This window comes from Notamacropus eugenii, chromosome 4, assembly GCF_028372415.1.
Source record: "Notamacropus eugenii isolate mMacEug1 chromosome 4, mMacEug1.pri_v2, whole genome shotgun sequence".
NCBI lineage: Eukaryota > Metazoa > Chordata > Mammalia > Diprotodontia > Macropodidae > Notamacropus > Notamacropus eugenii.
In genome coordinates, this window is record NC_092875.1 from 699962 (window position 1) to 844140 (window position 144179).

General features: G+C 44.8%; 4 protein-coding genes across 13 annotated transcripts in view; all 4 read right to left on the minus strand.

Moving 5' to 3' along the window:
• Positions 1-2771: 2771 nt before the first annotated feature.
• On the minus strand, positions 2772-61918 carry LOC140498791 (uncharacterized). Its single transcript, XM_072599578.1, is given in 8 exon segments — positions 2772-2881; positions 2884-3778; positions 3780-4501; positions 4504-4970; positions 38531-40301; positions 47377-47472; positions 48947-49073; positions 52368-61918. Coding segments are annotated over 8 exon segments (4221 nt in total). The 5' UTR covers positions 52401-61918.
• A 29659-nt stretch (positions 61919-91577) lies between these two features.
• LOC140502739 (uncharacterized) lies at positions 91578-126009 on the minus strand. 9 transcript variants are annotated; one of them, XM_072606699.1, is made up of 7 exons: positions 125225-126004; positions 124182-124329; positions 123451-123827; positions 122830-122922; positions 112026-112152; positions 111299-111397; positions 91578-98362 (listed from the first exon to the last, which is right to left on the minus strand). In XM_072606699.1, the coding sequence occupies exons 3-7, from the start codon at positions 123646-123648 to the stop codon at positions 97134-97136; spliced, it is 1746 nt and encodes a 581-aa protein (XP_072462800.1). In that variant the 5' UTR covers positions 123649-123827; positions 124182-124329; positions 125225-126004; the 3' UTR covers positions 91578-97133. The 9 variants fall into 9 exon arrangements, with proteins under 9 accessions (XP_072462800.1, XP_072462796.1, XP_072462798.1 ...); XM_072606695.1 differs by having other exon boundaries at positions 123451-124329; positions 125225-126009; XM_072606697.1 differs by having other exon boundaries at positions 123451-124329; positions 125206-126009.
• A 52-nt stretch (positions 126010-126061) lies between these two features.
• Positions 126062-135499, minus strand: LOC140502766 (endogenous retrovirus group K member 18 Env polyprotein-like). Its single transcript, XM_072606762.1, has 2 exons — positions 133946-135499; positions 126062-127227 (listed from the first exon to the last, which is right to left on the minus strand). Exon 1 carries the CDS (start codon positions 134809-134811, stop codon positions 134239-134241), a length of 573 nt encoding a protein of 190 aa, XP_072462863.1. The 5' UTR covers positions 134812-135499; the 3' UTR covers positions 126062-127227; positions 133946-134238.
• Positions 135500-137124: 1625 nt separating this feature from the next.
• The window catches only part of LOC140502744 (uncharacterized), an 8318-nt gene continuing 1263 nt past the window's right edge, over positions 137125-144179 (minus strand). The window contains exons 1-2 of one of the 2 annotated variants that reach the window (XM_072606712.1): positions 142981-144179; positions 137125-141916 (exon numbers count right to left, since the gene is read on the minus strand). The exon at positions 142981-144179 is cut by the window's right edge and continues 1263 nt beyond it. In XM_072606712.1, the coding sequence (XP_072462813.1) occupies positions 137125-138891 (1767 nt within the window). In that variant the 5' untranslated portion in view covers positions 138892-141916; positions 142981-144179. Of the gene's footprint in view, positions 141917-142109; positions 142238-142980 lie in introns of those variants that run through there. The other variant, XM_072606713.1, reaches the window with a different exon arrangement.

The following is a 144179-nucleotide window of genomic DNA, read 5'->3' on the forward strand; positions in this document are numbered from 1 at the left end:
GACCTTTCCTTTTGGCCTTCCAGGCTGTCTTGAGCTGGAAATCTCTTTCACTGTCATTTTGCGATTTCTGCTGCTCTAGAATTTGTTTAGTCATTTTTAACAGGTATTCTATGGGCTATGGGGGTAGAGCTAGAGCAGGTCCATCCTTCTACTCTGCCATCTTGACTCCACCTCCCCAGCTCGCCCAGTCTCTCTTGAATCTAATCTTACTCCGTTAATTACTTCCTCTTTATTTCATGTGTGTCTTGTTTGTACACAGTGGTTTACATATTTACTCCATTAGATTATGAGTTCTGCAAGGGCTGGGACTGTCAATTAAGGTTTCTTGTATCCCCAGTGTTTGGTACATAGCAGGCACTTAATGTTTATCAACTTCAATTGAAAGAACATGAGAGGAAGTTAACAGAAACCAATGCTGAGGGAAATCAAATACGAATCTGCTTCCTTCAGAGGGTTTTTATTCATTCAGATTTTCTGATTTTTCAGCAAAGTGTACTCTGGCTGAAATCCTCACATTCATTACGTTCCTTAGGTTTTTCTTTAAATTATTTTTATTTTGAACTTAATAATCTTCACAAAACATTTCATTAAATGAACAGAAAAAAAGGTGATTGTACAAGGACCATCAACTTCTGTTAACACAACTTCTTTAAAGCATATATAAATTTTAACAAGGTAGCAACAAAATTACCTTAAACATCCTTTTGAGGGAGGACTCCTTAAGTGTTTTCACAATTCTTTTTTTTAAAAAAACTCTCATTACTCACAAACTCACACCAACTTGTACGGAAGTCTTTCCTTATAAAAGATTTAGTTTACAAAATAAACATATTGCCTACGTCTAAAGCTGAATTTCTCATTATATATCTATGTCTATCACTCTCTGACAAAGGATGGATGCCACACTCCGTTGCCAACTTTCTGAAGTCATGACTGGTTATTGCTTTGAGAAATGCCTTCTTTTAAAGTTGTTTGATGTTAATTTCCTGGTTCCATTCATTTCACTTCCCCCTAGTTCATACAAATTTATCATGTTCATTATTCCTTATGGTGCAATAATATTCCATTTAATTCATATACCACAATTTGGTAATTTCCCAGTTGGTAGACACCTGCTTCAATTACAACTCTTTGCTACAACAAAAAATGCTGATATAAATAATTTTATACATAGAGGCTCTCTATATCTCTGATCTTTTGGGGGTATATGCCTAGAAGTGGTAAGACTGGATCAACAGTTTAGTAAGTTTTTAACTCATTTCAAATTGCTTTCTAAAACAGTCAGATCAATTCCTAGTTCCCCCAATAATACATCAGTATGTTTTACTTAGCTTATCAAATAATGTACATTTCTCATCTAACGCTTTTGTCTTTATTCATTACATTAAGTTTCCTATCCATGTCTTCTCTATAGTAGGAATTTTTTATTCATAGGAAGATCTATAGGGCAGCTAGCTGGCACAGTGGATAGAGCACTGGGTTTGGAATCTAGGAGATTCATCTTCCTGAGTTAAAATTTGGCCTCAGACACTTAGTAGTTGTGTGGCCTTGGACAAGTCACTTAACGCTGTTTGCTTTTGCTCTTCATCTTTTCAAGAAAAATGAGCTGGAGAAGGAAATGGCAAACCACTCCAGGATCTTTACCAAGAAAACCCAAATAGAATCACAAAGAGTTGGACACAACTGAAGCAGATGAACAAGATCTGTGCTGTGAAGGGCTTTCATTAAAAGCAAGTTTTTCTCTCGAGTATAGATGGGTTATGAGTAAGGCATTTGGAGGAAAAAACCTTCCCTCAGTAGTTATTAAGTTTCTCTCCAATGTGAACTCTTCTGTTAAGTAAAATATTCTCAGTTGAGAGGACTTCTCATAATCATTAGGTTCCTCTCTAGTAACAATTATCTGGCATAAAATAAGGCATGTGCTCTGAAGGAAAAACTGCTGATGCTCATTACATTCATAAAGTTTCAGTCTAGCATGAAACGTTTGCTGTTGAATAAACTACAGCGCAGCCTTGAGAACTTTCCCACGCTCATATTGTCTTTCTAACGTGAATTCTTTGGAGAGAAAATTCTCTGTTCTAGCAGACAGCACTTTCGCATTCAATGAATTCGGGTTTCTCTTCAGTATAAGTTACCTGGTGTACATTAAAGTTTCTTCTTTTATCAAAAACCTGAAGACATTCATTATTGTAAGGTTTTTTCCCCAAGGCAAATTCTCTGGTATAAAGTAAATTTTAAGCTTAGGCAAAAGGCCTTTCCATAATCATTACACGTGTAAGATAGCACCATTATCAATTCTTAAAAGGCAAATGTGGCATTACAGAAAGAGCTTGTCTCAAAGTCAGAAAGTCTTGACTGCAAGTATCACTGCTAATATATACTTATGTTAAGCTGAGGACATCACTTGGTTTTCCCAAGTAACTCTCTAAGGTTAAAATTTGCAGAGAAGGCACAAAGGCTAATTTGATAGTTTCCTCATCTGGTAGTTTTCAGTATCAATGAAGCAACAGGTTCAGTCTGTACGTCTATCGCCTATGAGTTTTCTAATACACATTAAGATTCTCTCTCCAGCAGCCCTTTCCACATTTATCACATTTTAAAGAATTTCCCCTAACATAAACAATATGCTAAGTTGTCAGCTCAGATGGGATGCCTACTCACCTTTAACATATTTAAAAAGTTTATCTCCAGAATGAATTGGCAGATGTCAGAGAGAAGCTCTGGGCTCTGAAAAGTCTTCCCACATTTATACAGTATCTTTCACGTAGGAGTTAGTCTGATGCTTGAATAAGATTTGAACTGTAGTCAAATTCCTTTACACGTTCATTAGGCTTCCCTCCAGTATGAATTATCTGATGTGCAATAAGATGTGGCTTCTGGCGAAGAACTTCCCACATTCATTACATTTATAAGGCTTTTCTCCAAGATGAATTCTCCGATGGAGAATAAATTGTGAGGTCATTCTGAATGCCTTTCCACATTCCTTACAGTCATAAGGCTTCTCTCCAGTATGACTTCGCTGATGTGCAGTAAGATGTGCAGTCTGGCAGAATAATTTCCCGCATTCATTACACTTATAAGGTTTCTCTCCAGTGTGAATTCTCTGATGGAGACTAAGTTCTGCATTTCAGCAGAAAGTCTTCCCACATTCATGACATTCATATCATGTTTCTCTATTGTGAATCTTCCGATGTAGAGTAAGACTTCTGCTCCGGACCAAGACTTTCCCACACTCAATGCATTCATAAGATTTCTCTCCTTCAGAATGAATTCTCTGATGTTGAGTAAGGTCTGAGCTCTGGCAGAAAGCCTTTTCACTTTTGTTACATTTATATGGTTTCTCTCCAGTATGAATTCTCTGATGTGAATTAAGATGAGCATTTTGTCAGAAGAACTTCCCACATTCATTACACTTATATGGTTTTTCACCAAGATGAATTCTCCGATGGAGAATAAGTTGTGAGCTCATTCTGAATGTCTTTCTACATTCCTTACAGTCATAAGGCTTCTCTCCAGTATGACTTCGCTGATGTGCAGTAAGATGTGCAGTCTGGTGGAATAATTTTCTGCATTCATTATACTTATAAGGTTTCTCTCCAGTGTGAATTCTCTGATGGAGACTAAGTTCTGTGCTTCAGCAGAAAGCCTTCCCACATCTGCTACATTCATATGGAGTCTCCCTAGTATGACTCTTGTGATGAAGAGTAAGACTTCTCCTTAGGACAAAGACCTTCCCACACTCACTGCATTCATAAGATTTCTCTCCTCCAGAATGGAATTCTCTGATGTTGAATAAGATCTGAGCTCTGGCAGAAGGCCTTTTCACATTTGTTATGCTTATATGATTTCTCTCTAGTATGAATTCTCTGATGTACTTCAAGGTTTGTCTTCTGACTAAAGATGATCCCACAGTCATTACATTTATAAGGTTTTTCTCCAAGATGAATTCTCTGATGCATATTAAGTCATGAGCTCAACTGGAATGTCTTTCCACATTCCTTATGTTCATAAGGCTTCCTGCCAGTATGATTTCTCTGATGTGCAGCAAAATGTGAACTCTTGTGAAAGAACTTCCCACATTCATTACATTTATAAAGTTTCTCTCCTCTGTGAGTTTTCTGGTGGAGAATAAGTTCTGTGCTTTGACAGGAAGCCTTCCCATAGTCATCTGGTATCCCTCCAGTATGAATCTTCTGATGAAGAACAAGACTTCTACCCTGGACAAAAGCCTTCCCACATTCACTACTTTCATAAGGTTTCTCTCCAGTATGAATACTCTGATGCTGACTAAGGTCTAAGCTCTGGTGGAAGGCCTTTTCATAATTATTACATTCGTATGGTTTCTGTCCAGTATGAATTCTCTGATGTATCTTAAGGTTTGTTTTCTGACTAAAGACCTTCCTGCATCCATTACATTTGTAAGGTTTTTCTCCAAGATGAATTCTCTGATGTATAGTAAGTTGTGAGCTCAGTTGGAAAGCTTTCCCACATTCATTACATTGTGAGGTTTATCTCCAATGTGAATTGACTGATGTTCAGTAAGCTTTGCTCTCTGATGGAAGACCTTTCCACATTGATTACACACATGTGACTTTTCTCCACTATGAACTCTCTGATGTTGAGTAAGGTGTGAACTCTGGTGGAAGGCTTTCCCACATTCATTACATTCAAAAGGTTTCTCTCCCATGTGAATTCTCCAGTGGAGAATAAGGTTTGTGCTCTGGCTAAAGGCCTTCCCACATGCATTACATTCATAAGGTTTCTCTCCAGTGTGACTTCTCTGATGTGCACTAAGGTGTGCACTTTGGTAGAAGAATTTCCCACATTCTTTACATTCATATGGTTTCTCTCTTGTGTGAATTTTCTGATGGAGAATAAGATTTCTGCTTCTGTGGAAGATTTTCCCACATTCATTACACTTATAAGGTTTTTCTCCAGTATGAATTCTCTGATGTTGAATAAGCTCTGAGCTCTGAAAAAAGACCCTGCCACATTCACTACATTCATGAGGTTTCTCTCCAGAATGTATTCTACCATTTTCAGGAGGATCTGAATTGTAACTTAAGAAGTAATTAAGTTCATTATGCTTAAAAATAATCTAATTTTTGGAGGAAGTTTTATTATCGTATTGGTTTAAGTCTGAACATGGGCTTAAGTTTTTCCTATAAATATCACATTCACAGAAGCTTCCCATGCTTACATTCAATGGTGGAAAATATGATATAAAGGATCTTTCATTTTTATTATATTCACTGCCTCTCACTTCATCAGGAGGCTTATTTTGAATCATTTTTGATAGCTGGAAAAGTTTTTCCTTGCTTCTCTACTGTCTTTCTGAACTGGCATCAAATTTACAGGCTTCTTTCAACCTGAAGACATAGGCACTGTCCCTTAGAAATCTTTCCTGGGATGAGTCTTCCAAAGAGAGGCCTAGCTTTAGAGATGACGCCTTGATTTCAGGCCTAGTCATCCAATCTGAAAGAAACAAAACATATGAATATCCTCTCTTCTGTTTCTTCCATCAATTTTAGTACACTTGAAATGAAAAAAAGATCCACCAGTAATGTTTATATTGGGAAAAGACTTCTGAAGAAACTGTACCGCAAAGTTTCAGAAGCTTCTTACATGTGGATGTGTTCATACATATGGATATAAATTATTTATTAACATTATTTAGGGGAAGGGAAGCAAGTTATTTTACTATACAATGAAGAAACTGAGTATCAGAATAATTTAATGACGCCTCAAATCATTAAATGTTGCAAAATAAGGCTTGAACAGTCTTTTGACTTCGAGTCCAATTCTCTTGCATCTATACCATGGGGTCTGGAGTATTTCTAATTTTGTTAATTTCTAAAGGGCTGAATAGGGAAAAGCAGTGGGAAGCTAGATGGAAGCCACTCGGAGCTCAATATAAATAATAAGTATGTCAGTTTTTATGGCTGTCCAACATCAGATGGAATCGAGGGTCAATGGAGACCTGAATGATAGTCTAACGTCCAGCTCCCTCATTTTAAAGAGAAAACAAGTGAGATTAAGATCCTAATTTGCTTAAGATCATAGCATTAATTAGCAGCAGTACTCAGTCTTGACCTTCTAACTTTCTTGTGGTCGTTTCACCACACTAGAAATATAGTAATTTATGAGATATTGAGTTTTAACACAGAGAAGATAAAAAATGACACCCAAACAGTTTATGATCCCCAGCACTGCAAGTAGGCAGATAGGTGGCACAGTGGATTGAAGGTTGGCCTGAAATCACAAAGATGTGAGTTCTATTCTGGCTTCAGGTATTTACTGGCTACATGACTACAGATAAGTCACTTAGCTTCTCTTTACCTCAATTTCCTCAACAGTAAAATGGGCATAATAATATCACCTACACCACAAAGCTATTGTGAGAATCAAGTTATTTGTGAAGCACTTTGTATGGTGCCTGGCATACAGTAGTATAATAAGAAATATTTTTTTCTTAATCCTTCCAATTTTGTATCCAATTTCCCAAACTCTACCTAATCCCCTCTTCTGTCCAAGTGGTCTGTGGCATATTCCTACAACCATATTACTTCTGTTGCTTCTTTTGATCCTTAATGAAATTTTCTCATCCCTTTCTCCTCATATTCTTTATTTTCCTCACATGATTATATGTTCTCAAAATAGAATACTATTGTACCATCCTTTCTTTTGACTCTATTTTCCTCCCATTAAGGAAGAGACAGCTGTATGGACCTGCATTCAGGTCAGGTGTAGTTCCACCTACTGCCCCATCACTGAGCTGTATTTAGATACACTAGTTTACCGGGTGATTATAAAGAGAAAGTGGTAATTCTGAGGGAGAGGGGTGGTAAATGAATTGTGGGGTACATGGAAAACACAAGAATCATTTTCATTTTTATTTCTTCTAGCAATAAAATCACAAACAAAAAATTAAACAGAAACATCATTTACAAAAACCAAAAAATATTGAGGAATTGAACTACCCAGAAATATACAAGTGACTCTACCTGACAAATATAAAACAATCATGACTAAAATAAGGCCTCAAAAATTTAGAGGGGCCCTTTTAAAGTCTACAGATGATACAAATCAAAAGGGTATAAAAGACAGTACTCCAAAAATATATTACTTAATGCAACAGCAAGAAGTTTCCCCACAGAACTAAACAAAATCAAGAAATTCCTATGTGAAAACAATGAAACAGGAAGAGTAACAGGCAAATCAAAAAAAATCCCACAAATGAAGTTAATATTGTACTCCAGACTTTAGAAGATACAAGGGATTCTGATCTAAATAATCTGGGGCTTGGCATAAAAATGGAAAAACAAATTTCATATTCCACTGAAGGAGACGTGTAAAAAAGCACAAATACAGGCCAGGGCATTCAAGAGGCAGAGATCAAGAAGAGAGAGCTTTCTAGGTATGGGAGACAGGAGATGAAGTTTCATGTGTCGTGGTGCTGCCTCACAGTGTGTGTGGAAGATGGAAGATGACGACTCCAGGGGACACTGGAGAATGAAGAGCTTTCAATCCAAGCACAGAATCTTCTCTTTCGGCGAGGAGGTCTTAGGGAGCTAAGGAAGCCTGAGAGCCTACAATGTGTCGCAGAAATGAAGGGTCAGAACCCAATTTGGGATGGGTGACCAGATCAAAGGAGAGGTGATCGTTGATCCTTCAGGAAGTCAGAACCAATGACTAATTGAACAAAAGAATGTCTTTGTGATCTAGGAAGACTTTCTTTTCAAGGAGATGCCCACATGATGACTCATTGGATAATGCAAAACCATCCCTGAAAACGGCATGTACATCCTTCATTGTTTCTGAAATTGACCTTGTCTTGTCATTACGAAGCAGGTGATACCAACTACATGTCCAGCCCCCAGGCGGCTTCAGGCAGACCACCTAAATGAGGACAGAAGGGGACAGCCAGGGCCTTCTTTAAACTTGATATACAGGGAAAGGGCAAGTTCGGGAAGACTGAAGAACAAGTGTCCTAAGCCCACCGGGGTGGAGCTGAGAACAAGCAGCCTCTAGGCACCCTCAGTGTGTGTACCTAGGCTTTGCACACCCTCTGAACCTACACGTGAGAAGATCAAAGAGAAGGGAAAGGATCCATGTACACAGATATGTGTTACAGCTCTCTTTTGGTGGCAAAAAGCTGGAAACTGGGCAGGTGGCCCCCAGCTGGGAAACGGCTGAAAACAGGGATGGAACATGAACATGGAAGAATATGCTGTTATCCCAAACATGAAGAGAGAATTCCAAAGAAACCTGGGAACTGGAAACCTGGGGCCTGGAGACCAGGTGAGGGGAGGAGGGGGAGGCTGCAACCACCTGGCCACCAGCCTTGGGGGGGAGCAGCAACACCAGGCCCTTCAGCAGCCCCAGGCGCATGCGCGGGGGGGCCCACTTCTGCCTAAAGTCTCCCCGCCCCCTCTCATGCCCAGCATCCCCAGGCACAGACTCAAAGGAGGAGGCGATTGTAGGAGCTGGCGGGCTGAGCTGCCTTCTGGGAAATGTAGTTCGCAGGGGCCGTTTGTGCACGCGCTCTGTCTTGCTCGCCCCTCCCCCGCTTCTGACCTCAGCTGAAGCTCCAGACAGCGCTCAGGGCACAGGGGAGAGGGAGGGGGAAGGAAGCGGGGACTCTCACCCCCCACTCCAGGCAGAGTTCCCTGCTCCTTCTGGTCCCCTCCCACCCCCGTGAGGGCCTCCCTCCAGGCCTCCTGGTGTCTCAGCCCCCTTGTCTAGTTGCTGTCCTTGGTCTTCAAAGAGGACCCCAATGACATCACCAGGATAAAGTGAAATTTCAGTGCCCACTGTGGCTGATCAGACCGATACGAGCTCGGATGCTCTACCACAGGGTGGGCACAGATAGTGCGTGGGAATATTTGGGGGGATATCCCAGATTTGCACATCCTGCGTTTCCTTTGTGCTGTCTCAATTCTGGTTTGCTCACAGAGCACAGCTCCCTTTCTGATGTGGGCACGCCATGCTGAGTGGTCCTGTGCCAAGGTCTCCCATGTTGCACAATCAGATCCAAAGTTCTTGAGAGAGACCTTGAGACTGTCCTTGTATCGTTTCTTCTGGCCACCATGTGATCGCCTGCCCCATGGGAGTTCTCCATAAAATAGTCTTTTTGGCAAATGCACATTTTGCATTAGAACAAGGTGGCCAGCCCTTTGGAGCTGCGCTCTCTGAATCATAGTTCGAATGCTTGGCAGTTCAGCTCGAGCAAGGACTTCAGTGTCTGGTACCTTATTCTGCCAGGTGATCCTCAGAATCTTCCTAAGACAGTTCCAGTGGAAGCGATTCAGTTTCCTGGCATGGCGCTGGTGGACTGTCCATGTTTCTCAGGCATACAACAATGACGTCAGCACAACGGCTCTACAGACCTTCAGTTTGGTAGTCAGTCTAATACCTCTTCTCTCCCAAACTTTTCTTTGAAGCCTCCCAAACACTGAGCCAGCTCTGGCAATGCGTGCATCAACCTCATTGTCATTGTGTACCTCCCTGGAAAGTACAGTACCAAGGTAAGTGAATTTATCCACAGCTTTCAAAACTCAGCTCCCTACTCACCTGCCCAGGGAGCAGGCCAAGCACCAGGGATGCAGAGGGGCAAGTAGAAGCAGGAAACTTGGAGGGCCAGAAGTCCTGCCCAAACCCTGCCCTCAGGTGGCTGCCCATGTGCCTGAGCCAAGAAGAGGGAAGAGGCTGAAAGGAACTGGGACCTGGTCCTGGATTGGAATCCCCCCACAGGCTAGGCTGGGGGAGAGGGTCATTTCCATGGGCCTCAGTTACCCCATCTGTAAAATGGGGACTGAGATTCTCCTGCTGGCCCCTAGCAGCCCTTTTTATCTTAAGCAAGCCCTGCCATCCCTGCCCTTGGGCACAGCTGAAAAAGTCCTTTAGTTATCCTCACCATCATCACCACCTCCCCCATCATTATAACCATCATCACCACCATTATCACCATCATCACCATCACCATCATCATCACCATTCCCATCCCCATCATCCCCACTGTTACCATCATCACCACTACCACTGCCTCTTCAACAACAAACAGTTTAACAGAGCATTTTTGCGATACCATGAGGATACTTGAGGGCATCAGAGCCTCAACCTCCTCTATGCCATGTTGGGCTCAACCTTGGAGCAAGGTGGGTAAACAAATGGGAGGGTGCCATGGAATCAATCAGGCAGGTCAGTCCACCCCACTTGGAGTGAGTGATAAGTTGCCCTGGTACCTTAGGGAGGTGAGAAAGAATCTTTATTAACCAAATCATGATAGAATTTAGATCACATATGGAAAAAGTCTGGGACAATCAAGAGTGAGTGAGGGGAAGTGTTCCAATTGGCTTAGAAAACACAGATGCTGTCTACAGATAATATCTAAAATAGAAGACCATGTCAGAACCCTGCACATTCTAGAGTCTGGAGCAAGTGCAAGCCCAAGAGAGCATTCTAACAAAACCCCTGATAAGAAACCATTTGGGCCATGATAGGAGAGCTCTGGAGCTCTATCCTCACCTCACCTCCCCCCTTGGCTGGAGAAGGACCTTGGGAGCTTTGATGGATCTGTGGGATTTTGGACTGTCTCTCTTCCCATCAGCACTCAACACCATCCCTCAAGGCAGCAACAGCTGGCCACAGCTGACTATGTCAGGAACCAAGAACAGATTGGATACAGTGTGGGAAGGCAGATTCATGGCTCCCCAAGGAGAAGCTACAATATGCCTAAGGGACATTTCTTGAGCTTCTCACAAAGGGGAGAAAAGTGACTTGCACCAGCTAGGAGTTGGGAGCTACGCTTTTGACACATGTGCTCTCTAACCTTGAGACCTCTGGTGTGAAAATGTCTCAGACTTTTTGGGGATGAGGAAAGCCAATTGGTACCCACTATTTTCACTATACACCTTAGTAAATTTGTTTTTGAATTGTTTCAGTTGTGTCCAATTCTTCATGACCTCATTTGGAGTTTTCTTGGCCAAGGCACTGGAGTGGTTTGTCATTTCCTTCTCGAGATCATTTTACACAGAGGCAAACAGGGTGAAGTTGATGAGGGCTGGAAGGAGGAAGTGAGACTGCCACAAAGACTTGAGCATCAGAGGCAGGTCATCTGGAATGAATTCACAGACTCAAGCATTCTTGCGGTCAAGGTAAAGATTTATTATGCTTTTCAGCAGGCAAGAGTTCTTAGAGAGCCTACAACCTTAGAGGGGTACAGGTAAAGTTTATATACAATAAAACATGTGCCAAATTTGCTAACTAGGTGATTCAGGGCAGGATTAGGGAATGATTAAGGAGTGATTAGTTCTTAAAGGAACATGCACTTTAGTATCTACTGCACAGGTATTTTGCCTAGAATTCATCAGGAAATAGCCCAAGGGGAGGTGGCACTACCTGGCGGTGTGGTTTTAGGCCTGAGCCATCACTAAGTCAACTAGTGGTCAGGACCGACTAAGAAATGCCAGGTTGCTCTCATCAATGTCTTATTAGACAAGATAAATGTGAGGGAGCATACAGATGTCTAAGTCTGGGATACATATGATTGGTCAGTGAATTGTAAGTGTCGTTATGACCCATCACACAGTCCATTCTGCCAGAACACAACTGGTTCAGATTAATAAATTCTTTAGGTGTAGCTGGCAGCTGTAGCAGGAAAAGAGATAAAAGTGTTGCTGGGGCAGGCTAGGTCCTTGGGTTGGGGAGAGACTGCATGGGATAGTGTTTTGAGGCTAGGGAGAAATGTGATTTTTAGAAAGAAATGTGATTTTAGGATTGGAGTCCAAGCACTAACACCCAAGCATCCCATCAAAGTGACTTGCCCAAGGTCATTCACTTAGCTTCTGAGACTAGATTTGAACTCAGGTCTTCCTGATTCCAGGCCCAGTGCTCTATCCACTATGCCACCTAGTTGCCACACTTTAGTAAATACTGCTTTCTAAAAACCTGAATCTAGCTGGCTAAATGGTTTTTAACTGATAATCATGGCAGAAAGCACACCCATGGGTGTGTCCTGTGTGCTGTTCAGAGCCCCTTAGGACTGGCCTCAAAGGTCTGAGGGGACAAAGGAGCTGAGTCTTGAAGATCCACTTCATCAAATCCCCAAGTCAGATGATAGGACCAAACACCCATCAGAAGGGACTTAGGTCCATAGCATACATTGCATTGAGTTCAGCTAGCCCAGTCCATTACAGGAAATCCCTGGGCCCTGCTTACACTACATAAAGTGACTTGCACCAGGTCTCCTAGCTGGTGTCAAGAGGGAAAATTCAAATATAGCCCTTTCTGAGTCCAAGCCCCGTACTGTCTCTGCTATCCCATATTACTGGTAGGCTACATCCGTGTGTGTGTGAGGGGGCACCTGGGGACCAGACAGCTGTGGTACAAATGTTCCCTTGGATCTCTGGCCCTGGTATTGTGGGCATTCCAGCCTATGTCACTACACACATCTACATCACATCTCTTGTGTGCTTATTCCTGCCTTCCCAGAAGGGAGCTCGCCTAGGAGACCAGGGTGATTGTGAATGTCTCTCAGTGGGCAGAAAGTGCCAGGAAGCCATACAGTATCCATATAGTGTCCAGTCCCCATCACTCAGACTCACTGTGGGCTGCCAATTGCCCCTCTTGCTCAGACATTCCTTTGCTCAACTTCTTTCTATTAACTTGTTTCTAATGTGTGGCAGCCTGCTCATGCCCACCACACCTTCCCGTTGCCCACCGTAGTACATTAAAAATATAACAATGGCACAAGAAATTTGACCTGTGTAACTTAATATCCTAGCTGTGAGAAGCACGTTGATCACAACCTGTACATGACTCAGATAAAGTTTTCATAAATGTTAGTGCTGAAAGAGCCAGTGGGCCTTACCATCTCTTTCTATCCGTGATATTCAAAGAAGGGAAAGGATTTGTCCAGGGTTAGGGTCAGAAGCAGAGAAAGAACCTCATGGGCTCTTTCCTGTCCCTCACCCAACTTCTCACAGAAATGATTTTACTAATATTTAAGGTTTTCAAGCAAGCTGAGAAGGCAATGTTGATTTTTTTTTAAAAAGTAGCCAGAGAACCGAGGGCAAAGAAGGCAGTCAGCTAGCAGACAGGAGGGTCAATATTGACTCTCATACTGACAAGCTGGGCAACTCCTCTGAACCTCAGGCTCCTCATCTGTAGAATGTAATGTCTGTGCTCCCTACCTTAAAAGGGAAAAAAGGAGCTTCCAAAATCTGGAAAGTGCCATGAAAAATGTGTGGTGATTATTTACAAGAGAAGATTTCTTCCTATAGTGGATTATCTTCTTCATGGTACACTCTTAAAGGGTGGGGGGGTGGGAATTCCCTTAAAGCACTGGGCTAGATGACACCCTCAAAGGGGGCATGCCAGCCTCAGCTCAGCCAAGGCTGTTTGCTTGTCACCTGCACCAGACATCTCCTGATGCCTTTATCCACTTACTCATTTAACCACTTCTGGGAAGGGGTTTCACCACTAGCACTGGCAATGTTTCAGAGGAGAAAATGGCTCCACCAACTGACAATGAAAACAGCTTTTGGGCTCATTAGCAACTGGACAGTTCAGAGAGTGGTTTGGGTGGAATCATGAGGTCTAAAGTCAAAGTGTAAGGAGCAAATGAGAGGAGAGAAAATGGAGACAATTATTGTACACTACCTTTGAGAAGTTGAGCTATAAGGGGCAGAAGAGATACAGGATGATAGTAGGTGCGGGAGGATCAAGTGGGGATTTTTTGAGGATTAGGGAGACATGGGCATGTCTGTAGGAAATGAATCAGAAGAGGGAGAGATTTGAAACAAGGGAGAGTGGGGATGACAGAGGGGGAGCAATGGGATGGAATGAGATCACTTGTGCAGGTGGAGCAGTTGGCCTTGGTAAAGAGTGAGGCCATCTCTTCAAGAAAGACAAGGGTGAAGGAAGAGATACTGGCCAAAACATCTGGATGATACGAGGAAGCCAGGAAAATAGAGAACTCTTGGCAAATGGCTTCATTTCCCCCCATAAAATACGAGGCAAGGTTCTCAGTTGAGGATGTGTGGGAAGAGGGTACAGAGTGCCCCACCGAGCTTACAGCAAGGATGGGGAACCTGTGGCCTCAAAGCCGTATGTCACCTTCCAGGTCCTTGGGGATGGCCTTTTGACCAAGTCCAGGTTTTACAGAACAAATCCTTTTATGAGTTGTTCTGTGACTTTGGGATTCAACCAAAGGGCCACACTTGAGGACCTACAGGGCCACATGTGGTCTCAAAGCTGCAGGTTCCCCACCCCTGTCTTGCACCTTAATCCTTACCACATACTCTTCAATCCAATGATACTGGCCTGCTGGCTGTTCCCAAACAAGACCCTTTGCCTCCAGACATTTCCCCTCTGGGCATTTTCCTGGCTGTCCTGATGCCTGGAACCCTCTCCTTTCTTAACTCTGCCAACTGATTTCCCTGGCTTCCATTGAGTCCCAACTACAATCTGTTTTCTACAAGATGCATTTGCCAACTTCTTGATTGTGGTGCCTCCTCATGTGCAAATTTGGAGTATCCACCCCAAATATTCCCATGGACTCTCTGTGCCCAGCCTGTGGTAGAGCATTCCAAGCTCCTATTGGTCTGATCAGCCACCGTCGGACACACTGAAAATTCACTTTATCATAGTGATATCATTTTGGTCCTCTTCGAAAACAGACAACCAACCGTTTCCTCTTTTCTGGGATGTCTATTGATTTGTTTGCTTGCTGCTTCCCTCCTGAAAGCAGGGATTGTGTGTGGACTCTGTGTACCTCCAGGTCTCAGCATAGTGGCTGGCATATGCTTAGGTGATGAATCAATGCTTGCTAACGTACTGGTTCAGACCATTTACTGTGTTACATTCAATTAGACACTCTCAAAAGTCAAGTAATAAGCAATTCAAGTTCAGTCTCGTGCGTAATCTTTTCTCTTCCTTGTTTGCTGAAATGTTCGTTTTTTCTGATGATTCTTAAGCAAAGAAAATGTAATTAAGGAAATGTTTACAAACTTAGAAAAAAGGATGGCACTGACATCACAATTTGGGAGTACAGAGAATTTTTCATTCTGTCATGAAACCGATGGAACTGTAGGAAACAAAAGAGAAGGAGTTGAAATTTCTCTTTAAAAGACAATCTGTCCAACAAAAGCAAAGGAAAGAAACTGACAGGGAAAGTAATTTGTCCTGGAAATATTTCTACTAATAATCAGACATTCGTAGTCTACAAGTAGGCAGCAGCAGAAGCAGCTTCCCTAAATGTGAATTGAAGGGCAGTTTCCAAAAGAAGAAACACCAATTGTCAATAAATCAGTGAAAAGCTATTCCAAAATTCTAGCAGCGATCGAGGTCCGAATGAAAACAGCCATTTAATGATCGATCAGGTAAAAATGAACAAAAGAAAGGCTGGTCCGGCTGTGGAGAATCAGACAAGCTGGAATTGGGCCATTTCTTTAGAAAGCAACATGGCTGTGTCCAAGGAGAGCTAAGAAATGGTATTCCCTTTGACTCAGTAATTGTACTTCTAGGACTGTTGCTGAAAGGAAATCGGCTCCTCTCGGATACTTCTATCCCACCCCCTTCCCCCACCCTAGTCCCGCCCCCCTAAAGCCCCCACTAAATACTCTCCACCACTTCCCCAGGGCCCTATGGAATGCCTGTTCCATAGGTAACAAGACTCCTCCCATTCTAACTTGCTTCCTCTCTTGCTCCTCCATCTTGCAGCAATCACTGAACCCCAGCTTCCCCCATTCCCTGATTCTGCTCATCCACTTTGGCTACTCCATCACAGTGGGCCTGGATCACAGATGTCAGAAGCAGAAGTGCTCCCGGATCTTCATTTAGGTGTTTACATCAAGTCTCAACTTGGAAACAAACAAAACAAACTACTGGATCTTATTCATTTTTTCCAACTTCTGATCTCTAAGTCATTGGTTTGGGGAGTTACAGTGACATCAAAAAAGCGTCAACAAATATTTTGAAAAGAACAGTGGCACAAGTGCCAATGCTAAGAATAATCAGAGACTCTTAAGGAATCCCAAGGCCACAAGAGGGTTTGGTTTTAGTTATATTTGGGGAAAAGGGGCGGGGGGCTGCAAAGAGGAATAGGGCCCAGTACTGAACAAGCTTTCATTGTGTGGCACACAGTGTGGCAGGCCCTGAGGATCAAGGACAAGAGCAGACACGCTCTACCTTTGAGAAGCTCATGGTCTAGCCAAGGTTAGCCATGCTCACCGTACAGGGAGTTAGGGCTGATTTGAGGTGAACATCAACAGGAAAGGCTTAATGGAGACAGTGGCACTTGGATGGAGTCTTACAGGAACAATGGATTTTTGAGCACAGAACTGAGGAAGAAAGGCATTCCAGGCAGAGGGGGCAGGAGGCAGGGGATGGAGGCTTATGTAGGAGAATAGCAAGAAGGACCGTTTGGCTAGACTGCAGTGTGCAGAGAGAAAAGGAAATCCTAATCAAAACTGGAGACAGGTTATAAAGGATTTTAAATGTCAAAGTGATGGGGTGCTTGTGCTTGAACTCCAATTCCAAGATCACATAGAAATTTCTCCCTAGTTTCAAAACACTATCCCTGACAGTTTTCTCCCCAACCTAAGGACACTATGCCTAGCAATAACTCATGAGTGGGTCCCAGTAAAACAAACTGTCTTTCCCCATCACAAGAACAAGTTGAGCTCTGAAGAAATTCTCTCGAAAAAACAGGACTATCATGTAACCACAGAATTATCATGTATTGATTCCCAAAGTTATGATATTCATTCCAAAGATCCTCAAAGCTATCTTGTTACAGGTGTAACAGATCAAAAACACACCCCTGAGGAAACCCTTCCCATGGTTTCCAGTAGTGAATGAAGCCTGTTACAAAGTGAAATGAGCCATACTAGGAGAACATTGTACACAGTAACAGCAAATATATAATGATAATCAACTGTGAAAGACTTATCCATTCAGATCAGTATGATCCATCACAATTCCCAAGGACTCAGGATGAAAAAATACTATCCACTTCAAGAGAGAGAGCTGATAGATTCTCTGTGCAACTGATGCATCATTTTTGTTTCTTTTTTTTCAACAAGGCTGACATGGAAATATGTTTCGCATATTTGCTTACTTTTTCAGTGGGTGGAGGGAGGAAGAAATACAGAAAGGAAAATTACAATAAATTACCATAAAACCATTTAAATAGAGATGGGAGATCTGCTATAAGGTCATATTTCTGGAAGAAGTCTTTGAGATCATTTAATTCATCACCTCATTTTACAGTTTAAAAACCAAAGCCCAAGTAGCTGAAGTGATTTGTTTACCTAAGGCTGCCCTGGCATTAAGGGGCATAGTCAGCATTCAAATCCAGGTCCCTAGCCTTGAAACCAAGCACGCTTCCCATTATACCTTGCTAACTCTGGTGAAGGCAGAACTGACAAGTTTTTACAACTGATTGCAGGTAGAGCCTGGGGGGGAAGGGATGACTCTATTTGTAAATCTGTGTGACTGGATGGATATGCTCTCAATAGAAATGAAGAATTTAGAGATATGAGCAGGTTTAGGGTGGAAGAAGATAAGTTCCATTTTAGACAATGTAATATAGTACCCAATGTTAGGTCTTAGAGACTAGGACCCTCACCATTGACCCCACCACCACCACCACCACCAAGGGAGTCCTCATTTCCAGACCCCTGGTCATAAACCATATTCAGCTCTGGGACATTTTGCCACCATACAAAGGAATCAGGTTCTACTTTTCAGCTTCATTTATCGTTGGATCTCCCAGGAAAATTACTTAAGCTCAGTTTTTGAGAAGAGGAGAGAGGTTTGCAAGTGCAATTTAAATCAAGTCTAGGGGGTTTATTTTTATTTCATCCACACAAGGAACATTAAACCCCAAAGACTCAAACTTAAATCTGCCATAGTGAGTTCTAACTGTTACTATGTTCTGGGAGGCTAATTCTTATCAAAAGGGGAAACGTTTCTAGGACTAGTGAGTGCTGAATTACATTTTGCTGTCTTCCCCAAGGTCTCTGCCAAGTCAGGTGAGGATTATACTTCCTTTCCCGTCTGTGGCCATCTTCTCTGAGAATAGTGTGATTGTCAGAGTCAGTTCTGACACCATTGCCTCAAGAGCCCAAAACGTTCTGAACTCAAAAACTGCAAGTATGATACGAAATTGATTAAATAATAAACATAAAAAATAAAATTTATTAAATAATAGATGGAAACTGGAACATCTCTGAGTTACTATAATAGGATGCAAGTATGAATAGCTTACAGTTTTAATCTATATTCATGGCCAAATAAATATACTATGGAGTTAACATCCTGTAAAGGTGGAAATGATCGGAACAAGTGATAAGACAAAGATGTAACGTGATAGATGTCTAACTGAAAAGTGAGTGAGATGAGGAGATCGTGAAGACTTTTCATAATAAAAATATGGGGAATAGTGTATTTTCTAAATAAAATTTCTTTTCCATAAGGCATAAGTTTCAGGAATCCAGGGCTTGTGAGCAGTCAGTTGCCTCCTCTCCCCCCCTTGACCCCTCCCTTCTTTCTTTGTGATAGTGCTGTGGACTGTAGCCGAAACTTGGATTACTCGGATCTCCCCTTTTGTTTGTTATACTTTGCCATGTGGACAGTACAAGCTCCCCTTCCCCGCCCCCCCCGCGGCCCACATTTTACCCTAGTTATAGAATTAGGTGATTGCGTGGGGAGAGGCGACTGTCTCCCTGGGTTTGTCTGGTTTTTCGCACTTAGACATAAGCCCGCCTCCCAGACAATGGACGGGTGGGACAGTGGGGAGGTGGGATTCTCTGTGGGAGGGTCCAGGATCGTGCTCCAGGTTCTGAAGCGGCCTCCTTCCATCAGATTAGCCCGGTCTGGTGGGGCGATGCCCCTTTCTACCGAGAATTGTAATAAATCCCTTTCTGTTCTCATCCAGAAGCCTCTTGGTTCATTTACAATTTTGAGGAAGGGTCTTTCATACCCGCACAGCTCTGGTGCCCTGGCCCCCGGGGCAGCTCCTTCCCATTTCCATCGGGGCGGGCGCCCGTCAGGGAATTCTCTCTGACCGTCCCTGAGCTCGGTGGGCAGAATTCCTGCCCGGAGGGGGCAAAATCCCGGAGAAAAAGAGGAACTCGGAGGGAGAGATAAAAGCCCCGAACAAGGGCAGCCAATGCCGGCCGTGGTGGACGCCACGGTGGCTGGACGTGGCAGGCGCAGCCGGAGGTCAGCGCCCGGGTCCGGACGCTCCGTCGGGCTGAGTCTCCCACCAGGCGAGCTTCCGACACTTCGCTGGAAATAAACCCAGCACCAGGACGCTGCTGAGCCGGCCCCGCGGGACTGTCGGGGTGGGGCGACCCCTGGTGGACAAACGTGGCAAGGTTTGAAAAAGAAGCCGGGAAGCTCTCGTGAGGGACTTCGGAAATTCGTCATGGGAAGAGCCGGCTAAACGCATTTAGGGTTAGGGGTTTTAGAAAGATTAAAAGAGAACATGAGTTAATGTTCAGGGCTAGACACGAAGGACCCAGATGCAGAATCCATGCTTGAATTACGTTCTGTTGTCAATGCGTAGTTTAAGAGACCAATAGACAAAGTTATGGAAGGTTATTGGATTTAAAAATTCTGTGTTGTGATTTGTAATTATTATTAGTTATTAAGCCCCCAGATTTTATGCTTGGAAGTCCCTTTTTGTCTTCTGTTTGGGCGAGGAGTTTCTTTAATTAATCTGATTCAAAAGTGTTTTGGGTTTTTTTATCTGGGAAAGTCTTTCCTCCTCAGATATGGGAGTGGCAGGCCATTTTCTATCTTATCAATAATGGAAATTAATGAGATCTAGGACCTAAAATTTGTACTTTGTGTTTAAAGTGTGGAAAAATTGCAGGGATTTCTTTTAGAAGTATCAACTCTGTCCATGTGCTTAAACTACGTGGGCAAAGGGAAAGTTACCCGCCCCCCCCCAATATGATTTCAGGGTTGGAGTGAGACCGGCAGGGCTGATCTGCTGGACTTGGGAAGGGAGGGGAGATGAAAGAGGGCTGTTTAGCTCTTTAAGGGAGTAAAGTAAAAAGAAGAGGAGGGTTAAAATGTTTTTATAAACTCAGGTTTGATATGATTTCAAGTTAAAATCTGTCCTGAAGGAATAATAGGCAGCATCTGAGAATACTCTTCCTATCAGGATCAAGCAGAAAGATATAGTTATTTGGCATTTAGAAATTGCATTGTTAAATGAATGATGAATTCATTTGTGATTTTTAAGCCTGTTCCATCTAAGGATGTATTAAGAAGATTAAAAAGTTCATTTCTGTTGCTAAAAAGGAAGTTTTAACTAAAATTGGTTTTTGTTATGAATAAGGCATGTACAAAAATATGTAAAAGGAAGCTTATGGATAAATGTGAAAAGGCTTTTGGGTTTTAGGTCTTGCAAATTTTTGTCAATTAGGTCCATGAGGGTTTTGTGATAAATAGTAAACTGTTCTTTTATTTATTTATTTATTTTTAACACAGTTTATAGCAGATAAAGCAATTCAAACTTTTGGTCAGGTGATACTTCTTTTTAAAGCATTTACAATACAGATCACAAAATAATTTTTTTTAAACATTAACCAACTGAGATACAAATAATATTTCTGTTGCTAATTCACAAGCTCTTGACCTAATTGTCTCCATAGTATTATTAAGAATTAAAGGACCTTAACTTAATATTGTTGGTCTAAAGTCCTATGCCTAATACCTTAATTTTAGACAACCTTGGATGTTCCCCTACCCATAATCCATAATTGAATAGATCTGGTATTAAGCTTACAAATCTTTTGACTATAGGAAATTGCCACCAATAGTAAGGACATTGCAGGGATAAAATATCTCCCCAACTTCATGTCAGTTCCAGGCAGGATTAGACTATCCACTTGCATTCAGTCAGGCTTAAACTCTGCCAGGTGTCAGTGGGGAAATTGATTCAGGAGAATCCCACCTCAGCCCATGCTGAACAACCGCTCTCCCACCCTTCCCTTGAGATCACCTTATGCAGTTCATACCAGCATCTCATCAGCTTACTGGCATCATGGATTGGTGGCTCAGATCGCCTTTCTTGCTATCCATACCTGGAGTTAGACTCAGAAGAACAGTCACTTAATAGTCCCATAGCATCTAAGAATGGCAAATTCCAATAACCAGGTTTCAAATACAATTATAGTTTCACTTTGGCTAAGGAACATCTTTTAGGCAAGTCTTAAGTGGCTTACATGCCTTTCTATAGATGTTCTAGTTCCTGATTAAATGACAATCATAAAATCAAATTTACCATTAAAACCTTGACTTTTCCATCCATGCCAAATTTTACCCGAGGTTACCTTCCTCTAGGAAATTTAGACTGAAATTCTTTTCTCCAAACTAAAGATGTCATTGATTTATTCTCAGTAATTAATTCAGTCTATTGCTTTAATACTAATTGCTTCTACCTCATTTTGTAACACGTCCAGTTTTCTCCCCATCACTCCCCTCCCCCCGTTTCCTAATACCTTGCATTCTGATTACTCCTTCCCTCCATGTACCCTCCCCTCCATCCCACCCCTCTCCTATCCCCATCTTCTCTTTTTTTCTTGCAGGGCAAGATAAATTTCCATACCCCTATCCCTGTAGTTCTTATTTCCCGATTATATGCAATAAAAATTCTCAACATTTGTCCCGGGTCTGTCCCCGGGACCTTCGAGTGAGAATCTCCCTTCGGTGGGCACCACTTCGGACGTCTCCGGACCTACCCCGGGGGACACGGCGGCAGGCAATAATCAGGCAATGCGCAGGAGGTTCATAGCTTTATTGCATGGAGGAGTCCCCCGAGCAGTTCAGGGCGTTGTCTTATATAGGGAGGTTCTTCCGGGCTGCCATCCTAACCCGCCCCGAGGGCGAGGCCTACCACCCGATTGGATCCAGCCCACCCGACCAATCCCGTGGGCTCACAACTCCTCTATGGGAGCCGTGTCTCCCTCGGATTGGTGGGCTGCCACTCCCGGGGAGGCCCCTATCCGCCCAGGCGCCTAGGACCGACCCCCGTCAACTCCCCCTTTTTGTTTTATTATAAGGACATCCGCCTTTACCTGCTCTAGGACCCTCTTCCAAAGTTTTATCATGCAAGAAATAAGGCAGGGAAGCAGCACACACAAGAGTATTACTATCACAACCATTCCAGCAGCAACCCCAATGGTATGCAGAAATGTGGTAAAATCTAATCTGGAAATCCAGTCAGGAAATGTCCCATGTTGTTTCTCCAAGTCCCTCTTATATATCTCAGTTACATTCCTAATCTGTCTTACAATGTCATCTAGGTGCTCTATATAGACCTCTAGATTTCTGTGGTCCTACAATCGCCGATCGCATCGTCCAGCTCCTGGCTGGCGTTCAGTCTGAGCGCCGTCATGCACAGGGGCCGTGCCAGCCCGACGTGACATGGGAGTCCCTCCAATATGGCGTTTACTCGGAGGAGTGTCGAGATCGCCTGTACAGCATCAGTCAGCGCACTGAGCTCTAGGGCTACCCGCCTGTTAATTTGCTGTTGCAGTGCCCATGCCCGAGCGGACGTTGCCATGAAATCTGACAGGTCGGCAGCCATCATGTGGACCTGCCGCTGCATGGCAGAGATTTCCACCTGCTCTAAAAGGCTAGCCACTAACCCTACCATATCTATGGCGGATATTTCCAAGCCCCTCTTCTCCCTGACCATCACAGCCCTAAGGAAATCAGAGTCGGCAAATGCCTCATCGGACCCAACAGGGAGAAAGGTAACTGGGGGAATGGATAGAAGTATGACAAAGGTGGTATTGGAATGTACATCATTGGGCGTCAAGGTGTTAGAGAGGGTCCCATTGGAGCAGGATACATTGTATTTGCCCCCTGTCTGAGTGATGTTCCCTTCCCTACAGATTAGAAACATATCAGTCCTTTTCAGGGTCTGGACTGCAAGGGAGAAACGATTGCAGTGTCCAGAGACCTGACCCTCGTGGCAGGTAAATCCTTTCTTCATGATGAGGTCCCACCATTGGGAGCGGATGGTGTCATTGTCCGTCAGCGGCCCACTATTGTCTGTCATGTGGGTGATGTTTCCAAAGGCCGCTGCCATTTTCCAGAGATGGCTTTGGATGACTACGCTCCCATTTCTCGCCAGGACGTGGGGCACTGGAGCTGCATAATACGGTCCTGGCGCTCCATCCATGAAGTAGATCTGCTGGGTGTTGTTCCACTGCTGTCCCATTACTGCATGCCCTGTGGAACAAACTTGCATACCAATGAACATATTGGGTGTAGGCACGCAGGGGGGTAGAGGGGAGTAGGGGATCTTTCCACTGGGTAGAAAGCTTCCCGTGGCATTAAGGAGCGATAAGTGGTTGCAAGAGAAGTCCCTAGTAGCAGTAGCATTGCATGCTAGGGTGTTGTTGGTGTTCCGGGTGCTGTTCCACAACCCTTGCATCCCCTTCTTGAAGAGGGGGCGATGCTGAGTGAGACTATGATTCAGCATGTACATATGGATGTAATTCCCCAGACCCAGGGCCCCATGTGGTCCATGTGGGAGCTCCTGTATGGACTCGTTCCGTACCCGGGCACAGGGGGTGATGTTGGCCCCTTTGGTGAGACATATAGGTAACTGTGCCATTGACCAGTGGACCGTCTTATTGAGATCATGACGGCTCTCCGGGTAGCCACCCCCCGATCCTCCCAACACCAGGGCGGCTTCCCCTAGGATGCTCAGCTCAATAGAATCCCCTTCCCAGGCGGCTGGTCGGGCTGCTGGGAAGCCAGGGACGGCAGCCCAATACACCCATGGTGGGTCCTTGTTGCGGGGGAGGGAGCGAAGAGACGCCCCGGCCCCCAGTTGGAGGCTGCATAGCATCCCCACCAGGATTATATACTTATCCATGTTTCTCCTCCTAGTTGTTCTGTTCAGCCGCTTCTTCTTCCTTTTGCGGGGCCTGCGTCGAGCCCTTCGGGGAGTCCTCACACGCTCGGGTCCATTTAAGTGGCAGCCACCTCCGCTGTCCTCCTCCTATATCAAGACACAAGTAACCCTTTCCCCTCACCACTACCTTGTTCGGTCCATGCCACTGTCCTTCTGCGTCCCTCCACCATACTGTGGCGGGGCTTTGTCCCTCATTTGTTATGGCGGGTGGCAGACGGCGGGGCGTTTGCACTGCGTGCATCATGGCTGGTGTGATCTGTTGCTCATTTGCTATTAAGTAATTTCGTGTGAACACGGCGGTTGCTAATTGTGCCGTGGTCAGCCGACCTGCCACTCCCCCTTTTTGTTTTTGAAGGGTGCGCTTCAGGGACTGGTTAGCGCGTTGGACAATGGCTTGCCCCGTGGGGTTATAGGGGAGGCCCGTGACGTGCCGAATGCCGAATTGAAGGCAGAATTGGGCAAATGCGCGGGACGTGTAGGCGGGCCCATTATCTGTCTTTAATGTTTGGGGTGTGCCGTGAGCGGCGAAGCAGAGGAGGCAGTGCGTGATGACATGTTTGGTGGCTTCCCCAGGTTGGAGGGTAGCCATGACAAGGGAGGAGCAAGTATCTACTGTGACATGGATTATGGAGGACTGGAAATGAGTGACATCCATCTGCCATATTTCATTAGGGAAGGTACCCCGAGGGTTGATGGTGGTAAGAGGGGGTGGTGGCCGGAAGGGGACACAGGCACGGCAGCGCTTGACTATTTGCCTAGCCTCCTCTTTAGGTATATTATAGAGGCGTGACAGCATGCGGGCTGGGAGGTGGAAATAATTATGAGCGGCAATGGGGTCAGTATAGAAGACCTGAGATGTCCCTAATAAGGAATCTGCAATGGCATTCCCTTTAAATATAGGTCCGGAGGTGGAAAGATGTGAACGCACATGTAAAACATAAAGGGGATGGGAGCGAGCAAGAAGGGCCTGCTGTACTTGTACAAGTAAGGGGCGGACTGAGGAGGTAGACAGGGAAAGATCCGCTTCGGGAAGGACTGGGAGAAGGTTATGACAATAAAGGCTATCTGTTACTAAATTAAAGGCTTCTTTTGCGCAAATCTGCAAGGCCACAAGAATTGCAAACAACTCATTCTTCTGAGCAGAGGAATAAGGTGTGGTGAGCACCTTAGTGATCTGTTTATCTGGGATGTAAACTGCCGCTTTGCAATGCTTGGTGGCGTCAGTGAAGGCTATAGGTCCCGCTACGGGCTCTGAGACCACCGGGTTTCTCTGCTTTGTTAAGGGAAATTGGTCCCAAGCCCGAAGGGCAGGGGGGAGATCTCCAGCACGAATTTCATGGGAGCACAGGAGGACGGCCCACAATTCAGACGATTGTGCTAACTCGGTTAATATCTCAATGGGGCTGGAGAGCAAAATGACAGGATAGTGGCCAGATAGCTGTCTGCATATAGAGCTGGCCTTAAGCAATAAGAGAGCCTTTTCTTCTAGGGCTATCGGGATACTTTTGGTTTTTCGGTCGGGGTAGACCCACATCAAGGGGCCATGGAACTGGTAAATGACTGCTACTGGCCCAACGGTCTTATTGCCAAGGATGGACAGAAAGAATGGCAATGCTGGGTCACACCGTTCTACCACTGCTGTCTTTACCTCCTCCTGTATTTTTTCTATGAGCTGGAGGGCCTCTGGAGTCCACTTTCTTGGGGAGCCCAAATTAGGTGGGCCCTTGAGAATGTCGTATAGTGGCCTCATCTGTTGGTTTGTAATGGGCACAATGGCGCGTAGCCACTGTATGGCTCCTATGAGTTTCTGGAAATCATTGAGGGTGTTGATCTGGGTGACATCTATTTTTGGGGGTACTCGGGAAATCCCACTACCCTTGATTTGGTGTCCGAGGTATTGATACTCGGAACCAAGTTGAACCTTTTCGGGAGCTACTTGGAGGCCGTGCCTATTTAATGCTTCAGAAACCCGTGCTAGGAGGTCAAGGACATATTTCCTTGTGCTACAGGCCAGTAGAATGTCATCCATATAATGTATTACCACAGCATCGGGACTCTCATCTCGAATGGGTTGGAGAATTTGCGCCACAAATTGCTGACACATCGTGGGGCTGTTGGCCATGCCTTGGGGTAGGACTTTAAACTGGTACCGCTTTGCGGGCTGTTGGAAGTTAGTAGAAGGGACGGAGAAGGCAAAACATTTCCTATCCTTTTTGCATAATGGAATACTATAAAAACAATCCTTAATATCTATCACTGCTATGTGCCAGCCCTTGGGTATCATAGTGGGCGAAGGGAGTCCTGGTTGTAAAGGACCCATGGGTCGCAGTGCCTTATTGACTTGCCGGAGATCAATGAGCATTCTCCATTTGCCTGATTTCCTTTTTATAACAAACACTGGAGAATTCCAGGGGCTAGTGGAAAGCTCGATATGTCCTGCCGCTAATAAATCCTGCACTATTTGATGGAGGGCCTGGATCTTTTCTTGAGTCAGGGGCCACTGATCCACCCATATGGGGTTGGTGCTTTCCCAGTGCAGTGGAATGGGTGTTGGCCCCACAGCGGCCCCTAGGGGTTTTTCGCCTGTCCTGTGAAATCAGTGGTGAGGGTGACGCCCATGCCGCTGAGCAGGTCTCGGCCCCATAGGTTGATGGGGAGTGCTGGCATTCTAAGGGGGCGGAACCGTCCTCGGGCGTCACCAGCGGCCCACTGAAGGTGGCGGGCCGATCTGAGGGCATTCACCGACCCGCCCACCCCGGATATCCCTTGGGCCTCTTGGGTGGTTTCCCAATCTTTCTGCCAATCTCCCGAGGAAATCACCGACACATCAGCTCCGGTGTCGACCAGTCCTCTGAGCCTGACGCCCTCTACCTCCACATCCAGACACATCTTCCCGCGCCCCACTTGCTGGGTCCATGCTACAAAAGGACTCTCTCCCGATGTATCTTTCCACTCTTTATCTAGCCAAGGCAGTGATATTCCCACAGCTATCGGGGTGTTAGTAGGTAGTGGAACTTCATAGGCATGAGGGTTGGTTAGTGCAATAGCAGACTGCCCAGGTTGCAATATCTGAGTATGCACAAGGAATTCCTTGGTTTTGTCTGACCCTATAATTAACCTCTGATGATCCTTTGGGGGGACCTTAATGGTTGTAGTGGTCCATGGCGGGACTGTCTGCCCTGTTACTGCATACAGCTCTACTCTAGGCGGGGTCTGTTGATCGGTCCAGGGGCTCCCTTCCCGCTCTGGGAGCCCCTGCCCCCGTTTCCCTGCCTTTTTTTGCTGTTAGAGCTGCTCGAGCCCCGGCAGTTTTTTGCTATATGGCCGGGTTTACCACAGCTAAAACACCGAACCCCTTTTTTCAGCGATGTGTTTCTGCACTGTGCCTGGAAGTGTCCCGGTTTCCCGCACCTGAAGCATGGTCCCTTTTTGGAGCTTGTGGACAATTGGAAGGCTTGGAAGGCGGAAGTTAGTGTTGCCACCAGTTTTGGGTCTGCTCCACCGCCCTCATCCAGACACTTATCAACTATTTCATCTACAGAGGGGTCTGCGGGCAGGGTGGAGAGTATTCCCCTCGACTTAGTGAGTCCCTCCTTGAACAGCTGAACTATGAGTTGCGATGAGGGACCTCCCTTCCCAAACCTTTTCCATACCGCTTCCTGCACCCTAGTCATAAATTCCAATGCTGATTCACTCTGTCTCTGCCTTAGGTGACTTATAAGGGTTTGAGTGCGCGCTGCAAGGGCATCTAGAGCCTTCATGGCTACTTCCTGAACAGCTCGAATTATAGGTTCAGGGAGGGCTAACTGCTGTTGGAACTCGGCATAGTCTCCAAACCCTGTGAGCTGATTAATGGTGTTCTCTACATCATTGGGGTGATTGGCTTCTGCATAAATCTTCACTTGTCTGTTCCAGTAGGCCTTCCAGGCAGTAAACACAGCGGGATCTAGCACTGCCATCATAATCTCATTCCAATCTCCCGGGAGCCAAGCGGCCACGGAGACGGAAGAGCCCAGTAATTGCTTTACATATGCCGACCCTGCGCCATACTTTGCTACTGCGTCTTTCAAATCCTTTAAAAACTTATATGGAGTGGGACGGTGGGTACGTTGTACGGTACCGTCTTGTTGGGTCTGCTGGAACACCGGGAAGGCAAGGGCATGTCCCGGCCTCCCGGTCCACTCCTCAAAATCAACTTCCTCCCCCTCCTCCGCCGCCTTCAGCAACGCGGCTTGTAGCCGAGAGTGGGCACGGGGATTTCCAGCCGCTGGTTTCGGTTCCTCTAGGGACTTTCCAGCTGCCGGGGGGTGTCTGCGACAGCAAGCACAAGCGCCCTGACACTCGGACGGCCGGGGATTTGTCTGCTTTCGTTTTTGAGAGAGATCTAGCTCCTTATCTGTCTCTTTTGGGGGGGCAGCGCTACAATGTCTCATGTCCTCCCAGGGGTAGAGCGGGAGTGGTAGCGCACCCTCCTCCCCCCAAGGGGGCTCCTTCTCCCCCACCTCGGACCCGCATAGAGAGGGGCCAATCTGTGTACTTATGGCTTGTTCTAAAGGAGGAGGTGAAGGCTGGAGTGCAGAGCTAACCGTGGCATATATAACAAAATCTCTGGAGCTCAGGAATTGAGGATCCTCTTTTTGGTAGGAAGCCATCTGCTGTCCTACTACCCTCCACTTATCATGATCCAAGCCTGTGTGAGCCAACCACGGGGAGACTGTTAGAATTTTCTGCACCCACTGTCTACAATCCTTTATGTGTATTTTTATTCCCACCTGCTTACATATCTTGTACACTTGGCAGGCGAGAACTCCTGCATCCTCCGGTTCCATTCCCTTGGAAATCTGAGAGCCCATGTTTCCTCTAGATAGCCCCGACTATCTAGGTTGCCTGACTCTTCTACCCTTAACTGGGTAGGGTTATACTCACCTCACTCGGCGGGGGCTGCAGTCCCTGTTCAGGCGCCAGCTGTCCCGGGTCTGTCCCTGGGACCTTCGAGTGAGAATCTCCCTTCGGTGGGCACCACTTCGGACGTCTCCGGACCTACCCCGGGGGACACGGCGGCAGGCAATAATCAGGCAATGCGCAGGAGGTTCATAGCTTTATTGCATGGAGGAGTCCCCCGAGCAGTTCAGGGCGTTGTCTTATATAGGGAGGTTCTTCCGGGCTGCCATCCTAACCCGCCCCGAGGGCGAGGCCTACCACCCGATTGGATCCAGCCCACCCGACCAATCCCGTGGGCTCACAACTCCTCTATGGGAGCCGTGTCTCCCTCGGATTGGTGGGCTGCCACTCCCGGGGAGGCCCCTATCCGCCCAGGCGCCTAGGACTGACCCCCGTCAAACATTTGTTTCTAATACTTTGAGTTCCAACTTCTCTCCCTCCCCCCTTCCTCCCCAGCCCCACTGAGAAGGGAAGCAATTCGATACAGGCTAAATATGTGTTCTTTGGCAAAAGACTTCCATAGTAATCATGTTGTGTAATACTAATATATTGCCCTCTGACCTACCCTACCCCTCCTTATTTTCCCCCCACAATTGACCTTGTCCCTTCTCGAAAGTGTTTATTTCTAGTGACTCCCTTCTCCCATAAACTGTTCTTAAAAAGAGGAAGATATTTGTTGTATTAAGAAATGCTTTATAAAATCTTTTGTATGATTTTTGAAAGGTTTACCCATCAAATTTATATTTGTAAGCTAATTTAAGAAGGGAGACCAGGAATTTTATGGTTCCAGGTAACTCTGTGGAAAATTTTAAGAAAGCCTCCTGGCCCCATCCCCCCTTTCATTTGGAAATCCAGTCATTACAGTAGGACTTCTTAAGATCTAATTTGAACTGGAGATGCTCAGAGGAGAAATGTTAACTATTTCTTATTGTGAGGGAGAGGAGTGGCCCCAGCCCCACCCAGGGGCCCCTAAAATCTGAAGAGTCTAAAATGAGCACCCAAGAGGTGTGGCCCTTCACTTTGTTAAAGTTGTAATCTGTATGTAAAGTGTAAACTGTGTATGGAATTCCTGAACTAGGAATTTGTTCAGGTGATAAGTTCTAGTGATTAATTTTTAGGAAATTTAAGATGTGAGTCCTGGTTAAATTTTTGACTGGTGAAATCTATTATCTAATGAACAAGCCTCAGAGAACAATTGTGTCCTCAGTCTGGGATGGGATCCTTCAGGCTCAGTTCCCCATTATGATAGAGGGACTGAGGAAGGAGTCTAGAGTGGCCCCAGGTGGTCTAGGGGTTCCCAGCATGGTCTTGATGGGAGTGTCCAGTAATTTAGAGAATTGGATTAACAGGGCATAGTGATTAGTGATATGCCTCTATGGGCCGCTTGAGAGCCAGTACACATGGCACTCGGTGAGGATTTCCAGGGCCCTTCTAGACAAATGGGACAAAAACTTTTTGGGGGTAATGGACAAAGGTCCCAACTTGGAATAAGGATTTTACATGTTACAAAGAGATGTAAAAGTAATTAGTAGAATAATTGGCTGAATTAATTACTGAGACTAAATTAGAGACATTTTTAGTTCGGGGAAAAGAACTTTAGTTTAAGTTTCTCAGAGACAGGTAACTTTGGATAAAATTTGGCATTGATGGAAAAGTTAAGGTTTTAATGGTAAATTTCATTTTATGATTACTAATTAATCAGGAACTAGAACATGTATAGAAAGGCATATAAGCCACCTAAGACTTGCTTCAAAAGATGTTCCTTAGCCAACGTGAAATCAAAGCCATATCTGAAACCCGGGTATTGGAACTTGCTATTTTAAGATGCTATGGGACTATTAACTGACTGTTCTTCTGAGTCCAACTCCAGGTATGGATAGCAAGAAAAGTAGTCTGAGCCTCTGATCCATGATGCCGGTAAGCCTGTGAGATGCTGGTATGAACTACAAAAGGTGATCTCATGGGAAAGCTGGGAGAGTGGCTGTTCAACCTGGGCTGAGGTAGGATTCTCCTGACTCAATTTCCCCACTGACACCTAGCAGACTTTAAACCTGGCTGAATACCAGTTGATAATCTGCTCCTACCTGGAATTGACATGAAGTTAGGGAGATATTGTTTCCCTGCAATGTCCCTACTCTTAGTGGAAATTTCCTATAGTCAAAAGTTTTGTAAGTTTAATATCAGATTTATTAAATTACAGATTGTTGGCAGGGGAACATCTGAGATTAAGTCCCAAATTAAGTTATTAGGTTTAGGACTTCAGACTTAACAACAAGAAATTAGGGTCTTTTAATTCCTAGTCATAGTGTGAAAAGCATCAGTTTACTAAGGCTTGTGAGGATAGCATACATAGTTATTATTTTGTCTCATTTGGTTAAAAGAAAAATGGTTTGTGGCCTATATTGTAAATGCTTTAAAAGAAGTATTACCTGAGAAACAGAGAATTAATGTAAGATGTAAATACTAGGTTGTAATGTGGACTTCTTAAATCTGACAGTTGGTCAAAGTTCCAATCTTGATTTTGTAAGAGTGCATTTTGGTTAGGGTTAGGGTTAGTATAAAGCTTAAAAATGGTCATCTAAAATGATATTAAGGTCAGTTTAGTACAAGAAGAGACATCTGGATTTCCATAATAAGATAACAGGAAGAAGATACAGAGGTGTTATGATGAAGATGACCCAAAGGAGCATCTAAATCAGAAAACTGCATCACATGATGTCCCTCCCCATTTGAGAGGGAACTCTGAATGGATAATTCATTGATCCACCTTTGTATTTTAAATCTCTATATCTGTGCTTATAACAAGGGGACTTCCCCCCACAATGTGTTGCCCAACTTTGTTTCCTTCCTATATTCATATAAAGGGGGACAGATGAAAGGAAGAATGTATAGGGGAAAGAATGTGAGGATTGCATTTAATTTTAAAGATTGCCCATGTTCTTGTCCAAACTTGGTCTTCTCCTTTAAAAGCATGAAGGAGAGGAAGGAGTGGTATGAGAGAATAAAAAGTGAAGATCACTTAACAGTTAATCTATATTAGTAGTGGTGTGAACGTCTTCAGATGATAGAGAAGAGGAGGGATTGAGTGAGATGAGGAGACTGTGAGGACTTATCATAATATATTTTCTAAATAAAATTTCTTTTCCATAAGGCATAAGTTTCAGGAATCCAGGGCTTGTGAGCAGTCAGTTGCCCCCCCCCCCCACCTTTTACCCCTCCCTTCTTTCTTTGTGAGAGTGCTGTGGACTGTAGCCGAAACTTGCAAGTTACTCAGATCTCCCCTTTTGTTTGTTGTACTTTGCCATATCGACAGTACAAGCTCCCCTTCTCCCCCCCCCGCCCACTTTTTACCTTAGTTATGGAATAGCCACATCCGCAGTTAATTAGGTGATTGTGTGGGAAAAGGTGAATATCTCCCTGGGTTTGTCTAGTTTTTCCGCACTTAGATTGTAAGTCCGCCTCCCAGCCAATGGACAGGTGGGATAGTGGGGAGGTGGGATTCTCTGTGTGTTAGGATACAAGATTGTGCTCCAATTTCTGTAAGTGGCCTCCTTCCATCAGATTAGCCCCGTTCTGGTGGAGAGATGCCCCTTTCTACCGAGAATTGTAATAAATCATTTTCTGTTCTTATCGAGAAGCCTCTTTATTTAAAATTTTGAGTAAGGGTCTTTTTAACCACACAAAAGCATAGCAAATTTTGAGAAAAGAAGCAGGATCAAGCTAATTCCTTTAAGAATTATATGCAGATGTATATGATTGATTTCCAACATTTATCTCTCATGGAAATTAAAGCTTTTAAGCATGTTTGGTAATAAGATCTCAGATTTGAATTTTTACACAAAAATTGTATAGGATAGTGGTAAAAGTAAGTGAAATTATTTCTCATTTATTAAAGTATCTGTGATCATTTTGAAAGGCAAAAGAGCTCATTTTATGGTTGGACCCTCCCATTCTAAAGGATTCTTCTACCAGGTAAAGAATTTAGGTAAAGTTAGAAAAAGGAAATAATAAACTGATATTCTCCAACGTTTCAAAAGTGGAGAACCAAATTGAAGGGATTGTACTAATTTCTGGGAACTTCTAGATCTGAACCAAAGAAGCAGAATTCTCTTTTAGAACTACCCTGAGAAAAAAAACCTATTGTCCAAGAAAGGATATCTAGGGAGCAGATAACGAGATGAGACATCTGGGACTCAAAACGTGCTGCTCGAATGGACATCGGGTATGGGTTATAAAGATATAAGGAGACTTGATGTCAGTTAACATCAGTAATAATGATTGCATTGATTTGTATGGTTCATGTTGAAGTTTTCTTGGTTATCTTGGTGATATGTAAATCTCCCTTCTTGAAACAAGGCTATTGTGAGCCAACTGAGTAGTTTAATCTGTATCTGCTGGGCTCAATGAAATGATGCAATTTTGTGAGTTGTGAGAAAACTTTATTGTATTGTTTGAACCTAGCCCTGCAGAGAGGGAAAACGAAAAATTCCTATGTGCCTTTAGGCAAGGACATATATTGTACTGTTTCCTCTCAATTATCAATTCATGTGTCTTCTAGGAGCCCCTGTCATGTCTGCCTGACTACTCCTCCTTCGGTGAGGTAGGGGGTGCCAACCCCAAGCACAAGAATTACCCTCTCCCACTCATGGATGGGCAGATGAGAATAATTTCTCCCAAAGGTTATGAAGGCAGCTGAAGCAGGTTCTGGGGAGTGCTAGGAGTTTGGGCAGACACAGAAGGTGCTAAGGTCATTCACTACATCCTGGACATGCCCAGTCCAAGCTTCCTAGTGACCCCACCTCTAAGCCATGACTGGGGGAGAGATGCTCTCTGCCTGTCCCTCTCCCTTCTCTTCCTTATTCTGCCTCCCTTCCCTTCCTCATTCTGCCTTCCTTCCCCATCCTGTTCCCAGTCTGAGAGCTCTCCCTTCTTCCTTCAAAGCTGGTCTCTGTGCCTTCTTAAAGTGTGATTGCTGCCCCATTTCCTGCTGCTGAATATGGTGTTTCCCAGTGAATACATAAAGGACAAGGTGTGCCTGTAACCCTCCCTCCCCTTTCAAAAATTAATTCACAGAGGTCATGAGATGAAGACAGGACAACAGAACCTCTAACCTTGAACTGGGGGCAGGGATCCAGGGCACCTAGGGTCCTATAGGAAAAGTGTGAAGAGAGAGTTGGATCCAATGATAAAATGGAGGGTGGTGCCCTGAGGCATTTGGGATGTGATTGGCAATCTGGGTAAGACTCAGGGACAGTGACCTAGGCAATAGCTAGGCTTGGAGGGAGGTATGTTCCTCACAGCCATGGAGAAATGGTCAGCGGGACTCAAGGAGCGGAAATGAGGCCCAAAGGAAGGGGAGCCAGGAGGACCCTGGTGATTCGTAGGATCCTGGCCCAGGCCTCCCTGGGCCCTGCTCCTGAAGAATTGGCTTCCAGAAGGCAATGATCTCAGCTCCTAGGCTTCCTGTTTATAGCCAGTACTGGAGATGGGTCCTTCCAGTCCCACATAGCCCCCTCCTGTCAGATCTCTGAAGCCCAGGATTGGCCTTTTCTTCCAACGGCACACTGAGTTAGGACTACAGGACTTTGCCTGTCTCCTTCCCAAGCTCTACCCTGTACCCCAGGGAATGCCCAAACCCCATATCCTTCACTCCTCTCCACTTACTCTCTGACCCAGGGCCACTAGTTTCCTGGCTGTGGTCAACAACCTACATGTCCTGACACTGTGTCCTTCCAAAGACCGCCATCTCCTCTTACAATGTCCTCTCTCCTCACCTCAGCCTCCTGGCTTCAGTCTTCTCAGCCAACATCTCACCTTCTGAAACGAATCTTTTCTGGTACCTAACACCCTTAGAGCATTGTCTCTGAGAGCCCTAGACTTCCTTCTGTAGATGCCCCCTAGGCCTCCAAACTCCACCCCAGAGCTTCAATTCTACCATAGCCACAACCCCCCAACCTGATCATCCCTGAGAACTCTGCCTCTCCCATAGCTCCACCACCTTCCTTACCCCTCCTGCTTTGGGACTCAGACCCTCCTCTTTCTGTGCAGAAAGAGGTAGGGTAAAATTGGGCAGCAGACTAGCTGAAATTAGTAGGCTGCATTATTGAAAGTCCAGACAGCACAAGACCCTTAAGAAACTGAGATTCTATATGGTACTGCTTATAACTGTGAGTCCAGATTTAATGGGATGGAGTTTGTCCCAAACCATTTGTTACTATTTAAAGTTGCATGTGTTGCTATCAGGACAATTTTGATAATTGACCTTGTATTGGTAAGACAGGCTAGAATGCAAAATATATATCAAATTTCATGACAGTGATCTATTTAGAAATGTCCATATAAGAAATAGAAGTGCAACTGGTGCTAAAGTCAATTACACCAGTCAATGAAGGCAATCTCTCCAGGGTGTCAAACTGATAAGATGCATAAAGTGATTGATTTTCTATGTAACATCCTTTGGAAATATATTCAACTAAATCAGTGTCATTTGTTCATAACTCTTTCTTATTTTGAATTCAAATTGTCATCTATTATCTTTTGTTCTTTTGAGTTTGGGATTTGGGGGAAACCAGAATGTAGGAAATGGATCTAATAAAACAATTTCTGGAGGGTGATGCAATGACAACCTCGCTAAATGAACTTTCCTTTACAAATACTGAATTAAGCTACTCAACAGTGGGGTAACAATGCTTAGCAACATAAGAATTTAATTGGGCATGCTTTGTTTTAAAAAAAATAATGACAACATACTGCTTGAGAAAAGGACAGAAGAGCTTGTCAATTCTCCTTTTCTGGGAAGTTCTTCAGGTCTCACCAGGTGCCTTCAGATCTTCTCTTTGATAAATGTCATAAAATCTTATCAGCTCTGGGGAAGACCTTGCTAAGTTTCTCCACTTCTGAATAAGTAAGACCATTCCGAATCCAAGGGGAGGGAGTGGTGGTGGTGTTTAGAAAGTTATTTCTATCACAGAAACAATATTTATCTGATAAGTTGACCACTGATGATGAAAATTATAAAAATGAATCTAGAAAAGCATGTACGGAAATTCTCCTTTGAGCCAGGGTGTATCATTTCCCTTAGTATCTAGGTTTGCCATAGATTCATGTTAAACAGAAACTCCACTTTTACCTGCTTTCGATCATTTCCATTTAATTATGCTATCCTCTTGAGCATGTACAATTATGTGAGAAGCTGACGTCCTCATTACCCAGGTCAAAATTGGGATTCCAGACCTTAATGGCCTCATGGCCCAAAGTCAGTTGTTCAGTCTCTACCAAAACCTGATATGCAGCTAACAACTAATTTTCAAAAGAGGTGTGCTGAATTCCAGATGAAAGGAGTTTCCCAGACCAAAATCCAAATGTCCTAGATGTGCTATGTGATGTCATCAATATCCAAACAATCCTATAAACTTTTGGGCCTCTTTCTTCTTGGTGAGGATAGAAAAATCCTGAATCTTTTGTCAGGCTTGCAGGAGAATCTCTCACAGCCCCTTATTCCTTTGTTTACCCAAACGTTTTATGACACCTTGTCCTTGAATATTTGCAGGATTAGCTTCCCACCCTTTGCTTTTCATATGCTTGAAGTATCAAACTCTTCTCCACTTCTTTTTTTTTACATTTTTTCCCTGTATCATAATATCATCTATGCAGTGGGTAAGCAGGAAATCGGATAGTTCTAATTCATCTAAATGTTCAGCCACACTCCTATGACAAATAGTGGGTCTATGCAGATATCCTTGTAGCAAGCATGTAAAAGTATATTGTCAGCCCTGCCAAGTGAAAGGAAATTGGTCCCATTGTTTAGAATCTATTAGAATAGTAAAGAAAGCATTGGCTAAATCAGTAACTACATACCAAATTCCATCATATTCCTGGAACCTTTCTATTAAGGTAATTGTATCTGGAACAGCAGCATACAAAGGAGGAGTCACCTTATTCAATTGTCTATTAATCCACTGTTATCCTTCATGTCCCATCTGACTTTCCTACTGGCCAGACAGGATTATTCCATCAAGTGGTTATAGGGACTAACACGCGTGCCTCAACATATTCCTTTATAGCACTGGTAATTTCATCTTGCACACTTGGCACACGATACTGGTTTAATTACTTTAGAAGGTTCAGGTAAAGGGACTGGGTCCATTTTCATTTTACTCACTAAAGCTGTATTCATTCCTATCTTCCTTACTGCAAATTGGTATCTCTCCTCAGGTGTATTTAGAGTCATACCTCTCAATATATCTATTCCAATGATTTAAGAATGGGAACAATTACTGTGGTACATTCTCTCTTAGGTAACCGTCCAATTTTCATTGTTAGTTTGACTTATCTGGCTGATATTTCAGCCCCTCCCAGGCCTGTGATGGTGATGATAGGAGTTCCATGTTTAAAATTCTCAGGGATTTCATATATAAAGGAGGCCCTCACTCCAGTGTCTTTTAATGCATAGGGCAGGCGATCACATGGCGGCCAGAAGAAACGATACAAGGACACTCTCAAGGTCTCTCTCAAGAACTTTGGATTTGACTGTGCAATATGGGAGATGCTGGCACAGGATGGCTCAGCTTGGCATGCTCACATTAGAAAGGGTGCTGTGCTCTTTGAGCAAAGCAGAATTGAGACAGCACAAAGTAAACACAGGATACACAAATATGGGACATCCAACCCAAATATTCACACGGACTGTCTGTGCCCAACCTGTGGTAGAGCATTCCGAGCTAGTATTGGTCTGAGCAGCCACAGTTGAACAAACTGAAATATCACTTTATCATGGTGAGGTCACTGTGGTCCTCTCTGAAGACGAAGGACAACAACCAACCAAGCAATATGGTTCGATTGATATGAGGTCTGTAATCCCATCTGTGTAATTTCTTCACTCTGAGCTGGGGCTCAATTTCCTATTCTCCCTGAAGGTGGGACAAGTGTGGATACAAGGGTTCAGAAGGATCTGTAGGGGCAGTTCTTACTTCTCTATTCTGTCTAGTATCAAGCCCCTTTTCTCAGTACACTCTGTATAGTTCCTTAGTTGGAATATCATCCATGCTTCCAAAATCAACTCTGCCTCTCAACAGGGCAATAAGCAATTCTTTTCTTGTCCTTCAATTCTGCCTTTGAATCCGCTGGCTATTTACTCTTCTCTCTTGAGGAAATTTATCTTTTCCCCAGTCCCCTGTCACTTAACTGTGAAATCTTGTCCAGCACCTCTCAAAGAGGGTTCCCTATTTCCCCAATTATTAGAGTCCAAACTGGGAACTTGTAAGCAGGAGGAGCTATCTACATTGTTATATTCCTATAGAAAACTGCAAAGAGGGCATCACAGTATGCATTTGCATTTCTGATCATTACAGCAGCCTTCATTACCTCCTCCTTTAACTTTTTTTTATATAGTCCCAAAGTGAATACCGGGGTCAATCTCCACTAGGCCATATAGAGTCAGTAGGATACTGCGTCCTTAAGCCTTCTGCACCCAAAGCTAACACACAGTTATACTGTTACCTCCTTGCATATTGTAATTTCTAAAGACTTGCTGTACAAAAGGATTCTGATAGCTATAAATTTCAAGCAATCCATGTCATGAGGTCTGTTATAAGATTCCTATATCTCCCATGAACTCTCTGATAGTAAATAAGGACTGACTTTAGCCTGAAGGCTTTACCACAATGATTACATTGTTAAGGTTTCTCTCCAGTGTGGATTTTCTGATGTCGGGTAAGATGGTTCCCCCGTTTGAAAGCTTTTCCACACTGGGTACATTCATAAGGTTTGTCTCCATTGTGGATTCTCCGATGTACAATAAAAGTGGACTTCTCTGTAAAAGTCTTTACACATTGAGTGCATTCATAACGTTTCTCTCTAGTGTGGATTCTTTCATGTCTAACAAGACTGGGCTTCTGTGTAAAAGTCTTTCCACACTGATTACATTCATAAGGTTTCTCTCCAGTGTGGACTCTTTCATGTCTAACAAGACTGCCTTTCCATGTAAAAGTCTTTCCACATTGATCACATTTATGAGGTGTCTCTCCAGTGTGGACTCTGTGATGGATAGCAACACTGCACTTCTTTGTGAAAGTCTTTCCACATTGATCACATTCATAAGGTTTCACTTCAGTGTGGGCTCTCTGCTGTGTAAGACAAACCTTCCCCATAAAAGCCTTTCCACTTTGATTAGATTCATAAGTTTTCTCTCCAGTGTGGATCCTCTGATGTTCACTAAGAGACCTCCTACCTCTGTAAGATTTTCCACACTGATTACATTTATAAGGTTTCTCTCCAGTGTGAATTCTCTGATGTTCAACAAGACTTTCCTTCCATCTGTAAGCCTTTCCACATTGAAAACATTTATAAGGTTCTTCTCCAGTGTGGATTCTCTGATGTAGAGTAAGGCTTTTGCACCATTTAAAAGCTTTTCCACACTGATTACATTCATAAGGTTTCTCTCCAGTGTGTGTTCTCTGATGTTCAAGGAGACGATCCTTCCGTGTAAAAGCCTTTTCACATTGATCACATCCATAAGGTTTCTCTCCAGTGAGGAGTCTCTGATGTAGATTAAGACTTTCCAAACATTTAAAAGCTTTTCCACATTGATTATATTCATGAAGTTTCTCTCCAGTGTGTGTTCTCTGATGTCGAATAAGACTGATCCACAATTTAAAAGGTTTTCCACATTGATTACATTGAAAAGGTTTTTCTTCAGTGTGTGTTCTCTGATGTTTAATAAGATGAGCCCTCCGTATAAAAGCCTTTTCACATTCATTACATCCATAAGGTTTCTCTCCAGTGTGGATCATCTGATGGTAATAAAGACAAGCCTTCCATGTAAAAGTCTTTGCACACTGATAACATTTATAAGGTTTCTCTCCAGTATGTTTTCTCTGATGTATAATAAGAGATTTCTTCTCTCTAAAAGCCTTTTCACATTGATTACACTGGTAAGGTTTCTCTCCAGTGTGTGTTCTCTGATGTATAATAAGATACCTCTGTATAAAAGCCTTTCCACAATGGCTGCATTTATGTTTCTTTTCGGTGTGGATCTTCTGATGTCTGAAAAGACTATCCTTCCATGTAAAACTCTTTCCACATTGATAACATTTATAAAGTTTCACTTTGGAGTGGGTGCTCTTATGTACAATAAGGTAAGCCTCCTTTTTAAAAGCTTTTCTACATTGCTTACATTTATACGGTTTCTCTTCACTGTGTGTTTTCACATGTGCGAGAAGATATTTCCTCTTGGCAAAACCCTTCCCACACTGTTTACAGTCATATTTCTCTGTGGTGTGGATACGCTCAGGTGTTGTGCAGACTTCTCTGCAACTGGAGTCAGAGGGACCATCACTTTGCTTGTGACTTTCTTCCACAGAAAGGCTTGGCTCTGCAGTACTTTCCTTCATTTTCAGTCTGATCTCCCCTTCTGAAAAAAAAAAAGCCAAAAATAAAACAAATAGACACTATACGTACACAGACTTCTATCCCCTTTGCTTCACGGGTAGAACAAAACCTCAGTTACTTTCTGTTTCTCTGAGCAAAGAGAAACATCTTAAAATGGAAGAAACAATCACTTCAAAATGCCCTCAGCTCACATCCCAAGGATGATTTAATTTCCAAAGAGCTTCAGGCATGAATTTCCACTGGATCCTCACAAAAACCTGTGACACAGGTAGGACCATCATTCTCATCATATTCACAACTCAGACCATTGGCTCAAAATGGCTGAGTGATTTGGCCCAAATCTGAGCAGCTGGGACTAGAATCCAAACCTCCTCCACGTTCAATCCTTTCTTCATATATATAATGCTATTTAATGTACATATACCAAATATTTCATGATCTGTTCTACCAGTAACCACAACCTAATTTCCCTAGGAATCACTTTCAATCTTATTTTTTCTGTTGCATTATCTGAGCACATATAGAATCCATATTTTTTCTGTATTTACTTTAGGCATGAGGGATTTTGTTCAGACCCATTAATTTCTTGAGATAGTCATTACTTACTTCTTTTTAAAAATTATCTTTAAATGGCTCTGCTCACTAAAATAAAATTAAAAGCTTTCTATAACACACAATTCTATAAAATGCATGGCATTACCCATGTCTGAAAATAGGTGTCTGATACAGGAATTACAGTCTATCACCTGCTGGTACAGAACTGCCTGTTTCACTCCTTGTTTTCTTGCACCCCTTCCCTTTCAAAGGTTTACAATCCTTGAAGGATTGAGACAGCTGTCCAAGAGAGTTGAGCTAAACATTTGTCAGGGGTACCTTATGTGGTAAATAACTGTACAGTTTGGTTACAAATATATTTATCTTCTGGGTCAAGAAGTATGTGTATGTCTCAATATTAACAACTGCCTTTTTGCAACGATTCAAAATTATCATCATTTGAAATGAACTTCTTTTGGGGAACATGCAGCGAGTGCCTCAAACTCTGACTGCTTCTGACCAACTACAGATATATTGGTTTCAATATATTTCATATATATAATATATTAATGTTATATATATGTATATATATAATATATTAAATACAATATATTCTTTCAGTTTCTCAACTTAACATCAAATTGTTTCCAAACTTCCAAGAAGGTTGGACATTCATGTGCAAATCATCACAGACATGCCAAGACCCTTGGTGACTGTCTAACACTGCACTGAATTATTACTCTTCTGGGTCTACCTTGTAATCACATCTCCTCAAACCTGAAATCACAGATCAAGATCTCACTTGGGTTTACACTGTTGCAGCAGGGAGGGAAGGCTATTGGAAAACCATCATCACCAAGCTTGCACAGTACAGTCTATCATGAAATGATCATGGACCATCACAACATTTCTACAAAAACAGATCTTAAAGTGCCACTCACTGAAATGCTGAGTTTGTTCTCTAACTAGAACTTCTCCTCTGTTCATGTTTATCTTCTTCTATCTGGCAGCTTCTCAAAGGACAGCATGGGTTATTCATTCAGTAGAGGTTCAGTGAATGTGTAGCTAGTTTACCAGTGGTAGAAATATAAACACTAATTGAAAAAAACACCCAAAAAAGCAATACTGGCAATTGATCTTCAAGCACATTTGTCATTTAAGGTGGTAATTATCAAGAGCCAATAGAAAAAGGAAATTTTAAAATAGTAATGAGCAAATTCATCGTGACTGGTTAGAGTCAAAAAATAAATGAATTTTCATTACCTGGAAGGGATTTTTCAAATTCACTTTCCATTTTCCACCTCATTCATGAGTGCCCATTTTGAACATATTCTGTTAAAATATCAGAATACTACTAGTGGTGCAGTGAAAGCTGGACCTCCAATCAGGAAGACCTCAGCTCCCATTCCCCTTCATAAACTTGCTTGTCCTGTGACCCTGGGGAAGTCACAAGACCTCAGTTTGACTCAGTATTTTTATCTGTAAAATGGGCATAGTTATAGCATCCAGTTGCTAGGGTTCTTATGAGGATAAAAAGAGACAACATTTGTATGCAGCATGACACATAGTAGGTGCTGTACAAATGCTCCCTATCACTTTCATTTTGACTGTTTCCTCCCCAATCCTACTCTCCTTTTAAACCAATATTAGCCTCAATCCTTTGATTCCCTTATTTCTTTGTGGAACTAAATGTATTTCCATTTCAAAAGACTTTCTTTCCCTTGTTATCAGCATGTGTTTGTAAACTAGAATCTGAGCTCTGAGATCAGAGAGACTGTCTTTTGACTTCCTTTGTATCCTTAAGGCTTAGCACATTAGCCTAAAACAGAAGGCACTTAATCAATACTTATAGATTTCCTGCCTGGGCCCAAGGCTGATAGCAGTCCCCAGTCTCTACCTCTACTCCCCGCATTCTGGTCTCTCCCCTATTTGTTGAATGCATGTTTGGGCCTCAGCCCTGTTTCTGTCACTTTCTTGTACTCAATCACCATTAAGGAGTTACATTAGTCAGGTTTGAACCTTAATGGAACCAGACAAGCACCAACGCTGAAGATTACAGAGGTTTCTTTCTAGGCTCCTGAAGGATCTCCTTCTATAGGATACCTGTGGATATCCTATAGGATACCAGCTCACTAAACTGATGTCGTGGTCACCTATAGGAACCTGGCTAATGACTCTCCAAGAATGGGGACAGAGATTAGCCAGAGAAATTAGGAAAGAGACTTGGAGTAATCATTTATGCAAAGTTTTGCTTTGGAAGACTCCTGAGTAAGGCAGCAGCCATCTCTCTTCCTCATGTGCTCCTAAATGTACAGAGAGAAAATCATGGAATCAGGCTGCCAGATCTACTACCAATTTAAGCTACATAAACTCAGCTGGGCCCTCACTGGTGTAAGGCAATCCTGGGCCATCTCCCTAACTGACTCCCTGGGCCACTCACCACAGCAGCTCTTCCAAATCTTTTCATTCATCCCCAATACTCCATCGTGTCTTGCTTCTACCCCCTCCTCCCAACCATTGAAAAAAAAAACTAGGCATTTATCAAGGGCTTTGTTTTCCTCCTCATCTCACATAAATCTGATGTCTTCTTCTCTTTTTTGACCCCCATATCACATGGAAAGATTCTTCTTCTGCTTGCTAAAGAAAATCCCCTTCCATGTGAAAATGATGTCACTCTACTCCCTCATGTACCTCTTCATATTCCTCCTCTAGTAACTCTTTCCACCAGTTTTCATTCTCTCCTACACTGATGACTCCTTACCTATTACCACAAATAAAATCATTTCTCTCTAATCCTTAAAAAACTCTCACATAACCATGCACACCCTTGAGATGGTGTCCAATATCTTTATTTTATAGCTAAACAGTTAAGAGATTGCCATTTCCATTTGGTGTCTCTAACTCCTTTCCCTGGCTTTCTTTGAACCTCTTTCTCTTTTCTTTTTCTCCTTTTTTCTTCCCTGCCACAGCCACCATATGGCCACCATTAGACACAAATAGGTCTATCTACGTAAAATTATTCTAGGCATACTTCTATTTATCAGTTCTTTCTCTGTATGTGGATAGCATCTTTCTTCATTCAGTTAATTTGGGTATCTACAGTAGTAAAAAGAAAAAAGGAACTCTGCATGCCACCTCCAAATTTTATTGTTCAAGTGAAACACATCCCTCAAAAGTTACCAATCTTCTCTAAATTGCAAACATTCAATGGCTATTACTTAATCCTAACCCTTTCTGACTTCTGTGCCCACACAGACACTGTCAGTCTCTCCCTTTGCTGATCCCCCCTGTCTAGATTTTAATGACATTACTCTCTCCTGGTTCTACTTCTACCATATCCAAAAGGAAGCTCATTTTCTTTCCTCAGCCCTCCCATCTTTTTCCATTCCTAATGCTATCCAAGGCATTCTCCCATCAGTCCAGGACCAGAAATGAAGTGCCATGCATTTCTCACCAACTCTCACACATCTCACACTCCTGATGCCCATGCTCATTCTGTACCAAAGTCCTGTTGATTCCACTTTGTGACATCATTCCACAGATCCTTTTCTATTTCATTATTGTCACTTTCTTGATTCAGACCCCAGTCACCTCACACCTAACACAGTGTCAAAGCCTGCTGGTTGGTCCAGTTGCCTCAATTCTCCCCTCAGTCCAGTCAGTTCTCCATCCAGTTATCAAATTCATCTTTAAGTTCTCACCAGACTGGTGATTAAGTTCTCACCAACCTCCTGTGGCTCCCCAGCAAAAGAATGAAATATAAAACCATCTCTAGGGCTGGGAAAGCACTTCATCACCTACTCTTTCCCTACTCCTCCCATCTTCTTTCATTCTATTTCCCCCTTCCATATATGTTTTTTTAGGTAGCATTTCCTTCTCTTAAAAAAAATTTATATATTTTTATTTTTCAACATTCATTTCCACAAGATTTTTGAGTTCCAAATTTTCTCCCCATCTCTCCCCTCTGCCCACCTCAAGACAGCATGCATTCTGATTACCCCTTCCCCCAATCAGCCCTCCCTTCTATCACACCCCTCCCTTCTCTTATCCTCATCCCCTCTATTTTCTTGTAGGGCAAGGTAGATTTCTACACCCCATTGCCTGTATATCTTATTTCCTAGTAAAAACAATTTTTAACATTCATTTTTAAAACTTTGAATTCCAACTTCTCTCCCTTCCTCCTTTAAGTAAGTCCTTTATGATTTCTCTCTCCTGTTTGCCTTTTCATGCTTCTCTTGATGCTTCTGTGTGAAAGTCAGATTTTCTATTCAGCGCTGGTTTTCTCATCAACAACACTTGAAAGTCCTCTATTTCACTGACTGACCATCTTTCCCCTGTGGTATTACACTCAGTTTTGCTGGGTAGGTGGTTCTTGGTTTTAATCCTAGTTCCTTTGACTTCTGGAATATCATACTCCAAGTCCTACAATCTCTAAATGTAGAAGTTACTAGATCTTGTGTTATCCTGATTGTTTTTCCACAATACCTGAATTGTTTCTAGCTGCCTGCAATATTTTCTCCTTGACCTGTGAACTCTGGAATTTGGCTCCCATATTCCTAGGAGTTTTCTTTTGGGGATCTTTTTCAGAAAGTGATCAGTGGATTCTTTCAATATTTATTTTGCCCTCTGGTTCTAGAATATCAGGGCACTTTTCCTTGATAATTTCTTGCAAAATGATATCTAGACTCTTTTTTTTATGATGGCTTTCAGGTAGTCCCATAATCTTTAAATTGTCTCTCCTCGATCTACTTTCCAGGTCAGTTGCTTTTCCAATGAGATATTTCACATTGTCTCCTATTTTTTCATTCCTCTGGTTTTGTTTTATAACTTCTTCATTTTTCATAAAGTCATTGGCTTCCATCTACTGCACTCTAATCTTTAAAGAATTATTTTCTTCAGTGAGTTTTTGGACCTTCTTTTCCATCTGGCCAGTTCTGCTTTTTAGGGCACTATTCTCTTCATTGGCTTTTTGAATGTCTTTCATGTCTTGGGTTAGTCTATTTTTTACAATGCTATTTTCTTCAGTATTTGTGGGGGGGGGGGGTCTCCTTTAGCAAGGAGTTGACTCTTTCTCATAATTTTCTTACATAACTCTCATTTCTCTTCCCAACTTTTGCTCTACTTCTCTTACTTGATTTTCAGAATCCTTTTTGAGCTCTTCCATGGCCTGTGACCAATTCATATATTTCTTGAAGGCTTTGGATGGAGGAGCTTTGACTCTGTTGTCTTCTGTTTGCATGTTTTGGACTTCCTTGTCACCAAAGTAAGATTCTACAATCTGATTCTTTTTTCAGTTTCTACTTATTTCCCCACTCATCTACTTTGAGTTCTTTCTCAAGGCAGATCTCTGCTTCCAGTGGGAGTGGATTGATTCCCCCACCATTTATGGTTCTAGAGCTCCAGAAACAGCCACTGCTGCTGCCGTTGGTGCTGCTGTGGGTTCCTCTGCTCCCTTCCCCCTTGAGCTCCCTGGGGCTGGGGCCAGACCACTCCATTCTCCTACAATGGTCCCACAGGCTTTTCCCACTGACTTTCCAATTTGTTCGCACAGTTTTGGGGTCGTGACATCTGGAAACCACCACAGATGCCTGAGATTCAGTCCCCCCAAGACCTGCTCAGGTCTCATCTCTGCCATTTTGGCCCACACTGGACTGTGACCTGCCCCCACTCTGGAGCAATAGACACTGACCTGCAACCTTCTGGGCTGTCTTGGGCTGGAGATTTACTTCACTCTATCGTTCTGTGGGTTCTGAAGCTCCAGAATTTGTTTAGTCATTTTTTATTTGTATTTGGCTGGGCTTGCGGGCAGCACTCTAGAAAGTCTGTGTTGCCATCTTGGCTCCACCCCCACCATATATGTTTTAATCTATTTCTTTGGGCCTCCTTTTTACTCTGGGGACAGGACCTTCCACCTCCTGACTCTGTGAGTTTTTTTCACCATCCCTGTGGTCTATAATGTTCTCCCTGGCTTCCCTAAATCCTCACTTACATCCCACCTCCCATAATAAGCCTTTCCCAGTCTTCCTGAAATTTAGGGCCTTCCCTCTCTTGACTAGCTCCAATTTATCCTGTCCATATTGAATTTCTACATAGTTGTTGGCACGTTCTCTGCCCCACCAGACTGTGAGCTCCAGGGGAGCAAGGCCTCTTGCGTTGATTCATGAGCTTGGTGCTTTGTCCAGGATCTGGAACAGAGTAGGCACTTAGAAATGTAATGACTCAGAGAAAGTCTAGGAGAGAACTCATATAGGAGAACCTAAGCCCTTTTATACATTCAGGACAATCCATGCCTCCAAATTTCCAAACAATGACTTTGTTTTGCATCATAGATTTATCACTGGAAGGAAGATGAAAGGCCATGGAGTCCAAATCTCTCTTATTACAGATGAAGAAAATGAGGTTTAGTGGTTCGGTGATGGACCCATGAAGCCACAACTGAGAAACATCTGAAAAAGAATTCCAAGTCAGGTCTTCCTTCCTCCACATTGAGTACCTGCCTCACCACAACACAGAGCAGCCTCTTGTAACCCCAGCTCCCATATACCTGCTTTTACTTCACTCACCTGGATAGTGCCTCCTCAGGCCTTCTTGCTCTGGCATCCATGGTACTTCCCTTTTCTCAAAATAAGAGATCACATCTTCTCTGGGAATTGGTAGCCCTGGGCATGGGGAGTCAGGGATAAGCATGGAGAGAAAGTTGTCATTCATATCCCTTTAGGAAAGACATTCAGAGCTGCTCCATTCTGAGATTCACTCCATCATGTTCACATACATGAACCTGTACTCACCCATTAGTACTTGTAATGTAAGGAACACAAAATAGCATGTGCTACATTATCCTTTTGTACAACCTATTCTGAGAAAGTGCCAGACCTCTTCCCCAATCCTGTCAAGTCCCACTCTTGTAGAAACTTCTCATTCCAAAGTGGGCTAAAAAGGCTTATTATGCAAAACCAGACTAGAGTCCCAGAACAAGGGCCTAGATGAGCCAACTTTTGCCCTGTCCTCCTCCCCTGTTCCTCACTCCCTGAAACCTATAGAAACCTTGTGTACTATTTATCTGGGACATCTTTGCCTCTTCAGGTGAGAGTCTCCTGCTGGCAAACTCAATAAACCCTAGTCGGTCCAAACTCGACTTCTCAGCCATTCTGTTATTCCTGGCAAAGCTGAGAACATGTAAGCAAGGACCCAGGTTGGTTCCCAGGACTCCTGAAGGATAATCTCATAGTATTTCTTTTCTGAGCTTTGGAAAGAGGTGGGAGAGAAGATCATGGAACCAGGTTGGAATCAGAAATTTTGATCTCGGTGAACGTTCTTCATAGAAGGATGGACTCACTGCACACTATCCTTTCTCTAGAAATGAGAGACAGCTGATAGTGCAGTGGGGAGAGCCCTGGGCCTAGAATGAGGCATTCCAGAGTCTAAATCCAGCCTCAAACTGTTACTAGCTGTGTGCCCCAGGACGAATCACTTAATCTCCATTTGCCTCAGTTTCCTCAACTGTCAAATGGGGAGAATAATATCCTCTAACTTGGAAGGTTATTGTGAGAATGAAGTGACATAACATTGTAAAGAAAGCCCTGGGCCCAGCACCTGGTATACAGTAGGTGAAAATAAATGCTTCTTCCCTTCCCTTCCTTTCCCACCATCTCTGTTGGAATTTGAGGGCAACAGAAGGAGGATTAAGGACAAACTTGCTAAAGGAGGGTCAAATAGAAGCCTTGGGCTACAAATTGATGCTTGTGAAAAAGAAGAATGTTCTGGATCCTTGACCCATCCCAGAGAGGACAGGCTTGTAAGGAGAAGTCCCCTGAGCAGCTTTCAGAGACTTGGCAGACACAATTCCTGTCCAGGTCAGGTCAGACTGAATGACCCTGAAGTTGGTTCCATATCTCAGATCCTTCCACACTAATTTGAAGCTGCCTAGATGTGGGAAGCCTCAGGAGCCACAAGGAACCCTCAGGTTCCTGTCCCAGAAAGCAAAGACTTTCTAGAGGAAACATCAGGCAGCAGGACAGGAGACCAACACTGTTTTCTCCCTAATAACTGATAAATTCTCCAAACCCTGCACACCAGGGGATGAAAATATCCTTTTGATGGCAGACTCAGTGTTACCAGAGGAAGTGTCCTTACCCAGGGAGAGCAGGTTCTGGGCATTCTCCAGCATGACCTCCCTGTACAACTCCTTCTGAGCATGGTCCAAGAGGCCCCACTCCTCCTCGGTGAAGTCTACAGCCACGTCCTTGAATGTCACCAACTCCTAAATCATTAAAAGTCATAAAATGTAGAGCTGAAGAAGAGTTCAGATTTTAGTAGTCCAACACTCATTAATTTACAGAACAAAACTGAAACACAGAAAAGGCATTTGCACAAAGGTCAGACCCTTTATGAGAGTCAGAGTCAACTCCTAAAACCAGAGTAGTTAAGAGCCCAAGTGATTGAGAAAAGCATTCTCTATGATCAGTCATAATAAAGTTGAGAAGAATTTTCCTCTGAAATGTGTCTCCCAGTGGAATCAGGGAGAAAGTTTTTGTTCTATCTGTGAGGTACGTAGATCTGTGAGGGAGCCTGAGAGAGGGGGATGGGAAATATCTTCTTTATCAGAATTGATATGTGATAGACTCTTTTTTGAAATATTCTTTTACAATCTCTTACATGCATATCCATCTTAAACTTCAGAATTTATTTACTTTCATAATGAATGGAATTATAAGATTTGCTTAAATCCAAAGGACATGGAGAGCAAAGCAGAGAACTTATGGATCACAGGAAGGGAAAGTCACAGAGCAAACGTATATGTTATATGTATATACATAAGTCTATATACACATATGTATATGAAGGTATGACAAAACTTTATATAACAAATCAGTCTTATATGTAGAAAATAATTTGCATGTTGTCTCCTCCATGATAATGAGCTCCTTAGGGTTAGCAACTGGGCTCAATAGCACAATGGAGAATGCAAATAAAGAAAAGTGAAGGACAGCCAAGAAAAAGAGAAATATAAAGTACATTAATAGAACACCTGCCCTTAAGAAAGCAAATATACTGAATTTAAAGACTGGACATCCACAGACAATCCCCCAAGGATCATAGGTTTCCCAGAACAACATGACTGGGTAAAAAAAAAATTAACTCTATGGGAAGCAAAAGAAAGAATTCTGTTTCCACAGGATTAAAACTCTTCCCAGCTGTGAGTGATGCAGGTGACTGGTTCTAAGTTGTGGTTCTAACTGGTCAGAGTTGTGACCTGGCAGAACCAGGTTTTTGATCAGGTAAAAGGTCAGAAGCTTGTAGGCATGCTTAATGAGCTGTTGGAAGGGGAACCTATCAGAGAGGAGAACATGAAGTGGGAGGTTCAGGAGGCTACATCCAGCCAATGGAGAGCAAGGTAGGAAATTCGAATTGGGAACACCATAAAAAGGCTTGTATTGGTCTGAACAAATGGAGCCATCCATTAGGAACTACCTGTTCATTCAGGAGGGAATGAAAGTAAAAATTAGTAAAAGCTTTCTGGATTTCACAACAAGCACTGTTCTTTGTTTAAAGTGAGTATGTTTCCAACAATATAATCACAAAAGAAATATTCAAAAGGGATTGGCCAGAACTTCTTAGCATGGAAAATGACATTCCAATTCAAAGAATTCACAGATCACCTCCAGAAGAAAAAACAACAATGGATGCATTCTAGGAAGATGGAAGCACAGCTCAGGAATTTCAGGTTCTCTGGATTTCCTCCATAAACAGACAGAAAATCACCACGAAATGAATGTAGAGCAGCAAAATGAAAGGCGTGAAGCAGCTGGAGAACAACTTGAGAGGACCTCAGAGAAGCCTCCAGAGGCTGTGGGAAGTGTAGGCATCTCCAGGCCGACTCCACTGCACCAATAAACAGCAGTCCCAGAGAGAAGCAGACCAGGCCTCCAGAAATTTCAACTCACTAACAGCCTCCAGAATTTTTGCCTCTAGAAATTTGACCTCATAACTTTCATCTAAGGAAGAGGAGATGGTGAGTGAGGGAAGACATATGGACCCCTCTAATGTCTCCAGAAGGCAAGTCTGGCAGTGCTGCCCATACATGATCTTGGGCTGTGGCTGTGGGCGGGGAGGAATGAGTACATATCCACTGAGTGTGCTACCACAGGGAGTAAGAACATTTTCAGGGCAGTGTGACTTGGACTTGGGGGAGGAAGGAATCCCAGAGGCTGAGCCCCAAGAGAGAATTCTGAACACAAGAGTAAGGAAACCTGAGGCACAGGGCAACATTAGCCATGAAATTTGGATTAAAATTTAATTATGGTAAAATTAAGCTGATAAAAAAAAATTAGACAAATTAAACATAAAAATGAGGAAGCAAAGGAAAAAGAACCTGACCACTGATGACTCCTTGGATATAAAAGATTTGGGTCACATTCAGAAGAAGATTGTCAGGCTAAAAAAAGCTCCTTCTGTCCTAAAGAGTAATGTCAGTTGGGTGCCAGCTCAAAAAGAATTTTTGGAAGAACTGAAAAAGGAGTTCAAAAATCCAATAAGAGAGAATGAGAAAAAATTAGAAAAAAAAACGCAATTCAAGAAAATTATAATAAATAATTCTAAGTCAAAGAGAATGAGGAAAAATTAGAAAAACAACTTTAAAAAATCAAGAACACTGTGAACAGAAAATCAACCACCTGGGACAAGAAAGGTAAAGCCGTGAGGAAGAAAACAAAAAGGATTTCCAAAACCGAGTAAAAGAGAATGAGTGAAAATGAGAAAAAGTAAAAAGAATTCAAGAATATTACAAAAGGGACCTCAAAAATCAATAGGAGAGGAGGAAAAACTAGAAAAAAATAAAAGCAATTTAAAAAAATTATGAAAAGAAATACAGCCAACTAGAAAAAGGGATACGAAATCTTAAAGAAGAAGCGATCTCCTTGAAAACTCACATGGCAAGTAGGACTGAATGGCATGACAAGATACCAAGATGTAATGAAATTAGAAAAAAAGAGAAGAGAATTTGAAACATCTCTTCATAAAAACAACTGATCTGGAGAACAGATTAAGGAGAAACAACATCTGAACTTTCAGACTGGGGACAGGAAAAGAGGCAAAAGGCAGGTCAAGTAGGTCAGCCTCTAATGGGGGAGACACCAAGCAAACCAATATATCCAAAGGAAGCAAGGCTGGGACAAAAAGGCCATGACTGGAAGAGGGAAGGAGGAAGGATGAAGAGGGTTAGGCTTCCCGGGGCTTTGTAGTTGTTGGAGGGGACTTAAAGGAAGACGGTGAGGTCAGTAGTCTGAGCTGGGGAGGGAGAGGATTCCAGGCTTGGGGACAGTCATTGAAAGTGCCTAGAGCTGAGAGAAGGCAAGAGGCCAGGGCCAGTGCAGTAAGGAGTCCACTTGGGGAGTCAGTTGTAAGAAGACTGGAAAGGTTGGGGCGGGGATGGGTTATAAAGGGCTTTGAATGCCTATCCCTATACAGAAATGCTCCATGAGGAGCTTCACAGACCATGCTGTGATGGTCTCACAATGGCCTCAGGGGCTGATATCTGGGCACAGACTGCACTCACCTGAGGAGCGTGGCTGTGGCTCCCAGAGGCCATTCCCTCTGGCTCCAGGCTCCCTGCTGGGTCCTCTGCAGACTGAGCTGGGCAGGGAGAAGGATCTCAGAGGGGGAGAGGTGTTGTTCTTCTCTTTCTAGGCAGCAGGCTGGCCTAGAGGGATTCACAAGGATGAGATTCCACAGCAGTTACAAAGGCCCTGGCACCCTCAGGGAAGACACTCCACCCTACAGAGAAAGGGAGGGAGAAGAATCAGGCTTGGAAATGGAGATGGTCTGAACAAGAAGACTACTTCACTCCCTCTCTAACTCCTTCTCTCCTGCCCCCCTCACCCAATCTCCCACAGAGCCCCAGGAGGCAGAGAGGGCTTGGGATCCCAGATGAGATGTGGTCAGTCAGAGCCTCAATGGCTCCTCAGTCAGAGCTTTCCCTCCACATGGTCTTCTGCCCTCCCTGAATCCCCTTTCCCTGACTCACACACATTACCTAGGCTATTGACTGACTACTTGATCTAGGAGAGAGGGAAGCTAGGGAAAGTTGAGGAGGGAGAGGGCTCTTTAATTGGGCCACCAGGGAATGATCAGGGAAAGCCTGAGGCTGGGAGACAAAATCCAGTCTGGGTTTCAGCCCCCTGGCATGGGACCTGAGACAAGGCAGCAGGAGGCCTGGGAAAGGGGAGCAGGGGTAGAATCTGGGAGGCAAGACCATCTAACACATAGCTTATGGAGGGCGGTCAGGGACACTGGAGTGACAGGGATCCAGAGGGAACACTGAGTCTGGGGAAGCAGGATGACTGTCCTGAGGCCTCACTAGGAGCTGGGGAGGACTGTTGGGATACTCTGGTAGAGTGTAGGCTTAGAATCCCTAAAGGGAAACTGAAGACAGGGAGCCACTGAAGATAGGAAGCCAGCTCCAGAGCCATGGGTGCAGATCAGGAGGGCCAGGAAACAGCTTTCCTACCCGTGTCCATACCTGAGTATATAGGTGGGAATGTAGGATTCATGGATCTCCAAAAGGGGGTGGATCTGAAGGCAAGACAAAGGAATTATTAACCAAGAGGTTAGAGATTAGGGGACTGGGAGACAGGAGACAGGACACAGGGGCCTGACAGGAAGGCTGAAATCAGGACTCCCAGAATCCTATGGGCAAAGCCTGCAGTCTGGAAAAATATTATCCAATGGTAAATTTGGGGAGGGAAAGCCAGGAATTTAAGAAGCAATGGAGAGTCTGGGCAAGATGTTAGGGCAGGGACCTCATCCAGGAACCAGGCTTGGGAGGAAAATGTGCTCTTGCCAGACCTGGAGGGCATTCACCAAGAGGACAGATGAGGAGAACAGACCGAACTGCTCAGGCAGCCAACAGGATCAGGAAATGGTGAGGGAATGTGGGGAGGTGCTCGGGCTTACACCTACAGGGCCCTGCAAGCACAGAGCTGTCTGGCATGGGGAAGGCAGTGTGACTTCATCTCCTAGGTGAGTGAGATGAGGAGATCATGAAGACTTTTCATAATAAAAGTGTGGGAAATATTGGATTTTCTAAGTAAAATTTCTTTTCCATAAGGCCTCTCTCCTTGGATACCTGTGTTTCAGGTATCCAGGGCTTACCGATGGTCAGTTGGTTCCCTGTCCCTTACCAGCTACCAGCTTTCATTGTGAAAGTGCTATCGGCTGTAGCCGAAACTTGGAAGTTACTCCAATCTCCCCTTTGTTTGTTGTACTGTTGTCTTGCTTCTCCCCCTCCCCTCTTTTTTAAAGCCACATCAGCAGTTAAGTTAGATATTAGATGAGGTAATTGTGTTGGGATAGGTGAAGATTTCCTGGGGTTTACCTAGTTTTTCACACTTAGATTGTGAACCCGCCTCCCAGCCAATGGAGAGGTGGGATAGTGGGGAGGTGGGATTTTTTGCGTTAGGGTATAAAAATTGTGCTTTAGTTTCTGTAAGTGGCCTCCCTCCACCAGATTCCCCAATCTGGTGGAGGGACGTCCCTTTCTCGAGAATTTTAATAACGCTTTTTCTTTCTGTTCTTATTGAGAAGCTTCTTCATTTATTTAAGATTTTGAGTAAGGGTCTTTTTATCCCACACACAAGCTTCTGTAAGTAAAGTTGGCAGAGGTTTCTTGTTGCAGCCACAGGAATGATGCTAAAGCTTCCAGACACAGCCTTGGTCACAGGCATCAGTTACTCCTGGAAACCGAGGGAAGGGCTTCCTCAGGGCAGCCATTTGACGGCTTTGAGAGTCCATGTCTGTAGCTTGACCTCGGGAATCAGGACGTGATAATTCTCCTCCTGAGAAGATAGTCTTGTGTTTATAAAAGAATTTCAACTTGTTCTTGTGATGGGGAAAGATGTTTTGTTTTCCTGGGGCCCACTCATGGGTCATTGCAGGCATAGTGTGCTTGGGCTACAGGGTTTTGAAGCTGAGGACAAATGTGACCTTGGAACTGGATCCCAAGGACAAGAATCAGGAGCATCTTTCTTTCCAAGCCTGGCCTTCCCTGCCTTCTCCCCCCCTCTGTACTTGCAGCATTACTTTCAGGGATTCTGGTGCTCCTTTTATTTTGCCAGTCTTTCTGCTCTGGGGAGGAAGGGGTGAGTCAGGAGGGGAGGGGGTGGAGACACCAAGAGGAAGAGCTCTCACAGAAGGGGGGAAGAAGGGAGGGGTTCTTGGGGATAGGAAGACCCTCCCAGGGTGGGCTGTCCAGGAGCAGGAAGTCTTTGAGCCCAGAATGCCCTGCTTTCCCTGGACTTCAAATGTCTTTCCTTTCTTCCCCTACATCTGAGACCTCTCTGCATTGCCTATGTGTGGGATAAAAAGACCCTTACTCAAAATCTTAAATAAATAAAGAGGCTTCTCAATAAGAACAGAAAGAAAAAGATTTATTACAATTCTCGAGAAAGGGACATCCTTCCACCAGGTCAGGGGAACCTGATGGAAGGAGGCAACTTACAGAAATTGAAGGCAATTTGTATACCCTAATGCAGAGAATCTCACCTCCCCACTATCCCACCTTTCCATTGGCTGGGAGGCAGGCTCACAATCTAAGCATGAAAAACTAGGTAAACCCTAGGAAATCTTCAGCTATCCCAACACAATTACCTCATCTAATATCTAATTTAACTGTTGATATGGCTTTAGAAAAGAGGGGAGAGGGAGAAGCAGAAGCTGGTAGTGTTGATGTGGCAACAGTATAAAAAACAATGGGGAGATCTGAGTAACTTCCAAATTTCGGGGGGGGGGGGGGCAGAACCAACTGACCATCCACAAGCCCTGAATACCTGAAACTCAGGTATCCAAGGAGACAGGCCTTATGGAAGAGAAATTTTATTTAGAAAATCCAATATTCCCCATATTTTTATTATGAAAAGTCTTCACAATCTCCTCATCTCACTCAATCCCTCCTCTTCTCTATCATCTGAAGACTTTCCACACCAGTACTAATACGGATTATCTGTTAATTGATCTCCTTCACTTTTCATACTCTCATACCACTCCTTCTTCTCCTTCATGCTTTTAAAGGAGAAGACCAAATTTTGACAAAAACATGGGAAATCTCTAAAATTAAATACAATGCTCACATTCTTTCCCCTATACATTCTTCCCTTCATCTATCCCCTTTTATATGAATATAAGTAGAGAGCAAAGTTAATCAATATATTAACAAATTACAAGGGGACTATCCCCATGTCATAAGCATAGATACAGAGATTTAAGATACAAAGGTAGATCAACGAATTATCCATTCAGAGGTTCCATCTCATCTGATGCAGTTTTCTGATCTAGATGCTCCTTCAGGCCATCTTCAGCATAGCATCTCCACATGTTCTCTATCTTCTTGTAGAAATCCAGATGTCCACTCTCCTACAAAACTGACCTTATTACCATTTTAGGTGATCATTCTTAAGTTTTATACACTTATCACTCTACAAAATCAAAACTGGGACTTTGGCCAATTGCCATGTTTAAGAAATCCACATTAGAACTCAGTATTTACATCTTACATTCAGATCTTTTAAAACATTTACAACATAGGCTACAAACCATTTTTATTTTAACCAACTGAGACAAAATAATGATGAACTATGTATGCTAACCTCACAAGCCTTATTAACCTGATGGTCTCCTCACCATTACTAGAAATTAAAAGACCCCAATTTATTGTTGTTGTTCTAAAGTCCTAAACCTGATAGCTTAATTTTAGACTTAACCTCAGATGTTCCCCTACCAACAATCTGTTATTTCATAAATCTGATATTAAGCTTACAAAACTTTTGACTATAGGAAATTGCCACTAAACGTAGGGACATTGCAGGGAAACAACATCTCCCTAACTTCATGTCAGTTCCAGGCAGAGCAGATTGTGAACCAGCATTCAGCCAGGCTTAAAATCCACCAAGTGTCAGTGAGGAAATTGAGTCAGGAGAATCCTACCTCAGCCCAGGTTGAACAGCCACTCTCCCAACTTTACCATGAGATCACCTTTTGCATTTCATACCAGCATCTCACAGGCTCACTGACATAATGGATCAGAGGCTCAGACCACCTTTCTTGCTATCCATACCTGGAGTTAGACTCAGAAGAACAGTCAGTTAATATTCCCATAAAATCTTAGAATAGCAAGTTCCAATAATCAGGTTTCAGATACGACTATAATTTCACATTGGATAAGGAACATCTTTTGAAGCAAGTCTGAAGGCTTGCATATCTTTCCATACATGTTCTTGTTCTTATAGATTTACATCTGCTTCCCAAGCTTTTCTATACCTTTATAACCCTGCTCAGTCTAAAAGAATGAGCTACACATATGACAAATTCAAACACTAATTTCAATTTATGTTCATGAAATGAATTCGAATCAAAATAGAAACATTTAAATTTTCCATAAATGCCAAATTACCAGGTTACCTGTCTCCAAGAAACTTAAACTAGAATTCTTTTCCCTAAACTAAAAATGTCTCTGATTTTAGTCTCAGAAATTAATTCAGTCAATTATTTTAATGCTAATTGCCTTTACATCACTTTGCAACATGTAAAATCCTTATCCCAAATTGGGATATTTGTCCATTACCCTCCAAGAGTCATAGTCTCATTTATCCAAAAGGGTCCTGAAAAACCTCATGTTGTGCCACGTGTACTAATTCTCTAGAGGCCCATAGAGGCATATCACTATGCCCTGTTATAAACCTCACGTTGTGCCACGTATACTAATTCTCTAGAGGCCCATAGAGGCATATCACTATGCCCTGTTCTAAACCTCACGTTGTGCCACGTATACTAATTCTCTAGAGGCCCATAGAGGCATATCACTATGCCCTGTTATAAACCTCACATTGTGCCATGTATACTAATTCTCTAGAGGCCCACAGAGGGATATCACTATGCCCTGTTAATCTAATTCTTCAGGTTACTGGCCACTCCCATCAAGACCATGCTGGAAACCCTTAGCTAAACCATCTGGAACCACCCTGGACTCCTTCCTCAGTCCCTCTATCACAATGGGGAACTAAGCCAGAAGGATCCCATCCCAGGTTGAGGGCACAATTTTCCCCTGAGGTTTGTTCATTAGATAATAAATTTCACTTAATCAAAAATTTTACCAGGACTCACATCTTAAATTTTAAATTTGTCCTAAAAGCCAATCACTAGAAATTATTTATCATCAAAACAAATTCCTAGTTTAGGAATTCCATACACAGCTTACACTTCACATACAGATTACAACTTTAACAAAGTAAAGGGCCACACCTCTTGGGTACTCATTTTAGACTCTTCATATCTTAGAGACCCCTAGATGGGGCTGGGGCCACTCCTTTCCTTCACAATAAGAAATAGTTAACATCTCTCCTCTGAATATCTCCAGATCAAATTAGATCTTAAGAAATCCTTCTGTAATGACTGGACTTCCAAATAAAAGGGGGGGATGGGACCAGGAAGTTTTTCCTAAAATTTTCCAGAGAGCTACCTGGAACCATAAAATTCCTGGTCTCCCTTATCTTACAAATATAAATTTGATAAGTAAACCTGTTAAAAATCATACAAAAAGATTTTATAAAGCATTTCTCAATACAACAAATATTTTCCTCTTTTAAGAACAGTTTACAATTTATCACAAAACCTTCATGAACCTAACTGACAAAAATTACAAGACCTAAAACCCAAGGTCTTTTCACATTTAACCATAAGCTTCCTTTTAAATACTTTTGTAAATGCTTTATTCGTAGCAAAAGCCAATTTTAGTTAAAACTTTCTTAACAAGAGAAATGAATTTTTTTAATCTACTTAATACATCCTTAGATGGAACAGGCTTAAGAATCACAAACCAATTCATCATTAATTTAACAATGCAATTTCTAAATGCCAAATAACAATATCTTTCTGCTTGATCCTGATAGGAAGAGTATTCTCAGATGATGCCTATTATTCCTTCAGGACAAATTTTAACTTGAAACCATATCAAACCTAGATTTATATTAAAAAAGAGAAAACATTTTAACCCTCCTCTTCTTTTTACTCTACTCCCTTGAAGAGCTAAAGAGCCCTCTTCCATCTCCCTCCCTTCCCAAGTCCAGCAGACTAGCTCTTGGGGTCTCACTCCAACTTTTATATCATAATGGAGTGGGGGGGAACTTTCCCTTTGTCCACGTAGTCTAAGCATGTGGACGGAGTTAACACTTCTGAAAGAAATCTCATCAAAATTCTGAAGTGTATTTGCAATTTTTACACACATAGCCTTTTGGTATCAAATATATTTAATTTAAACATAAATTACAAATTTTAGCTTTTAGATCTCATTAAATCAAAACTCAACTTTTCACTCAACTGCCTGTCTTTTACTCTGCTAATTTCCATTACTGATCCTTCTTCAGGTAAGGTAGAGAACTGCCTGCCACTCCCATATAATTAAAAAAAAAACTCCTTACCCAGGCAAAAGGGACTAAATAATTTAATAATACTTACAAATCTCAGCAAGAAATTTTTAAATCCAATAACCTTCCATAAGTTTTGTCTGTTGGTTTCCTAATGAAGCTAAGCATTTTCTTAAGTGGGAAAAGGGAGGAGGGGGCACAGAGTCTAAACACATCCCACCCATATTCCTCCCTTCCTTTTGTATTTTAAAGGAACCAAATACTCACTACCTCTTCCTTAAAAAGAAACTTAGAGGTTAAAACCTTAACCATTTAATTTAACTTCACAATTTAACTAATAGAGCCACTGTGCAAGTACTCTGCAAAGTACCATAAATCTTGCTTTTCAACTTCAAAAATTGGCCAGGCATTGGTAACAAATTGTAGTTTAATGTTCTTGGGTTTAGGGACAGCATTCCTAATGCCAGTTATAATTAACTCTCTCAAGTCCTGCATATGGATTCTATGGGCTTCATTATTATGGTCCCACCAAGGGTTAGGGTTAGGGTTAGGGTTAGGACCCACCAAGGGTCCTGAGTTAGGCAGTTCTGGTCAGCTGGCACCACCCCAGCTGCGGGTGGGTGCTGGCGTTTCCATTCTATCATCATAACAGCCCTTCTTATAATGTCCCTTTCTTCTTGAGAGAATAAGATATTTAAGACATTCCTTCATTCACTCCCAGTATATATTTATTAGGTCCCCAAAAACGGATCTCATTGCTCTGATAAGCCTTATGGGACTGTCATTAGGGCTTTTATTTCTTTCTTAAAATTTCTCACCTCAACTGCACTAAGAGGTGCATTGACATAAATCAAGCCTCCTTGAGCTGACCCGACCTCTCTAGGAAAATAACTCAGTGAATGTTTTTTGGTTTCATTTTCAAGGGTAAATTTTCCTGACCTTTTAAAAGTTGTCCCAGTTCTCTAAATAGGGGACCATGTAGCTCACTAGAACTACCTAAGTTCTCCCTAACCCTTGATTCCTTAGGTTCAGAGGAGGTCGGAGAGTGGAGCCACCAAGCCCACTGGTAGGGAGGAGGGAGTGAGAGGAGCGGATCCTTTCTCCTCTTCCTCCCCCTTTTTTCCTTTCAATACCATCTGCTGGGCTTCTGGCATCCAAAGGGCAGCATAAGTGCCTTCCTCTGAATTAAAGGGGTTTTTAGCACTTACATACAGATTCAGCTTTTAGCATACCCAATCTTCTGAAGACCCATCTTTGGGCCATATCACTCCTCCTACCTCTAGTCCACCCCAGATAGAACAACAACATCTTATCGCTTTTCTTTTCCTTTTCCCCTGTATTTTGGTTACTTTATTCCAGTTCTGAAGTCTATTCCCCAAGGGGCTGTTTACTGTTACATCAGTATCACTCAATCTTTGCTCCGAAGGGACAGGCTTGGACCGCTCTTCTCCCACTGCACTTACCAAGTCCCTCACAAGAGCCGCACTTCGAAGGGTTTTCTTTCCCTCAAGACAAAAACCTTCTGGGAGCGGTGGCTCTAACTCCCAGCAGTCCCCGTGAAGCCCCTCAGTGGCGTCCTTCCATTGAGATTTTCCGGAACCCTTTCCCTAGATTCCAAAATTTAGATGGAAGCCGTCGCAGACTCCCCGAGTCAAAGACTCTAGGAATAAACCTCCAGACCCGAGTACTTACCCCCGGGCTATGCGTGCCCAGCTTTCAACCACCGATCCTCTACCAGCTCTACCAGCTCCTGGAGTTTGCTTTCACCTCTGCACCTCACTAATCTGGAGCCTTTCCCTTTCTCTTACCATTTCATTTCCTTTTTTTCCTTTTCTTATTGTTTTCTGTCTGTTCCTCCGAGTACCTCTTGGTCTCCAGGGTTTTTTGCCCCCTCCCTTAGGTCAGGGACTATCAGAGAAAGCTTTCTGACAGGCACCTGCCCCTGACCCACATGGGAAGGGCATTCCCGGCCAACACACCAACTGGGTGGGATAAAAAGACCCTCACTCAAAATCTTAAATAAAGGAAGAAGCTTCTCAACAAGAACAGAAAGAAAAGGATTTATTACAGTTCTCAAGAAAGGGACGTCCCTGCACCAGATTCCCCGACCTTGAGGAGGCCGCTTACAGAAACTAAAGCACAATTTTTGTACCCCAACACAGAGAAGCCCACCTCCCCACTACCCCACCTCTCCACTGGGAGGCGGGCTCACAATCCAAGCGCCATCTTCACCTATGCCAGCACAGTGACCTCATCTGATACTAACTCACCTGCTGATGTGGCTTTAGGAAGGAGGAGAGGGGGAGAAGAGGGAGCTGGTGGTGCTGATGGTGCTGATGGGACAGCGGTAAAACGAACAAAGGGGAGATCGGAGTAACTGCCAAGTTTCGGCTACAGCCCACGGCACTTTCACAAAGAAAGCTGGTAGCTGGGGAGCGAGGGGGACCAACTGACCATCCACAAGCCCCGGGTACCTGAAACTCAGGTATGCAAGGAGAGAGGCCTTGTGGAAGAGAAATCTTATTGAGAAAATCCAGTATTCCCCGTACTTTTATTAGGAAAAGTCTTCACACTCTCCTCATCTCACTCACTTGGGTTGCAGAATTCATTCCAGACCTGCACGCCAGGCGCCCCACGTGGGGCACAGCAGGAGGTGGGAAGCATCCTCGGAGCCCAGGGGAGTTCTCCAAGCTCCCCTCCCCCTCCGTAAATTCCCCCCTCCTCCTCAAGCTCCCCAAGCTCCCCCTCCCCTGAGGGTCACTGGCCCCCGTCCACGCCGAGCTCCCGGGCAGACTCCCCCGGGGATGGGGCTCCCCGATGGCCCCGGGCCAGTCACGAGGCCCCAGAGGAGCGGCCTGGGCCAGAGCTCGGCAGGAGAAGCCCATCGGACACCGGGACCCAGAACGGCGGCACCAGGCGGGGCCTCCCAGCCCGAGGTGCTGCGGGAAAGGGCGGGGCCGCAGACCCACCTGAGCGCGGGGACCATGGCTTCTTCCAGGGCCCGAGCCTCGGGCCTGGGAGCTCCACGCGCCCCTCCATCGGCACCTACCCCGCCCCTCCATCCGCAGCTACCCTGGCCCCGTACCCGCCGGCGCCGCCTGCCCTCGGTCCCTCAAGCCTCCTCCTCCTGGCGGTTTATCCCAGCGGCGTTCCAGACTCCATTGGCCCGGGATGCTCGCACCCGCCAGAGCCGACCGGTCCGCCAGGACTCCAGTCAGACTCGGTCTCCCAGAGGCCCTCGCTCCCTAGTTCCTCCCTCACAGGAGGCGGAACTTCCTGTCCCCTCGGGCCCAAACCCCTTACCAGCAGTGGCGATTCCAGGGAAGAAGGATCCACCGCGGCGCCCGCTCGTGGTCTCGTCCGCCGTCCCCCGAGGATCGTCCCCTGCGGATCCTCCCCCGCTTGTCGGGGCCTCCCCAGGACGGCAGGAGGGTCCGGGATGTCGCCCACAAGTTGGGGGGCTTGGGGCTTGGCCGCCCCGATCCGGACTCTGGCGGGGAGGAGCCAAGGGCCGCAGGCGCGAACAGAGGGATCAGGCGCCGCTGCGCCCCCTGGTGGGCCTGGGCGCCCCAGACATGCCCCCACGCCCGGCCTCCCCGCGGGAGAGAGGCCTGGGCGTGCCGATGCCCCGGGAAGGCGTCGATGCCCCGGGAAGGTCCCGATGCCCGGGGAAGGTCCCGATGCCCGGGGAAGGTCCCGATGCCCCGGGAAGGCGCCGATGCCTTGGGAAGGTCCCGATGCCCCGGGAAGGTCCCGATGCCCCGGGAAGGCGCCGATGCCCCGGGCAGGTCCCGATGCCCGGGGAAGGTCCCGATGCCCGGGAAGGCCCCGGGGTCCCCGAAGCTGCGTGCCAGGGCGAGGCCCGCAGCAGCCTCGAAGGATCCGCGGCCGTGTTTCCCGGGTCACTTCCTCAAGGATGGAGCCAGAAAGCCAAGGCCCCTCAGGGAGCGTCGCCGACTCCAGGCCTTCCCTCCATCGGGCCCCCCAACACGCTCCCTGCCCTCTCTCCCTGGCACCGCCGCCTCGCCCTCTGCCCGCTCTTCCCACCGTACCTCGTGACTCAGGCTGTGGGCGGGGCCAGGCTTGGAGCCAGTCACGTGGCCATTAAGGGGCAGGGAAGCCCTTCAGGTTCCCTTACTTGTGCCTTTAGCCCCAAGGTCTCTGAGGTCCGTTCATTGGTCCGTAGGAATTTAGGTGTAACTGGCACAACGAAGAGCGGGGATAACACGAAATAAGCGCAGGAAACGTCACCTTAGGGTGCGGGCCTGGGCACGAGCAGCCGTCCTTCCCTCCGACGAATGCGGTCCAGCGTCCTCAGCATACGGACTGGGCACGGAGCTGCCCCTGCCTCCGGAGGTCCCACCTGAGGGGTCAGCTCTTTAGCTGGTATCTGGAGCTTGGCCGATGCCAGGTCCAGGGGTGGGGCCTCCCAGTCTTGGACAAAGGGTGATATCCAGCCTGAGCAGTCAGTCATCTGCAAGTGGAGGGCACTAAGCCTTCAGGAGACAAATCTAGCAAGAGGTTAAACAGACAGGCCAGAAAGAATAACCAGGAGCAGGGAACAGTCAGCCGCGCTTCTGGAGTTCATGAATCCGCCAGGACTGCCTTAATTCCCACCTTCCTTACTGCGGGGTTTCCATACATAAGAGAAGCCTCTGCCCCAGTATCTACTAATGCCCTAGTTACAGGAGTTGGTCCATTTTTCCAGTATATGTTAAACTGATAAGGCATCTGTAATCCCATCTGTGTATTTCTTTCATCTGAGCTGGGCTTGGCCAGTTCCCTATTCTTCCCACAAGTGGGACACTAAACAATATCTGGGAATCTACCTGCCAAAACAAACCCAGGGACTATATGAACACTATTACAAAACACTTCTTCCACAAATAAAGTCAGATCTATGTAAGTGGAAAAACATCAGTTGTTCATGGGTAGGCCAACTAATATAATAAAAATGACAATTCTGTTTAAATTAATTTATCTATGCAGTGCCATACCAATCAAACTATTGGATAATTATTTTCTAGAGCTAGAAAAAAATAATATCAAAATTCATCTGGAAGAACAAAGGTCCAGAATATCAAAGGAACTGATGAAAAAAAAAATGCTAGGGAAGGTGACCTAGCCTGACCAGATCTCAAATTGTGTTATAAAGCAACAATCATCAAAAGCACTTGGTACTGGCTAAGAAATAGAAGGGTAGACCAGTGGAATAGTTTAGGTGCTCAAGACACAGTAGTCAAGGAATATAACAATCTACTGTTTGATAAACCCAAGGATCCAAGCTTCTGGGATAAGAAGTCACTGTTTGACAAAAACTGCTGGGAAAACTGGATAATCAGTGGGGCGGAAACTGGGCATAAACCAACGCCAGACACCATACATAAAATAAAATCCAAATTGATGCATAATCTAGGTATAAAGATCGATACTATAAACAAATTAGGGGAGCAAAGAATAGTATATTTGTCAGATTTGTGGAGAATGGAGAAATGCATGACCAAACAGACAGAGAACATTATGAAGTGTAAAATGGATAATTTTGACTACATTAAACTGAAAAGTTTTTACACAAACAAACCCAATGCAACCAAGATTAGGAGGGAAGCAGAAAACTGGAAAAGAATTTTCAAAACTAGTGTCTGTGATAAAAGCCTCATTTCTAAAATATATAGAGAACTGAGTCAAATGTACAAGAATACAAGTCATTCCCCAATTGATAAATGGTCAAAGGATATGAACAGGCAGTTTTCTGAGGAAGAAATTAAAGCTATCTATAGTCACAAAGGAAAAAATGCTCTAAATCACTATTGATTAGGAAGATGAAAATCAAAACAGCTCTGAGGTAACACATCACACCTATCAGATTGGCTAACATGACAAAATAGGAAGATGATAAATGATGGAGAAGATGTGGGAGAGTTGGAACACTAATTCATTGTTGCTGGAGCTGGGAGCTGATCCAACCATTCTGGAGAGCTATTTGGAGCTATGCTCAAAGGGCTACAAAAATGTGCATACCCTTTGACCCAGCAATATTGCTTCTAGCACTATATCCAAAAGAGATCATAAAAATGGGAAAGGGTCCCACATGTACAAAATATTTACAGCCAATCTCTTTGTGGTGGCCAAGAACTGAAAATCAAGGGGATGTTCAATAACTGAGGAATGACTGAACAAATTGTGGTATATTAATGTAATTGAACACTATTGTGCTATAAGAAATGAGGAACAGGAAGACTTCAGAGAGGCCTGGAAGGACTTACTTGTAGTGATGCTGAGTGAAAGGAGCAGAACCAGGAAAACTTTGTACACAGTAACAACTGCAGTGTGAGAGGAGTTTTTCTGGTAGACTTAGCCCTTCACAGCAATGCAAGGACCTAAAAAATTCCCAGTGGACTCTCGAGGCAAAATGCCTTCCACATCCAGAGAAAGAATTGTAGAATTGGATCGCAGAATGTTTTGATTTGTTTTGGTTTGGTTTTTCTCATGGTTTCTCCCCTTCATTTCAATTCTTCCATGCAACATGACTAAGGTGAAAATGTATTTAGTAAGAATGTATATATAGAACCCATATAAGACTGCACACTGTCTTGGGGAAGGAGGGAGGAAGAAGGGGAGAAAGAAGGGGGAGGGAGGAAGAGAAAATCTAAGATTTATGGAAATGACTGTAGAAAACTGAAAACAAATAAATTAATTAATAAAAAGATTTTTTTAAAGTAAACACAGGTGCTCCATCAGCCATCATCACACCATCCATACATGGAACCATCGATTACAACAATGGAGAAGTTTTGAATGCTGTGGATCAGTTCACTTACCTTGGTAGTGTACTTTCCAGGGATGTACACATTGACAATGAGGTTGACACATGCTTTACCAGAGATAGCTCAGTGTTTGGGAGTCTCTGAAGAAGCCTGATACAAGGACACTCTCAAGAACTTTGGATTTGATTGTGAGATATGGGAGACACTGGCACAGGACCACTCAGCACGGTGTGCTCACATCAGAAATGGTGCTGTACTCTATGAGGAAAGCAGAATTGAAACAGCATGGGGGAAATGTAGGATTCTCACACTTGGAGTATCCACCCTAAATATTCATGTGGACTATCTGTGCCCAATCTGTGGTAGAACATTCCGAGCTCATGTTGGTCTGATCAGCCACAGTCAGACACAATGAAACTTGATTTTATCATGGTGATGTCATTTTGATCCTCTTTGAGAATGAAGAACAACAACCAACCAACCAACAATGCTTAACAACTTAAGTATTTAATTGGGCAGGCTTTGTTTTAAAATAAATAATGAAAACTTACTATTTAGGAAAAGTACAAAAGACCTTGTAAATTCTCCTTTTCTGGGTAGTCCTTTGGGGACCTATCAGGTGCCTTCTCTTTTGAAAAGAGTTTAAAATCTTATCAGTTCTGGGGAAGAACTTGCTAAAGGAAAGTTATTCAACTCTGACTCAGTAGGCAAGGGGGTGGTATTGTTTAGGAGCTTATTTCTAAGGAAAAAAATGGTTTTTATGTGATAGATTGCTCACTGATGATGAAAATTATAAAACTGAATCCGGAATAGCATGTATGAAAGTTACCTCTTTGAGTCACCTTAGTCTCAGCAGACTCTGGCCTTGATTCAATGTGGGACTCTTTCCTTGAGAAGAGTTACTATGGTCAACTGGCAGTTGCCAGGACAATAGCTGACAGGATCACATAACTGTAGTAACCTTCAAAAGAGACTATTGGCAGAATTTTTCCATGAGTGTTTTCTTTAAATAGGGAAATTCATCAGACCACATAGGTATGACCTAAATAACATCCATTATGAATAAGCATGAATAGATTGAAAGGATCAGAGCAGGTAGACAGAGTGCCTGAAGAACCATGGACAGAGATTTGCAGCACTGAATAAGAGACAGCAAAAAAAAAAAAAATTCCAAAGAAATAGAACAAGAAACTACAATGATGTCTGATGAGGCTCTAGAAATAGCTGAGGATAGAAAGAAAGGGAAACAGAAAAGAGAAAGGAAAAGATACACTCAAGTGAATGCAGAATTCCAGAGAATAAGAAGATGAGATAAAGTTTGCTTAAATGAGAAATGCAAAGAAATGAAGAAAATAACAGAATGGGAAAGATAATCTTTTCAAGAGTTGTTTCACATGCCAGTAAAGTTATACTTAAGATTCTTTAAGATGGGCTTCAGCAATATGTGAACTGAGAATAACCAAAAGAACAGGCTGGTTTTCAAAGAAGCAGAGGAAGTAGATACCAAGTTGTCAGCCCTACACCTAAATTATATTATGATGAAATCAAGGGAGTTTCAGGGGAAAAAAATACCTACTTCTTCTTCATGATCCATCATAATGCTTTTGCCTGTTTGGATCACAACAAAATGTGACTTGTCATCAAAGAGATGGGAGCACCAAATCACATTACTTGTCTCTGGAGGAATCTGTTTGAGGGCCAAGAGGCAACAGGTAGAACTGAACATAGAACAACTGATTGCTTTCAGATTGGTAATGGAAGACAAAAAGGTTGTATGTTGTCATGTTTTTGTCTAACTTGTATGCAAAGTACATCATGTGAAATGCCAGGCAGGAGGAATCAAAAGGTGGAATTGAGGTTATCAGATGAATTATCAACAATCTCAGATATGCAGATGTTACCACTCTGATGGCAGAAAGTGAAGAGGAATTAAGAAGCCTCTTGATGAGGGTGAAAGAGGAGAATGTAACAGATGGCTTGCTACCTCTGGTACCAGAAGAAACATATGGAATTAACTAAAGATTAATTCTAAGGCACAGATTAAGGTCAAACTGTTTACTTACAATATATGAAAATGTTATTATTAGTAGTAATAGTATTGTCAAAATGGGTGGCATTACTAAGGTAGTTTGAAAGAAAAATTGTGGCTGACTTGTGTATGATGGGGTGATTCTATAAACCAAAATTGGCTAGGAAAAGGTAAAAAGGAGCAAGTTTCTCATAAAAACAAGGCATGGAAGGAAGAACTAATACAGAGGAAACAGGTGTTGGAGGGCTAGTAATGTTGGAAACTTGCTCTCATCTGGTTGAATGAGGAAACAACGTATTCATCAGAAGAGGTTTACAAGTCTACAGAACAGAAAGAGGAGAAAACTAGGAGATAGGGTTGGAGAAGGATTTTTGCAAGTGTGTATATAATAAGATTAGGAGGATGGGTGGAGAAGAGAAAGGAGGAGTTATTAGAGGGATGGGTAAAACAAGGAAAGAGAGGATAAAAGGAAAAATAAGCTAGTCAGAACAGGGTAGAAAGAGATGCTGAGAAGGAAAATGGTGAGGAAAAATAAACTGGTGGGAAATCCGCAAACAGCAATTAGCACTTTCTCAAATCTCTAAGATGAGTCATTTCTCAATGGATAAATGGATAAAGGATAAGAACAGGCAGTTTTCCAATGAAGAAATCAAAACAATTTATAGTCATATAAAAGTGCTCTAAATAATTATTGACTAGAGAAATGCAGATTACAACAACCTTGTGACATGAATTTAAAACTACCAGATTTGATAAAGTGATAGAAGAGAGAAATGACCAACGTTGCAGAAAATGTGGAAAAATTAGGACACTAATTCATTGTGGTGGAATTGTAAAATAATTCAACTTTTTGGAGGGCAATTTGTAATTATGCCTTTTGGGCATAGCAATACTTGTCCTATTTCCAAATATTATTAGGAGAAAGGAAAGGAGTCTACATGTTGTAAAATGTTTATAGTAGCTCTATTTAGGGTGGCAAAGTGAAAATTGCATGGATGGCCATCAATGGAGGAACATTTGAACAAATTGTGGTATATGATTGTAACGGAACACTACTGTGCTATTTGAAATGATGAACTCAAGAATTTACAAAAACATGGAACATTTGCATGAAATATTGAAGACTGAAAGGAGCAAAACCAAGAGAACATTGTATACAGTAACATCAATATTGTTTGCAGAATGACTTTGAGTGAACAAGGTATTTTGCCTATTATATACACCTGAATTAGCTATAAAGGACATATGAAGAAAGATGCTATCTGCATTGAGAGAAAGAAGTGATAAATAGCAGTATATATAGACTAATACGTACACACCTATTTGTGCTTCATGGTAGCCATTTCTAGGTTGGGCATAATTTTGTTGTATATTTCAAAGGAATAGCAAATTGTGGGTAGTAAATCTGCAGTTTCATGTACATTATCTTTTCATTGTTCTATGTTATAAAAATGCTTTATTGCACAATGTAAATATATATTTAAAATAACTTTACAGAGCTATTTTGAAGCTACACACACACACACACACACACACACACACACACACACACACACGCATGCATGCCCAATAGCCCCAGCCTGTCTTTCTCTTCCAAACTTCGCTCCTCCTCTACCCTATTCCTTGCCTCATCCCTCCCCCCTTTCCCTCAAGAGAAAGTTTATAGCTATGTATATATACATATACATGTATATAGCTGAACTGGCCTCCAAGCTTGCCCAGACCCCCAGCAGCCCAGGCTGAGGAAGACCTTAAAGACAAAAGGGAGTCTCAAACAGCTCCCATCCCAAACCCACACTCCACTCCTGATATGGTGAGGGACTGCAAACCTGGAAACTCACTATTGCAAGATTTCAGGGCATTGGAAATCTGAATGTAGAGCCTGTCTCAAGGCTATAGAAAATCAGGAACAACAAGGGCTCCAAGGTTCCTCACCAAGGACCACAGAGGGGCTTGGAGGAAGGGTGGCATGATCCAATCCCCATCCACCCCTCCCCTGACAGGTCTTGGAAGCTTGCAAATTGCCCAACCCTACCTTCCTTGGAGTAATAATCACCAATTTCTGGTGGGGATTTTTAACAAGCTTCTAATTCCCCCTCTTTCCTCCATTAATTGCATACTCTGTATTTGTATTTGCCCTGTCAATTTGTCTGCCAGTGTGTGTCTCTGTATCGTGTGTACTGTAAATGAGTCTACTATGTTGTAAGATTTAAAATGCTGCCAGAGACTTCTAAGGGCTGCAGCTAGAAAAGCAAACAAACAAACCTTTAAGATTCTTTTCCTTGGGATTCCTGGTCTGGCCAACATGGAGCTACAATAAAAAGTTAAATAAGTTATTAAGGCATCTTAGCAGATTTGGGAGGTTTTGAGATTAATGATTAAGAAATTTGGAGATTGATCTTCAGAATGTTGGAGACAACTCTTGTGACTGGGGGAAGTCCAGGAGCTCACCCCATGCTCCTCACCCCATGCTATAATACCTCCTCCCACTCCTGATTGCTTAGCATCCCCCACTGGCTTCCCAGAACTAAGTATCTCATGTTGACTCCTCCCTAAGTAAATTTGAACCCTCATGATCTGAGAAAGGTCTAAAACTTGGATTAACAAATAAGAAGAGGCATTGAGGACCACTCTGAGCTTAATCTACCATAATATTTTGCAATGCTCTGGCATAATAGTGAACTCCAAATGGTCCTCCTTATGTCCACACTACAAAGCCAGATGAAGCTGACCAGAGCATTCTTCTGTATATGACTACCAAAGCCACCTACCCTTGACCAGACACCACCTTGAATGTTGGGACTTTTCTTATCTTAAATATTATTGGATACATACTTTGTTATGTCATAGCAAAGGAAATACATATCCTGAGATTGTAATTTCAATGGACACTTTGTCAATTGCCTTCTCTTATTGTATTTACAACCTATTCACTTAAGAAACTCCTTTCTCGGGGGGGCGGAGCCAAGATGGCGGAGTAGAAAGACGCACATACACATAGCTCTGAACCCACAACCCATAGAATGGCTACAGGGAAGTAACTCACGGCGAATTCCGCACCCAGACGCCACGGAACATTGGAGCGAGGGAGATTTCTGTTCCAGAGAGACCTGCAAACCTCTCGCGGGGGGGTCCTTTGCGCTGCGGACTGGGCGCCGGGACTGGGAGCTGAGTGCAGCCCTGCCGCAGCCGCGGCACCGAGAGGAAAAGATCCGAGCAGGCTTCACAGACAGGATCTCCAGCGGCCACACGGGTCCCTCCACCCACAGAGGGATCTGCAAACCTCTCACAAAAGGTCTGTCGCGCTGCAGACACAAAGCCCAGCCCAGACCTGCTGCGGCCACGGCTGCGGCACCGAGAGAAACAGATCCGAGCAGGCTTCAGGGACGGGATCTCCAGCGGCCGCACAAGTCCCTCCACCCACAGGTGACAGGGGTGGGTGAGAGAGTCTCTTTGGCGGGTCGAGAGGGGAGTGGGGTGCCCCCATAATTCAGGCCCCCCCCAGGAGGTAGAAGCTGAGAGGCGGCTGCAGACAGGGGCTCCCCAAGCGGGCGGGAGCCTGAATCCATTGTTGAAGGTCTGTGCATAAACCCCCTGAGGGAACTGAGCCTGAGAGGTGGCCCTGCCCCGACCTCAGCACCAAAACATAATCTCATACTGAATAGCAGCCCTGCCCCCGCCAAAAGCCCTGAGGCTGGAAGCAGCATTTGAATCTCAGACCACAAACACGGGCTGGGAGGATCAAGAGGTGAGGTGGGTGTGAGGAAAATATTCAGAGGTCAAGTCACTGGCTGGGAAAATGCCCAGAAAAGGGAAAAGAAATAAGACTATAGAAGGTTACTTTCTTGGCGAACAGGCATTTCCTCCCTTCCTTTCTGATGAGGAAGAACAATGCTTACCATCAGGCAAAGACACAGAAATCAAGGCTTCTGTGTCCCAGCCCACCCAATGGGCTCAGGCCATGGAAGAGCTCAAAAAGAATTTTGAAAATCAAGTTAGAGAGGTGGAGGAAAAGCTGGGAAGAGAAATGAGAGACATGAAGTCAAAGCATGAACAGCAGATCAGCTCCCTGCTAAGGGAGACCCAAAAAAATGTTGAAGAAATTAACACCTTGAAAACTAGCCTAACTCAATTGGCAAAAGAGGTTCAAAAAGCCAATGAGGAGAAGAATGCTTTCAAAAGCAGAATTAGCCAAATGGAAAAGGAGATTCAAAAGCTCACTGAAGAAAATAGTTCTTTCAAAATTAGAATGGCACAGATGGAGGCTAATGACTTTATGCAAAACCAAGAAATCACAGAACAAAGAGAGAAGAATGGAAAAATGGAAGATAATGTGAAATATCTCATTGGAAAAACAACAGATCTGGAAAATAGATCCAGGAGAGACAATTTAAAAATTATGGGACTACCTGAAAGCCATGATCAAAAGAAGAGCCTAGACATCATCCTTCATGAAATTATCAAGGAAAACTGCCCTGAGATTCTAGAACCAGAGGGCAAAATAAATATTCAAGGAATCCACAGAACACCGCCTGAAAGAGATCCAAAAAGAGAAACTCCTAGGAACATTGTGGCCAAATTCCAGAGTTCCCAGGTCAAGGAGAAAATACTGCAGGCAGCTAGAAAGAAACAATTCAAGTATTGTGGAAATACAATCAGGATAACACAAGATCTAGCAGCCTCTACATTAAGGGATCGAAGGGCATGGAACAGTATATTCCAGAAGTCAAAGGAACTAGGACTAAAACCAAGAATCACCTACCCAGCAAAACTGACTATAATACTTCAGGGGAAAAAATGGTCTTTCAATGAAATAGAGGATTTTCAAGTATTCTTGATGAAAAGACCAGAGCTGAAAAGAAAATTTGACTTTCAAACACAAGAATGAAGAGAACCATGAAAAGGTGAACAACAAAGTGAAGTCATAAGGGACTTACTAAAGCTGAACTGTTTACATTCCTACATGGAAAGACAATATTTGTAACTCTTGAAACATTTCAGTATCTGGGTACTGGGTGGGATTACACATGCACACACGCTCACTTACATAGAGACAGAGTGCACAGAGTGAATTGAATAGGATGGGATCATATCTTTAAAACAAAATGAAATCAAGCAGTGAGAGAGAAATATATTGGGAAGAGAAAGGGAGAAATTGAATGGGGCAAATTATCTCTCATAAAAGAGGCAATCAAAAGACTCATTAGTGGAGGGATAAAGAGGGGAGGTGAGAGAAAAACATGAAGTCTACTCTCATCACATTCCACTAAAGAAAAGAATAAAGTGCACACTCATTTTGGTAGGAAAACCTATCTCACAATACAGGAAAGTGGGGGATAAGGGGACAAGCAGGGTGGGGGGGATGATAGAAGGGAGGGCATGAGGAGGAGAGTGCAATTCAAGGTCGACACTCATGGGGAGGGATAGGATCAAAAGAGAATAGAAGTAATGGGGGACAGGATAGGATGGAGGGAAATATAGTTAGTCCTATACAACACAACTATTATGGAAGTCATTTGCAAAACTACACAGATATGGCCTATATTGAATTGCTTGCCTTCCAAAGGGAAGGGGTGGGGAGGGAGGGAGGAAGAGAAGTTGGAACTCAAAGTGTTAGGATCAACTGTCGAGTAATGTTCTTGCCACTAGGAAATAAGAAAAACAGGTAAAGGGGTATAGAAAGCTATCTGCCCCTACAGGACAAAAGAGAAGATGGAGACAAGGGCAGAGAGGGATGATAGAAGAGAGAGCAGATTGGTCATAGGGGCAATTAGAATGCTTGGTGTTTGGGGGGGGAGGGGATAAAAGGGGAGAAAATTTGTAACCCAAAATTTTGTGAAAATGAATGTTAAAAGTTAAATAAATAAATTTAATAATAAAAAAAAAAAAAAAGAAAGAAACTCCTTTCTCATATCATGGTTAACCATATGGAGACCATAATTCTGGTAGAGCCGTTCCTCCTCTGTCAGGAAGGAAGGGAGGGGTGAGAGGGCATTGCTCTGAAGATCTAAGGTCTGCTTAGTCCATCTATCTTTAAGTTCATTGTTTCACGATGAGCTCACATGCATGATTCTATATGCATGTTTCACAAGCTGGAGAGAAACAAACATTCATATTCTGACTAATTTTGTTTGTCTTTCTACAAATTAATTTAGTAATGGTTAACACTCACTATGGAGATTTTTAACAACCACAAAGCTTCTTATTATCCTCCTTTTACCCCAGATCAGATGAAAAGAAGGGAATGCTGGGGAATTGTAGGGAAAACTTAAATTAGCCTTCCCCATCTAGCAAAAGGAGGAGAGGGGCAGCAATCACAGACTGGCAGTAGCCCTAATGGCCCTGTGCCCCTGGGCACCTTGAGGTCCACCCTTCTAGGGAGAGCTTGGAAATGTCCCCCAAGTCCTATTCTGCCCACCTTGACCCAGCAGCTGCAAAAGGCCTAGGCTCAGTAAATTCTGCAGCTGTGGGGAAAGGGAGAAGTGGACAGGGTAGGTCTGTGGTGAGCATTCCCTAAGGCTTGCCACCAAGAATTATCACTACTGGGAAGCCAACCTCTGCTCTTCATAAACTGCACACTTCTCTGTTCCAGTTGCTCATTGTATCAACTTTTGGTAAGCTGTTTTATCTCTGTCAGACCTTTTCCAATTTGTAAAAGGAAAAATAATAATGGTTGTTGTTATGGGATCAAAATGTTTAACACAATGACTGGCATGTTAGACACAACATTATTATGAGCTCTCTAATTTAATGTAATCATTCCACATTACTCTCTCCACTCTGAGAGCTTTGGAGTGTTTTTCAAATACCAAAAGTAATAAAAATCAATAATTTCTATATGTGATAATCTGAAAATGCAATTGATGTCATCTGAAGTTTATTGTTTGTGTTATTACTGTATTTCTAAATGGTATTATATTTCTAAAATTTTCTCAGATTGTGAAATTTGAGAGACCATTGTGAAGTAGAAATGGTGCTAAAGCAACTTTTGATATGGATATTGTTGCAAATGAAGTGGTCTTTTTAAAATATGTGATAAAATTAGATCATTTTGAAAACTGTTCATATTTAATGAGGTATATTTGGTTATAAATAGGTAATAATAATAATACTGATATTTACTATGCTAACAGATTTTTATTTTGAAATCTCAGCTGTTATGCAAATATATAAGGTGGTTTAAAATTATACTTTCAACATATTAATGATAAGATGAATGACTCTCTGTGCAAGGTGATTTAGAAATGCATTCACCTAAATTGATAATGGGTTGTTTCAAGTTCTAAATTACAGATAACTTCTGGGATTTGTTACATTTCTAACTTGTGTAATATGGTAAAACAATTGTATCAGGAGGTTGTTAAAAATATATAGGGTTTTGATTTTCAAGCCTGCATCATCTAAGGACGTGCATATATACAAATGTTAATTTGGCGGCTTATGGATTACCATATTCACTATTTTGTGAGGTTCCAGTATGTAATTATTTTCTAGTGACATATTTAAGGACAAAGGAAAGAAAAGTCGCTGAGTAAACTTTCAAAGGCCTGGTAAACTGTGTTCTAGTGATAAGGCTGATTTAACTGAGTATATCCTCCTTCTTGGCTTATAAAAACTAATCTCTCCATTACAAACAGCTTTTGGACTAAGGAACTTTGTGATGCCAAGGAATTCAGTAATAACTAGGAATTTAGTTTGTTATAATACCCTGGGAATTTATTCATGTTACTTAAGGACATTTTAAACCAACCTAGTTTTAATGAATTCCAAAGTTACAGGGTTATTTTTGCTTTAAGATAGAAAAGAGAGCAATCACTTTAAAAGTTTCTAATTATTCCTCCTAATATCAGGATAAATTTTAAACTATTTTTTTAAAAACAAGGGGAAATATTTTAGAAGAAATGTTTTGAGAAAGAAATTCCTGTGCAATTTTTAGAAGGCCTTCTAAATTTCATGTACAAGATAATTGATTGCTAAATTAATGTAATAAGCTGTAAAGCAAAAGAGATCTTGCTGTTTGGATCTGAATTTGTAGTCATTTCATGGCCTAAGCAAGAGTTAAATTAGGGTATAAAATTATCTTATGTATAAGATTCAAATTCTAAAGTGTCTCTTTCTTTCAGAATGAGTATAATTAGAAACGGATAATCACACTTGTAAAACAAGGACATAAATCCACCAGTCTCTGAGGTAAAAGTTAGGAACCTGTTGTTTTGTTTAAGGAATGGAGTTCTAGTACATAGTTATGTTAGTGAAGGGCAGTAACTTGTGAACTCTTCTTTGTTATCTTAATGGGAAATCTCACATGATTTTTAATTTAGAATTAGAACATGAGCAGAAATTTATGCAAACTTCTTTAAGACTCACCTTAAGATGTTCCCATTGTTTAAAGGGATTCTGAGAGCAGTAATATTTTTCTGTGATCAATCTTTCTGTTACCAGTGTGAGATTATATTCTTATTATCTAGGATATGTGATTCTTGAGAGGCAAACTCACCTGAAACCCTGATTACTGGAACTTGCAATTCAAGACTTTATGGGACTGCAGTTTACTATTGTTTTAAGATCTGATTACAGCGTAAGTTGTCTCAGTTGTCATGAAGTCAATGGTAGAATAACATGGGCTGCAGGCTGAGAACTGCTAAAAGTGGATGTCTGTGTCTGGGAAGAGTTTTGAGAAAAACTTTGGACACAGCCTAGGTAGGATCTTCCTGACTCTGTTTTCTAATTGTATAATGTCCTTTCTGAAAAGAAAAATTCCCAACCTGATTAATCCTGAGCCCTGCTTTCAACATCTAATGACTACATGATTGGCTATCAGATATGACTCATGCCTCGAATCAAACAGAGCTAAGGAAGTTCTTTCCTTTTTTATGATATATGACATTGTCCCTCCTATTCATTTAAAGCAAATTTCTATAACCAAGAAGTTCTGTAAGTACAATACTAAATTTATTAAATAATAGATGGAAACTGGAACATCTGAGTTACTACGATAGGATGCAAGTATGAATAGCTTACAATTTTGACCTATCTTCATGACCAAATAAATATAATACAGAGATAACATCCTCCAAAGGTGGAAATGATTAGAACCAGTGAAAAGACAAAGCTGTAATGTGATAGATGTCTAACTTAAAAGCATAGCAAATTTTGAGAAAAGCAGCAGGACCAAACTAATTCCTCTAAGAATTATATGCAGATGTATATGATTGGTTTCCAACATTTATCTATCATGGAAATTGAAGCATTTAAGCATGTTTGGTAATAAGTCCTCAGATTTGAATTTTTACACAAAAATTGTATAGGATAGTGGTAAAAGTAAGTGAAATTATTTCTTCTTTATTAAAGTTTCTGTGATCATTTTGAAAGGCAAAAGAGCTCATTTTATGGTTGGACCCTCCCATTTTAAAGGATTCTTCTACCAGGTAAAAGACTGAGGTAAAGACAGAAACAGGAAATAATAGATAAACTGAAATTCTCTGAAGTTTCAAAAATAGAGAACTAAATTGAAGGGATTATACTAATTTCAGGGAACTTCTGAAGATCTGAACCAGAGAAGCAGAATTCCCTTTTAGAACTACTCTAAGAACAAAACCTATTGTCCAAGAAAGGCTATCTAGGGAGCAGATAACTACACCAGACATCTGGGACTCAAAATGTGCTGCCTGAATGGACATTGGGTATGGATTATAAAGATATGAGACTTGATGTCAGTTAATATCAGTAATAATGATTGCCTTGATTTGTATGGTTCTTGTTTAAGTTTTCTTGGTTATCTTGGTGACATGTAAATCTCTCCTCTTGAAACAAGGCTATTGGGAGCCATCTGAATAGTTTAATCTGTACCTGGCTCAATGGAATTATGCAATTTTGTGAATTGTGGGAAAACTTTATTGTATTGTTTGAACCTAGTTCTGTGGGGCAGGGAAAATGAACCATTCTTATGGACCTATGTTGTGCTGTTTTCTCTCAGTTATCAATTCATATGTCTTCTGGGAGCCCCCATCATGTCTGCCCGACTACTCCCATAGCTGCCAACTTGTGATGTGGACTCCTGTTTCCATCTGTTACATCTAAAGATTGCCCCTGACCCAGAGTGGACATCTGAGACCATAGGAGACCTTTCCTTCTGGTTTCTGAAGGGGTCTGAAAAGGACAACATCAGATGTAGACAGCTTTCCCAAGAGTTCTGACCAGACCTACACAAAGAACAGCTCCTTCCCCATCTGTGCCCCTTACACACCCAAGACAGGTTCCCATTATGCTCCTCACTCACCATACCTTGATCCCCCTTGCAACCTGCTCCTTTTGCTTGATTACAATTGCCTTGCAGTGGCTGCCCACCTCTGAGGATGTCTAATCACAGAGAGAGAGCCACTCCTTCTCAGGAAGGCAGTCAGGCTATTTTTAACCTGTCCAACTGCTGGCTGTGCATTGACCTTCTGGGAACACACTTCAGCACAACCTATCTCAGCCTCTATGGAGTCCATTGAGTTAATCGTTTAATCTCAGCCCACTGAGGGCCTAAGATTCTCCACAAAAAGGAAACTCTGAAAGACTGCTTGTGATTCACAACGTGAACCAGGCTCAGTCTGACAAAGAATTTGACCTTCTCTGTAGAGCCCCCTACTTCTGCCAGAGGTTGGGAAAATCTCAAATATACCTAGATTAGTTCTCAGGGACCTGACTTTTCAAAGGCAGCCAGGGCCTCCACAGCCCCTCCTGCAACTTTCTGCTATCAAATCACTCCTCTGGAACCCCAGTAGGGAACCTTGACCTGACCTGGTGTGATTACACAATATGAGTTCATCTGGTGGGCTATCCTTGCTCTTATGTGACTAGGGGGCCTGACTAGGTTGATACTGGCCCACAAATGCTCCATGACAGTGTTAAACAAAATAATGCTGTCTGACTGTTTTCCCTCCGTCTCTGGGGCCCATTCCAGAAGCAAAGGTGAATACATCTCTGTAGTCAACAAAAGAAGGGTAATTAGAACTGCCCTTCCCATTCCTTGAAGAAGAGTGAGGTTTTCCATACAGGTGGTGCCTTCAGCTTACCTTTGATCAAAAGGAAGACATGATAATCACTTAAGATTGTTTGAACCCCAACAAAGGCCAAAGCCTGAAGTAATCAACCAGACAAGTTTTGCTTTACTCTCTGAGTGAACTAAAAATGTCCTACCTGCATCAGTAAATATAGGACCATATGAGGCCGAGCAGGAGCATTCTTCCTCTTTGAGACCACTAAGGACTGGATGCCTGGAACTAGACAGCCTTGAATAGTGGGACTTTTCTTATCTCCACATTCTATGGACATGCTACGTGGGAGAAACACAGATATCCTGGTATTGTCATTTCAATTGACACTTTAACGTTTCTCTTCTCATATTGTATTTACAACCTATTCCACTAAGAAACATCCTTTCTCAAGCTATGGTTAAAAACATATGGAAGCAATAATTTTTGAGTGACACAGACATCCTGAGTCCAGATTGCTCTAAGAATATCTAGATCTTCCTCCGTTTGCTGAAATCAGTCAGAATAAAAGCTCTGATTCCCATTGACTATCTTAAGCGAACAAACTATATGAATTTATATACACCTAGCCTTTTTGCCTCTTTTAACCAAACTTCCAGGTCATCAGGAGGAATACCCTTATGTGTGGTGTTCTGTCCAAAGGAATAGAAATTTTGATCTCCTAAACTTCCCAAGATGTCTTGGATTTGGGGTTAGCTTTTTTCTTCCTGCCTTATTCTATCTTCTTTTTTTTTTACCTCAGACAATTACCTCTCATCTCACGTACACTTCATTTATGATTTCTTGAAACCTAGCTCTGACAAGCTAGACTTTGTTAAAGTCAATTGGGATTGAAATGGAGGTACTTGGTGATGCCATTATACCCAGATCACTCTGACTCTGACTGACTGGTCAATAATAGGTCCCAGCCCAAGCCTCACTTACTCATTTTTGGGTGTTGATGGTTCAGAGTGAGTGTAAATAGCAATTATTTTTCCTATTTTAGTCAGAAACCCTGAAGGTTTTCCCCTTCCAGTTTGATTCTTTTGAGAAGGCAAATCTTTAGCCTCATTTCTTACCTAGCCTTTAGTCTCTGAATGTGTATTGCCTCAGACAAACTGAGGCCTGGGAAAGACTTTAGCTTTAAAAGACCGAGGTTTCCCACTGCCTTCAGGGCCATCAGTTGGAGTCCTGACCTATGTCTTGCCCCTGGACTCTGAATGATTCAAGGAGAGAGTGAAACTGATGACTTTGCAAAGTTCTGTCCCACTCAAATCCAATTCACGGGCAAGTCAAAATATCACCCTCCCCATGGCATTGGTCCTCTTGAAGAAGAATGAGCAGCAATGAAGACCCAAGAGGCTGAAGGGTTTTGGGATCCCAGGAGGGGTGAACCCAGTCATGGCCTCAATGACCTGTGAGTCAGAGCTCTCCCTCCAAATCATCCTATCCCCAATGAATACACACATTAACTAGATTACAGACTGACTGCTTGATCTAGGAGGCAAGATAGGGAAGATTGAGGAAGGCAAGGCTCTCAAATGGGGCCACCAGGTAATGACCAGGTGAAGCCTGAGGCTAGGAGAGAAGATCCAATGTAGGATTCAGCCCCCCTGGCATGGGACCTAAGGCAGGGAAGTAGAAGGGGGCAAGGGTAGAGCTTGGGAAGCAAGACAATGTAACATAGCTCATAGAGGGAGGTCAAGAACACTGGAGTGACAGAAGGGCTCTAGAGGGACACTGAGCCTGGGGAAGCAGGATGACTGTGTCCTGGGGTCTCACTAGGAGCTGGGGAGGCCTGTTGGGACCTTCTGGTAGAGTTTAGGCTTGGAATCCCTAAAGGGAAACTGGAGACAGTTTCATGCCACATGCCCGGAATTTCATAGGGAACCAGCCCCAGAGCCATGGATGCAGATCAGGGGGCCAGGAAAGAGCTTTGGTAACTGTGTCCAAGGTAGTGTCATCATGGCAGGCAGAACTGGTGGATTCTCACAGCAGGCTGTCTGAATGCAGGAGCTAGAGACAGGGAGACAGGATATGTGAGTCCTAATGAGAAGGTTGAAAATAAGACTTCTGAGTCCCTGGTGGTGAGACTAAAATTTGGGAAAGTATGATGCAATAGTCAGTCTGGGGATGATGACCCAGACATTTGTAATTGATCTGGAAAAAGACTTAAGGGCAGTGACATCCAAAAGAAGCCAGGCCAGGAGAGAAGCAGGTGCAGGTGGACCTGAAGGACACTTACCAAAGGTCAGATGAGGAGGATGAGACCCAATGGCAAAGGCAACCAGCAGAGGCCAGGACTTTTGTAGGACCTGGCTCAGTCATACCAGGGCCCTGCAACCACAGAAGTGGCTTCTGGGAGGCAGAGAGATCCCAGCTCTAGTGAAGACAGAAGGATTTCATCTCCAGGGAAGGCAGAGGGACTTCAGCTCTTGCTTCCAGCCATGAGGAGGCTCCTCCTAGTTCCAAGAGACCCCAGTGCTCAACCCCAGAGGCCCAGAATGAGCCCTTTCCTCTAATCTCACCCTAGGTTAGGACCTCAGGACCCAGCCTGCCTCTCCTTCACAAGTCCTGCCTTCCATGTAATAGGAGCTGGTTGTTCAGTAGCTTTGGCCCTGTCCAGCTCTTCCTGACCCCACTTGGGGTTTTCTTGGCAAAGATACTGGAATGATTTGCATTTCCTTCTCCAACTCATTTTATTGATGAGAAAGCTGAGGCAAACAAGGTTGAGTGATTTGGCCAGGGTCATCCAGCTAGGAAGTATCTGAGGCCTGATCTGAACTCTGGAAGGTTTTAGGCACAAGACTCTATCCACTAGGCCACCTAGCCACCCACTAAGAGCTTAACAAATGCCAATTAAATAACTGAGTCAAAAGGAAGACACTGTTTTCTTTCTTTTATTGCAAATACTAAAAGACTTTGATCACTTTAATACTTTGGACTCATTCTTTAAAAAAAAAATCATCTTTTCTCTACCCTTTTCTACCTAAGGGCCCTGCCTGATCATACCCCAATCTCTGGGCCAATCCCAGACCTCAGGAGGAGAGAAGCTACATCCGGACTTGTGTGTGTGTGTGTGTGTGTGTGTGTGTGTGTTTGGTTTTGTGGGTGTGCATGTGCATTTGTGTGTGTGTCTGTGTGCTTTCCTGCATGTGTTTGTGTGGGTATTTGTGTGTGCGTTCCTGCGCTTGTATGCATGTGCATGCAGGTGTGCATATATTCACACCTTATTCAGAATGTCACTAACAAGGACCCTGACGATTCTGGCAGCAGAATTAAGTGAACTAAAATGTACAAGGCGACTGGAGCACAGTAGGTACATATAACCAGCCCCACCTTCTTTTCTGTCTTCTTACACCTCACTCCTCTCTTCCTTCTTCTCCTACTCTTTGACCCTGGCACCCTAGCCTCCTGGATGATGTTTGATCAAGACCTGATCTCCTGACTGCCTTTCCAATGGCTGTCCCCCATGCTGGAGGTGTTCTCCCCCTTTGCTAGGTATGATGGCCATCAAAATAGGATCTTTTGCTGTTTTTGTTTTAGTATAATCAAGTGCCTCTGATTGAATCTTGCCTTTATCAATCAAGAGCCTTTACCAGGAGTAAAGTACAAAAAAAAGAGTTTCTTTAACCAGAAACAGTATATGTGTTTGTATTGTGAATTATTTTAATGTGATTAAAGATCTTCCCCACCCATTAATGAGCCTACCCATTAAGGGGAGTTTAATTAGGGAAGATTTGTGGGAAGGACCAAGCCTTTTGTTAATGAGGCACTGGTTCTCAAGGGTTATGATGTCCTCTAGCTCTAAAAAAGGTATAAATACTCTGAGTTCAGGTTTTACTTTGGGGATTAGTTTTTGTTAAGAAGGTCTGAGAGCCAGATGAGGACTCTGGAAAGCCACTAAGGAGCCCCCAGACTTTGAGAAACCAGATGTTGGTGCCTCCCTCTCTGGTAACTATGATCAGACAGTTGTACCTGTCTGCTGAACTATGGTCAGGCCAGATGAGGACTCTGAGAAACTCTAAGGAGCCCCCTGGCTTTTGAGAGCCCAAATGTCATGCTTCCCTCTGTGGTAACTACGGTCAGAGAGTTGGGATCCAATTGTCTTTTGAATTCAGGCAAAGGAAGCATTGTCTGTTGATCTTTTGATTTCTCTGTATTTTCTTTGATGTTCAGGGAGCAGACCCCTCTGAATAAGATTAATGACATATGCACTTGGTTAAAGTAATGATCCATGTGCTTCATTAAAGTGATTGTTAATCCCTTGAAAGTTCCTTTCCTTTTATGAATGGAGATCTAAGAATCTGTGATAGCAGGCCCCCCGCATATGTTGAGGTGCCTACTGATGGGGTGCTTACAGTAGGGTGCCTTTAAACCAACCCCTCTTGCTTTTAGGGTATATGGATGTTCAAGGAGGACTAGCACCTCTGGTGTGAGGCCTTGCTGAGCCATTCTCATATTCCTTGGGTGTCCACCTGTCACTCAACTCTCCCCTGTGACCCCAAGAAGCTGTACCATATGCAGAGGCAACACTTGGTAAAATGCCTCTGCCTAAGCCAACTTGAGGGTTACTGAAATGCCACAAAGTCATAGATGAGGTAGGGGGGGTGCCAGCCCCAAGCACAAGAACTACCCCCCCCCCCCAGAAATGGGTAGATGGGAAGAATTTCTCCCAATGGCCATGTAGGCGGCCGAAGCAGGCTCTGGGGAGCGCTCTGAATATTTGACCTTGTCAAGGGAGAACAGACCTGAATGCCAACTGTGCATGAAATTTTATGAAGGTGACCCATTTAGAAATGTCCATATAAGAAATAAAAGTGTAATTGGATCCAAAGTCAGGTACACTGGTCAATGAACGCAGTCACTGCAGGGTGTTAAATTGATAGATGCATAAAGCGATTTTATATGTAACATAATTTGGAAACTCACTCAGCTGGTTCAATGTCATCTGATTGTCAATTTCTTTAGGTCATAATTGAAATTCACATTATCATTGATTATCTTCTATTCTTTCTAGTTTATAATTTTGGAGAAACCACTGGGTATGAAAAGCTGCCAATAAAAAGGTCAGCTCTAGAGGGTGATGCAGCTATACTCTACCCAAGGCAACTCTTCTTTAGAAATCCTGAATTAGGCTATTCAACAGTGGGGTAACAATGCTTAACAACTTAAGGATTTCTTTGGGCAGGTTTTGCTTTAAAAGAAATAATGATAACTTACTGTTTGGGACTCCTTCCTTGAGCAGAGTTGACATGGTAAATGGCAGCTGACAGGATATTTGACAGGATCCTATAACTGTAGTAGCCTTCAAAAGATCACTAGCAGAATTGTTCCATGAGCATGTTCTTTAAATAAGGAAAACCATCAGACCAAATAGGTATGACATATGACATCCATTATTACTAAACATATGGAGGTGATGAATAGTTTGAAGGGATAAGATCAGGTGGATAGAGTGCCTGAAGAACTATGTGCAGAGGTTCTCAATACTGGGCAAGAGGCAGCAGGAAGAAAACATTCTAAAAAAAAACGAGCAAGAAACAAAAATGGTGTCTGACGAGGCTCTAGAAATAGCTGAGGAAGGAAGGAAAGGGAAAGGAGAAAGGAAAATACATACCCAAGTCAATGCAGAATTTCAGAGACTAGCAAGGAGAGATAGGTTTCCTTAAAAGAGAAATGAAAAGAAATAGAAGAAAACAATAGAATGAGAAAAACAAGATCTCTTCAAGAAAATCAGAGATATTGTTTCACATGCCAGTAAAGTTATGCCTAAGGTTCTTTAAGCTACATTTCAGCAATATTTTAAATGAGAAATACCAGAAGAATAGGCTGATTTTCAAAGAAGCAGAGGAAGCAGACACCAAATTGTCAACCCCAACCCTAAATTCTTTGGTTTATGACGAAATCAAGGAAGGTTCAGAAGAAAAAAATCCTGCTTCTCCTTCACTGAACATCCTGAAGCTTTTGAGTATTTAGATCACAACAAAATGCGGCTGGTGCTCAAAGAGATCGGAGCACCAAATCACCTTACTTGTCTCCTGAGGAACCTGTATGAGTGCCAAGAGGCAACAGGTAGAACTAAACATGGAACTAAAACTAAACATGATTGGTTTCAATGTGGTATGTGGTCACATATTTTATTTACCTTGTATGCAAAGTATATCATGTGAAATGCCAGGCAGGAGGAATCAAAAGGTGGAATTGAGGTTATCAGAAGAATTTTAATATATTTTGTTTTATGGAATAAAATAAGCATCTACTAGATTTGCACTTTCATGTACAATCATCTTTTTTTTTGTACTAGGCTATAAAAATGCTTATTTTATTCCATAAAACAAAATATATTAAAAAACAATTTTAAAGAGCTATTTTATGATATGTGTAACATATATACATATATGCTTAGATATACACATGTATGTATATATACATATATATGTATGTATATATATTATATATAGGTAGGTATACTAAAATCTTGGTAACTGATCCCATCACTTCCTGGCAAACAGAGGGAGAAGAAATGGAAGTAGCATTTTATGTCCTTGGGTTCAAAGATCACTGCAGATGGTGTCTGAAACCATGAAATTAAAAGATTCCTCTTTCTTCAAAGGAAAGCAATGGCAAATCTGAACAGCATCCTAAACAGCAGAGACATCACCTTGCCAACAAAGGTCCTCATAGTCACAGATAGGGATTTTTCTGCAGTATAAGGAAGCCTGAGTGCCACAGAATCAACACTTTTAAATTGCGGTGCTGGAGAAGACTTGAGAGTCCCTTGGAGAGAGGGGTGAAGCCAGCAACCGCCAACATCAGGACCCCAGGTTTTTTGGGTTTCCCCACAGTTACTCTGGAGCTAGCTTGTTAAGTGTGGGGGAGGGGTGGTCTGGCCATGAAAGGTCTCCTCTGTTGAGCTAGAGTATAGGCAAGCTGAGCTGCTACTGATCCCATGTGTGCTAGTGTCTTCCCAATTCCCCTGGGGTGCTGAGACATGCCTGGGGTCCTGATGTTGGCAGTTGCTGGCTTCACCTCACTGGGCTCTTCCCAGTTTGTTGAGATGGGGCTGTCTGGGACTGCTCTGATCTCGCACTACTCCCCTTCTGCCATAGCAAGAGGGGCCCTCCTTAGTGATCTTCCTAGCCTCAAATGCTAAGAGTCTGTTTACCCCTTCAGCTGCTCCCACTGTTCCAGGGTTGTTCCCAGGGAGATATTCTCTGGGCTGGTCAAGGTCAACAAGGGGAGGGAGATAGCAATTACTGATCACTCCACCATCTTGGCTCCCAGAACCTGAAATCTCTCTCCTTCTGAAGAGAGTGTTTGGGGTATGTTCCTCAAACTCAGAACAAAAAGGAGGAGGATGTGCAGCTGGATGGGTGGCAGCAGAAGCAGTCCATCTGTCCAGCGAACTGAACCATACTGTCAGGTCATGGCTTTCAGTGACCCCAAGCTTTTTTCCCAGGTCTTGGCCCACATCTCCTTCATCCCAGTCATCTTCTGTTGATTCCCGGTGACCATGGATCAGGGACTACCAGAGCCACTGAAGAATTCAGGTTGTGAGTTACCCAGGGCTAAGGGTGGCCCCAAGGGGCACCTAAGGAGGTCAGTGTACCACTGGGCATTTTAGAGGCCAGAGCCCTGGGGGCAGGGGGGAGCAGAGGAGCAACCTAGACCTGACCTGACCACTGAAGAGCCAAAAAAGGGCTAGCAGTCCAGTGACCAGAGCCCTTTGTGTGCTTGACAACGGCTCATGCTCTCTGGAAGGTAACCCTGGAGAATTCTGGGTCACCACCATGATGTGATGAGGCTCTGACTATGTGTGGGCCTTCATCAACCCATCAATAAGCACCAGCTAAGTGCCTGCAATCCTCTGCTTCAATAAATCAATTAAGTCCCTGTTATATGCCATACACAGAACTAGGTACCAGGGCCCAAAGACCAAATAGTGCCCTCATGAGACTTACAAGGTAGGGGGAGCCAGAGTGCACATAGCACTGGGCCTGGAGTCAGGGAGACCTGAGTTCAAATCCTGCCTCATACACTTACTAGCTGGGTGACCCTGGGCAAGTCACTTCACTTTGTTTGCCTCGGTTGCCTCACCTAAAAAAAAGAGCTGGAGAAGGAAGGAGTAAAGCACTCCAGTATCTTGGCCAAGGGAACCCCAAATGGAGGCAAAGAGTCAGACACAACTGAAAAAGACTGAACGACAACATAGGGATGATCATGGTCCCTGCCCCCCAGGACTGTTGGGAGGATTCAGGGGAAGCACTTAGCAAACCCTCTTCACCAAGGCTGGACATTATCACTGCCATCACTGACATCATCCTTCTCACTGTCACCACTGGGCAGGAAAGCAGGTAAGACCTGCAGATATAGTGAGACTTCTAACAAGGGGGAGCTGGCACCTCCCCAGAGAGTTGGCCAGGCAGGGAGACAGGCTCTTCAAGAGGCTGCATGGGCCAGAGTGGGACCTGGAGTTCCGAGACACAGATTCTTGCTTGCTAAATATGACCTCAGAAAAGTCCCTCCTGCTCTCAGGGCCTTGTTGCTTAGCACTAAGCCCCATATGAGTCTGTCTGTGACTCTTGGGCACCATCAGATTTTGGAGCTCTGAGACTCAGGGATCCAAAGACTCTAGATTTAGAGTGAAAAGGCCCTGGAGATCACTGAGTCCAATCTCCTCACTTCATAGGTAAAGAAACTGAGGGATCTCAGAGAGGCATAGCGACTTGCCTAGGGCCACACACTGGGGTGGGATTCAAACTCAGGCCTTCCTGACTCTAACTCTGGGACTTTAGTATACTCCATAAAGTGCAGGGGTGATGGGGAGGACACAGGACACAATGCCCCATTTCAGGAAGGATCTCCCACTCACTGGGAAGGCTCTGGCCCTCAGGAACACAGAGACTATCCCCACCTCTTCTGGGGAAGGGCAGAGCCATTAGCAGATGAAGCTGGGAAGGAAAAAGAGGGATGGGAAGGACTGGCCCCTCCCAGGTGCATGGGCTAGAAACATCCTCTCGCCCCAGGAGAGTTCATTCTCCTAGTGAACACGATGTAGCATAAGACGGATGGAGTTTTACTTACACATCACTGGCAGCACTCTTCCAGCACACTGGCCACTGTAGAGGGAGGCAGGGCAGTCAGTGCCAGGAGGAGGAGAGCTTGTGTTGGGCAGCAGAGAAGCCCAAGTCAGGCCAGGAGGAACAGGAGGGCTTCAGGAAGCTCTGACCAAACCAGGGAGCCTCTGAGGTCCCTTCTGTTGGAGGAAAAACTATACTCACTGTTGCCTAAGCACTTTTCTGCTTATAAAAATGTCCAAACTGATGAGTCCCCTCATGGTCTCGGACATTTCTAGGATACAAGTCATCTGACAACACAACTCGTGGGATTATTGAACAAAGAACATTCTACAAAATGATGAAATACAGGCACAGAGCTTAAGTAAGGTAGCCATTGGCCCCATCAAAGAGAATAGTCATTAAACTTTAAGTCCATCCTTGGGAAATCATTTCCCTAAACTGATTCAGTTTCTCTCAATCTGTGTCTTGGAGCTCTCTTCACTGACACCCAGAGGATTTCCTAATCCCCCCTTCCTGTGCCACAGAGGGTCTATGCTAGCAGACTCAAGGCCTGTAAACTTCCATCAAAGCCTGTCCTGGTGCCCTGTTCCTCCTCTCCATCCAAGCTGCAGGTTGGGTCACAGCTTTTCAGGAACAAAATCCTGCCTAGGGGCTCCAGCCTTTGCACTGAACTACTGGTGCCAGACCAGAGAACTGAGGAGTCAGCCAGGACACCATGCTGAAGGAGGAGGTGTGAGGGAAGAGCCCAGCATCCAGCTTAGGCCAGAGACCCAGGTTATTGAACCATGAATTGCCCAGGGTGGGAGGAATCTAAGATCTAAAAGGAAAAAAAAGGGAAAAAATGACAATCTGTCTTCCGTGGTTCCCTGCAAACCTAGGGTATCCAAGAATAAGCTTCCAGGAGAGACTCTAATGCAGGAAGGGCAGACATGCAACCTCAAGGGCCAAACATGGTCCTCTAGGTCCTCAAGTGCAGCACTTTGACTGAATCCAAACTTTACAGAACAAATCCTCTTAATAAAAATTTGTTCTCTGAAGTTTGGATTCAGTCAAAATGCTGTACTTGAGGACCTAAAGGGACACATGAGTCCTTGACACTGCAGGTTTCCCATCCCCGTACTAATAGGTTCCTCCAAATGCACAGGGGACTAAAGGAATTCTCGTGAGTGACCCCCCACAGCGTACAGGCCCCACTTTCCCGGGAACACTCCCATGCACTGCTTACACTCCCACTTAGGGCTTAGGTTCCAAGAGGGGTTCCTACTCTCAGGGTGTTAAGGATAAGGGCCTGTGGGTCCACATTCCTAACTCTCTAGCTCATGAGTTCCCATCAGGCTGCTTGCCACTAACAACGATGCTAGTGCACTCAGCTCTTAGCAAAAGCCAAGATGGTACCCTGACCTCAGCAGTTCCATTCCCTGCAGAAGCCTGAGCTGCCCTCTCACACACATCTAGATGTTATCTCACAGATAGTTAAGATGGTAGTGAGGCATGTGTGTGAGAAACCACAAAAAAAAAGTGACTCATCTCTGCTGCTGCAGGGCCTGCAGGTCCATCCTCCCACAGTTGCTTGGAAGCCTATTAGACTCTCCTTTGAGCAGGATTCCATTGTGCGCCTGCTATGAGCATTGCAGATGAGGTGGAGAAAGGAGCTTTGATCCTCGGATCCAACCCAATGCTGAGGACTGCCTTCTTGTCCTGGCCCAGTCTGTATAAAACAAGTATATCTTTTACTTACATCCATGAAACCCCCATGGACGAACATGGACTGCCATCTTTGGCCCTCAAAGCTCACATTTAGAGGAATCTTACCAACAGAAGTCACTGTAACAGAGAACCAGCAACAAACAGGGACTTTGGCCCCAGGAAGGTCAGGCTTAGCATCGATTGCAAGGAAATGTTTTTGCCAAACCAGCTTGGGAAGAGCATAGACTGACCATACCATTTGCAATAATCTCAATGCCTCTCACAAAGTACGTTTTGTGACTGCTCACACCTCATCCTCTAACAGGATAAGAGCATTTACCTAACACATTATGGTCTCCAATGTGTTTTACAACTGTCTCATCTGGTTCTTAGAACAAGCCTGGGAGGAAGGGGCTATTTCCCTGTTTTTACAAATGAGGAAACTGAGGCTAAGTGATTGACTCGCTCTGGTTTGCTCAACTAGTGTCAGCGGCTCAATTTGAGCATGTCCTCCTGCCTCAGCTCACCACCTAGTTCCCTCTTAGAAAGCGATGTTTTCATTTGGGATTTTTGTAACTGGTCAAATTACCTGTCATATCACACTCAATATATAGCGGAGAGGATGCTCTACAAGAACGGGGTTTGAAAGGCTAAACTCTACATGTAGGAAAGAAACAGGCCACGTGAATGAGGCTTACTGCAGGTTGTACAGTAGAGGCAGCTAGGTGGTACAATGCACAGAGTGCTAGACTTCGAGTCTGGGACACCAGAGTTCAACTCTGCCTTCAGACACTTAACTAGCTCTGTGGCCCTAGGCAGGGAATGTCACTTAACCTCTCAGCCTCAGTTTCCTCATTTGTAAAGTGGGGGATGATAGCACCTTCCTCACAAGGCTGCTCTAAGGGTTAGTGACACTTTTTTTTTTTTACAATGTATATACACACACACACATACACACACATAAAATATAGAACCATCTCACTCTGGCAACCTCAAAGCAATATAAATGCTGCCGATCACTCTTCTTGTTCTCTGGAGCCAGCTGAGGTCTCTGGAAGGCTGAAAGGAGAAGCACTATTCCCACGGTTTAGGTTTTGAGCGGGAGCTCCACCAGTGGGCTAGGAGCAGCAGACACCTTTGATGGAGCTGGGGTCAGAGGCAAATCACATCTCCAACATTTCCTGCTTCTGTGACCCTGGAGCCAATTCTGTGTAGCCTTTTCTTCAACTGTAAAATGAGGCAATTGGGCTGGCTGGTATGAGACACCATCCTGCTGGTAGCTTTTCCGTAAAGAAAAAGGCAGAAGAGAAGGAGATAGCACTACACATGACAACAGGAGTCGGGGGGAGGGTTTTAGCACCAAGGGTAGCTCTAAGAACCCAGTCATCTGCCCCATGCAGGCAGCAGAGCCTGGAGTCTGGCCTAGGTAGTGGGTGAAGCAGTGGGGCAGGGACAAGACACAAGTAACCACATTGCCTCAGGAATTAACATAACAGAAAGCCTCTAGATGGCTCCCAAGCCTCTCCTACAAAAGGCCCGGTTTCTGAGGCATGTCACAGAGGGGACACCAGGCTCAGAGAGATCCCTCTCACAAAGACCTTCAGGCTCTGACTTCACAAGGCTCAGCCCAGAGAGGAATCAGGCTGTGTGTTCTTCTCTGGCACACTGCCCCCAGTCCTAGGGAGGTTTCCCTAGGAAATCTCAGGAACATAGCTTAGGTACAGCTTATGTCTAGAGTCTCCCCTGGAAAGAACTCAAGGTACAAGATGGGTAGGAGTTATACTTTTTATTTACTCCAACACAGAAAATGCATCAGATAAAACAGATTAGAAGGCAAGCATTTACAAACTAACCGCATTCACCTTTTTGAGACTGATGGAACAGACATTCCATTTCACCTCAGAATTACACTGTCTGTGTCACTCTCTTGGCCAGCAAGAACAGGGCTCCTTAATCACCTCAGCTGCAGTATTCTCATAGGGACTGGGGGGTGGAGGAGTGGGGAGGGCAGTGTTTTTCTAATGGTACAGCTGTGGGTAACTGCTTCCTTCTGAGCAGCTAGCACAACAAAGAAATTTGAATTCTAGAACTCATGAAGATAATCTCAGAGAGCTGGAAACATTCAGTTCTTGGATTTGTAGGCCACTGGTCTGGGTTCATAGAAAACAGAAGGTAGTCAAGGACTCAGGCTTACCCCTAAAACACATTCTTACTCTCATGTGTGTAGATGCCACTACTGTGTTTACAATCCATGGAATATAAAAACTTAAGAGGGATCCTTTATTCAACCAAAGTACTCAGGCAAATCACAATATGACAGGAAATAGATTGAAGGTGATGTCTCCCACTGTCTGCTATGGTGAAGAATGGTAAATGACCATGGTGAGAACAGCTGCTCAAAAATTCTTGTTTGACCAAGAATGACCACTGCATTTGAAATGAAAGAATCATGATTCACAATCCAACCAAAAGAGATTGGAAGAGCCTGGTTGACCTTGAGGAACTGAAGAGATTGGTCCCAGATAAACCACTTCTTTAAGTACTGAGAAAAGTGGCGCAGGGGCAATGTTAAGAGATTAAGGAATCACTAAACTGGAGGACAAATGACGTCCTCACTTTCAAAAGAGGGAAGAACACAATCTACAAACTACAGACCAGAGAGCTTGACTTCAAGTCCTTGGGAAATCCTAGAAGAGACCATTAAAGACATAGTTGGCAAATATCTGGAAAGTGAAGCAGTGATTACAGAGCTCCATCAAGAATACATCATGGCAGATTATCCTCATTTCTGATAGGGGGACGGAGCAGAATAAACTAACAGATGAGACTGTTGTGGATGTAGTTTACCTAATTTCAGCAAGGTTTTTGATAAAATATTCCATAAAATTCTTATGAATACAGAGGAATATTTATGACGTGATAATTCCATCAGATGGGTTAAGAATTGCTTTGATGGGGGGGGGGTGCCAAGGTGGAACCAAAATGGCAGGGTGGAAAGAGGGACCTGTAGAAGCCCCCCGCCATTAGCCCATAAAATACCTGTAAAAAATAACTCTAAAAAAATTCTAGAGCAGCAGAAACCACAAAACGACAGAGCGAAAGAGATTTCCAGTCCAAGACAGCCTGTAACGCCGACAGGAAAGGTCTATCACACCCGGCATGGAGCAGAGCTCAGTCCAGCATGGGCTGCACAGCGTCGCAGGGACAGGACCTGAAACAGGCTTTAGGGCACCACTGGCAGCAGCAGTTCCCAGACTGTTCAACCCACAAACACCAAAGACAGTCAAAGGTCAGTGAGAAAGTTCCTTCATTTGGGTGAGAACACGGTCTAGACCAGCCACCACCAGCCACTGCACGGGGCATCGTCCATTTTTGGAGCCTCAGCCTAAAGACCCTGGGGGAATTGAGTCACTGTTCTGAATCTCAGTTTTGAGTGGCTCTCCCCTTGAGGAAGAGTGCTGGCAGTGGAACTGGTGGAGGCTCTGGAGAGTGAACCCTGAAGGCAGATCCTGGGCAGAACAGAGTGCCTGTGGTTGCTCCCAGACCACAGTGAAGGCCAGGAGAGGAGTAAACTCCTCTCCCTTGATTGTTCCATCTTGGAGGAACTGAGAATTGGAGGCCCCCAGAGTATACCCTCCTCTTGACAAAGGACTCAAAAGTCAAGTACCTGGCTGGGAAAATGCCTAAAAAGGGGGGGGAGAAATAAGACTATAGAAGGTTACTTTCTTGGTGAACAGGTATTTTCTTCCATCCTTTCAGATGAAGAAGAACAATGCACATGATCAGAGAAACGCCTAAAAGTCAAGGCTTCTGCATCCAAAACCTCCAAAATAAATACACGATGGTCCAGCCATGGAAGAGCTCAAAAAGGATTTTGAAAATCAAGTAAGAGAGGTGGAGGAAAAATTGGGAAGACAAATGAGAACCATGCAAGAAAATCATGAAAAGTGAGTCAACAGCTTGCTAAAGGAGACCCAGAAAAATGCTGAAGAAAATAACACCTTGAAAAATAGGCTAACTTAATTGGCAAAAGAGGTCCAAAAAGCCAATGAGGAGAATGCTTTAAAAAGCAGAATTAGCCAAATGGAAAAGGAGGTTCAAAAGCTCACTGAACAAAATAGTTCTTTAAAAATTAGAAAGGAACAGATGGAGGCTAATGACTTTATGAGAAACCAAGAAATCACAAAACAAAACCAAAAGAATAAAAAAAAAAGAAGATAATGTGAAATATCCCAATGGAAAAACTGACCTGGAAAATAGATCCAGAAGAGACAATTTAAAAATTATGGGACTACCTGAAAGCCATGATCAAAAAAAGAACCTAGACATAATCTTCCATGAAATTATCAAGGAAAAATGCCCTGATTTTCTAGAACCAGAGGGCAAAATAAATATTGTAAGAATCCACAGATCACCTCCTGAAAGAGATACAAAAAGAAAAACTCCTAGGAATATTGTAGTCAAATTCCAGAGTTCCCAGGTCAAGGAGAAAATATTGCAAGCAGCCAGAAAGAAAGAATTTGCGTATTATGGAAATGCAGCCAAGATGTAGCAGCTTCTACATTAAGGAATTGAAAGGCATGGAATATGATATTCCAGAAGTCAAAGGAACTAGGACTAAAACCAAGAATTACCTACCCAGCAAAACTGAGTATAATACTTCAGGGGAAAAAATGGTCATTCAATGAAATAGAGGATTTTCAAGCATTCTTGATGAAAAGACCAAAGCTGAATAGAAAATGTGACTTTTAAACACAAGAATCAAGAAAGAGAAGCATGAAAAGGTAAACAGGAAAGAGAAATCATAAGGGACTTTCTAAAGTTGAACTGCTTACATTCCCACATGGAAAGATAATATCTGTAACTCTTGAAACTTTTCTCAATATTTGGGTAGCTGGAGGGACTATACACACACACACACAAAGAGAAAGAGAAAGAGAGAGAGAGAGAGAGAGAGAGAGAGAGAGAGAGAGAGAGAGAGAGAGAGAGAGAAAGGGGGGAGACAGGGTGATTGAATAGGAAGGGATGATATCCAGAAAAATAAAATTAAGGGGTGAGAAAGGAATATATTGGGAGGAGAAAGGGAGAAATAGAATGGGGCAAATTATCTCTCATAAAAGAGGCAAGAAAAAGCTTTTTCAATGGAGGAGAAAAGGGAGGAGGGAGGAGGGAAAAAGTGAAGTAAGCTCTCTTCACATTTGGCTTAAGGAGGGAATAACATGCATACTCAATTTGGTATGGAAATCTATCATACACTACAGGAAAGTAGGGGAGAAGGGGACAAGTGGGGTGGGGGGGATGATAGGAGGGAGTAATTAGAAGTAAACACTTTTGGGGAGGGACAAGGTCAATAGAGAGAACAGAATAAATGGGGGGCAGGAAAGGATGGAGGGAAATACAGTTAGTCTTACACAACATGACTATTATGCAAGTCTTTTGCAAAACTACACACATATAGCCTATATTGAATTGCTTGCCTTCTCAGTCAGGATGGGTGGGGATAGAGGAAGGGAGAGAAGTTGGAACTCAAACATTTAGGAATGAATGTTGAGAAATGTTTTTGCATACAACTGGGAAATAAGGAATACAGATAATGGGGTATAAAATCTATCTTGCCCTACAAGAAAAGAGAGAAGATGGGGATTAGGGAAGGGAGGTGTATGATAAAAAGAAGGCTAGATTGGGGGAAGGGGTAATCAGAATGCATGGTGTTTTGGGGTGGGGGAGGGGAAAGATGGGGAGAAAATTTAGAACTCAAAATTTTGTGGAAATGTTGAAAACTAAAAATAAACAAAAAAGAATTGGTTGGATACCTGGACAAGAGTGGTTGTTAGTGGTTTGATGTTAACATAGTAGGAAGTCTGTAATGGAGTACCTCAAGGATCCATGCTTGGCTCAGTGCCAGTCAACATTTTTATCAGTGGCTAGGATCAAGGCCGAGATGGTTTGATGATGATACCAAGTTGAGAGGGATAGTTAATACACTACAGTGGATAAGTCAGGATTCAAAAGGATCTTGGCAGGCTAGAGCATTGGACTAAATCTAATAAGATGGAATTCAATAGGAATTGATGTCAAATCTTGCACTTGGATTAAAAAAATTTAACTTCACAAGATGGGGAGGCACAGCAAGAGAGCAGTTGTGAAAAAGATATTGGCTGTCTCAGTGACCTACAAACTACAGGTCAGTAGTGTGTGGTAGCAGTCCAAAGGTTACTGCAGTCTTAGGCTGCTTTAAGAGATGCACAGCTTCCTAGAATGGGAGACATGACAGCTCCACTGTACTCCACAGTAACTGGACCACATCTGGGGTACTGTGTTCAGAGTGCCATGTTTTATGGGTGTTCACAGAAGGCGACCTAGATGATAAAGTGCTAGAGTCCATGTCCGAGGAAGATCAGCTAAAGTGGGTGTTGAGCCTGGGGAAAAGAAGACCAGGGGGACGGGGAAGTATGACAGGAGTCTTCAAGTACTTGAAGGGCTATCCTGTGGAGGGAAGATCAGATTTCTGTTTGACCTCAGAGAGAAGACCAGGAGTCATGCAAAGAAACTAATTTAGGCTGTCAGAAAAGGACTTGCTAAAAATGAAAGTTGATCAAAAGTGGAATGAACTGTCATGAAAGGGGATAGGTCCTCACTCCTTGGAGTTTAAGTGGAAACTGGATGACCACGTATTGGGCTTATGTCAGAACACATTCTATTGGTGTATGGATTACGTGGTTGATGAGGTCCCAAAGAACTCAGACATTCTGTGATCCTGTTCTCCTTGAAGGAAAGCCTTCTGTCAAATATTCAATCCAATTCAAGCATTTATTAAGCACTTTCCTACCTGCCAAGAACTTGCTAGGCCCTGAGGATACAGACAAAAACAAGATGATTCCTGCCTTGTAGGCACTTCCTGATTCTGTACATGCTAAATAAGTCTAAGTAAAATATGAATAAAATACACACCAAGTTTCTTGGGGTGGACAGGGACCAATAAATTGGGAAATCAGGAAGTGGTTCTGGTGTAAGAGAGCCAAGCCTTGAAGGCAGGCAGGGATTAAAAAAGGAGAAGTGAGGAGGAAAAGCATTATAGGCTATGAAAATTTATGGAAATGGGAGACAGAATGTTATGTAGGGAAACAATAAAGAACCCAGCTTGACTGGAAGGAAAGATGTTGACCAGATGTCTCTGATATTGACCAAATTATATGGTCCAGCAAAAGGCCACCCCACCTCATCACATCTCCACGGTTTTTCTCTGGTATCTAACAAATCCTCTGCATTCACAAGGGTTCCCTCCAGTGTGAATTTTCTGATGTTGAGAAAACTTTGACTTCTGACATTAATTATGTTCATAAACTTTCCTTCCACTATGAATTTTCCGATGTTCAGAAAGTCCTCTGTTCTGGCGGAAACACTTCCCACATTCATCACACTTAAAAACTTTCTCTCCAGTATGAATGTTCTGATGATCAGTAAGTCCTGTCCTCTGGGAGAAAGCTTTACCACATTCATTGCATTTGTAAGGCTTCTCTCCAGTGTGAATTCTCTGATGTCGAACGAGATCTGTTTTCTGACTAAAGGCTTTCCCACATTCATTACAGTCATACGGTTTCTCTCCAGTGTGAATTTTATTATGTTCATTAAGTCCCTTCCTCTGGGAGAAAGCCTTACCACATTCATTGCATTGGTAAGGCTTCTCTCCAGTGTGAATTCTCTGGTGTCGAATAAAATCTGTCCTCTGACTAAATGCTTTCCCACATTCATTACATACATAAGGTTTCTCTCCAGTGTGAATCTTCTGATGTTCAGTAAGTCCCTTCCTCTGGCGAAAGGTCTTCCCACATTCATTACATTCATATGGTTTCTCTCCAGTGTGAATTTTCTGATGTTCAGTAAGTCCCTTCCTTTGTCGAAAAGTCTTCCCACATCCCTCACATTCATACGGTTTCTCTCCAGTGTGAATTGTCTTATGCTGAGTAAGGTGTGAGCTCTGCCGGAAGGCCTTTCCACATTCCTGACATACATAAGGCTTCTCTCCAGTGTGAATTGCTTGGTGCTTAATAAGTTGTGATCTCCAGCAGAAAGCCTTCTCACATTCGTTACATTTATACTCCTTTGCTTTAGTACATATTCTCTGGTTTTCAATTGGGGTTAAATTATACCTGAAGGATTTCCCACATTCCGTACACATAGAAAATATCTTCTTTGGGTACATTGTATTGCATTTTAACAAATGTGTGTACAGCCTGAAGTTCTCTCTGTGTGTGTCACATTTACAGAATTCCTTTTCAACAGATACTTTCTCTTGGGGCAGAATGCCTGCTTGTGGACTGCTGCTGCTGTCACATTTCTTATATCTGTGACCACTGATATAAGAAGGTTTCTTTCGAATGACTTTTGCTTGCTGAGGGTATTCCTCATGACTCCTCTGCTGTTTTTCTATCCAGGAGTCAGACTTCCAAGCTTCCTCCAAGTTGGAAACACAAAGCCCAGCTCTTGGGAGTCTTTCTTGGGCTGTCTGTTCTGGTTTTAGCTTTGATTCCTTGGCTTCAAACACACGTTCCCCACCTAAAAGATTAAAAAAAAAATCAACTTGTAAATATTCCATGGCCTTGCTATATAACAAAGTTGCCTTCTATGTCCTTACCATCAAGAAAACTGACTTTCTAAGCCAATTTTAGCAGTGCTCATTCCCTCCATTTGTTTTTCTTGCTTTACAGCTATTGCCAGCATTTCTAATGGTGTTCAAGGAAAAGGAAAGACAGGGTGCATCCTTGGCTCGTCATTAGATCTTACCGACAAATTGTTCATTGTCTCTACATTTCAAATAATATCAGCTCTCCACTGGAGATAAATGCTGTGGATCAAAATAAGGAAAGGCCCCTTCAATTACTATGTGTTTTTCAAAAGAATCTGTAACATTAGTGCTATTTTGCTAAACATTATGTTTCTGATAAAATCCTATAGACTTTTTTTTATTAATGTGATCAATTACTCTGGTTATATTAAAACTGAACCATCCTTGTTATTCTCAGCATTAATTCAATTAAGCCATAATTTAAAAAAAAAAAAAAAGGAACATATAACATTTTAGTTCAAATGTTTTCCTCAATACTCACTAGGGATCCTGCCCTCTCGTTCCGTTTTGCAGCTTTACCTCTTCACACATCTCCTTGCTTGGTCACCCCACTCCCCTAATCCTGCTGAGGGTAATACTATACTCCCAGTTCCTTCCCACCTAGCAGTCAGCCTGGATTTCTCAGTATCACTTACTAATCTGCTCTCAAGGCCTACTGATTTCACCTTTGCAACACCTCACTAAGTCCCCTTCTCTCCTTTGTCACTGTCACCCACCCTGTACCGGCCCTCATCATCTCATACCTGGAGTGTGGCAATGGCTGGCCAGAGCCTCTCCCCACTCCACTAAAGTCATTCTCCTAAACGAAAGTCTGACTATGCCACCCCTTACTCAATAAATCCAGTAGCCCAGAGGGTTTGGAGCTTAGGCTCTTTTAAAGGTCTTTTTGGCCTGTGAGTTTGAGTCACATAACTTGATGCAAAGAAGATCAACCTGTGCCTTAGGATGTGCATTCAGACCCTCTTCCCCTTGGGAAAGCAAAGCTGCTGGCTCTTGGTGCCAGTGTAGGTGGATGCAAGGCCCCCTGCCCATGTCATTTTCCAGCTCCTGTTCAGGCACTGCTACAGCATAGACTAAGACGCTGACCCCTCCAGATTCACGTGGCCTTCCTGGGAAGCTCCCCTTGCCCTCATGCTCCACCTGCCAAGTTCATCTCTCCCCTATCCCTCAATCACTCTACCCTCTCCTTGCCCTGTGTTCACTGGACTGCCCTCCTCCTCAGTATAAGGAGCACCCTCCTGTGCCACTGCAGACCAATATCTGCCTGGGGCACAAGGAGGTTGAGGGATTTGCCCAGGGGTACCCAGGCAGAAGGTGTGGGAAGTACTACCAGGCAGAAAGAAGTGGCCAATAACCTCCAACTCCTCTACCCACCAGGGGCCTGGAGAGATGCTCCCGAACCCTCACAGAATCACAGAGCCCAACCCAACCTAGCTGGGAGGCCTCCAGAGAGTCACGGGTAGAGCCTGGCAGTCACAGGGCCTGGAATTGAGAAGATCCGAGTTCAAATCCAGCCTCTGACATTAGCTGAGGGACACCATGCAAAACCCTCAGTCTGTGTTTTTTTGGCTCTTTTTGTACACCCAGGGCTCAGCACAGTGCCTGGTACATAATAGAACCTTATGAAATGTTGATTGACTGAATTTCAACAGTTGTAATAGGAAGCACCTGCCTCCCAGGGTGGTCATGTGAATCCAATCTGCTGAGCACAGTGCCTGACGCATAGCAGAGCTCAGGCTGGCCCAGCCTCACCACCGCTGCCTCTCTAGCCTGCAGTCTTACAACGCTCCCGCTATCCAGCCTAAACTGTCCTTTGGCAAGGCGTTGCCTGTCCACTGCTCAGCATGGACAACAGCCATCATGGGCACTCAGCAAAATGCCTGGCACCTCTCTCCTTCCCCAATTCCCTTTGTCTTTAATGCCCATTCCACCAAATGTCCCCCAGGATCCAGATACCCCTTTCCTTTCTGTCCCCATCAGCTCCCAGCAGACAAACTGAAGGTTAAAACTATGTCATTTTCCTTCCAGTCCCAGGGTCCAAACGTACCCTCTGAGGGACGGTGGATAAAACCAGCTCAGCCTGCCTGAGACTTTCATAAAAATGCTTTTCCTCATTTTCTAACTGGAGCTGGAGGTAGAGTGGGGGACCCAACAGGGGAATGAAGATGGCAGCTACTCACATGACCATGGGTAGGTGTACTTGGTTAGGATTCAATTACCATCTCCATGCAGATGACTCCCAATTCTTGGTATCCAGTCCTGCTGAACTCCAGTCCTAGACACATCCATCCTAGCCCTACATCCTACATCACAATTCCCTTTGGTTACTGTACCCCACCACTCTCCCAGCAGTCTAGGACAGCTTCTCCTCAAACTTCCAGGATCCTAGGCCTAGAGTTAGAAGAGCCCTTGGAAGTCATCTGCTCCAACCTCTTTCTCTGGGAGAAGAGGACGCTAAGGTGAACTCCCTGCTGCAGGAGCGCACAGGCGAGCAGCCACGAAGCACAGGCCTGAGCCTGGGCTCTCTCCACTCTCCCACCTTTTCTAAAGGATGGTTGGTTATCAAGTCCCTGAGTCTTCTCTATCTTAATTCTTCTTCTCAATTTAGGATGAGGATGAGGAAAAGACACAGAGGCAGAAAGGACAGGAGAATCTGGCAACCTGGGAGATGCTGCTGATAGTCCCTTTAGTGTCCCTGACTCTGGGTAACCTACATCACTGATACTTTGACAAGGAATAAGAGGAATAATGACAAGAAATGTCTGCAGGTCACTAGGGGGCATCACAGGTCAGAGTCAGGAAGACACCTCAGTTTGAAATCCAGTCTCAGATACCAGCTATGTGACCCTGGGAAAGTCATAACCTCTGTCTGCCTCAGTTTCCTCAACTGTAAAATGGGGATCATAATAATACCTATTTCTCTGGGTTGTGAGGTGCACTTAGCACAGTGCTTCTTACATAGTAAATGAGAAAGACAATGGGTTCTGTTTCAGATATGCTGAATTTAAAAGTCTATAAGACATCCAGTTTGAGAAATCAAATGAGAAGTTAGAGATGAAAGACTGAAGGGCAGCAGAGAGGTAGGGCTGGAAAAATAATTCTGAGAATCATCTGTACAGAGAAGATCCCTGAATCTATGGGAGTTGATGAGATTCCCCAGGTGAAACAGCACAGAGGGAGAAGGAAAGGGATGTAAGAGTCCAGGGGGACACCTGTAGTTTGGCTGTTGCAATCCGGGTGAAAATCCAGCAAAGGAGACTGAGAAGGAAAGAGCCAGCAGGTAGGAGAACCAGGAGAGAGTGGTGTCCTCAAAACCTAGAGAGAAGAGGGTATCAAGGAGAAAATGGAGATTGATAGTGTCAAAAGCTACAGAGAGGTCAAGAAGGTGAGGGCTGAGATGAGTGTCCACTTTGGCAGTTAAGAGATCTCTGGTAACCTTGGAGAGAACAATTTTAGGTGACTGATTTGTCAGGGGAAGTGGCAGCACTGACTGTAATGGCCTTCTGAAGGAGCTATTCCACAAGAGAGACAACAGGTGACAGTTACTGGGAATGGATGGGTCAGAGCATAGATTCTGAGGATAAAGAACATGTGCCTGTTAGTAGGTGGTGGAGAAGGAGCCGGCAGATAGGGAGAGACTGAAGACAAAGGGAGGATTACCAAGACAGGGCCAGAAGGCTTTTGACAAAGGGAGATGAGGACAGAAAAAGAACTTCTCAGCAAATGACTTCCATTTTGTCAGTAAACAATGAGTCCAAGTTCTCAGCTGAGAGAGTTGAGAAGGGGAGCCATGGAAGGCTTGGGGGGGAGGGAGGAGAAGGTCTGAAGAGCATTGGTGGAAAATGGGAGAGGGAGGCGATGACAGAAGCCGAGCAGGGCTGTCCAGCGTCAGTGAGGGCCCAGCTGTGTCCCAAAGTTGTAGCAAGATTGGTCAGATTCAGAGGGCGGCAGCAAAAGGACAAGGACAAGGGGAAATGGTAGAAGCTGGCCTTTCCGGAGGCCCTCATGGCCTACGATCTCTCCTGGCTCTAAGACAGGTCTACCCCCGTTCCCTCAGTTCCGTGGCTTCCCATTTGCTCCATCATCAGAACCAAAATCCAGCCTGGCACTCAAGGCCCTTCATCACTCTTCCTTTTCTGGATTTCTTCACCTCATCCCCACCATAAACTCTTCCACACAGTGACATTAACAAGCCTCCATCCCAGGGTTCTGGGCATTTTCTCTGACCGTTCTCTGTGACAGTGAATCTGCCACATCTTGGCTTCCTTCAGATCTCAGATAAAATCCCACCCTCTTCAAAGCTTTTCTCAGACCCTTTAATATTAGTTCCTTCCTTCTGCCGCTCAGCTCCAATCTACGCTCCACCAGCCAATAAATCTTTATGAAGGGTCCACGATGTGCCAGGTACCGTGCTAAGTGCTGGGGATCCAAAGAAAGGAGCTCACCATCCAGGGAAGGAAACGACCAGACACAGAAATAACCAGCAGGGTCTAGCCCAGCACCAAGTTCATGATGAGCATGTAGGGAATGCCTGCTGACTTGTTAACTTTAGCTCACAAAGAGCATTCTAGTAACATCTTAACTAGCCTCCTATTTTCCCTCTTCCAATCTACCTAGAAAAGAAATGTCTTATTAATTTAAAAAAATCGGTTAACAATGTGATATGATCAAGCTGATCCCTATATTTCAGGTAAATTCATACGGGCATACGAAACTCGCAGAAAGAACCTCGAACGCCTGTCTATCATTATAAAGTCTTAGACAAGAAACCAAAGACTTTTGGGGCATAGAGTGTTTAGATCCCCATTGTATGTGAATGCTGATGATAAAATGTTGGGGAAGTGAACAGCTGTCTGAAAAGGTCCATGGATGTCTGGATCAGTGTTTAAAATGTAGACAGAACTACAGGCTAGTTTTAAAAAATGCTTTAACTTGAAAAGAAATGGAAAAAGAGCCATGCATTCCTTTATGTTTATCAGACGGATAAGGTATACCCCCCTCTGACATCCCTATACCTCCTCCTGTGCCTGTGGCTGGGCACAGTTGAGGTTCACTGCTGTTCTAACAGAATACTGGGTGGTTTGTACCAGCAGAAACCATAGCAACATGGACACTTCTGAGTGGGTCCCAGAACCCCATCCAATTTGTGGGTTCTTCTGGAGAATGGAGGGTGATGGAGAAAGGCTATAGGGTAAGATCTAGGGTTTAGCATTCTCTACTGTACATTCCTGAGGCCCCTGGAGAAGATGCCCACTCCTCTAGTTTGTTGGCCTGTGGAGGTCAAATGAAAGAAAGAGCCAATAGTGCAATCCATGGTGTCACACACATTCATACACCAAGTATGGGCAGATGAATCACTAAGCACTAGGACTGGCAGCCAAGACAAGGACAAGCAACATAGGGGGGCATGGACTATGAAGATGTGCTAACATGAAGAAATCAAGGAACCAGAGAGAGAGCACGCATGGCTGAAAACTGTTACAGATGAAGAGCAATGAAGGGAGGGAGAAAAAAGGAGTAACACATGCAGACAATATAGTATAGAAAACTCCATCTTTCAAAAGGCTAAGAAACTGGCAAATGGAAATTCTCCTCTGAGCTTGATTTGTGCCAATAAGGAAGACTTGATTGTCAGGGTGGAAATAAGGGGAATCTTATATATAAGAGGAAGGAACCACTCCATCTGGATTTCAAGAAAGGATTCCTGGCTCAGCTACTTCCTACATGTGTGACCCTGTGCTGGTCACTTCCAGTTTGTGGGCCTCAGGTTCTCATGTGAAATGCCAGTCTTTGAGGGCCCTGCCATTATTGGAGCTCTATTTCTAAAGGCTAGGGAGCATCCTAGGGATTAAAATTCTATAGAGGAAGTCAGCCCAAGATGGGTGGGAACCACACCAGAATGAAATTCTGAAGACAATTCCAATGAAGAGAAGTCTGTCTTCATGCACAAGGAATTCACCAACTTGGATGGGACCAAAACGAATGAATAAAAAAACCCTGGTGAAGCGCTCACCATGTGCCAAGAGCATCAGTGTGTCCTGGATTCCAGCCCCTCCTGTCATTTCCAACGTCACCCTCATTCATCCTGCCCTTTAATCTCCAAATTCTCTCTAATGGCTGCTTCCTGTCATCAAACAAACCAATGAGGGGAACAAGGACAAATAATCAAGCATTATTATTAACACTGCATCCAAGGAGCTGGGCTAAGCACTGTTAAGAAAAAGCCAGTTGCTGCTTCCCAGCAGCTGGAAGAAGAGAGTACTAAACCCCACTCCTTGTATTGTCATCTAAGCTATCTCCCTATCTTCTCCACAGAAGATAGAGAAGTTTCACCAAAAATTTGTCTAAAGCTGAGTTAGAGGATTATACCAACAGCGTTCTCCTCTTGCCCTAACTTCAAACTCTCATCCCAAACAGACACGGGGCTAGCTGGAGCTGCCCCCTGCTCTGGCCAAGGTAGCTCTACAGCCGCTGTTCTCAGGCCACTTCTAGAATGTTCCCAGGTGTCCAAGTGAAGCTCACTGGATGAAGACCCCGTGTGCAGCTCACTATCACATCTCCCCATAGGAATTGGCCCTAAGAGTTGCCAGTCAGGCCAACAAAGGACCAGGGATCTCACTGTGAGCACATACAGAGAGTGGGAGGCATCTGCAGTTGGCTGGGTTAGATTTTTTCCAAACTTTTCTAAGTGACTGTGTTCAAGGTGTGGGAAGGTCTGGTCAGTCAACCATCTAGAAAGGGCATCACAGGGGCTTCAGACATGCTGTCTACTCTCCAGATCTTTTCTCTGCACTGAACCTGTAAGCCATTAACTCATGAGCAACTGAGAGCAGGTGGGAGGTTCTTAACCTGGGAGTTAGGAAGTTATTTTTGGTTTTTTCAATATCATTGGTTTCCTCTGACATTTTAAAATTTTATTTTATGATTTACAAACAGACTTCCAAGAAGGGGTCTATGGCACAAGACCCAGTAAGAAACCCTGCATTAAGTCGCCTGGCTCCTCAAGAACTGACAACATTGGCCTCCAGGGTTCATCACCCTAGAACTTCTCTGAGAGAGATCTAAAACAAGGCTAGCCAGGTGTCCCTGCTACGGCTCCTGTCCTCTGGAAGGGCTCTCAGGGGTGAAATGGAAGAGCTTCACTTTATCAACAAGGGGAAAAGCAACACATGTGAAGAGATATAAGGGAACAGCTACAAAACCACTGAAAAAAGAAGCTGAGAAGGTGCTTCAAAAAGGTGCTCCCCTCTCTACCCCATCCCCTCCATAGGAACAGGGGTCGGGCTTTTCTGATGTGCTCATCACTTTGCTGGAATGTTTTTCTCTTCTTCCTCTTAAAATTGCTACAAAGGATAGCTTTTCTGGGAAGAAGGAGGGGAGGGATAGACCCAGAAATCAGGGCAATCTAAAAACAGAAGATATCAACCAAAACCCCATTTATTTTTTAGAGGAAATAGGGGGATCCTGGCCAGCAGCAGGAGGGAAGGGGATGCACAGAACAAAGTCAAGAAGGTCGCCTGAGCACAAAAAGAGAAGAAATGGCCAGAGGCCCTAGGAGGTGAGGGAGAAGCTTGGAAGGATAAATGATGCATGAGTTTCTGAAGGGCTAAGCCTGAGGAGGCAATCCAACCAGATCTGACTCAAGAAACGTGGCTTTGGAATGAGCACACACCACATGGAGGGTCAGAGGGAGCAGACTGGCCACTATTCAAGAGTAGCACCTGAGCATGTAGTCAACAGTATCTTCATCATCAGCCACTGGCTGCCTGCCCTTGGCCAGGATCCAGGATGTCAGGGGCCTCCCAAGATCGGTCATGGCAGGCGCTACCCTTCTCATGAAAAAAGGGAGCTGAAAAGGGAGAGGTGGGAGATGGGGGAGGGAAGGAAAAGGAGGTACCTCAGGGGCCTGGTAAAGAAAGTCCAATTCAACAATGATTCAGTAAGGCTTGGTTCTCAAAAAGGACCATGACATCAGAAGGGAGATGAAATGACTTGCAAGTACTCAGTAAGGCAGCTGCGAGACGAATGAAGTCCTCTTTGGCTAGGAGGGCTCGCCTCCCAGGAGGGGAGGCCTCAGAGGCAAGGGTACTTCCAACAGGAGAAGTCTAAAGGTTCCAAGTAATTCATGTGGGCCTGAAGGATAGTGCCAGGTGTCAGGGAAGCAGAGCCAAGAAGGATAAAATCTTGGGTAATAAATCAAAAACCTGAGGGGCAGAGCCAAAATGGCGGAGTAGAAAGATGTATATACTCTAGTGCTTCCCCAAAAGCCCACAAAATACCTGTAAAGAATTGCTCTCAACAAATTCAAGAGCAGCAGAAGCCACAGAACAACACAGCCAAAGAGGTTTCCAGCCAAAGGTAACCTGGAAAGGTCTATCTCATGAGACGCTGAGCGGAGCAGAGCCCAGCCCTGGCCACATGGCACTGCAAGGAACAGGACCTGAACAGACCTCCAAATTCCCAGCTGGGAGGGGTCCCAGATCCCTCAACCCACTAGCAACAAAGAAAGCTCTAACGGTCAGTGTGAGAGGGCTTTCCCAGCTGGGCGAGAGGAAATAGGGTTCCTCCAGCAATAGCCCCAGGCGATAGCAGAGACCTCTGGCAGCAGACTGCAGGCAGCTAGGATAGCCAGGAAGCAACCTGGGTCTGTTGTCCAAGCAGCTCAGCTTAAAGCCTCTGGCGATAGGGAGCAGCTGATCTAATCCTCACAGCCCTGAGGGATGGCCCTGCCCCACTCAAAGCCCTGGGGAAATCGAGCAGTTGAGTGAAATCTCAGCCTTGAACACTGGGCACTGGGGAGAGGAGAGGCAATAGGACCATCCTCTTGACAAAGTATTCAGAAGTCAAGTAACTTGCTGGGAAAATGCCCAAAAAAGGGGAAAAAAATAAGACCATGGAAGGTTACTTTCCTGGTGAACAAATGTCTCCTCTCATCCTTTCAGATGAGTAAGAACAAGGCATACTGTCAGAGGAAGTCAAGGCCCCTGCCTCCAGAGACTCCAAAGGGAACTTAAACTGGGCTCAGGCAATAAAAGAGCTTGAAAAGCGAGTTAGCAGCTTACTAAAGAAGAACCAAAAAAATGCTGAGGAAAATAACAGTTTTAAAAAGAGGCTAACTCAACTGGAAAAAGAGGTTCAAAAAGCCAATGAGGAGAAGGAGGTTCTAAAAAGCAGAATTAGCCAAATGGAGGAGAAGGTTGAAAAGCTCATGGAACAAAACAGTTCACTGAAAGAGAGAACTGAGTTCAGGGAAATGAATGACTATGAGATAAACCAAGCAGTTAGAAAACAAAACCAAAAGTTTGAAAAAATAGAGGATAATGTGAAACATCTCATTGGAAAAACAACTGACCTGGAAAATAGATCCAGGAGAGACAATTTACAAATTATGAGACTACCTGAAAGCCATGATCAAAAAAAGAGCTTAGACGTTATCTTCCATGAAATTATGAAGGAAAACTGTCCTGATATTCCAGAACCAGAGGGCAAAATAAATATTGAAGGAATCCACCGATCACCTCCTGAAAGAGACACGAAAAGAGAAACTCCTAGGAACGCTGTGGCCAAATTTCAGAGTTTCCAGGTCAAGGAGAAAATATTGCAGGCAGCTAGAAAGAAAGAATTCAAGTATTGTGGAAATACAATCAGGATAACACAAGATCTAGCACCTTCTACATTAAGGGACTGAATAGTCATATTAATGGAACAGACTAGACAAGGGAGAATCAGAAATAATGGAAGTAACACAAACATAAGTTCCTTGGGGAAAAATTCTCCATATGATAAAAACTTCTGGGAGAATTAGGAAGCAGTCTGGCTGAATACCCCACTTCACAATACCTTCTAAATGGACATGGGACCTTAATACAAGAGAAGATCAGCATCCCACAGCCTTGATTAGACGAGATGGAGGCCATTACCAAAGATAAAAGAGATAACTTTGATTATAGGAAACTGCATCTGAGACAAGAAGGGAAGTGGTCTAATGGGGAAAAAAAATCTTTGTATCAAATTTCTCTGACGAAGGTCCAAAAACATAAACAATGGACAAATATAAGACCAACAGACATGCATGACAGATAAATGTTCACAGGATATGAACAAGCAGTTCTCAAAAGAATCACCACAAAATATTCACAATTTGAAAGAATGCTCCAAATTTATGCTCCAGTAATATGAGAAACAGAAATCAAAACCACCCTGAGGTTTCACCTCACACCCTGCAAATTGGTAAAAAATGGTAACAACTGGGTGGGGGGAGGTTGAGAAAACAGATAATAAAACAAAATACAAAAGAATTTCCAGAGGAAGAGAATCTGCTTTGATGGATGCTAAGGATTCAAATTAGGGGAGGTGACGGGGGAGGGCATTCCAGGCCCTGGAGACAATGCAATGGCATGTATGGGGAATGGATACCAGGCCAGTTTCTGACAGAGTAATCTGAGATGAGACTGGGCACCTAAATAGAAAACAGACTGTGGAGAGCTTAACATTCTGACTTGAGGATCTTGTGGTTTATTCCAGAGAATCCACTGAAAATCTGTGAGTGCAGGGTGACACAGCCATGCATGAGGACTGCCAGGTTGTGACAGAAGTGACTCTCCTATGTACTCAACAACTGGTTTAGTCAGTGCACCATTAGGTAAGGAAGCAAGGCTCCACTGATCATAACCAAGTAAGTATAAACTTCAGTTAATCCTGGTAGACAAGATGGCAAACTTTCTAACCCCAATGCTTTTGTAACTGAGAAGGATTATGGACAAGAACACTTGCTGACTGAGTCCCTGTGAATGTGCCAGAAAGAACAACCATAACTCAGAGCAGAAACCCAGAGATGTGGGTTCTCCACTGGGGGGTCACATTCCACCATACGCCTTCAGCACAGCAGGACCATAGGGCTACACAGGTGTGGGCTCAGTTGGTACACCCAGGAGGATGCTGCCCAAGTCCTGGTCCATTGAGGGCTTTTATTCCTGCCTCACCCACGAGCTCCTCCTAAAAATCTGGCAGCTCTGCAGAGGATGGAGACACTGAGGCCAGGAGGTCCAGTACAGGTAAGAGATGATGAGGGTCTGAACCAAGACACAGGCCCTCTTGGTCTGTTAGGGCTGCACTGGCTCCAGAGAGCTGCCGGTGAAGTTTTCAGGCAAATATTTATACCACGGAAGTCAGGACTGCTACAAATGAGGACTTGACTGAATGTCCTGCTGACTGCTGACAAGTGAGGAACTCAATGTTGACTATGCAGATTAAGCCGACCTGCTGGGTCCCCTCCCAATTCCCTTCAGTGTGGACTGTTTCCCTGGATCATGGATGCCCCTTTCTTTCCTCTGGTAAACTGACTACAGCCACCTTCCTAGCCCTCTGTGGTCCCAGATAACTGCTGCCATACCTTTTCACCTGACAATGTCTGTACAGACCACCACCTCTCTGCCAAGTGGCCTGTACTGGAAGCCACAGCTGGGTATGTCACTGAATCTTCCTAAGGTGTTTCCTTTACATTCCTGTATTCACTGTGTGCACTGTTCCTTGGTTCTGCATTTTCCTCTGCATCAGTTCAAAAAGTCTTTGCAGGTTTCTCTTAAATCACCCCTTTTACTCGCTGTGATGCAATAATATTACTTGACATTCATGAACGATCATTTTTCTAGCCATTCCCCAGGTAACAGGCACCCACTTTGTTTCCAGTACTTTGCTTTCCAGATCGCTGTCTCCTATGTTTTAGTCTCAAAGATGTGGCCTGGCTTTGGTCTTTATATAGTGTAGTTTTGCCCAACGGAAACAAAAGCTGAGGAATATCAACTCGCTTCTTCACTCAGTGGAAGAAGAGCTCTGGAAGACAGGCCTCTGGGAGGGCCAGAGAAGTGGTCCAAAGTTCTGGTTTTCAAATATATTATTTCAAATGTGAAGGAAAAGTGACTCAACTATCCTTACCCTTAAATCAGTGATCCCAAAATGGAGTATGGACACTCAGGAAGTCAAAGACAGATCCAAAGTTCCAATATATACCAGCATATGCTTATACTCTATGTCTGAGGTAGAAAAATACTAGAAACCAAGGGGGAGGACCATTCCTCAGGGAATGGTCAAAGCTCAACCTAACGGGGAAGACAACATGTAAGCAAATGTGTACAGGGTACCTTGGAGATAACCTCTGGGGAAAGACTGGAGTTGGCCAAAAAACATGACTGGCCACACTCAAGTTACTATCTTCCCCCAAACAGCCTCCCTTTTCCAGACTTCACTCCTCCCACTGAAGGCACTACCACCTCCCCATCTCCAAGACTCATCGTCTCCTTCACCCCCCACATCTGTCACTTGCCGTTTCTACATCCATGATGTCTCTCGAATATGACTCCACAATCCAGTTGAACCGGCCTTCCTCACATACAACCTCCATGCCTTTACTGGGGCTGGTCAATATGCCAATGCTTCAGAAAATCTTCTCTTCCTTTAACATAAAGCTCAAGCATCATTTTCTATATGAAGCCTTTCCTGATCCCCCAAGTGCTGGTTTGTACACATTTGTGTTTCTTCACATGAGATGTTGTCTGTTATTTTTACACGGACTTGTCTTCTTTCCTATGCAAATGCAGGGTTATCAAGAGGAGGAAATGTTTCCTTCTTTACACTTGTGTCCTCAGGGCCTAGCACATAGTAGGTGTAAATACTTGCTGGATTAAAACTGAAAAAATGGACACTAAAAACTAAATCCAAGTCAAAGTAGGAGAGAGAGCTTCCTACTCTCCTGGGACTGAGGCCTACCAAATAACCTGGCAAGCATTTCTACCCATGTCTGCAGGGCTGGAGGAGTCACTTCCAGTCAGGCCCCAGCAACGCTCACTCGTGCAATACACCTCACTCACCCACACAGTGGCTGCTCCCTGGGGAGTCTCCCTCTGGCATCCATGGTGCCTCCCCTCGCTCCAGCTGGTCAATCACCTCTGGTTTGGAAACTGTAAGTCCTGTTCATTGGAAATAGGAAAGAGTCATGGGGATAACTCACCATCAGTCCCACCTGCCTCTCTGCTGGACAATATGGCCCTGCACCAGAGACCCAGAGGGCACTAGGAGGACAATGGGAGGACAAGGCCCATCAACTCTGAAGGAGACACTAAACAGTATTACTCAGAATTATGGGAAATGTGCCACAGAATGGATTTGGGTTCAGAAAAGAAAGGAGTGCATGAGACCAATGGCCTATCAAGAGTAAGAGAGTGTGTAAGAGTAAGAGAACTCCAGGTGAAGCCTTGGCAATAGGGAGAGTACAGCTCAGGGGCCCCAGGGTGAACAGGATGCCAGTGGGGTGCTGTGATAGGAAATGCCATCCAGCTTCTCTGGCCAGGACAGCTCACTTGATCTCTCTGGTACTCACAATCTTGTCTTCACAATGAGGCCTCAAACATCTCTTCCAGTTACAAATCTATGATCCCATGTGTTCTCCTCTTAGGCACAAAGGGCTTAATAACCAAAGACCAACATCTTATTTCTCTGGGCCAAATAACAATTACCTGATGCTCAATACACTCACTGAGCTTTACCTTAAAGGGAAGATGGCAAGGACAGACTATGGGTCCCAGGGAGCCTCCTTACCCAGGCACACCAGGTTCCAGTAGTTCTCCAGCATGACCTCCCGGTACAGCTCCTTCTGAGAAGGGTTCAGGTGCCTCCACTCCTCCTGGGTGAAGTCCACAGTCACATCCCTGAATGTCACTGACTCCTGAAACAACAGATACACTTGTGTCTACCCAGGGATTATTGCCTTGATGGACTTGGGAGGAAAGGGAAATTGGCAGGGATTCTGAGAGTGGCTCTCATCCCATTCACGCGTCCAACTGTGCCAAGTCTGACATTCAATAAGCTCTTAAGGTGTGCCCAGCACTGTGTGAAGTACTGGGCCTACAAAGACACACAGTCCCTGCCCTCAAGGAAATTGCCCAGTAATGGGGCAGACCACATGCAAACTACTGTGGACAGACATGACACAGACAGTGGAAGTAGACAGAACCTCAGAGGGAAGGCATTGGGCACTGAGAAGAGGGAAGAGTTGGGGTAGGAAAACTGCAAATCTGAGGATGAGAACTGAGCTGAGTCTTGAAGGAAGGTAGGGAAGCCAGGAGGCTGAGATAAAAGGGGGAATGAGGGAGATGAGATGGGGGACAGAGGAAGGTGAGGAGATGAGGAGGAGGTGAAGGGGGAGGAGGAGTGAGGGGCGAGAGTGGTGAGATGAGCAGGGAGGGGGAGGGGAAGGGTGTGATCACAAGCAAAGTAGGATCTTTTGCTGTTTTTATTTAGTACAATCAAGTGCCTCTGATTGAATTAATCAACAGTCTTTAACTAGAAAGGGTTGGTTGTTGTCCTTTGTCTTCCAAGGCGACCAAAATGGCATCACCATGATAAGTGAAATTTCAGTGTGTCTCATTGTGGCTGATCAGACCAATAGGAGCTTGGAATGCTCTACCCCAGGATGGGCACAGAGAGTCCATGTGAATATTTGGGGTGGATATTCCAAATTTGCGCATCCTGCATTTACTTTGTGCTATTTCAATTCAGCTTTGTTCACAGAGCACAGCACCCTTTCTGATGCGGGCACGCCATGCTGAGCAGTCCTATGCCAGTGTCTCCCATGCTGCACAGTCAAATCCAAAGTTCGGCGTTCTCCATAAAATAGTCTTTTTGGCAAGTGTACATTTTGCATTCAAACAATGTGGCCAGACCATCAGAACTAGAAACTAGACACAGTACATGTATTTGTACCGTTAATTATTTTAACGTGATTAAAGCTCCTCCGCATCCATGAACAGGCCTGCCCATTAAGGGGAGTCTGATTAGGGAAGACTTGTAAGAGGGTCCACACTTTTTGTTGAGGCACTGCTTCTCAAGGGTAGGGATGCTCTCTGGCTCTGAAAAATGTATATATACTCTGAGGTGAGGTTTACTTTGGGGCTTACTCATTAGAAATGCTTGTTTGGCCAGACAAGACTTTGAGCAGCTGCTAAGGAGCCCCCTGGCTTTGAAAACCCACAAGTTGGTGCTTCTCTCTCTGGTAACTATGCATGTATATAATGGTCAATCAGCTGGATCTGTCTGTTGGTCTATGATGTATGTATTGCTTATGTCAGGCACCTGGAAGCCCTATCTGTTGATTTTGATTTCTCTATATTTTCCCTGAAGTTCAGGGTGCTGACTTTTCAAGTGATTGTTGACCCCTCAAAAGTTTTTCCTTTTAGAGAAGCAGATCAAAGCACCTGTGATAGTAGGCCCGCCTGTGTTTGTCAGGGCCCTTGCTGATACAACAGGGAAGAGGCAGATGATATGATGAGGGGAGAGAGGAGGTTAAGATGAAGGGAGAGGGGAAGTAAGATGAGGGGGAGGTGAGAAGATGGGGGAGGAGTTAGGAGACAGGGCACTCAAGGAACAGCAAGGGGACCCAAGACACCCAAAGTGAGTTAGCAAGGCCAAGGAGAGGTCAGAGAGGCAGGAGATGCTGCGCCCCTAAAAGGAAGAAAAGGGAATCAGCAGTGTTAAAGGCTGCAGAGAGGCTGAGTCTGACATAGTCCTGGGACATCTAGTTTGAAATACACAGTAGGTCACTGGTGATACAGACCAGAGCTTAGCAGAACAGAACCGGGCGTACGCTGTGCATACACACTGACCCAGCAATCTATCTGCCCTGCTCAATTTGACCTACTCAATTTATATCCCAAAGACATAAAAAAAATAGAAAAGGACCCATTTGTACAAACATATTTGTAGCAGCTCTTTTTGTGATGCCTAAGAATTGGAAATAGCAGGGATGCCCATTAATTAGAGAATGGATGAACAAGCTGTGGTATGTGATTGTCATAAAATATCACTGTGCTGTGAGAAATGACAAGAAGGATGGTTTCAGAAAAACCCGGAAAGACTTCCATGAACCGATACAGAGTGAAGTGAGCAGAACCAGGAGGATGTTGTACACAGGAGCCACAACACTGTAACAGTAATCAGCTGGGAATGACTTAGCTGTTCTCAGCAATACAAAGATTCGCGACAATCCCAAAGGACAAATGGCGAGGCCAACTATCTATCTCCAGAGAAAGAACTGATACTGTACGAATACAGACCGAAGCAGGCTACTTTTCACTTTCTTCTCCTCATTCTTTTTCTTTTGAGTCCTCTTGTACAAAATGACTGATATGGAAATGTTATACATAATTGCACATGTATAACCTGTATCTGACTGCTTACTGTCTTAGGGAGGAGAGAGGAAAAGGAAGTAGGAATAGAATTTGGAACTCAAAACTTGAAATAAGAAATGTTTAAAAAGTGGAAAAAAAGAAAAAAGAGCCAGGCCTCCAGATGTGGGAGTCATCTTCCTGGAGACAGCCAATGAGGTCACAAGAATGGCTCAGTGAGCAGAGTACTGGCCTCAGGGCCTCATTAGCTGTGCAAGCCTGGGCTAGCCAATCAGCTCCCCTCAGCTGTAAAATGAGGTGATGGCTGTTCTCACCCAGAGTAACTTTCTTCTCTAACAGCAGCCATGATGCCAACTTAACCTCCCAGCTGATGTTCCTGTGAGAGGGCTCTCTGTGGTCTGGAAGGCTCACTGTGCACTAGCGTATCGTTAATGTAGTTTTGTTTCTTAATGGGAAGATCTTTCCCATCCATTAATAGGTCCATGTGACCTGCTTAAGTCACATATAAGCCTAAGTCACATGAGTTTGAGTCACTTGAAGCCTGTGGTGGGAGGAGCCTGCTGAACTGCAGGCACCGGAACCGGAAGGACAGAGCAGAGCTCAGAGAAAATTGGTCACAGCAGTTAGAGCTGAGGGAAAGAGAGGAAGCAAGCAGTGAGCTGTGAGTGTTCCTTTGTGGTAAGGCCCTAGCAGGGGAAAGGCTTGGGGATGAGGCTTTGTTGCTATGATGGACTCAGTTTTCTAGTGTATGAATAAATGTTTTGGTTCTGTCTTCCATGTGGAGAGTCTGTTATATTTTGTGATTCAGAATCACGCTGGGATATTCAGCTGCCAGAGGCGCTGTGAATATCATGTTGGCATTACAACCAGGTTTCTGCCTGAGATGAGAAGCCCATTTTCTTTGCCTTGGCTTTTTCTGGGTTAGGAAAGGTTGTGTGAGCACCAAATGAGATACATGTTCAGTACTGAGCAAGCAGTAATCTTTTGTGAATTCTGGGAAATGTTCCTTGTGTGATGAATCTGCAAAACTCTGTACTTGGGGAAAACTGTGATTTTTGTTTCTTTGCATGATCATACAACATCGACTGTTCTGAGACTTTTTCCTGGGGCACTGCTTATACCTCCCAGAGCCCCCAGAGGATTGTTCTCAATTAGGGACAAGCATCATGTCCAAAATACACTCCCATCTATTGGCCTGGAACATAAGAGGGAAGGAGTTACAGGGCCCTGGCACATAACTAGGTCTCCTAAGGTGAAGACACAGGGACTGGCAAACAGAGACATTCCATGTTGGCCTACCACGTGGGTAGAAGCAGCCTTGGAATGAGCTGTATGACAACTATTAGCTGGCTGTGTCACTGGGAAGTGACTCTACCTATTTATGTGACTGACTGAGGCAAAATCCGTGGAAACCTTGAAGCCAAGGATTCCAGGCTGGATGTTGCCATGAACTCAGCAGGGAGGCTCTGAGAAGCCCAGGTCCTGAGACAAAGAGACGCACCTTGGACTTGAAATCTAGTGGGATATACTATGTAGGAACTGAGTTAAGTTGTAAACCTAATTCCCTTTACCTCTCCAGAAACTGAGGAGCAAGGGGATTATGCCCCCCCAGGTGCTGAGGGAAAACGTTTATATGTTTGTTCTAGTTATACCTTTGAAGTAAATATTCTTCTGTACAAGTCAACCTGACAGTTAAGAGATAAATGTACCCGGCATGTCTAAATTGCTAAAACTGAGGGAACATGGTAGATGGAGGGCTTGAGCTAATGTCAGAGATGAGGAAAGTCCCCCTCCCCCAATTCCCTAAGGGAATCAGAGACCTCTGGGAAAGAGGTAAAATGTAACCCACCTAACCTTCAGGCAACAGGGGCCAAAGAATCAGTTAAACACGAATTTAATGTAATATCATTGGGCTGTAAAACTGATGACTGAATTGCAGAGAGGCACAGGAAGTTTACATGAACTGATGCAGAGTGACTTTCATAGTGCCAAGCGAACAATATTCACCCAGACTACAATAATGTAAACAGAACGTACAAGATAAAGGCACTACTTCCTACCTATCAGATTGGCTAATAAGATGGAAGAGGTAAATGACAAACAGGGAACGTGGGGGAAATGACACTTTAACGCACTGTTGGTAGGGTTGTGAACTGATCCAACCACTCTTTAGAGCAATTTGGAAGCATGCCCAAAGGGCTCTAAAACCAGGCATACCTTTTGACCTAGCAATGCCACACCTAGGTCTGTATCCCCTCAAAAAGATGAAAAACAAAAAGGAAAAGGACCTGTATGTACAAAAATACTTATAGCAGCAATTTTCTGCAGGCAAAAAATTGGAAACTGAGGGGATGCCCATCAATTGGGGAATGAACGGATAAACTGTGACATGTGATTATGATAGAGTACTATTGTGCCATAAGAAATGATGAGCAGAGTGATCTCAGAGAAACCTGGAAAGACTTACACGAGCTAATGCCAAGTGAGAAGCACTGGGCACAAAGTAACAGCCATGATGGGAGGATCAGTTGTGAATGACTTAGCTATTTTCGGCAACATAACAGTCCACGACAACTGAAGGACTTAGGATGAAAAATGCTCTCCACCCCCAAAGAAAGAACTGATGGTGTCTGAATGCAGAATCAAGCACACTTTTTCTACTTTATTTTTCTTGAGTTCTTCTTTGTCTCTGTTTTCTTTCACAAAATGACCACTACGGAAATGTTTTGCATGATGACACATGTATAATTCACACTGATTTGCTTGGGGGAGAGAAGACGGGGGAGAATGTGGAATTCAAAGCTTGCAAAACATTAAAAATTGGTTTTGGGATGAAACTGGGGGAAATAAAACGCTAAATACTTAAATTTAAAAAATAACAGTGAAAGTACAAGACAACAAAAAATCAAACTGAATCCAGTGACATTACAACAATCAAGCCTGGCCCCAAAGAAGACGCAAGAAAACATTTCCTTCTTTACAAAGACATCTCAAATTAGTTGTCTCATAGACATCTGAAACTCAACCTGTCCAAAACAGAATTCATTTTCTTTCCCCCAAACACACACACCTCCTCTCAGTCCCTCAGGCTATGAACCTATCAAACATCCAAACTTGGATGACCTGCCCCAGTCAGTCAAGCTATTGCCAAGGCCTGTCAATTTCCCCTTTGCAGCATCTTCCCAACACGCCTCACACCTGGACTATGGCAGTAGTCAGTGGGCCTCAGTATCTCCCCGCTCCAGTCCATCCTCCACTCAGCTACCAAAGTGATTATTTTTGGGTCTAGATCTGACCATATCATTCTTCAACTTGATCAAAGGGGAAATCAATGTGGGATGGGGGTCTCGTTCTTCATCACCACCAGCAACAAAAGTTGACCAAATACAACTAACAGGCAAACAGTAGAGGAACCCTTGAGTAGCACCCCCTACAAAGACAGGTCTTGCATCCAGACCTCATAGTCATCACCCAAGGAAGCAGCTTCTAGAGAAAAGGGGCCAACCATCCCTACCAAATGCTAACCATCTGCCACAGGGCAGAGAAGCCAAAGCACTAGGGCACTTCAGAGGCAAAAGGAGGCATGTGCTAAGAAAGTCAAGTCACCACTACCACCACCACACTAACCATCTGCTCCCCTCAGACACTGAACCCAAGAGTCTTGGGAAGAGCCAGACTTCTAGCCCAGTGCCCTCAGCATCCTCCTGGGAGGATGCCCTGGGGAGATGCTTCTTGGAGACAAACCACTCCTGCAGGGGCTATAGCCAGAGCAGCCAGACCTAGAAAGGAAAGTTCTGGCCACCAAAGTCCTTAGCCCTGTCCAATGGTTCCACATCAGAAACTGGTATCACTTTACCACTGGAAATGACATTAGAAAGGCAGCCTGACCACCTGTTTTGCTGCTGCCCCCCAAGGACCAAGGGAGTTCTCCCTGGGAGTTATCTCCCCCATGAAAACAGATGCTCCCAGGGAAGAGGGACTGTCTGACTCTTCCATCTCTATCCCCAATGCTTGGCACACAGTAAGTATTTAATCATTCTTCCATTCCTTCACCTTCAGTATCTTTCTGTTACCTCCGGGATAAAATCCCCTGTTTGGCTTTTAAATAACCTGGGCCTTCTCTACCTCTCCAGTCTTTCTACACTTCACTTCCCTCCATAGATTTCACCATCCAGTCCCACTGGCCTCCCAGCTGTCTCTCACGCCTGGCATTAACTCATTGGCATCTCTAAGTCTCAGATCAAATCCCACCCCCCACAAGAGGCCTGTCCCACTAATCTCCCATCTACCCTCTAAGTACGTACATAGTTGTTTGCCTGTTGTCTCCTCCATCAGAACTTTACCAAAATACGTACAGCAGCATTCTGTGATACCAAAGAACTGGAAACAAATTAGACGAACACTGATCATGTAATGACTAAAAAATATATGGCATATGTATTTAATGTAAAATTAACGTGTTGTAAGATGTAATAAATACGAACAGAGAAGCCTGAGAACACTTCTTCCAACTGAAGTACGGTGAATTAAGCAGAACCAGGAAAACAACACACACAAAGAGTACAGTGTGAATGAAAACAACCGTAACAAAATAACAGACTGAAAACTCTGAGACTGTCATGGAAATCCTAAGAGCCTGGTCCCAGAGAAGAGATATGAAAGGGCTCTTCTGCCTTTATTGGGATGAGAGACTGATACAGACGTCAGATCGCTTGGGCGGAGTCGCTGGTTATGCCAAACTGGGTTCTTTTTTTTTTTTTAATTCAGAGTTTCAGAGAATGGTACTTTGAGAGAAAAGAGACATATCGAGAGATGCAGGTGATAAAATGCAGAAAGGTATCAGTAAAATTGGCGACACTGGTGAGAGTAATTTAAATTTAGTGTTGTGGTCATAAATCAGACTGAAACGCGGGGAGGTGAGGAAGCAGAAGCTCTCCTAGGAGTGTGGCTGTGATGTACGAGACAGCTTGAGGGGACAGCAGGGACAAGTAAGGGTTTTCAACATGAGAGAGACTTGGGCTTGTATGCAGGTGGTGGGGAAGATTCCACCAGCTAAGGAGAGACAGAAGATAACACAGAGAAGTGAAATGACTGCAAGCTCCTGGAAGAGACAAGAGGGATTAGGCCAAGTGCACAAGGGACAGCCTCTACAAGGAAAAATCCAAGTAAATGAGGAGAGAAGGGGGCAGGGAAGATCAAGATGAAGGGATCTGAAGTAGAAAAGTGGAAAGAAAAGGAGGCTCCCCATGCAGACTCTGTTGTCAGGTTCAGTCAGTAAGCATTTGTTAAGAGCCTATTATGTGTCAAGGACTGTGCTAAATTCTGGGAATGTAAAAAGAGACTAGAGAAGCTTACAGTCTAATAGGGGAGATAACATGCAAACAAATAAGTACAGAATAATTAAGAAATGATTGAAAAGGAAAGCACTAGAATTAAAAGGAAATGGGAAAAGCTTCCTGTAGAAGGTGGGATTTTTGTTGGGAGTTGAAGGAACCCAGAGAAGCCAGGAGGCAGAGAAGAGGAGAGTATTCCAGGTGTACAAATATTTTGGAGGCTCCCCATTTCCCAGGGCTAAGGCCCAGCAAGCAGGCTGGGTCCTGAGCTTGGCATAACAACAATCCTTTGTGCTCTGGATGATCTCACTCTGACAAAGTTTATTGCTTTGATCAAGCACCAGGTGTGTACTGCCCCCTATTTCCCAAGAATCTGAGATCCATCCATCACCTTGCTTGACTTGATCACAATCCCTGTTCCATGTAAGAGGTAAGTGAACTGAACCTGGTGCTGTGCCCCACTGTGAGAAAATCAACTTGGAGACTATTCCCAACAGACTCAGGAATGCCTGCCATGGGAATGGCTACTCAAGACCTAAAAATGACATGTCATAGTCCAGCTCACTTATGGATTAATAAGCACTGCCTGTACCCCAACATGCAAAGCCCTCCTTGGGGGGAAAAGGGGGACTTCCTTGCTTGCAAGTCACCTTCCTCACTCTGAAATAAATTATACTGATACTTTGTGTCCTGACACACCTGCCTCTAGCCTGCTCAGTTCACCTCCAGCTGCTCCCAGGTTAGACATTGGTACAGTCGACTGCATTCAAAATTCTGTTGAGACAGGCACGGGGACCAGGCAGAGAAAATGCCCACAGCCAAGGGATGGAGGGTCTTTTCATGGAACAGCCAGGAATGGTCGCTGGATCAAAGAGTATGTATCAAGGTATAAGATATACGTATGAGCAAGAGTAGGTATGAGCAAGGAATAAGATGAATGGAAAGGTACAAGGGGGCAGGTTTCCAAGGGATTTCTTTGAATGCCAAACAGTATTTTGTATTTGCTCCTGGAGGAAACAGGGAGCCACAGATGTTGGTGACAAGGTCAGACTCCACTTTAGGAAGATCACTTTGGAGGCTGAAAAGAGAATGTACTGGAGTAGGAAAAGACCTGAAGAAGTCAGACCCACCAGCAGTTACTGAAATAATCCAGGCATGAAGTGATGAGGGGCTACACTAGAGTGCAGGAAGTGTCAGAGAAGAGAAGGAGGCATATTGGAGAGATGCTGCCAAGGTGAAATGGACCAGAGATGGTGGAGAGGCGAAATATACTAGAGATAGCGCAGAGGCAAAATGGCCCAGAGATGCCGCCAAGGTGGAAGTCAACAGATTGCTCGGAACAGTGAGAGCATGGGGCTGTGTGGCTTCTTCTGGTGGTATTTATCAGGAACAGGGGAGGTAGGGTGGTGAAGACAAAGAACTCTGGGGTTGCCAGGGGTTGCCAAGGGCTGCCTGGTAACAAAACACATCTGCTGTCAGGGATTCAAAAGCAGAGAAGACCCTGTTGAGTTGATCTGCTTCCCTCTAGCACCTTGACTTCAAATGTTGTAAAGATAAGCAGGGATAATGTACTTCTCATTCATGTCCCAGGAGCCTCATGATCCTCACACTTCATCAGTGCCCTCTGCCCCTAGGACTCCTCTGACTGATGGGCAGATGGGTTCTTTCCCAAACCTCCCCTTGAGGCCCTTGGGTCACCCATCTCTTCCTTCTCCATCAAGCCTCTGGGTCTGGTACCACCCTTTGCCTCCTGTTCCTCCTTTGCCTCCTGTTCCTTTCCAGCTTCCTCCCTTCATTAGACTATAACCTCCTCAGAGGTGAGAATTATCTTTCTTTTTTGCATTTGTAACCCCAGCACTTAGGACATTACTTGACAAACAACAAGGGCTTATATGTTTGACTAAATTAGAAAATCACCCTAAGCAATGTATGTCAAAAGACAGCTAAGTTGAATTTTACATTTACATTAAACTTACATTACTTGAAAGTAACTAATTTTTCCTATTTTGGGGTATTTGTAGCATTTAGACTTTGGAAGTTACTAAAGTATAAAACTCCACTAAGACTTTCAAGATACCTTACATTATTCAGTTACTCTTGGTCTCCTCTGGTCTTGGCTTAGAAAAGGGAAAGACTGGAGACTTTCTCTACTTGGAAACCTGGCTCAAGCACTTACAAGTGCCATCATCCAGGGCAAATCTCTTCCTCTGCCAAACTCAGTCTCCTCATCTTCAAAATGGGAGCATGACTTCATGTACTACGAACAAATTTTTATGAACAAAATGTTTTGTGCATCTTCAAGCTACCATTGAGGACAGACAACTTTTACATTCTAAAGAAACCTTCAAGTTCAGGAGTGAGAGGAGCCACAAGTGCCTTGCCAAATGAGTGAGTGAATGCTACATGGTGAAGAAAGGGTCATGAGCCCAGGGGATGGCATTTCCAAAGAAGCTGCCTCTTGGGTCCAAGGCTCAAATCAAATCAGGTGGTCATGTCCTTCCAGACCTGGTGGCAAAGAGCCGGTGCCCAATACTCTGGGTCTGGATTCAGAATCCCATTTCAGACACTAACCAGCAGGGGGACCAAGAGCAAGTCACTGAACTTGTCTGCCTCAGGTTCCTCTTCCATAAAATGGGGATCATAATAGCACCTCCCTCCCAGGGTGCTTGTAAAGATAAAATGACAAAATATTTGTAAAGCCCTAGAGAAACGCCAGCAGTTATTACTAACTCTTCTCTCTGGGCCTCAGTTTTTAATATTACAGAATGAGTAGGTTGGGAGAGATGATCTATAAGGTCTTCCCTTCTCCATACAAGATCCCTAGCTTTTTGAGGGCTTACACATGGAAAAGAAATGGCATTTCAAGAAGAGTTAAGTCCCACTCACCTGGCAGGCCTGCGCAGTCAGGAACACAGGGGCCATTCTCTCGTCTTTGAAGAATTCCTTCCCCGGGAAGAGCAGCGTTCTCAGGAGGCACAGCTGGGAAGGAAATTGAACTATGAAGGGGACTCTGGCTGGGTCCTCCAGTTCTCAGAGCCACAGACCACATAAAAAAGAAGCCCTCCATCCTTTTCAGGGGAGCTCCTGGGGTCTGCACTACCCCCAACTCAATGAACATTTATTAAGCATCTTCTACATAAAAAGGCACAAATGATTACAAAGCCAAAAGGGAAGTGGTGCTTTAAATAAATAGAAAAGCTAGTATTCTTTGAGGAGACAGAGAGTGTAAATAGATACATAAAAACCTTAACTGGCAGAGCAAGAGCACTCAGCTAACATGTGTCACTGCATAATTGTCGCAGATTTTAGGCAATTTCTTTTTTTTTGCAAAAAAAGTGGGGTGCAACTATTATGTGAAGCCTTTTAACTGTGTAGGTATTACTTAAAAATCATTTATTACTGAACTGCCTCTGGGGCAAGACTAGGATGCACGGAATACTTGTAAACAGACATTAAAATTGAAGTTTTCTGGCGCACGGGCAAGACAAATCAATGAAATCTTTCAACCTTTCCAGTATAATCAGGTGGCAACTTCTGGCACACCGTGCTTTTCCTTCGCACAGACAGGTTCCATCGTCGCATGAACCTCATAACCCAGCCCCGACTCTCCTTAAACTGCGTGGTAAGAATGTTATGTTTTCGGGCGACCTCCCGGGCCTTCCTCTGCAGCATCTCATAGGATACACTGTAGCCACTGTTACGCATTTCATTGACATAGACAAACACCTCTTCGTCGATCTGTGGAAACTTGCCTGTTTTAGGCCCTCTAAATGCACGCCTGGACAGATTTGTGTTTTTTAACTTGTCTTTTAGTTTCCGCCAGTCTCGGACCAACTTTTCACTCACTGAAAACTGTCTTTCCGCAGCTCTGTTGCCATGCTGTTCTGCGAAAACAATCACCTTCAGCTTGAAGCCTGCAGAATAGTTCTTATATTTACCCATAGTCAGAAAGAAACTCTTCACCCCGGCAGATGAACGGGACGGTGTCTTACCATACCAGTGACTTACTCCCAGTAGCTTCACCTGCTGCCCCGCTCCCTTGCTCCTACGGTCTTCATCGGGCTGAGTGACAATACCTTAACAAGGCAGTATTCTAAACAAACCACTCCGGCTGGCTCTCAGAACTACACTGACAAAGCGCTTGTGCCAGCTGAGAACGCTAGGCTTGCTGCTCACAAAGCGAGAGAGATAAATGCATATCCACAAGCCAGTGGTGAATACACTGCCGCTCTGTTTACCTTTTAAGCCATGAGACGAACAGAATTATACCACGTGATGATTGCACGATGAAAGGTTATAAACCAATTTTTAGACTGATAAAACAGAGTGAGACGATCATGAGGTGGCGACAATCTTGCGGTGAAATAGGGCAAGCCTTTAAGGATTCTGAAACACAAGGAACAAGACCTGAGTTCAAATGGAGCCTCAGGCACTTACTGGCTGTGTGACCCTGGGCAAGCCCCTTAACCCCTATTTGTCTCACTGCCCTCACCTGTAAAATGCGGTCAATAACAGCACCTGCCTCCCACACCTGTATGTGAGGATCCAATTAGATAATCGCTGAAAAACTGGGAGCACAGCTCCCACTTGGAGGTGCTTCCTAAAGGTGGGGTATTATCATTACTGCTACGGGAGGAGGGGCAAGGAGGAGTTCCAAGAATGGATCCCAGGACCAAACAGAAGACTCGAACCCTGGGCCTGGGGGTGGTCAATGGGCCGAGACAGGGTGCAAGGTCACAGACTCAGAGCCGGGATGGGCTCAGGTATGGGGGGGAGTCGGGGGCCGGCGGCGGCGCTTCCAGGCCCAAGGCCGGGGCATCTCTTACCCTGCAGCTCTGCAGCAGAGCAGGGGCCCAGCCGCCGGGATCCGGGCTCCGGGCTCCGGGCTCCGGGCTCCGGGTTCCGGGTTCCCAGCCGCCGAGCTCCGGGCTTTCGGGCTCCGGGCTTTCGGGCTCCTGGCTGCCAGCCGCCCGGCTCCCGCAGCCTCCTTCCCCAATCCCCCCCCCCCGAGGGCGGAGCCTGGAAGTTGAAGGGTGGGGCGGTTCCCTAAGCTCAGGCGCCGCCGCGGATAGGCCGTGAGGCGCCGGGATGGCCAATGGACGCACCCGATGCAACGAAGGGGGCGGCTGGTGGGCGGGGCGCAGAGGCGCATGCGCCTCGCGGTACCCTCCCTTTCTCCTCCCAGCTCCCCTAGCCCCAGACTCCTGGGCCCTGCTTCCGACCTCCCGCCCGGCCCTGCCAAGTTTCTGGCTCTCCACTCACCCTGGCTTGAGATACAAACCTCGGGCGAGGTGGCGGCGGCTGAGCTCGGAGCTGAACCGCGGCGCCCCGGGGCGCCTGAGACTTGAAGAAGGCGAAAGCGGACGTGACGCACTAGGTGGAGAGATTCTTCCGGTCTTCCCTTGGCGACTGCGTCTGGCCGCCCACTAGCATCCTGGGAAATGTAGTACCAGATCGGGCCGCGAGTCCGGTGGGCACTGCGCCCCCTGGGGATAGTCTCTTGTTCCGCAGCCAGACCCCAGCTGACCTCAGGTCCCTGCTGCGCTCCCAGGAACTCGAACCCAGAGGCCTTCTGAGCCAACTCCGTATCACATCCTGGGAATCTGAGACCCAGAGAGCGAGGGGGTACAGAGACAGACCTGGGTTCAGATCCTGCCCGGACAACGTCACTTAACCTCTGATTCCTGAACTATAAAATGGGGACCATCGTAGCTCCCAGTGAGGATGGAAGGAGGCCGTGCTGCTAAAGCGCTAGCCCCCCATGTAGGCTGCCTAAATGCCACCTGTGACTGTCCTTCTTGGGAAGCCAGGTGGTGCAGTGGCTAGAGCCCTGGCCCTGGAGTCAGGAGGACCTGAGTCCAAATCCCTCCTCAGACCCTTACCAGCAGGGTGACCCTGGGCAAGTCATTGTGATGAGGCTGGAAGGGGGGTGTGAGACCCCCACAAAGACCGGGGCACCAGGGGGGTCACCTGAAGAAGAATTCCAGGTCAAGGTAAACATCTATTATACTCTGCAGTGGGCAAGAGTTCTTGGGGAACCTGCAACCTTACAGGGGTACAGGGAAAGTTTATATAGAATATCCTACAGTGAAACATGTGCCAAATAGGCTAACTAGGAGTTCTGGGGTGGGATTAGGCAGTGGGCAGTTCGTAAAGGAACATGCGCATTTGGCATCCACTGCACAGGTATTTTACCCAAAATGCATCAGGAAATAGCCCAAGGTGGGGGGGGGCCCACTACCTGGAGGTGTGGTTTTGGGCCTGAAACATCACTACGTCAACCATCAGTCAGGGCTGGCTCAGAAATACCAGGCTGCTCTCATCAAGTCTTGTTGAACAAGATAATGTAGGGGAGCATACCTATGTCCAAGTCTAGGATACATGTGATTGGTCAGTGAGTAGTAAATGCCATTATGACCCAGTGCGCAGCCCGTTCAGCCAGTACACAACTGGTTCAAACTAATGAGTTCTGTAGGAGCAGCTGGCTGCTGTCTCAGGAAGGGAAATAATGGTTGTAGCTGGGGCAGGCCGTGTCCTAGGGCTGGGGAGAAACTGCCTGAGATAGCAATTTGAGGCTAGGGAGAAATGGGATTTTAGACCCAAGCATATGTACCCAAGCACCCCATCAATTGCACCCTCTTTGCTTCAGTTTCCTCATCTGTAAAATGTGCTGGAGAAAGAAATGGCAAACCCCTCCTATATCTCTGCTAAAAAACCCAAATCAGGGTGTGACGTGTAAAAGCTTCATAACTTCTGGCTAATTAATCATTCTGTTGACCATGCTAGCAATAGTTAATAGAGGGGTCAGTGACACTCCTAAATGCCCAAGACCTCTCGTGGAACCTGCCAACAGGCAACAAGACTTGGGGGAAAACCAGGTTTATCAGGACCTGAAGGAGACTAGCATCTTTGTAACAAGGACAACAAGACGAGGGGGCATGGCTCGGGAGAGGACAAGGGCAGAAGCCCCTCCCAAATTCTTTTCACTTGGGAAGCATGAAAGTCCAGCCATTAAAAAAAGGATTTGTTCTGTGAAGTTTGAATTCAATCTAAAGGCTGCACTTGAGGACAAAGCACATGTGGCATTGAAGACGCAGGTTCCCCACCACTGTGCTAGACTACGAAGATAGGAGGGTCCACTGACCTGCAAAGGACCCCAGCTGGGTACAGAACCAAGGATACACAGGAAATCCAGCTTGGGGCACAAATAGCAAATTAGGTCAGCTGGGGGGGCTCCATCCTTGACATCTGCAGGGCCTCCTGCATGCTCTGGGTCCAATGTTTCTGGAAAAAAAAGACAAGGTCAGGGGATCCCCCCTTCATCAAAGGTGACCCTGGGTACACCGATGGGTTCACCAGTAAGTGGATGCTCCCTGGGATAGCCCCAATCACAAAGCAGGACCAGAACCATTAACCAAACACAGCACAAGCCATAGTAAGAATGACCAAGATTAAACCCAACGCCACCAAGGTGATCCATCCAGATATAGAAAACAAGAGCCACCATGACATCCAAAGCTAAGCCTCCCTGCCATGTGCTCCCCTGCCCTCCATCGAGTCAGCGTAAGTCCTGGATCCCACACAGCCCCCAGCTCCTCAGGGCAGTCTGAGAAACACCATGTCCTGAAGGGCATCCCTCCCTTGGCTTTTCCATTCTAGTGCCAGATCACCTATAGAGGCTCCTCAGATGCTCCTGCCAGAATCCCTTACAAATCAGATCCCAATGCAAGGTGACGGCGACTCTCAGAATTTACTTCTCCAATAATAGTTCATGTCACAAAACCCAGCTCAAACCTTGCAGTTCTAATCTTCTCCATAATGGCACTAAAAGAGAAACCCAGTTTGTACCCAAAGCTTCAGGGAGTTTCCATGGCAAACATCCCAAGCCGTTTCACACTAAGCTCGGTACATGTCACAAACACTCTTCACAACAAGCTGAAGCGTCACTGACACACTGATGTTTGCACAAACCAAACACTTTAAATACCTCAGAAGTCAGAGCTCACAAAGCCTTTCAAACGACATATATATTCATTGGAACTTACTTATCTCGACATTTTTACTCAAATATTTTTTAAAATTCCACAATATTTACCAATTAACTGTTAATTATTTTAAAACTGCACATTTAAACACCATTCGATTTAAATGAATTCTGATTTAATTCAATTATCCAATTACGCCCTCCCATAGGAGGAGCAGAAACAGACAAGGATTTTAATTAACCCTCACACAAAAACATAGGTCACAGAAGACATTTCTCAAATGAAGTCACATAAGAGTCACCAAGCTGACTTCAACCATTGCAAACAGGACAGCCCTCAAGTAATCACGGTGTTTATCATGAACGGGTTTATACCACAGGACACACGGTACAAACAGCTGTCATTCCCACATTGATAAAGAACTTGAATAAAACTGACTTTGCCATGGATGTAACACAACAAACTCGAAGAAAACTGGCTGCACAAAAATTCAAACCAAACTGAAGATGTTTCTGATTTAGTTTCCATAATTAACAGAACAAGAGCTAGGTCCCACAAACACCTCTTATACTGAAGTCATTTTGAAACATGTAAAGGCTTTATTTTATAGACACATGTGTCTAGTAACAGGCAGGATACCTAGGCCAAATACTCATTTACTTTGAGTAATTTGTGCTAAACAGTTGTTTAGGACATAGGAAAGGTTATTTTACATAAATATATATGTGTGTATATGTAGATATAAAATGTATACATATGTGTGTATGTATAATGAATAGCTCAGGTCTTATACACACATATTATATTTTAGTAGCTCAGACATAACCCAGCCGTAGTCCATGGGATAATGATTTTACATCATGGTTGCATCTTTGTGTCATACCTTTGTCCATTTGTTCCCATATTATTCAGAAGGAATGAGCTATTTCAGGGATTTAATCTTAAGCATGACCATGTAAACATTGGCAGGCAGACAACAAGCCCAAGTATTCATTTACCCAGTTGTTGGGGATATGGAATGATGGCTCATTCAGGTTGAAAACATCAAGAACTGACACACTTAATGTTGTGCCCATGTTTCTACTGACCACTTGCTCAGATGATAGAAATTTGCCATAAAAAGAAAAGGCAGGGACATGATTAAAACAGCATTCACCTTCAGAGACTGAACAATCTACAGGCTTCTGAAAAAAGTTCTGGCCCTAATTCATTAATTGATTATTAACATAAGACAAATAATCATTTATCTCAGGGGTCACAAAGAGTTAGACATGACAGAACAACAATTATTATTGTTGTTAATGTTAATAAGTGATGTGTCCAATTCCCAAACTCCCCCTGGAAAAGTATGGGAGTGCCCAGAACACAAGGCGGCTGTGTGACCCTGAGCAAGTCACTTACATCTTCTCAGTGTTCCCAGGCAATTAGTCCATAAATGAAATGACTGATCTGCATAATGGAAGGCATTTTCCTACCTGTGTTTGATGTACAAATGAAACCACAGTACCATTTGCCATTTCTGTCTCCAGATCCTTTTACAGATGAGGAACAAACAGTGTGAAGTGACTTGCCTAGGGTCACACAACCAACAAGTGTCTGGAGCCAGATTTGAACTCACACTGATGAGCCTTCTCGACTCCAGGCCCAGGACCCCATCCCCTGGACCATGTACCTGCCTTACAAATCTGTTATGTAATCTCACATGGGCTCTCATTATGGCAAGGCAATCCTTTCACACATCCCTCATTGACTGACATCCCACTCACTGCAATGGCTCTTGGCTCTTCCAAATCTTTTCAAGCCTTCTCAAAATTTCCATGGCTCTTCTTACCCCTACCCTCTCAGTTGAGATCCTTACCTCACATTTCACAGAAAAAAATTGAGGCCATTTGCTGAGAAGTCTGTCTTTGCCCCTTCTCTTCTCGCATGCCTTCTGCCTCTAACGTCTCACCCTTCTTACCAAGACAGAGCCCTGGGCTTGGAACAAGGGTGTGACAAGGGGAGGGTCCACCAGTGATGAGGGGGCTGTCATTGTGTGACCCAAAGGGAGGCAGAAGAGACACCTCCAGCCTCTTCTCCCCCACCCCTTCTCCAAGGGAGACTTTCATTTCAGCAGGAGGAAAGGCAGGAGGTTGGGACCAGAGGCCACCACTCGGTTCTCCTCAGAAAGAGCTGGCACCAGACTAGAAGTATGTCTACTGCTCCTTTAAATACTGTTAGTCTATGGGATATGATCAAGTACCTTCTAACTTTGGATCACTTTGTCTTGATTATTGGGAAAGAAAGGGGGATCCCAAGCTCTATAACCAAGGTTCAAGAGGCATAGTTTCTGGGTAATTTAATCATTTTATTAATAAGGCTAGGAGGTTATTAATAAAAGGATGTCCTTTGACTGTCTCTCTTAGATCAAAGATCCTTAATGATGCTGGGGTTGATGGTGGGATCACAGTTTGCATGCCCTTTGAAGAGGAGGTTTTCCTGAGGGATGACGATCAACTCGGACTGGCTAACACAATGGGAGGTGTGGGCTATATTAAAATGAAGGTCTTGGTGTAAATGACTTGGGTCACACAAATCTTGGTCAAAGAGACATCAATTTCCATATCATCTGTCTTGATAATAGGAAGAATCAGCCTTTCCCAGGCCTGTATGAGCAAGCACAATGAGCAGGAAATCTCTCATAGGGCATGAGATCACTCAGCTCAACCAAGGGAGAGAGATCCTGGATCTCACCCAAGGGGAAACTCCCTACAGTCTCTAGTGTAACTAGCTGGACATGCTAGAGACTGCCAGCTCCTCTCATGTCTTCCCAGAGTCTTTTCCTTCAGCAACCTGAAGAGGGGTTGGCCTCATCTGTCTTCCATCTACAAACTGGATGCCATTCTACCAAATTAATTTACTCATTCAGTGCCAAGCCAATCAAACTGACAAAGACTCATTTTATAGTTAGAAAAAATAACAATAAAATTCATCAGGAAAAACAAAAGGTCAAGAGTATCAAGGGAATTAATGAAAAAAAATGTGAAGAAGGTGGTTTAGCCACAGCAGATCTCCAACTATGTTATAAAGCAGTAATCATCAAAAACAACTGGTACTGGCTAAGAAATAGAGTGTTAGATCAGTAGAATAGATTAGGCATACAATGACCATGGTGATTTAGTGTTTGACAAACCAAAGAGCCAAGCTATTGGGTCAAGAACTCGTTATTCAATATAAACTGCTGGGAAAACTGGAAAGCAGTTGAACAGAAACTAGGTATAAAGCAACATCTCACACAGTTTACCAAGATAAGATCAAAATGGGGTACATGATTTAGACATACTATAAGAGATACTATAAGAAATTAGGGGAGGATGGAATAGTTTACCTGTCAGATCTACAGATAAGGAAAGAATTTGTGAACAACTAAGAGACAGAAAGCATTACAGGATGTACAACAGATAATTTGGATAACATTAAGTTAAAAAAAAGTTTTGCACAAACAAAACCAATCCAGTCAAGATTAAAAGGAAAGCAGACAGCCATGGAGAAAAATGCTTTACAACTCTGATAAAGGCCTCATTTCTCAAATATATAGAGAAATTATTCAAATTTATAAGAATACAATTTATCCCCTAACTGATAAATGATCAAAGGACATCAACAGGCAGTTTTCAGATAAAGAAACAAAACTATCTATAGTCATATTAAAAAATGTTCTAAATCAGGACTTCTTAAACTTTTTCCATGTGTAACCTCTTTTACACAAGAAATATTTATGCGACCCCAGGTATACAGGTATATAAAATACGTATATGAATCAAACATTTACTGATAATAAATCATAAAGGAATTTATTTTTAAAAACTGGTATATATACAATTTTATTTTTTATTAAAAAAGAAAGCAAATTTGCATACTAATAAGATGACTGAGCCTGTTTACTTTTACATAAAGAACTGAATTTTGGTGGAATGTTTGATACTGCAGGACATAGAGCATCTTCAACAATTTTCAGAATTGATCAATATTTAGATTTTTATAATTGTCAATGCTGAGAACGCCACTTCACCTAAACATGTCATACAAAATAGCAGAAGTATATTTAAGACCATTTCAGAAGTTCTTGGAAATTCTGTCCTAAACCCAAGCCAAAGTTCATTGAACGATTTTGTATGTTCAGTAAAAGCACTGCACTTCACAACATATAATAGTCTTGAATCTGACTGGAGGTGTTTCTGGCAACGTTCACTGACATTGCGTGGCATGATCACATGAACAGTGCAAAGTGCACATGTGTGTTCAGAAGTTGTGCAATGCAACATGGGCAAGTGCTACCAGAAATACCTGGAATTCATTACACAGTTGATTTTGAATGAATTTATGGTCGTTGTGCATTCAGAAATCTTTTACTGTTGCTAAATTTTTTGTGACTCCCATGTTCAATTACACAACCTCATATGGGGTCTCAACCCACAGTTTAAGAAGTGCCACTTCAAATCACTAACAATTAGAGAAATGCAAATTAAAACAACTCTGAGGTACCATCTCACACCTATCAGATAATATGACAGAAAAATAAAATGACAAATGTTGAAGGGATGTGGGAAATTTGGGACACTAAGTGGTGGAGTGGTGAACCATCCTAGAGAGTAATTTGGAACTACGCCCAAAAGGTTATGGAATTATGCATATACTTTGATCCAGCAATACCACTGCTGGGTCTATTTCCCAAAGAGATTTTTTTTTTAAAGAAAAAGGATGTATATGTGCAGAAATCTTTATAGCAGCTTTTTTGTGTGGTGGCAAAGAATTGTAAATTGAAGAGATTCCATCAACTGGGGAATGACTGAACAAGTTGTGGCATATGACTGTGACAGAATATTATTATACAATAAGAAATGAAAAGCAAGATGCTTTCAGAAAAATTGGGAAAGACATAAAATGAAGACAGCAGAGCTAGGTGAACTTTGTACATAGTAACAGCAATGTTGTACAATGGACAACTGCGAATGACTTAGCTATACTCGGCAAATGCGATGATCTAAGACAATCCCAAAGGACTCATGATGAAACATGCTATCTGCCTCCAGAGAAAGAACTGATATTGTCTGAATGTAGACTGAAGCATAATATTTTCATTTTTCTTCCTTCCTTTCTTTTTCTATCTTTCTTTTCTTTCTTTCCTTCTTCCTTCCTTTCTTTCTTGTTTGAGTCTTCTTGTACAAATTGACTAATATGGAAAGGTTTTACAGGATTGCACATTTATAACCTATATTGGATTACTTACTATCTCAAGGAAGGGGGAGGAAGGGATCAAATTTGGAAGTCAAAACTTAAAAAAAAAAAAAGCCCAATGTTAAGCATTGTTTTAAAATGCAGTTACAGGGAAAAATGAAATATTATTTTAAATAACAACCCCACCAAAAAGGAAATAAACTTAGGTTGACATATGGTACATCCTTTAAAAGTTTTGTGTAACGAGAAGTAGCTGAATCAACTACCAAAGGATGTAACATTTCGCTTCTTTTCATTGATGAACAATTTAGTCCCTGAAAAGAATGGGAAAAGAACTTTGCATCAGTTAAAAGAAAAACAAAACTGCTAAAAATCTCCATAGGAGCCAGATGGTACATGAACAATTGCGGTGGAAAATAAGCTGAGCCCTACGTAGGAAGGAAAGCCCCTTGTAGAGGATGTAATGAACTCTGGTTTATTAACAACTTCTAAGAATGGGGCTGTGGAGGAGCAGGTTTGTCCATGCTTTGCCATAATTTAAGAGGACTATTTGGGAACTAAACATTGGCTATTGCTTCAGAGAGGCAGGATCCCTCAGCTCTTTTATGTGTAAGCCCAGCCCCAAAGCTCATGGGCATGACTTCCAGCACAATCATATGCCCACAGCTTATTCATCCATTCCCAAATTCATGGACATCCCTTTGATTTCCAAATCTTACTCACCACAAAAAGAGCTTCTATAAAAATTTTTGTACAAGTAGGTGCTCAGGGCCTGCCCTGAGCGGTCGCCTGGGGCTTACCTCTCCAACTGCTCCAACCGCCTTACCGGTCGTCCAACGGTTCCGGCCCCCTCCTGTGGGGGAGGGGAATGACCAAACAGTGCACTCGAGGAGCTGCTTACTACACTTTATTGCCTACCCCAATCCTCCCGACCTTCCCGTGATCCCCCTCATATACCCTGCCGTAGCTCCTCCCATGTTCCACCCTGGAGGCAGAGCTCAGCTCCGGAAGGGGCGTTCCACCCCCGGGCGTCTCCGGGCTCACCAGGGGGCCAGGGGCCAGAGCTCGTCCCCCTACAACTCCCCCTTTTTGTTTAAACAGGGGCGGTGTCCTGCACGTGGGGGTGTTGCGGGGGTGCAAGGAGGGAACGCAGGTCGGCCTTCGCATCCAGGATGGCTCGTCTGATCAGTGCACAAACACAGCGCAGTAAGCAGGGAAGGCAGACGCAGGTCACTAGCAGGAAGGCGGCTGGAACCAGAAAGGTGGTAAGCCACTGGAAGTTCACTAGACCATCAAGCCAGTGGATGAGGTCGTTGGCTTCTTGCGCGCGCTGTCGCTGGAACTCAGCACTGGTGTTCCGCAGCTCCTCGATGAACAGGGCCAATTGCTGGATGTCCCCGGTTGCGTTCTCCGCCAGTAGGGTGCCCTGCAAGGCAGCGCGTACACTGTTCCAGTCGCCAGGAAAGGAGGTGTTAGTCCCGTTGACGGGCAACGGGGTAACGCAAAGCGGGGCATATTTGTAGTGGCACGGCAGGTGCATGTAGAGTTGAGTGAGCTGAAGGTTGTCTCCGAGCCACAGGACTGTGGTGGCAAGGGCCCCGATGGATAGCTGAAAGTGGTTGTTGATGGCGTTTTGGACAGTCCAAGCGCTCAGTTCTTCGTGCATGAAGGTCTGAAGAGTGGACGCCAGGACGTCAACGCTCTGTCGCAGTTCTTGGATCTGGAACTCCTCGTAGATTTCGATGGCAAGGTTCAGGAGCCCAAACACGATGCCGCCCGCATCCCGGCGCACGCGGGTCAAGGGAGCCTCTCGTCGCGTGCGGGTCAAAGGGGCCTTTGGGGGCTCGTGGGCAACACGGTGCCACAGTTCGTCAGTGGGCGTGAGAGCAAACTGTTCAGCTTTGACAGGAAGCAATTGATAGGGGACTCTCCGCACTAGGAAGATCAGGCGGTCTTTGTACCGGACGTCGATGGTGTCTGTCAAGGTGGCCTTGAGGCAGGTGACATTGTACCTGGGCAACCCTGCTGTCGGTGGCACGTACTGTTGGCGTTACCAAACACCGTCTTCCACATACTGCCCGTGAAGTCACGGCAGTGGGTCAGGGCCTTGGTGGAGTTGAAGCAGGGCCACACTTCCACTGTCGTATTCGTGGGGGCAAGAGCAAGTCCTACTTTCCAGAGTTCCGAGTGGACAGTCCCGTAGGGGAAGTTGAAGCGCGGGTACAGTCCAAAGATTTGGAGACCGCGCTGAGCAATGTCTAGACAATACTGGGCCAACAGGAGGTACCGATTGGGAAGGCTCCTTTTCGCCTTCTTGGGGTACAGCCACTCTATCGCCCCATGTTGTTGGTAAAGACAGGCGATGTGGGAGGCAGGGTTAAGTATGACAGCATAAATGGGGCTAACAGGGTCATACTGCACGATATAGCCGTCAGTTCGGTGTTGGATGTCAGAGAGGGCCTTCTTAGCCTCGGGGGTCCACTCCCTGGGGGAGGTCAGGTCACTGTCCCCCTTCAGAATATCGTACAAGGGTGTCATGAGGTTTTCGGGGATGGGCGTTGTGGCCCGTAACCACTGGAGAGAACCGATCAGTTTTTGGAAGTCGTTCAGGGTACGGACTTCCCGGGAATCGATGTTGGGTGGCTGCCGTGAGGCACGACCGGCCTGTAGGGTGTGGCCCAAATAGAGGTATGGGGCCGTGCTTTGTATCTTATGTGGCGCCACCTGAAGGCCGTACTCCGCCAGACAGTCCAGCACCCCTGTTACGAGGGCTGTCAGCTTGGTTGCGTCTGGGGAGGCCAGGAGTATATCATCCATGTAATGCAGGATGACAGCGTCTGGGAAGGTGTCTCTTATGGGGGCTATCACAGCCGCTACATATGCTTGGCACATTGTGGGGCTGTTAGCCATCCCTTGAGGGAGGACTTTGAACTGGTACCTACGAGAGGGACCCTCGAAATTTAGGCGAGGAACCGAAAAGGCAAACTTATGGCGGTCCTCGGGTCGTAAAGGAATGGAATAAAAGCAGTCCTTGATGTCTATGATCTGTATGCAATAACCCTTCGGTATGAAGGCCGGAGATGGAAGCCCGGTTTGCAAAGGACCCATGGGCCTCATGCACTGATTGATGGCACGGAGGTCGATTAACATCCTCCATGTGCCAGCCTTTTTCTTAATGACGAATACGGGAGAATTGAAGTTACTGGTAGTGGGTTCTATATGGCCCGCCTCTAGCAGGCCCTTCACTATCTGTTCTAAGGCGGTGAGCTTTTCTGCACTGAGGGGCCACTGTTCTACCCACACAGGGAGTTGGGAAGTCCATTCTATTCGTGGGCATCTCACCATACGAGTGGCCCCAATCAGTTTTCCGCCACGTGCTCTGGGGTGACTAAGCGCACGTGCATTTGCTCAAGGACGTCCCGGCCCCAGAGGGCTGACGACAGCCCTGCTATCTTTAATGGCCTGAACAGTCCGGTTTGTTCTGCGTGAGTCCATGTCAGGTGCCTGGCTGCCTTTCTGGCTATCTGGTCGCCTCCCACGCCAGCGACCGTGAGGGATGAGGCCTCTAGAGGCCATGTGGGAGCCCATTGTTCGGCGTTTATCACGGACAGGTCCGCTCCAGTATCTAACATGCCGAGAACAGGGCGTCCTTCTACCATAAGCGTCATCATAGGCCTCTGCTTATCTACGACTTGGCACCAGTTTATGTCCGGGGTGTTCTCTTCCACCCACGGGAGGGCGATACCGCGCCCGATAGGAGTCCCCGGGGGCAAAGTAACAGGGTAACAGTGGGGGTTGGTGATACAGACAGCAGAACCCCCTGCTGGGAGTAACTGTGTGTGCACGATGCCGGGAAAGTACCCGGTAGGCCCTACAACCAAGCGAGGAAAGGAGGCCGAAGGGACATGAATCGTTGTTGTGTCCCACGGCTTGATTACAACGTCTAGCTCCTCTCCTTCCCCTTCTGCCGAGGTACATGTTAGTACTTCAGTTGTCCCAACTCTCGGCGATACCTGTCGCCCAAGCCTATGGGAAGCGGTTGTGGTCCTATCGGGGTCTCTGGGGCTACGTGGATGGGATAGCTTTGCGGGTGCCGGGGTCGGGGGCCCCCACGAGGAGGGCCCCCTCTCCCGTTTCCCGGCACCGAAGCACTGTACCGCTTGTTCCGGCACCGGTTAGCCAGGTGCCCCTTTTTGCCACAGATCCAGCAGGCCGGGCTAGGGTTTGACCGGCAGTCCCTACTCCAATGCCCGGGCTTGCCACAGCGGTAGCAGGTGCCGCCACCACCCCGCCTTCCGTCCCCAGCGTCCCGCCGGCCATGAAGGCCGGAGAGCAGTCCCTGAGCCAAGGCAGTAGCCATGGCGGTTAACTTGGGGTCTTCGCTGGGTGCGCTCAAGAGGTGGTCCACTACGTCTGTCAGAGTGGCAGTCGAGCTGAGACCGGACAAGGCCTTCTGATATGGGCTCCTAAGCCCCTCTTTCACAATTTGGGTAATGACCAATTCAGTGCCTGCTCCCTGGCCAAGGAGGCGCTGTACTGTTGTTTGGACCCTGCTGACGAAGTCAGTGGGGCTTTCCTCAGGCCGCTGCTTCAGGCCTGTAAGCCTGGAGCGGCCTTCTCCTTGGGCCTCCACCTTGGCGAAGGCCCGCAGAGCACAGGCCGTGACCCCAGCAAACACCATAGGGGTGTAGTCCATTTGGCTCTGGAGGGTTTTCCACTTCCCAGTGCCAGTAAGCATCTCAAAGGCATCGTCAGAGTTAGTGATGTCCTTTTCCTCGATGTAGAGGTCGGCCTCTCTCTTACACAACGCCTCCCAGGTTACATACTGGCCGGGAGTGAGGACCGTTTGTGCTACGTCCTTCCAATCAGCGGGGGTCCATGGCCAGGTAGCAGTGGCGTTCTTTAGCAGTTGGGAGACATATGGGGCCGAAGGGCCGTACTTCGCCACTGCTTCCTTCAGGTCTTTAAGTATCTTAAACGGTACTGGCTCATGGGCTCTTTGCCCCCCTGGGGGGGCATCTCTCACTGGGAACATCCGTGGTACGGTGTCCCATCCTTCCAGGGTCTCCCCCTGCCTCATGGCCTCCTGGAGGCTCCTAGCCACCATACTCCCTCCTGGGGGCCTACCGCTGCGCCCGAAGGCAAAGTCTGTGGGCAACGCCAGCGCGGCCAGGTCAGCGGCAACGTCCTCTACCTCTTCCTCTCTAGGGTAGCGTCTCCCTGGTTTGGGCCTTGCGCCAGCGCCGGAGGTACTTCCGGATTGCTGCGCCACAGCCCTAGGCCGCACGCCATCTTGCTGCGCCACAGCCCTAGGCCGCACGCCATCTTGCTGCGCCACAGCCCCTGAAGGACAGGGGGGTGCAGTTGGCTGAGGCCTCCATTCCTCCTCGGAGGTTTCTCCTAGTGAGTCCCCCACTTGGGTCGCACAGGACGCAGCCGCAGCCGGGCGCGGCGCGCCTTGGAGGACTATCTTAATCAGCCCGTACATGGTACAATCCATGTCCGTTAACAGACCGGGCGTGAGCTTCTCACAGGACGCCATTTGCTGGCCTACCAGCGTCCAATTGTTCTTTGTGATCCCCGAATATTCTAGCCATGGGGATACCTTCCAAATATGCTCAACAAACTCTCGACAATGGCTTAAATGGGGCTTGATTCCTTCCTTCTTGCAGAGCTTATACAGGTGACTAGCAAGCACTGCCTTCTCCTCAGGCTTGATCAGTGGGACACTATACCCCTGACCCATGGTTCCCGTTTAACTGCGAGGCGCTGCTACCCAGCGACTTCTTCCCGCGGTCAGCGGGGATCTCTGCGCTGATGAACAGCGACTTCTTCCCGCTCCCAGCGGGGCTCACCTTACTCGCTTACGGGCGTTTGGTCCTTCCCCCCGGCTGTGGGGGGCCTACTGTCCCTGTTCGGGCGCCAGCTGCTCAGGGCCTGCCCTGAGCGGTCGCCTGGGGCTTACCTCTCCAACTGCTCCAACCGCCTTACCGGTCGTCCAACGGTTCCGGCCCCCTCCTGTGGGGGAGGGGAATGACCAAACAGTGCACTCGAGGAGCTGCTTACTACACTTTATTGCCTACCCCAATCCTCCCGACCTTCCCGTGATCCCCCTCATATACCCTGCCGTAGCTCCTCCCATGTTCCACCCTGGAGGCAGAGCTCAGCTCCGGAAGGGGCGTTCCACCCCCGGGCGTCTCCGGGCTCACCAGGGGGCCAGGGGCCAGAGCTCGTCCCATGTTCCACCCCGGAGGCAGAGCTCAGCTCCGGAAGGGGCGTTCCACCCCCGGGCGTCTCCGGGCTCACCAGGGGGCCAGGGGCCAGAGCTCGTCCCCCTACAAGTAGGTCCTTTCCCTCTTTTTTGGATGTCTTTGGGATACAGAACCAACAGTGACTTTGCTGGATCAGAGGGTATGCACAATTTCATAGCCCTTTGGGCATCGTTTTTGGCCAGGCTATTCAATAGGTGGACAAGGACCAAGAAGACCTGAAGCCTTGGGGTCTCTCTCCTAACCCTACAGCTCCCTTTCCTAAGCAGTGTCTCCCACTCTACATCACTTTGCCCTGCCAGGATTCTGGTGTCACCCTCTGTGCCCTGTGGAGATGAGGCTTCTTGGTGGTCCCTCCCCACACAGTTTCTGGCACAGTCCTTCTGGGAGCTGGGATGCTGAGAATACAGTACTGTGGCTCAGAGTTTGGTTGGAGCTGACAGCAGCTGGGGAACATTTGTGAGCATGTATACGTAAGGGGGTCAGGGCAGTGATGGGGAACAAGGCCAACCTCTCCCCGGAGGACCTTGGAGAGTAGACAAGCAGGCCAGTTAGCTGAGTACGCCATGGAGGCCTTGTAGGCCAGCCCTCAAGTCCACCACCAGGCCTAGCTGACTCCAAACCTGGGGGGCTGACCATTTTACAAGGTGAGACAGTGGGCAAGGGTATGTGGTACACCCAGCCTCATTCATGGCTCTTGCTGTTCAATGAAGGTGGAAAAAATCGCCGGAAAAACCATTCTGATTGGGTCCACTGTGCTGAGAGCTTTATAAATATTATGGCATCTGATCCTCACGACAACCTGGGTGGGTACTATTAGCATTCCCGTTTTCCAGTTGAGGGAACTGAGGGAAACAGAGGTTATGTGACTTGCCCAAGGTCATATAGCTAGTAAGTGAAGAGATGTAAACTCTGGGAATCAAGTGTGAGGACACTAGAAGGAATGGACCTTGCAGTTCTACATTACTAGAAGTTAAGCTGCCTTTGACACATGTATCTTACAGGTATGCCTCACATGCTTCCTGTGGATATTGTGTGTATTATAAGGGGAATGTTTTGTAACTATTCCTGCCATACAGTTTAAGTAAATGTCTTTGCTAAGAGCTAATTGAGTCCATTAACTCCATAGGAAACATGCTGGCGATTCATGAGCACAGTAGTACAAAGTGGATGGCCAGAGGATGCCTAGTTAACTTGGGGTTAGATCCTGTCCTTTCCCTCTCCCAAAACCTTAAACCTACTGCACTCTGAGGCCTATAGACTGGTCCACACTAGACCCCTGCCCAAGCTCCACTTAAGGGCTGTTTTCTGGACCCTCCTGGCCTAAGAGCCATTATCAGTAGTAACTGTTTGGTGTTTCCCTCCCAGCCTGATGTGGTTATTTCTCTTTGCGTCATTAAAGGGGCCATCCCCTGACTATTTCTTAAACAGGCCTGTTTACTGAATGGGCGTTACCTCACCCTAAGTGAGTACCTTAGGCCTTAGCCTAAAGGGCTCAAGGTCTCCCAGTGCATCCTGGGCCCTCTCCAGTCATCCTGATGAATATCTGGTCACTGGATTCAGACGGCTCAGGAGCAGAAGTGAGCCTGGTGACCTGCACAGCCCTCCCTGACTCCAAACAAAGCCAAGTGCCAGTCATGTCATCACGTCTCTGATGGCGTGGTCTTCTTCGGCAATGCAGGATGAACACAACAACCACAACAAATTGACCCATTCCCCAACTGATAGATGGTCAAAGGATGTGACCAGGGAGTTTTCAGAGGAAGAAATGAAAGCTCTAAAATGCTCTAGATCACTATTGATTAGAGAGGCAAATCAGAACCGCTCTGAGGTAGCCCACCCCACCTATCATGGCTAACACGACAGAACAGGAGGATGATAAATGCTGGAGAGGATGTGGGAGAGCTGGAACGCTGATCCGCTGTCGGTGGAGCTGGGAGCTGATCCAGCCATTCTGGAGGGCGGGTGGGAACCATGCCCAAAGGGTACAGAACCGTGCCTGCCCTCTGACCAGGCACTATCTCCTCTAGGACCGATCCCCAAGACGTCATGGAAATGGGCAGGGGCCCCACGTGCACAAAGACATCAACAGCAGCTCTCTGCGGTGGCCAGACCGGAAGTCCAGGGGATGCCCATCGCCGGGGAAGCAGTGCCGCGCTGTGAGGACGACGAGCAGGAGCACTGCGGAGAGGCCCGGGAGGACTCGCGTGATCTGGCGCTGAGCGGAGGAGCGGAGCGGGAGCACCTCGAGCGGCAGCGCCCAGGGCCGGAGCGCGTCTTCTGGCGGCCTTGGCACCTCAAGGACTTAAAACACGTCCGCGGGACCTCGAGGCGGAGCGCCTTCCACATCCGAGGAAGATCCGGGGGCCTGGGCCGCGGGAGGAGCCCGGCCTGCTCTTCTGTCTGGTCCGTGGCTTCTCCGCCACGTGCCTTTGAGAGGGATGGACGCGTGGAGCCGTCCCGGGGAGGGAGTGGGAGAACAGCTAAGACACGTGGAAGTGACTGCGGGACACGGAAAACAAACACAGTAATTCAATTAGAAATAAAGAAAGACTGAAACCGGAAGAAAGCCCCTTCTCCCCCGAGCTGATCCCGAGGGACAGCGCCGTGGACAGACTTTTGGGGGGTTACGGGTGAGCGCTCTCCACCTCCCTCAGCAGAGCATGCGCAGTCCCCTCCCCGGTCTCAGGCCTACGTTTCCCAGAAGGCCTTGCGGGCCCGGCCCTGAGCTCGGGCGGGACTCCGTCATAACCGCTTCGCACAGCGCCCGCGGCTGCTTCCGCTCCCTTCGGACTCGGCCGCGGATGCCCCACTGGCCACGAGCCCGAATAACAGCGCCGTGGGCGGGTGAGTCGGTACCGAGGACCGGAAGCTCTGGGGAGGAACCTGGAGAAGAGGGGCCGCGCTTCGTCCCGCCCCCCACGCATTCATTGGTCGGACCTGGGGAAGTGGGGAGGTCTGGGACCTATCAGGTATCACCTCGATTACGAGAAGGCTACAGGCTCTGAGCCAATCGCCTCTGAGTCTCCCTCCCCTGCGCAGACACGCCTCCTTCTCAGTCGCGTGCTCCCATTGGACAGCTCCCGGGGGTGGGAATAGGGCTGGTCCCGCCCCTCTTCCTAGTACGGACACGTGCAGTGGGAGTGGTGGATCTGAACCCCCGCCGGGCCCGCATCCAGCTGCCAAGGTCACTGCTCCGTCCTTGGCCTCCGGGGTTCCCGGGCCTCCCCCGGGCAGGGGCCGGGGCGGCTCCTCTCAGGCTTCCCCTTCCCCCCAGAGCGAAGGAGAAGAGGAGGACGCGGCGGTGGAGATGGCCCCAGGGTCCCACCAGGTGAGGTGCGGTGTAAACCGGGCTCCTTCCTAGAAATCAGCGGGTTCGCCTCATTTAACAGAAGAGGAAGCTGGGGCCCAGAGAGGAGAGACCGGGCAGGAGGCAGGACTTGAACCCAGGTCCTTAGGGTCAGAGGTGCCTCTCCTAGGGCACTTCTATGGGGTGATGGAGCTGGATCTAAGGGAAACTAAGATAGGGTAAGGGTGTGTGGGAAGCAGACTTGGGGAGAACACACCTGACTCCATCTGGTCCTTACATGGGTCACGTTTTGGGGGCTCTTTGGCACGTGCCCACCGCCTCCTTTGGTTCCTGAAATTCACAGGACTTTGAATAGTTGCAGGAACCATCCCCTTCCCTTTGTCCTAAAGAAAGCATGTAGCCTGGTCAACGGTGACTATTCAGCTGACGTTTCCTGTCCTCTTTTGGAAGTGTCTGTGCTACATAACACGGGTTTTTCTGTTACAAGAATTTGAGCCTCTTGCTGTACAAAGACATATACGGTTTTCTTCATCTCTGGGTAAGGTGACGCAGGAGGAGAGACTTAGATATGGCATCTGTGGGATTGCGAGACACCCATGTCCACCCTCTCCTCAAATGGATTCAAGGTTGCTTGTCCGCCTGTATGCTGAGCAGTGACTGGCAAGAACTCCCCAGGGTCTTGTGGCAGATAACAGCAGATGCTTCTAGCACACTTGGATTGACAAAGTACTCCACCACAAAAGTGGGTGCTAGTTTGAACTTATCCCCTATTTCTTAGGGTCCAGTAACATCCCCTCACATTCATCTACAATTTGCCAGCTGTTCCACCGTCACTGGGCATCTACTTTGTTTCCAGTTTTTTGCCTCTCGGTAAGGGGAGTTGTACCCACATCGACTCTGGGAGCCTGGTTTGCCAGGCTGGTCACATCTGTGGGCTTCTACCTACCCCTACCATCCCTCCCAGGAGGGGACCCAGTCCACTGCTGCAGAACTCCTTTTTACCACATCACACTCCTGACAGCCAACATTGGACAGGAGGGGGCTTTCTCTCTCCCTTTTGTCTCATCACTGAGTCTCATGACCTGTGTAATAAAGCTGTTACAGGAGTTAGCACCCAAGCCATGAATGACTTCACAGCTGTTGTTCATATGCTGGAAATAAAAATGCTCAGCTAAAAATCACAGGAAAGTCCAGAATTTTGAGGGCAGGCCTTTGGGAGATCTCCCTGGAATGTGTGACCTAGAGACACAGGGGTAAAGGAAGGGGGGGGATGTGCCAGTGAGGGGACCAGGACTCACGTCATCTTCTGACAAGCCTGTTTGGTTTTTAATATCCAGGGATTACTGTGTTGTCTCTATTTGGAAGTTAGCATCTGGAGCAGGATGACTAGTGTTTGTTGCCAGCCTCTCTTTATCAGATGTGAGCTGATGATTTCCAGGATTTCATCTGGAGTAT

Excerpts from the sequence above, each read along its gene's own strand:
- LOC140502766 (XM_072606762.1), bottom strand. The coding sequence starts at position 134,811 with ATGCACGAAGAACTGAGCGCTTGGACTGTCCAAAACGCCATCAACAAC.
- LOC140502739 (XM_072606695.1), bottom strand. The coding sequence starts at position 123,885 with ATGGGTAAATATAAGAACTATTCTGCAGGCTTCAAGCTGAAGGTGATT. Across the intron at positions 112,153-122,829 it reads TGACTGCGCAGGCCTGCCAG|GAGTCAGTGACATTCAGGGA; the intron begins GTGAGTGGGACT and ends CTGTTGTTTCAG. Across the intron at positions 98,363-111,298 it reads AGGGAGCAGCCACTGTGTGG|GTGGGGAACGTGTGTTTGAA; the intron begins GTGAGTGAGGTG and ends TTAATCTTTTAG.